General features: G+C 39.2%; 2 protein-coding genes across 7 annotated transcripts; one reads left to right on the top strand and one right to left on the bottom strand.

Annotated features, from left to right (window-relative positions):
• Positions 1 to 10156: 10156 nt before the first annotated feature.
• WASHC4 (WASH complex subunit 4) lies at positions 10157 to 79889 on the top strand. Of its 5 annotated transcripts, XR_009223941.1 has the most exons (35): positions 10157 to 10265; positions 13133 to 13272; positions 14922 to 14975; positions 15071 to 15136; positions 15883 to 15928; positions 16911 to 16978; positions 20387 to 20469; positions 22090 to 22132; positions 22615 to 22718; positions 23313 to 23433; positions 24608 to 24731; positions 24847 to 24974; positions 25829 to 25989; positions 31009 to 31135; positions 35392 to 35517; positions 37697 to 37804; positions 38590 to 38736; positions 38866 to 38945; positions 41053 to 41158; positions 41742 to 41858; positions 43651 to 43819; positions 44106 to 44260; positions 45798 to 45872; positions 46158 to 46262; positions 48328 to 48462; positions 50110 to 50218; positions 54341 to 54407; positions 54878 to 54964; positions 57757 to 57904; positions 60644 to 60740; positions 61291 to 61487; positions 61811 to 61910; positions 63855 to 63930; positions 79297 to 79497; positions 79720 to 79889. XR_009223941.1 is itself a non-coding variant. In XM_058568519.1 (34 exons), the coding sequence occupies exons 1-33, from the start codon at positions 10205 to 10207 to the stop codon at positions 63920 to 63922; spliced, it is 3522 nt and encodes a 1173-aa protein (XP_058424502.1). In that variant the 5' UTR covers positions 10157 to 10204; the 3' UTR covers positions 63923 to 63930; positions 79720 to 79889. The 5 variants fall into 5 exon arrangements, 4 of the variants coding, with proteins under 4 accessions (XP_058424502.1, XP_058424501.1, XP_058424499.1 ...); XM_058568519.1 differs by lacking the exon at positions 79297 to 79497; XM_058568518.1 differs by lacking the exon at positions 79720 to 79889 and having other exon boundaries at positions 79297 to 79565.
• APPL2 (adaptor protein, phosphotyrosine interacting with PH domain and leucine zipper 2) lies at positions 69991 to 123363 on the bottom strand. Of its 2 annotated transcripts, none has more exons than XM_058568522.1 (21): positions 123188 to 123362; positions 116648 to 116746; positions 105448 to 105507; positions 104837 to 104908; positions 100786 to 100873; positions 98076 to 98117; positions 97607 to 97665; positions 96435 to 96581; positions 92511 to 92593; positions 88107 to 88265; positions 86475 to 86663; positions 84935 to 84977; positions 84797 to 84853; positions 84608 to 84696; positions 79568 to 79726; positions 79350 to 79402; positions 77498 to 77672; positions 73675 to 73711; positions 73324 to 73464; positions 72508 to 72555; positions 69991 to 71147 (listed from the first exon to the last, which is right to left on the bottom strand). In XM_058568522.1, the coding sequence occupies exons 1-21, from the start codon at positions 123239 to 123241 to the stop codon at positions 71013 to 71015; spliced, it is 1989 nt and encodes a 662-aa protein (XP_058424505.1). In that variant the 5' UTR covers positions 123242 to 123362; the 3' UTR covers positions 69991 to 71012. The 2 variants fall into 2 exon arrangements, with proteins under 2 accessions (XP_058424505.1, XP_058424506.1); XM_058568523.1 differs by lacking the exon at positions 69991 to 71147 and adding an exon at positions 71154 to 71296 and having other exon boundaries at positions 123188 to 123363.
• Between the last annotated feature and the right edge of the window lie 6913 nt (positions 123364 to 130276).

Below are 130276 nucleotides of genomic sequence, written 5' to 3'. Positions count from 1 at the left end.
TGCCAATCTAGGTTTCAATACCCAGCAAAAATGGACATGAAATAAAGCCATTTTTAGAAACAAAAACTTGAGAGAATTTGTCATCAGCACAATAAAGGGCATATTAAAGAATATCCTTCAAGCAGGAGGAAAATTACCTGCATGGAAGACTGGAAATACAGGAAGGAATGAAGACCAACCAAAAGGACAAATATGTGAGTGAATTTAAGTGAACTTTGACCATATGAAGAATAATAATAAAATCTTGTGGCTATATACATCCACAAGATATATATATATATATGAAAATATACAAACCACAATAAAAAATTGTTGGATAAGTTTAGAGGGCTTGAAAGAATGGAATTTCTTTAGACAGAAAGAAAATAATCCCAGATGGAAGTTCAGAGATGAAGGAATGAAGAACAATAGAAAGGGTAAATATGAGGGCAAATTTAAGTTAATATTAATTGTCTAAAACAATTCTAATAATGTTTTATGGAGTTCAAAAATATATGTAATTAATTGGGGCCGGCCCAGTGGCATAAGCGGTTGAATGCGTGCGCTCCGCTGTGGCGGCCCGGGGTTTGTCAGTTCGGATCCTGGGCGCACACCAATGCACCGCTTGGCAAGCCATGCTGTGGCGGCGTCCCATATAAAGTAGAGGAAGATGGGCATGGATGTTAGCCCAGGGCCAGTCTTCCTCAGCAAAAAAAGAGGAGGATTGGCAGATGTTAGCTCAGGGCTGATCTTCCTCAGGCACACACAAAAATATATAAATATATATGTAATTAAAATACATGACAATAATAGCATATGATTTTCAGGGAGAGAAGGTGGAGTTCAAGTGTTCTAAGGTCACAGCATTGCCTTGGAAATAATAAAGTACTAATGTATGTTAGACCTTAACAAGTTAAGGATACATATTATAATCTCTAGTACAACCACTAAAAGAATAGTAGTATGATGTATAACTACCAAGTTAATAGAATGTAAAACTATCAAGATAATAGAATGATAAAAAAAAAAATCAATCCAAAAGAAGGCAAGAAAGGAGAGAAAGAAATATGAGGTAGATGGAAAAAATAGAAGATGTTAAAGTTAAGCCTAAATATACCAGTAATTGCAGTAAATGAAAATGCTTCATTTTTTTAATTCAATTGTGAAGTTCTGCACCGTCATTCTTAGCACCTGCGCCACACTCCGTGGAGAGTCGTACACGTCATTCATTTAACCTAACCCTGCTGGTAGACCTTAGGTTGTTTCTAGTCTCTCTCCTGAGCAACCTTCAGTAAATGACCTCAATCTTCATCCTCACAAATGGGTCTGAGCCAAAGGGAGCAGTTTATTATTTTATTTTATTTATTTATTTATTTATTTATTTATTTATTTATTTATTTATTTATTTATCTATCTATCTATGAGGAAGATCAGCCCTGAGCTAACATCTGATGCCAATCCTCCTCTTTTTCTGAGGAAGACTGGTTCTAAGCTGACATCTGTGCCCATCTTCTTCCACTTTATATGGGACGCCCCCACAGCACGATTCGACAAGCAGCGCATCGGTGGGCACCCAGGATCGCAACCGGCGAACCCCGGGCCGCCGCAGCAGAGCGCTTGCACCCCCAGGCCAGACCCCAACGGGAGCAGTTTAAACACTGATGCGCATCGCCGGATTGCACCTAGAAGGTGGGATATAAAAAGTGCGTTTTCTCAGCAACTCTGGGGATTATCATCAGCTTTCATATATTCTTTTCTTTTTTAAAAATTTTATTCCATTTATTTAAACTGAGAAGAAACAGTTCACCCATTTCTAAATGCTTTAATTAAAAGACAAAAATTGTCAGATTGCTTAAAAAAACAAAACCCTGACAAGAGAGATTCGTAAGATATAAAGATTCAGAAAAGATGATTTAAAAAAAATACTCTAACCAAAAGAAAATGTTAATCTGACAGGAAGATATAAAAATTCGAAATTTGTATACACTTAATAACATAGCCTCAAATCTTATAAAGCAAATCTTATCAGAACTTCATGAAAAAATAGACAAACCTGCAACCATAACTGAAGATTTTATCATACTTCTCTTAATAACTGATGGAAGCAGAAAAAATATGAGCAATGATGCAGAATATTTAAATGAGATGATCAATGCACTTGACCTAATTGACAAATATAGAAGCACCCAACTACCAAATACACATTCTTTTTAAATACATATAAAAAATTTTCAAAAATTCACCATGTGCTAGCCTATAAAGAAGTTAAATCATAGACTATGACTCTAGCTACAGTGGAATTGAGCTAGAAATCAGTAACAAAAAGATAATTGGTGTAATCACCACTTTTGGGGAAATTATGAAATACTCTTCTAAATAATGATAGGGAAGTTGCTGGAAAAGATGGCATGTTCTTTGCTTCTCCCAGTGTCTGGTGTACATGGGAGCATTGTGTCTGCAGACATCTTTGGTGAGATATAGAAATAAGAGGAAAAGTGACTAGTCTAGAGAAAACTGAAGAAGCAATGTTGAAAGCAAGTTATCCTCATCAGAGATGAAAGTTTAGGGGTTCAGATTTCTTGAAATAGTTGTGAAATGTTGCAGCAAAAGGAAATAATTGCAAAAAGGCCATTTAAAAAATTCTGGGCATTACAACATGACTTAAGCAAAAATGAAGATCAAGCAACTTCTACTGCAGCCTCAGATAAGATAGAGGTTCCTAGGTAGAGACAACAACAATTGGAGTTTGAACAGCCAGGACTTGAGGAGCCAAGATCTTGGTGACAAGGGAGATGCAGACATCTGTTTTCAGTGGGAAGTATTTGCTGATTCTTAATGACATGGGATTAGAGGCTGTAAAACCAAGCAGAAAATGGCTAAAAAGGAAAGCACTGTTTTCAGTACCAAGAAATTAGAGTTCAACACCTACCAAGAAGCAGAGTCCAGTAAACATCCCAGGATCTCAACTGACGTTCGTAGAAGACGTCGCCCTAGGAGAGAGTGTAATCTAGAGGCAGAGCAGCTACCTTCAGACTGCAGCCCAGCCTTACCTGAGCTCAGCCCTGATTGGAATGAGTTGATCTGCCCTACTCTAGCTGCCTGCCAAAGAATAAGGTCAATCTTCTCCGGAGAAAGACGACATCATCCAGAACCTCTGCAATTGTTCATTCATTCTCCTGTATTCAATCAAAACCTACCAGGGACATCAGGAAAAATGACCAAAAGAAATAAACAATACCCTATGAGAAGTGCTAGGGTAGAAATAACCACTACCACTTTCATATTCCCACCAGTAATCTGTGTGCAATAATTCAATAATATATTGCTCCTTTGTGTCTGTCCCCACTAAACTGCATGTCAAATTTAAGGACAATTATTCAATGAGTAATTTTTAAGCACCTACCATGTTCTAGGCACTGTGGTAGATGCTTGGCGTAGAGAGATGGGTGAGGCAGATACATTCACTTCCCTCATGTTGCTTATAATCCAGCAGAGAATTGTAAATAAACAAAGTGTGATCAGTGCCATAAAAGATGAAACAGAGTTTTTGGAAACACAAAGCTGGAGGTCCTAACTCAGGGCCAGAGAGTGCGCTGATCAGCCTTGCACCCCAGTGTCCAGCACAGTTCTTGACAGATAATAGTTCTTGACACTTGGAATACACGTTTATGGAATGGAGAAATAAATGAGTTGAGTGACTGAATAGAGGCTGAGGAACACAGAGAGAAAGGAGTGACTAACTTAGTTTGGTGTCACGAGGGAGGATTTCACCAAAGAAAAAAAACCCGGGGCCAGCCCAGTGGTGTAGTGGTTAAGTTCGCACGCTCTGCTTCAGTGGCCCAGGGTTCACAGGTTCGGATCCCAGGCACAAACTGATGCACCGCTTGTCAAGCCATGCTATGGTGGCATCCCGTATAAAGCAGAGGAAGAAGGCATGGGTGTTAGCCCAGGGCCAATCTTCCTCAACAAAAAGAGGAGGATTGGCAAGAGATGTTAGCTCAGGGCTAATCTTCCTCACCAAAAAAAAAAAAAAAGAGAGAGAGAGAAAAGGAAAAGCCCCAAATTCACTGACATTCTGAATTCTGTTACATTCTTAAGAAAATTGTTGGGGGTTGGACTTAGAAAGAAGTAAATTTGCTTGGACTCAGACCTTGTAGAGTGCAGCAGCTTATATTTCTGCTCAGTTCTTCATGTAGACAAAGATGTGGCCAATGTTTTTGCTCAGATTTTGGGGTTTTCACCCCCTTGGCAGTTTGACTATCAGCTTTCTCTTCTAAATTTCCAGCTGCTCTGCCAGTCCAACCTCTGTTCTCTGCTCTCTTAAACCCACAGGGCTTCAGCTTTTGCTTCCTGAGGTACACACCTGTTGGGGAATATGTGTGTCAGAGGGCAGCAAACGCACCTCTCACCCAGGGCAGTTGTTTTTCAAGGACTCCTGACTGCTATTTCAGCAGGCCCCCTGCGTGGAGTTCGGTGGTCAGCCACGGATTGGGGCAGAGTTTACACTTGGATTTTGGATCTCATCCCTTCTATGGCTCCCTTGCTTCAGGGTACCCCCAAATTTCCAGCGTCTCTTCCAACAACCCTGAACTTAGTTTGCTACCACCTCGAGCCAGTGAGACGGCAATGTTTCACTGCTGGATTTGAAGGGATGGAGGACACTGTCAGGCAAAAAGCCGCAAACTCATACTTCTTACCAGTTGCTGAGTAAATTCTCCGTGGTTTCTGCCTGCTTTTATTCTCTTTCAGATCTTTACAAAGATCTATTTTTTTAAATTCTATTTTTATTCTATTTTGTCTACTTTTCTTAGTTATTAACTGCAAGTGGGTTCACTTGACTAGTTTAAGCTGCCTCCATTGCCTCCTGACTAGGACATGGAAGTGTCCTTGTCAATTGCTTTAATATGTTAATCATAAGATTTTTTATAATATAGTTATACTTTTTAAATTAGGTTATTTCAACCCACTTTGTATACTGTAACATATATAAAAACATTTCTTTTTGCTCATTTTGCTCTTTTGGAGTTAAAGGCTGGCAAACTTTTTCTTAAAGGGCCAGAGAGTAAATATTTTAGGCTCGTGGGCCATATGGTCACTGTTGCAACTACTCAACTCTGCCATAGTATTGTGAAGCAGCCATAGACAATACGCAAATAAATGGGCATGACTGTATTCCAATAAAACTTTATTTACAAAAGCAGGTGGCAGATCTGCTGACTTGACTTTGTCAGTTCCTAAGTTAAAATATCTTAATAGTTTCTCTCACTGAATAACTGAGCTCTTTGAAGGGTTTTAGTCACTGTGGTATATCAACCAGAGGAGGTCCTGATTAAATACTGGTTGAAGAAATGAACAATTAAAAAAGCCATTTTATTAAATGGTTTTTTTTACACTTACAGAGTCTTTAACAAACAGTGCCATCCACTGAAGAACTAAGAGGAAATAATTTTCCTGAAAAATGAATATTACAGAGCAATTGAAAAAATGAGAGTTGTTGGTTTACTCTTTCAACAAATACATATTTATCATCTATGTACCAAGCACTATACTTGGCATTGAACTATATCAAAGAGACATGGTTTGGATGTTTCTAGAGCTTATAGTCTAGAGGGAGAGATAGGGATTAAACAAGAAAACCTGCAAATAATTAAATGATCAAAAATTTTGATAAGAGCTACAAAAGAAAAAATACATAGTGAATAAAAGGGGTACCTATTTGGGATTGTGTAGTCAGGGAAGGCCTCACTAAGAAAATGACATTTAATCCGAGATATGGAAGATGGCCAGAGCGGGTAGAACTTTCCAGGCAAAAAGAGGGCACAGGATGTGTGAAAGCCTTCATGTGGAAAAGAGCTCAGTTTGTTGGAGGAACAAAAAGACCAATGTGGCTGGATTATAATGAGCAAAAAGGAAAGAGACCGATGATGTTGTCGGTGAGGTAGGTAGGCTTTTCCATAGATACTGTATTTTATTGTAAGCACAATTAAAAGCCACTGACAATGTTTTAAATAAAGGAGTAGCATACTCTGATTGTATTTTAAAAATTAAGCTCTAACAACTAAGTCAAGAATTAGCTGGAGGAGCAAAAGAATGGAAACAGAGAAATAAGCAACTATATTTGCTAAAAACAAAAATAGGAAAGTCATCAGGGCTCCTAGCTATGACTGCCTAGCTTGTATCAGAACAGTTCTCCTGCTAAGAACAACCAGAAGAGCCTGGTAAAATATTTTTTTAAATGTTTTTTTTTTGAATTTTTAACTACGGTAAAAACACATAATATAAAATTTACCCTCTTAACCATTTTTAAGTATACAGTTTAGTAGTGTTAACTATACTCATATTGTTGTGTAAGAGAGCTCTAGAGCTTTTTTTTTTTTTTGTGAGGAAGATCAGCCCTGAGCTAACATCTGCCAGTCCTCCTCTTTTTTGCTGAGGAAGACTGGCCCTGAGCTAACATCCATGCCCATCTTCCTCCACTTTATGTGGGACACCGCCACAGCATGGCCTGACAAGCGGTGCGTCTGTGCGCGCCCGGGATCCGAACCCGGGAGCGTGAGCGTGCGCACTTAACCACTACGCCACGGGGCCGGCACCATAGAGCTTTTTCATCTTGCAAAGCTGAAACTCTATACCCCACCAAACAACTTCCCATTTTCCCTCCCCTCAGCCCCTAGCAACCGCCATTCCACTTTCTTTTCCATGATTTTGACTATTCTAAATATCTCATTTAAGTGAAATCATACAGTATGTGACTGGCTTATTTCCTTCAGCATAATGTCCTCAAGGTTCATCCATGTTCGTGCATGACAGAATTTCCTTCTTTTTAAAGGCTGAAAATGTTCCATTGTATGAATATACGTTTTCTTTATCCATTTCTCTGTGGATAGACATTTGGGCTGCATCACCTCTTGGCTGCACTGAACACGGGTGTGCAAATATCTCATTGAGATCCTGCTTTCAATTCCTTTGGATATATACTCAGAAGTGGATTATATGGTAATTCTAATTTTAGTTTTTTAAGGAACCTCCATATTGTTTTCCGTAGAGGCTGCACTATTTTATATTCCCACCAGTAGTGTACAAGTGTTCCAATTTCTCCACATTCTTGCCAATACTTGTTATTTTCCGGGTTTTTTTCTTTTTTGATAGTAGGCATCCTAATGTAAGGTGATATCTCACTGTGATTTTGATTTACATTGCTCTAATGATTAGTGATATGAGCATCTTTTCATATGCTTGTTGGCCATTTGTATACCTTTTTTGGTAAAATGCCTATTCAGGTCCTTTGCCCATTTTTTTTTAATGAGATTACTTTTTTTTTTTATGGTTGAGTTGTAGGACTTCTTTGTATATTCTGAATATCGACCCCTTTATCAGATATATGACTTGCAGTTATTTCTCTCCCATTCTGTAGGTTGCCTTTCACTCTGTTGATTGTATCCTTTAATGTGCAGAACTTTTAAAGTTTGGTGTAGTCACCTTTGTCCATTTTCGCTTTTGTTGCTAAAAATATTTTTGAAGGCACTGGAGACCTAGGACAGTGAGGATTTGAGGAACTGAGATTCAGGAGAGAAGGTCCAGAGAGGTGAGCCTGACATTTGGCACCACATTTCACCTCAAAGCGTTTGCCAATTTGTAAGTGGCAAGCTGAGAATCCAAGAGGCTGAGTAGCAGAAGCAGTAGCTGAGAGGTTGAAAAGATGAGCAGAGGTTTGGCAGGACCTGTCAAGCACCCCTGCAGGGCTACACTGTAGGATTAAGATGATACGGCATAGAACAGCCCTCACAAAGATAGAAACCCAGCTTCAAATCACAACAGTCCTAGACTGGATTGAAGTAATCTGCTTCTACTCTAATAGCCTTCCAGAAGAAATAGTAATCCTCTCTGGAGGAAGGTAACATCATTCAGATCCTTAACTTATCTCTACACGTTTTCATACATAAAGAAGAGGATGTACTAAAAAATTTAGCAGGTGTATCAGGAAACAAGACCAAACGATGGAAAATCAAGAGAAAGAAAAAAAAAAAACAAAAAACAACAAAACATCAGACAACAGAAAAGAGACCCACAGGAAATCCAGATATTGCAATTATCAGAAAAGACTTCCTGTATGTAGAGGGCTGAATAATAGGCCCCCAAAGATGTCCAGGTCCTAATCCCCCAAACCTATGACTATGTTACCTTACATGTTTAAAGAGACTTTGCAGATGTGATTAAATTAAGGATCTTGAGATAGGGAGATTATTCCGGATTATCTGAGTGTGCCCAGTGTAATTACAAGGGTTCTTATAAGAGGAAGTCAGGAGAGTCAAAATCAGTAGTAGATGTGATGACAAAAGCAGGAGGTTGGAACAATGTGCAAAAGCTGAGAAAAGCAGGGAAATGGATCCTTCCCTCAGGGTCTCCAGGAGGAACCAGCCCTACCAACACCTTGATCTTAGCCCAGTGAGATTCATCTTGGAACCACTTTCTTGTCTGTTTGTCTGTTTTTTCATAATAATCTCTGCATCTAGCACAGGGCCTGCTACCTAGTGGGCACTCAAATATTTGACCTGCAGATCCATGGGCCTCAGGGAATGCTCTTCAAGAGATCTTTGACCTGTGTAGGGGAGGAAGATAATTATTCTACCCTGTAGGTCCTTCTGGCTGGTCTAAGAATTAAATTGACATGAGACAGAATAACAGGAGAAAATCAAACAAAGCTTTATAACATGTATACAAGGGAGAAACCCAGAACAGCTGAGTAACTCGCCAGAATGGCCAAAGCTGCCACCTTAAATACCATCTTCAGCTAAAGACAAAGGCGGATGTTGAGGGTAGTGGTTTGGCACTTCAAGGGGGAGGAAGGTAATTTACATGGAGATGGAAATGCAAATATGGAAAGGCAAAAATGGGCCAACTATAGACAATGTGACCTGAAAGACACATTTTACATTACACTACAGTTATCTTATGATATTAGCTCCTTCCTGGAACAGGCCCTTCTATTTTAAATTCTTATAGGCGGTTAGGGGGAAGGTCAAAGTTTCTTTCAGAGTCTTTTGTTCTTAAAAATAATCAAGCCAAAGAGGCACATTTTGGGGTGGCCATTTCTGATCTCCCACACCTGCTTTGATTAAATTATTCTTTTTGAAAGAAAAAAATTTTTGAAAAGAAAGAAAGAAATTCACTTTCTAATCACCAGCACATACTCCTTTCCAGTTCACCACTGCCCTGTTTGGTGTGATTTGAGTTCTCTTTCTATGCATTTACACGCACATATGTACATACACGTTTATATAAAATATAAACATAACCACAAATACACATTATTCTGCAACTACCTTCTGTCAGTTTCTCATGCCTCTATAAATCTATTTCATTTCTTTTAACAGCTATTTAGTATTTCATAGTACGGATGTATTAAACTTTATGTAATTATTCCCTGTTGATGGACCTTTAGATCATTTCCTATTAGTATCTATTTGAAAACGTGCAGCAATGAATATTGCCGTGCAAATATCTGTGTACACACTAGGTAACACAGATCCCTATTTGCGGAAAAGCCAGTTAGCAGGTAGGAGCATTTTAGAACACACTTAAACACCACTTCTTCTGCCCTCCCGCCTTTTTAAGAGGAGGGGTGGAGAGCCGGTGAGTGCAAGGTAAGCAGAGTAGTAAAATTCCTCGCTGGGGTCTCCTCTCGCACAGCGGTGTTTTCTCAGGAACAATCCGCACAGGACGTGCAGGACGAGAGCGCCGGGAACTCCGGTGGAGGCCACAGGGAGGGCAATGGAAACACCGGCCTCTTGCAAGAAGCGCCTGGACAGCGACTTCCTCGAGGACCACGCCTTCTGTTAAGCCCTCACCCCATTAATTTTGTCCTTTTTAGACAAGACTGAAGGAGCAACACCCCAGGTATTAAAAATGGCCTCGAGACAGCAGGGCGAAATTGCAGGTATTCGTGTGGCATGAGAAGACAAGGGGACAAGCGCAAAAGCCCAAGAAGAAACGGGAGGACACGACAAGGACCGCCGCCACCGCCCCCATGGCGGCCGCCTCCGGCCACCGCGGAGGACTCGCTTTCCCAGCGGCCCCCGCGGCAAGCAGGGGCATTCAGCGCGGCCGGCCCTCGCCAGGTGGGTGGGGCCGGGGCCGGAAGTCACGTGCTGTGACAGCCTCCGGGGTGAGGCCGCTGTCGTCGTCTGGGCTGGTTTGGACTGTGACTGTGGGACGCGCCGGGGTGATGGCGGTGGAGACTCTGTCCCCGGACTGGGAGTTCGACCGCGTTGACGACGGCTCACAGAGTAAGGGAGCGGCAGGGCCAGGGCTGCGGACGGACGCTCCCCGGCCCGCCTCAGCCCTGGCAGCGCTCCTGCGGGAGGGCTCTGCGTCGCGGTCGCTGCGCAGCCGTCCGTGTCGGGACACTTGCCGCCCCTTGGAGTGGGAGAGGCATGCGCTGTCGAGCGTGGCTTTCGGGAGTTGGAGGTCCCAGTAATGGCGGGTCAGGCTGGCCCGGTCTGGGCTCGGCGTTCGGGGCGGCGACTGTCCTGGGGAGCCTGCGGTCCCCGGGGGGCGCGGCGTCCACTTTCTGCCGCCCAGAGGGAGGCACGGGCGGGGCGCGTCCGGGGAGGCCCGGCAGCATGGGCAGCTGAGGCTGGCTCTTGTCTTGCCTCTTGGGGGCTTTCGCCGGATCCTCCAAGCGTTCAGTTCTACAAGAGGCTGAGATCCGAGTTCCTGTTTCGGTTTCCTGTTTTTCTTCTTTTCCTCCCAAAACAACTGTCGGAAGTTTGGCCGTGTTTTCCTTCTCGTTCGTATAACCGTAGAAGATAGCGAAAAAGAACTCTTCACATGATAAAAAATAAACACGTGAATGTCAATTTCTCTCCTTCCTTGCCTTTTATTTACGTTAAGTGGTATTTTTCAGGGATATCCTGTAGTTTCCATTGCAGCTAGAAAGGTTTCAAAAATGACAGCAAATCTTCTGCAAATTTTCCTTCGTAAAATCAAACTGATTTTCACTTACAAGTCCAACCAAAAGAACCTAACAAATTCAGTTCCACGCAGTAAAATTTAGAGGCCATCTAATTATTTCAGTGAGACTCTATTTAAGATTAATACAAGTTGGCAATCTGTTTCTTATCTTGATGATATTAATCTGTATAAGTGATATAAGAGATATTGGGATATACTGCTTGTGAATTTGTTTTTTTAATGCATTTTTCCCAAAAGGTGAATGTAATTTTAAAAAATTACACGTGAGTTTTGCTTAATTTTATAAAGAAAGACTCGTATACAAACTTAGATATAGTTAGGTTTTATAGCCTCTCAAAGAAGCATGAGCTTAATTCAGAATGGTTTGTAGTTTTTCACAAAACTTTCCGTGAGATATTAGCTCTTATGCAGCATAAAAGACAATCTTGGTGGTAATGACAACATTTAATTATTTTATAGAGAGGGTTCTGTGTTTACTGTTATAAAGTGAACTGCTCCTTGTCATGTATGAAGTTTTATGGACGACAGTTCTCCTACACTAGTATCTTCAGGAAATTGGCATGAAAATATGTTACTGGGTTTGAAAATGGTTCAACTTAGAGCAGAATGATCTGAGTCACTCCACGTGTTCTACATACCAGGCACTGTGCTAGGTATTAAAAGAAAAAACAAGGAATGCGTGCTGTTGGAAGAGATAAGCATGTAAACAGGTGTCTGGAATTTTACTCTAGAAGAATCACCATGTAGTTATTTCAAATCTTTTTTTTTTTTTTTTAACCAATTTTACAACTATTCATTATCTTATCAGCAAGGATAGTTTTATTATGGGTTATCTGTTGCCTACTGCTTTGTGAATTCTCAGACAACCTAAATGAGTAATTTATTGACGTGTTTTTCTAGTATTGTTAAAAACTCAATTGCTGGTTAAATGCAGCCTTGGTCGTTTCCCACGTAACTGATAATTAGACATGAACTTGGAATTCTGAGAGTCTTAGGCAGTTTTTAGTTTAAGTTGTAGGGAAGAGAAGGCTTCTCATCTCTTCTCTGTGCCTGGTTTTCATTAATTTTTGCACTATGAATCATATCTAAACTAATTGTTTTTCAAAATTGCCTAGATTAATGCTGTAATGAGATAGGAACCTTGATGAACTAAACTGATCTACCTGATTCAGAGCATTAGTTGCAAAATAATGGGGAGCTAGGTCTTTATCTTGAAGGAGTCAGAACATACTTTATCTTAGTTGCTTCACATTACTAATTTGAGGAGAGAAAAATTTTACTGTTTTTTTTGGAAGGCGAAGATTGAATAAAGTTATTCACATCAATAAAAGAAACTGAGTTGGAGTTGAATTTGCTGCCTTTGGAATAAGTAATGAATTCTTATGTATAGGGTGGAATATTTACTTTCATTAATTTTGGTGAATAGGCCTACCTTTATTGTCCAGTTTTTTCTAATGACTCTTTAGAGTCATCTCTTAATGGGTAAATTCTGTAAATATCAGCACAATATTCTGCACTCGGTGTTCTTTACTGGCTTTTCCAACTTTATGATTATAGTTAAATAATTACAATATCTCGGTAAATTTTGGGTATTACAGGAATAATATTCATTATGATGAAGCAGGTCTAAACTCATTTTAAAAACAATATTTAGGTGTATTTTTAAACGGTTTACTGTGTATAGAATTAAGAATTATGTTTTTAAGTTTTGCTTCTGTGACAACATAGCATCTATGTTCTATGACAAGATTTTTGCACCAGAATCAGGTCATGAATTTTTTTTTTTTTTTTTTGCAAAAACGTTGTTTATGACTAAAGCATAGAATCAGGACACTTGAGTTGCCTGAGGCATTATTCAGATTGTTTAAAAGCCCTAGATTATGGGGTAAATGGGATAGTGACTTTTTCATGATACTTTAAAGTTATAGTTTTAAGATGCTATCCCTGTATATGGTAACACCTACTGCTTTTAAAATTATTTTGTCTATTTGGAAAAGATTGAAACCTGAATTATTGTTTAACTTTGAAACTTTATTTTCAGGAACTCCAGACATTCCAAAGTAATATATTTAACAATGCTTAGTGTCTACTTTGCTGTGACTTTTGAGATTATTTGAAATAAATGTCCTGTAATTCATTACTTATTCTTCTCACATGCTGTTTTAAAATTTAAATTTAGAAATTCATGCTGAAGTCCAACTTAAGAATTATGGGAAATTTCTTGAGGAGTACACATCTCAATTGAGAAGAATTGAGGATGCACTGGATGATTCAATTGGAGATGTTTGGGATTTCAATCTTGATCCTATAGCATTAAAGGTTTGATTTTTATTTTTTTATTTGTGTACATTTTCAGGACATACTGTATCTTGAAAACATAATTGTTAAAAATGGAACATATTTTGTGTGTGTGAGAGGAAGATTAGCCCTGAGCTAACACCTGTTGCCACTTCTCCTCTTTTTTGCTGAGGAAGATTGGCCCTGGGCTAACATCCGTGCCCATCTTCCTCCACTTTATGTGGGACTCCTGCCACAGCGTGGCTTGATGAGTGGTGGGTAGGTCTGCACCTGGGATCCAAACCCGCTAACCCTGGGCTGCCAGAAGTGGAGCATGCGAACTTAACCACTCCACCACCAGGCCAGGCCCTGGAACATATATTTTTATTATTTGGAATCTAGAGTACTGAAAGAAACTTGGAGAATAATTGTTAATTTTCTTTCCTGTAAGCCAGGCAGGTGTTTTTCTTTTTTTAAAGAATGACACAAACTCAAAGCCTTTAGTGTCAATGAATGACACAAAGTCCAAGTCTTTGAGCTGGCCTTTTGTTTTTCATCATCAAGAAAATGAAGAGGGGGCCACCCTGGTGGCCTACTGGTTAAGTTGGGCATGCTCCACTTAGGAGGCCTGGGTTCAGTTCCCGGGTATGGACCTACACCACTCCTCTGTCAGTGGCCATGCTGTGGCTGGTGGTGACTCACATGCCAAAAAAAAAGAGGAAGATTGGCAGCAGATGTTAGCTCAGGGCGAATCTTCCTCAGCATAAAAAAGAAAGAAAGGGGGCCGGTCTGGTGGCGCAGGCGGTTAAGTGCACGCGCTCCGCCGCTGCGGCGGCCCAGGGTTCGCTGGTTTGGATCCCGGGCGTGCATCGATGGACCACCTGTCAAGCCATGTTGTGGCGGTGTCCCATATAAAGTGGAGGAAGATGGGCATGGATGTTAGCCCAGGGCCAGTCTTTCTCAGCAAAAAGTGGAGGATTGGCAGATGTTAGCTCAGGGCTGATCTTCCTCACAAAAAAAAAAAAAAAAGAAAATGAAGAGGGTTGGAATAGAATATTCAAGCTTTATTTGTTTCTTATTGAGGTTATTTTACATACAGTGAAATGCATAGATTTAAAATATACTGTTCAATGAATTTTACCAAACACCCATGTAACTCATATCTCAATCAAGATAAGGAATATTTCCATCATTTCCCAAAAGTTCCCTCATGCTGTTTAGGGGATCTTAATGTGGGAGTAATTTTTCAATGTATAGAATAAGTCACTTCTCTGTTTCATTTTGAAGTGGTTCTATCTTGTTTTATCTTTGAAACTGTAGCCTGTTACCACTTAAATAATAACTAACATTTATTGAGCATTTGTTATGTGCTAGATGCTGTCCTAAGTCACATATTGACTTTTTAAATAATAGCTTTCTTAAGATTAATTCACATATCATACAATTCTTTGGTTCTAGTGTATTCACAGAATTGTGCAACCATCACCAGAGCCAATTTTAGAACATTTTTGCCACTCCAAAAAGAAATCCCATACCCATTAGTAGTCACTCCCCAACTGGTATGGAGCTAGTGCTGAGTGCAGGGTCTAATACAAGTTTAATAGAATAGAGCTTGTCTCAGTTTGTGTATTTAAAATTTCAATGATTTTTTTCAAATTAAAAAGAAATGTTGTTTTCCTTTGTTTCTATAGCTTTTGCCTTATGAACACTCTTCCCTTTTGGAACTCATAAAAACTGAGAACAAGGTACAGATTCCTAAACCTAAAAATCTGTTTTTTAAATGCTTTAGTTATTTGCTATAATTTACTTTTTTCTTTTATGTTTTTACTCATGAAACTAGGTCTTAAACAAAGTCATCACGGTTTATGCTGCACTTTGTTGTGAAATCAAGAAATTAAAATATGAGGTAATTATTTGTACTCTTAAGACATTAAAAACATGATTTGAAGGCAAATTTGTGCTTATATGTGTACAGTGTGCATAAATATTTATTGAATGTTGAATGAATTATTTATTTAAATTAATAGTGACTGCCATTCACAGACTGCTTAACTATGTACCAAACACCGTGCTAACCCTGTTAATACTTACAACAGCTCAGAGAGGTGCGTGAGCAATAGATGAGGAAACTGAGGCTTCAATAGGATGTCACTTGCCTAGTTTTACTGGTAGTAGCGGTTTGAGTCTGAGTCTGCATACCTTTAAAGTCGGTGTTACCTGCCGTATATACTGACTTTCTAGATATAACTGACTTTTGAAAAAACCTTTGAATTTTTAATATATTTTGTGTTTCCTAACCCATGAGCCATTAAAACTCTGGTAGAAGTTGGTAAACTTCATCTTTTTTCTCTACCTTTTTGATACTATGTGATTGTTTCTTATTTCCCATGAACTAATGGGAGGATGTGAAACAATTACAGTGGTCAGATAAGACAGCGTAAAGCCTAAAGAAATCAAGAAATAACTGAGTATCTTTGGTACTCTAAAAATGAATTGAAGTTACCTGTATTGTAAGCAGTTGTTGAATTTAAGTGAATTTGTGTATAGGTGACGTAGTCCTCTGCTTATTATTAAATATGGATAACTAAGAGAGCTAAGGAATTTAAAAACAAAATAGCGATCTTTAAAATTATTTTAATTTTTTTTAAACAGGCTGAAACTAAATTTTATAATGGTCTCTTGTTTTATGGAGAAGGAGGTAAGTTTTAAAATTTTGCATTGTAATGTTGTGATGGCTTTTTTTTTTTTTGTGTGAGGAAGGTCAGCCCTGAGCTAACATCCATGCCAATCCTCCTCTTTTTGCTGAGGAAGACTGGCCCTGAGCTAATATCCGTGCCCATCTTCCTCCACTTTATGTGGGATGCCGCCACAACATGGCCCAACGAGCAGTGGTCGGTGTGCGCCTGGGATCCGAACCTGGGCTGCCATCAGTGGAGTGCACGCACTTAACTGCTACACCACAGGACTGGTCCCATGATGGCTTTTGTAAAATCGAAATAAACAAAAAGTTACCAGATAATTGTAGGACTACCATGGTTATATAATGTATTAGTGTGAGAAAATAAGCATTCAGATTTTTTGTTGGTTTGTTTGGTAAACGGGTGAAAAAAACCTGAGTGATGAAGCAGTGGCAAATTCTCTAAAGTCTATTTGTGATATTTTTATAAGTTACAAAGCACTGTAGCTGGATGAGAATTTTCTTTGAATTCATTAAATGGTGAAACAGATGGTTACTTTTAATTATGTGATTAATGATTCTCATTTTTCTCTTCAGGGTAAAAATTCTGTTGTGTTTTTTTTTTTTTTTTTGTGAGGAGGATCAGCCCTGAGCTAACATCTGATGCCAATCCTCCTCTTTTTTTTTTGCTGAGGAAGATTGGTCCTGGCCTAACATCCGTGCCCATCTTCCTCTACTTTATATGGGATGCCGCCACAGCATGGCTTGATGAGCGGTATGTCAGTGCGCGCCGGGGATCCGAACCTGTGAACCCCGAGCTGCTGAAGCGGAGTATGCACACTTAACCGCTACGCCACCGGGCCAGCCCCAAAATTCTGTTTTTAACACTATGCAGATTATAAGATGCACTAATGAATAAAAATCATTTATTTTTCTTTTTTTTGGTGTTGATTGATTTTAAATTAAAAAGTTGAAATATGATTCTTCACGTTGCCTTTTAAAGCTACAGATTCCAGCATGGTGGAAGGTGATTGCCAAATTCAAATGGGCAGATTTATTTCATTCTTACAGGTAACTCATTTTACTTTTTATTGAGATTTTTCTTTGAAAAGTTTGAGTAAATTACACGTAATTAACAAAGAATTCTGAAACCTTCAAATGCTAAGAATGTGTACTGTGAAGGTAAGACACTTAGTTGGGATTGGAGTATAGTTAAGGAGATCATAGTTCTTGAAAGATTTTTACAACATTTTTAGGGAAATAAGGATCAAAATAAGTTTCTTTGTATAACTTCGTTTATGAATAATTTGTCACCATGCCTTTTAGAATGATTTAAACTTTGTACCAGGTAGGAAAAGGTAATTGATGTCAGAAAAAGTTGTTGATGGAGATGATTAAGCCGTTACATGAGCAACGATGAGGTTATTAAAAGCAGGAGCACTTGATGCTTCTAACCACATGTTTCAATTTAGATATGCTTTTCATCACTGCAAAGTTTTAGTTATTCTAGATCTTTTGGTTTAATTTTATCAAAAGTATGAAATAACTTCTATTTCTCCCCTCTGCATTATAAAAGTGATGTTTGTACAATATGACAAAAGCAAAAATTGGAGATAAGGAAAAAGTACCCATAATCCCACCTACCTTGTGATTGTTGGGTACAAGATTTGATATATTTCATTGAATCAAGCATGCTAATGTAGTTTTCAGATCATTAACATCTTTACGGCTTTTTTGTCTACTTGACCTAATTGAGAGCATTTTGTTGAAATTATCTTCTATTATGGGAGCTGTCAGTCAGGGTCCAGTCCAGAAAACAAATGACACAAGGTATTTCAAAAGAAGAGGTTTAATACAGAGAATTGGTGACATAAGAGTTGGAGGGTTGGGGCCAGCCCGGTGGCGCAAGCAGTTAAGTGCACGCGCTCTGCTGCGGCGGCCCGGGGTTCGCTGGTTCGGATCCCGGGCACGCACCGACGCACTGCTTGGCAAGCCATGCTGTGGTGGCGTCCCATATAAAGTGGAGGAAGATGGGCACAGATGTTAGCCCAGGGCCGTCTTCCTCAGCCAAAAAAAAAAAAAAAAAAGAGGATTGGCGGATGTTAGCACAGGGCTGATCTCCTCACAAAAAAAAAAAAAAAGAGTTGGAGGGTTGAAAGAAAAAAGGGAACAGTGAGGTAATCCAGAAGAAGCAGATACCACCTCTACATCTAGGAAAAAAAGGGAAAAGGTTGGGGTTGCCAGAATCTCGGAGCTTGCAGGAGGAGCCCCATGGAATTCAGTGCTCATACCTCTGAGGAAGCAGTGCTGCCTGGCTGCTGCTGGTACCTTTGAGAGGGTGCTGTGAGGTTGGTTCTGTAGTGCTGAAAGGAGCTGGAGCAAACTGCCATTGCAGTCCTGCCTGGATTGTGTTGATAAAACCAGCAAGAGATAGAAATGATGTCCTTTTCCTGCCTTCTGGTCTCCTTTTAGTGCCACCTGTTGGCAGAACCTAACAGGAAGCCTGCTGGGCAGGAGTCTAAGAAATAATTTGGAGGCCAGCCCAGTGGCATAGTGGTTAAGTTCTCGTGCCCTGCTTCAGTGGCCTGGGGTTCGCGGGTTTGGATCCCAAGTGCGGACCTACGCACAGCTTATCAAGCCATGCTGTGGCTGCGTTCCATATAAAGTAGAGGAAGCTGGGCACGGATGTTAGCTCAGGGCTAATCTTCCTCACACAAAAAACAAACAAAAACAAAACAAAAAGAAAAGAAATATAATTCGCAGGGTCCCAATGAATGTGTCAGTTTCTCCCTCTAGTTTTATAAAATTTTGCATTTCTTATTTTGAGGATATTTTATTTAGTACCTAAAAATTTAGAATTGTTAATCATTCCTGATAAATCTTTTATGGTTACATGGTGACCTTCTTAAGCTATGATAATTATGTATATGATATATAATTTTATATATATTTTATATATAGTAATTAGCTATAGTAATGCTAATAAAGTCTATCTTGTCTGATATTAATATTGCTGCCCCAGCTCTGTTTGAGATAGCATTGTCTGGATTTATCTTTCTTCAGTCTTTCAACCTTTTAGTGTCATTATGTTTTAGTTGTGTTTCTTTAAAACTGCATATATTTGAATTTTGATTTTTTTTTTGTGTGAGGAAGATTGGCCCTGAGCTAACATCTGCCAATCCTCCTCTTTTTGCTGAGGAAGACTGGCCCTGGGCTAACATCCATGCCCATCTTCCTCTACTTTATATGGGACGCCACCACAGCATGGCTTGACAAGCAGTGCGTTGGTGTGCACCCGGGATCCAAACCGGCGAACCCCGGGCCACCGCAGCGGAGCACACGCACTTAACTGCTTGCGCCACCGGGCCAGCTCCTGAATTTTGATTTTTTTATACAGTCTGAAAATCTCTTTTAATTGGTTAATTTATTCTATTTCTATCTTATGTAAATAGTCTGTTATATATCTGGACTTGTTTTTGCCTTTTTATTTTGTGCTTTCTGTTTGTCCTGCGTTTTCTGTTGTTTTCTCTGCTTTTTAAACTTTTAGAAATTTAGTAAGAAATGTAAATCTAGAGCTGTTTAGGTAAAATTGAAATGCATTCATTTTCGTTTTCAAAAACCTTAAACTGTTTTTGGATAGCACTGACAGCTGCATAAAATCCAGTTTTTAAACATTCAGCAAATGTTTTATGAGCCTAGCACGTGTTAGAGACTGTTCTTGGTGCCGGGGATACAACAGTGCACAAAACCAACAGAAATTCCTGCTTTCATAGAGCTTAAAATTTAGAACAGCAATAGGTTTAATCAGGTTTTAAATATTTTAGGTTGCAAACTGTGTCTATAGGTTTAACAGTTGAGAGCTTCTGAAAAAAATTTTCAGGAGGTGTGGGACATGGTAGATGAGAGTTAATTATTTAATGACAGACTCTATTGCTGGGATAGTTAATATTTCACTTGCTGTGTGCCAAGTCTGTTTATAGATCAGGTTAAAGGTAATAAACATTTGAAGTTATTTCAGAGTGACTTCTGGAGACCCTTTTCCCCTCATTGTCATACTTTCTGAACTAGCAGCTTTTGAGCTTTTTCATTCATTCAGATGTTCATTCATTTATTCATTTAATAGGACAGAAATTTATTGAGAAGCAGGTGCGAGTTAGCTACCATGCTAGGCAGTGGATATTCAAAGAAGGAATGAGACAGTCTCTGTCATTTAGGAATTATATGAGTAACTAAAACACAAGACTTAAAGTATAGATGAAATGCCATGGGGTCAAAGAGGTAGAAATGACCTTGGGATGGAGGAGCTGAGTTAAGAATTGATTACTTGAGGGATGCTTGACATTGTATGGCTGCAGGTTAACTGGAGATTTTACTGGAAAACTATTGTGTTTTTGTTTAGCATTGTTACCATAAAATTCAGTCAGAAATGGTGACATTTAAAAAGCAACTTTGTAACATATACTCAACTTGTCATTTCAGGAACTGTCTTGTTTTGTTACGAGGTGCTATGAAGTGGTGATGAATGTAGTCCATCAGTTGGCTGCCCTCTATATCAGTAACAAGTAATGGATTTTAGAAATATTTTTGCATTTATAATAGAGATGCAGGAAATGTTTTTCTAAAACTAATTACCTGAAATAGTTTTTTGTTCCTTCACTCACTTATTCCTTCATTCACTTGCTCAGCATTCTTTGAACATTCATGGTCTTTCAAACACTACTTGATGTGTATAATGCATAGGTTAATAAGACACAGTTTCTACCACAGTGGATGAACTTATTATCTGTCTGAATGAGAATGTTGACAGAATAATCTTAAAGAAATGTGATTATATAGGAAAAGGCTAATATGGGATTAGTGCATGTACCGTGTTCCTCTGCTTATTCTTTTCCTTTCCTTTACATTGAAGATTCCTAAGCTCATTAGAATCCCATGAGACTTTTCTTAAACTGCAGAATCTTAGGGAGTAGGGCTAGGGAATCTTCATTGAAAAAATGTTGTGAGTAATTCTAATGATCTTCCAAGTTTGGGGACCACTCCTGTAAATCAAGAAAAATGATCAAATTTTCAGAGCCCTCACTATTTTTACTATCATAAAGTAATATATCACATTTGATTAATATTTATACTTAATATTTTCCCCATTTACTATTATAACCTTACAATAATTTCGTTTAGGTATATGACTAGGGATTCTCAATTATGAGAAGAGATAACTGAGGCCCAGAGGAATTATTTGCCAACATTCCATAGTAATTTAGGTACTGTTCTTTTGATCACCAGTCCGTTCATTGTCATTCTTACTATACCATGCTGCATCTTAACTCTCTTTATAAACTGGAAGACTGTGTTAACTCTTTCTCATTCTCATGTTTTTCCCTCAGTCAGGTGTTTATTTATGTTCTGTCCTTTTAGTGAAGCTCTCATGGCAGAAGGGAACGAGAACATAGCTCCCCCAACCCCTGCAGTACCTGTCGTGTAATTCAGAGAGGACTCCCCACCACCACACCCCTGCCCAAGAAAGATGAAACTTATTTGAATTTTGTGTTTAATTTTTAAAATATTTTATCCTGTGGAATATCAATATGTGCTTTGATATACAAGTACTATCTTAAATTATTTACTGTTGAGTAAAGTGAATCTCTAGGAAGTAAAATTGAATTATCCCAGGGCTTTTGACTTTGGTATAATCCTAGTTGTCTGTATTGTTTTTCAGTAGGGATGAGAACTTAAAATAAACCTGACTGAAGAGAGAACTAGTTCCCAAACGCCGGTTTGGGTAGGATAACAGAGATTCTAGTTGGGAATTGAGAAATTCTAATAGTTTATAAAAAAATAAATATCAGTTTTGTTATTTCTCTACTCCCACCCCAATTAGATCCTTTAGGTTTAAATGGCTAAGGTTATTCATGGGCCATATATTGTCATATTCCTGCCCATTGAGTTGGGTATAGGCAAGGATAGCCCAGATTCTGTATGTACAAATTAGTTCCCTTCTTGGGAAAGTGCAATATGGTAGTAATTCATTGGATCTCTTAAATTTTAGTGACTAAAGCCTAAATAAAGATAAATACATTTTAAAATTCCAAGAGCTTCTGTTGCTGTGTGTTTTCCTTAAAATAAAAATGAACTGTGACAAAGAAGGAGATTTTTTTTTTAACTTGAGTGTTATTTTATTACAGGATTGCACCCAAGATTATAGAGACAACTGGAGTTCATTTTCAGGTAAAAGTAATTTAACTTGACGTGTAAACCTGTAATTTTTGGTGTATTTTACTTTGGAGTTTGTATGATTGGGGAGTACAGCAATTATAGCAATAATGGATATATATATACATTATGTATATACATATATATTTTTGCATTTGTTCTCTTTCATCTGTGAAGTTGATGATGCATTACTGACCCACTGTCAGTGTAACTCTTAGTTTTTCCCAGTAGTGGCCCAGTGTGGTTTCTCCAAGTGGTCTCTTTGGAGAGTGAAACATATCACAGTTAAGGATGAAATATTGGGCAAAGTGTTTGTCTATTTAAGGCTAATTTTTCCATCTGAGGATCAGTAATTTCATCTGTAGCTTAATATACTGATTTGCCCACTGCTTTAACTAATTTAATAATTAGCTCAAATGTATTTAACTTTAAAAATCCACTTGAAGCTTAACTTCTAACTAGTGATTAAATGATAATCATTAAAAGTTTTTTGACAGACTATGTATGAGCACTTGGGAGAGCTACTGACAGTTTTGCTTACCTTGGATGAAATTATTGATAATCATATCACATTGAAAGACCACTGGACTATGTACAAAAGGTGAGCCAATTAAAATATTTAAAATATTCTCTTACTTTGTATAGTTAATTGTTAGTAAAAAGTAAATAAATGTAAAGAGTGCAGATCCTTTAAAAGACCTGGAGATCTATATTTAGAAGGATCTCGTCAGATGTTTTTATGAAGACAGTAACCAATCTTTAATTGCTGATGGGTTTGTTTGAGAGTATGATATGCTTGTATAAAGCATCCCAATTCTTCAAGTGTAGTAGAATGTTAATTTGAATGCCTTCGGGTTCAGATTTATTTTTTCCTTGGGTTCTAGTCAAGTGACAATTGTTTTTCCTGAACTTGGTTTTATTTCATTGTATACTCCAAGACTTTTTTAACTCAAGGCATTTTATTCAGTTTATAAGTATTTACTAAATGTCTGGTATCTAGAGAGCACCAGGTATCTGAATTTAAGATGATGCAAAGAGGCATGATTAGAAAATTAAATATATTAATATTGTTTTTGTTCAAGTTTTCAGATGTATGAGTCAAACAAGAACTACAAACATAAAATTTTGATTTCTGGGAAAATTTTTAATTTAAGAATTTTTTAGGCAAACTGATGGTCTTCTAATCTTTCACAAGGTTACTGAAATCTGTCCATCACAATCCTTCAAAATTTGGAATTCAGGAAGAAAAACTAAAGCCATTTGAAAAGTTCTTGCTGAAGCTAGAGGGACAGTTACTTGATGGAATGATATTTCAGGTATGAGAGCTATCTCAGGCCGTAATATGGGCTCATATTAGTTGACCCAGTTCAGAATTAGAGTAGGATACTTTCATAGCACACGGTTGAATATGTGTTCCTTTAGAAGTGTTTTGGCTTAAAACATTGTTAGTGTACTAAAATATAAATTTCAGCATCTATTAGCAAACAAGATAGTGTACTAGTTGTATTTGGGGTGAGGGTTTTTTTTTTTTAATTATGTAAAAAGATAAAGCTATTCAAGGATTAAGATCTAAGCAGTTGTGTTAAATATTGTGTTTGTTGTTAACCTCTAGATTTAGTTTGTAAGACTACCTCTAAAGTCTGTTTAATTCTCCCTAGGCTCAGGGAATATAATTTGGGTCTGCACGGTCCAGTAGCTTTTAACCATGTGTGGCTATTTAAATTAATTAAAATTAAATAAAATTAAAAATTCACTTCCTCTGCCACACTGGCAACATTTCAAGTGCTTAGTAGCCACATGTACTCTAATCATCACACTGTGCACCTTAAATTTACATACGTTGTATGTCAATAATATCTCAGTAAAGCTAGGAAAAGAAAACAGCCATGTGAATTTGTGGCCAGCAGTCATACCAGACAGTGCAGATGTAGAGCATTTCCATCATTACAGAAAGTTCTGTTGGACAGCACTGCTGTAGATGGTATCCACCAGAAATTGCATTATATTCCATGTGAAATCAAATCTGCTTCAAGGTTGCCTTTAATTTATGTTTTGCATGATCACAGTTTTTACAGATTGATCCCAACTCTTGTTTATATCAATTTAACTTAATCCATTAGATTCAAAAGGTAATTTTTTTGTCATTGATTCTTTTTCCAGGAGACATTTCTACACAGTTTATGTTTTCAGTGCTTCATCAGATATGTCTTCTCTACATCACTGAACATCACTCTGTGTATCTCTTCATGTAGAATTATAGATATTTGGTTCAGTTTTATTACTTTCACATAACTGATACTCAAATATATAAGTACATATGCATTTTTCATTCAAATGGATTTAGGTGTTAGATTAAGGTAAAAACCTGAGCTTCAGTGTTAGTAAAATTAAAATGATGAATGTAGAAGTTTATCACACACTCTATAGTTAAGTCTGTTTAATAGCTTATTATTGAGAGTCTAAATTTCTCTTTAAATGTTTCCTGTCTAGGCCTGTATAGAACAGCAGTTTGATTCTCTCAATGGAGGAGTATCTGTTTCCAAAAACAGCACTTTTGCTGAAGAATTTGCACATAGTATTCGCTCAATTTTTGCAAATGTAGAAGCCAAGCTTGGTAATGTAAATTGCATGTTTTTGTTTTTGTTTTTGTTTATAAAATTTGCATTTCCTTAAAAGCAGAATTTTAAGTATATTTGTTCTGTTTTTCTCTCATGGTATTGTCTTATAAGGGGAACCTTCTGAAATTGACCAGAGAGACAAGTATGTTGGGGTTTGTGGACTCTTTGTACTGCACTTTCACATTTTTCGGACTGTTGATAAAAAGTTTTATAAGTCTTTATTGGACATTTGTAAGAAGGTAAGAACTTGGAAATCTCATTTTTTTTCAATTTGAGTAGATGAAAAAGATTTTGGATAAAACTGGATATTTTAAAATGTATTTTATTCCTGCTTACAAAAATAATAATATTTGTAATACTAATATTTTGTAACAATAATTACAAAAATAATATTCATTTTTAAAATCCATGCATTCCAGAAATAAGTAACAGTGTAAATGAAAATACCCTATAATTCCATGTCATATAAATACGTATTAGTGGATGTTTTTCCAGATTTTTTCCTATACGTTGACTTTGTATTACTGTTACTACTTTTGTCTCTTCTTCTTTCTCTTCTGTTCTTTCTCCTCTTCTTACCATTCATTCTCATTTTTGAAGTAGAAAAAATTAAAAATTTTTTTCTACATCTTTGCTATTTCTGTGATGTGGCACCTGATTTCAAAATTGAAAATTTAGTTTGTAGAATCAAGTGATATGTGACCGTGAGAACCCACGGTCACATAACCCATAAATAACCCATATTTATTTTATCACTAATATGGAGTGAAGGTAAGGGTCATGAGGATTCACGTTTCTCTTTGCTTTTTGCATATTTTATTCATCTGAAAATGCATGAGTGTGTAAACGTGTGTGTGTGTGTTGTGTAATATTTAGACAGAATAAAATTATTGTCATGTTCCACACCAGGTAAAGGAATGCCTTAACTCTGTGCCACTCAGTGAGATAACTTGTCCCACAATATATTGAGTATTTTTTTATGGTTATTTTTTCTTGAAATAAATTGTTGTCCATTGTGTGTTGTAGAACTATTCAACAACTTATTGTTTAGCCTCATTTAATGATTTCCTTCCCCTTATGTTTACTGTTTCAGGTGCCAGCCATCACTCTAACTGCTAATATTATTTGGTTTCCTGATAATTTTTTAATCCAGAAAATACCAGCAGCTGCCAAACTTCTAGACAGAAAAAGTCTTCAAGCCATTAAAATATACAGAGATACTTTCCTACAGCAGAAAGCTCAATCACTTACCAAGTAGGTTTTATAAGCACCCGTAATTAAAATATTTATATTTTATATTTTCAAATCTTCTACTGATTCGAAATATATGGAAAGCATTTAAATGATAAGATCAAATGTACTTACTCATTACCAGAGAAAAGTTTGGGCAATCTCTAGGAGATTTATTTTCTAGGAGCTTTTTTTTTGTGTTTTGTTTTTTAAAATGTTTTAGGCTTAAACTCAATTGAAGATGTAGGCAAATTATACTTTTTGGAGATATGTGTGTGTGTGTACATATGTATGTGTATGTGCACACACACATATATATATGCACACGTAATACGTACACACATACTTTTTATCAGATGCATTAAATATTTTTTGTCTAAAGGGAACTGTCTGCAGTAGATGTCATTTGACGACATTAAAAACATTGTGTGTCCATGATTCATTGATGATTTTTGGAGGAGTTGACTTTAATTTGATGTACTCCTTTTTTTTCCTTTATTTTTATTTTTATGCAAGTAGTGTATGCCCATATTTAAAAAGTCAAAAAGTACTAAAGGTTTAAAGGGAAAAATAATTGCCCCCTGTCTAATTCTCTCTGTACCTCAGTCCTCCCTAAAGGAACGCCTTTAACTCTTCCTTTCTTCTGATATTTGCTTCCTTATTTTTTAACTCTTATTATGTAAATTTTTAAATATACTCAAAATAGAGAAAATAGTATGAAAAGCCCCAATGATCCCATCATGTAGCGTCAACAATTAAATTTATTGCACATTCTTACTTGTACACTGCTAAAATCACGTGGTGATCTGGATGAAGATTTTAAGTGAAGTGACACAGGACTTTGCCACTGGCCCTGTGCTGGACACAGTTTTTATCTTTGACATGGTTAAAGAGTAACAGGATACTTACCGCTTTCTGTTGATCTTGACTATCCAGGGGAAATTGGACCACTGCCACATGATGGGGCAAGGAAAAACATGTCTGTAGGAGATCCCCTAAAGCATCTCTTGGTACTCTCAAGTCCTGTGATTGAAGTCAGTGGAAAATGACACCTCAATTCAGGCAGGACTACTTGTGGCAGAGATTTCAGAGCCCTCTAAGACATTCTAAAACAGAATTGAGGAGGGATAAAGACATAAGTTTGGATTTAGATTAAAGAGATGAATTCAGTAATATGGACAGAGACAGAGATCAGGTTTAGTAGCGATAATTAAAAAAAGGTGTGGATATTTTGGTTATCAGAGGCATAATATTCTTTAACAGTGTGATAGTTGCTAAAACTGCCACTAAATACTTAGATTACATTAATAACTATACCTAGGTTATGGAAACTAGTAGTTATGATATCTAGGCCATGGAAATTGGTAGTTCCATTGAATTCTTATGGATCAGATCATAACTGATGTTTGGTGATGCCACGTGTTAAGAGAGCCACTAACTGCAGCATCCCTAGATGAAGCTGAAGAGGGTGTCAGAAGATCTGCGAACTGTGCGCTTTGAAGACTCATTGAAGAGTCTCTATATAGTTGGGCCTTTAAAGGAGAAATCTGAGGAATGTTGTGGTGGGTTTCTTTAAATATTTGAGGGGTGTTCAGATTGAAGAGGGAACAGATTTGATCTCTGTAGCTCCAGAATGTTGAACTAGATCCAAAAGATGAGCATGGCAGATATTAATAAAAATAATTACCAACATTATCGAGCTCCTGACTGTTTAGCAGGCATTATGCCAAAGGCTTTAAACACATTGTCTTATTTAAACCCTGTAACAGTCTTCTCATGTGGGAAATAATAAAGATCACAAGTAATACTTACCCAGTGCTGCCTTCTATAAGCCGATAACTATTCCAGGAACTTCACATGTATCATTCGCTTTAGTTATCAAATGCTATGAGGTAGATACTATTGTTATCACCATTTTTATAAATGAGAAAACTGAAGTACAGAAAGATTAAACTTGCTCAGATTTAAACAGCTAATTGGTGGCAGAGCTGGGCAGTCCAACTCTAGAGCACAAGCTGTTAACTACTCTTCTGTAGTACTGTTTTTATCCCATTTTTAGGTAAGGAAAATGAGGCTTAGAGAAATGAACTTTGCCTGGTCACACAGGTAAGTACATGTCAGAGAGGGCATGCAAACCCGTGCCAGTGCTACTGTAGAGCCTCTGCAACAGGGAGGGTTGTGTGGGCTGCTCTGAGAAGTCATGTACTCTTCCGCTAGAGCTGTGGAGGCAGAATATAGATGACCAGCAGCCCAAGGTGCTATAGGAAGTGAGTCTTTTTAGTGGAATGTTGAATAAGTTGACTTTCAAAGACCCTCCACATGATAAAATTTTACATTTCTAAATTCTTCAGTTCTAATGATATACCTATACAGTCACTGTAGAGCTCCATGGAACTGAAAGGAACAGTGTCTTTTTCATTTTCCTTGCAGTTCTGCCAAAGAAACCTAAAATTCACTAAAGTGAAACTCGGGAGAGTGGAGATGGTGTGATCAGCATGAGCTTTGTCTAACATTTTAGAAGTTGAGGGGGTGACTCAGGCTCCAGAGTTCATTATGTAGTGAAGAGGAAGCAGTAGGGGACGGTTTCCCTGTACCTGCACTATTCACTAGACACCAAGGGGCCGTGTGCTCCAGCTACCTCCTAACTGGAGTCCAAGGTTTGTAGGTTGCTGCATTTTGCTTTTTCATTCGCAACCATTTTGATGCTGGGAATACTGACTTAAGAGAATAGAGGTATGAACATTTGTTTCAAACCCCCAGTTGACTTACAGGTGTTGACACTATTTAATGGGGCAGGAGATTTTTTTTTCCTTAGTGTTCTTCCTGTTTGTACTTTGAAATGAAGCTAACAATCTGACAGGACCCTTTGCCGTTTTTGGACTTTCTTTGCCAATTAACTTGATTTTTAAAAGTTGAAGCAGTTTCATTTTCATATATTTACAAGAGACGAAGATTGTCTGGTGTCTGGATGCAGGAGTGATGGGCGGAGTGACAGACCTTTGCGTTATCCTGCATAGTCTGATCTAAAGCTGAGTGAATGCTCTTGACCGTGTATCAGCCTTCTTCATAATGTTATTGGCATGATCGCTATCAGGGAGGGCTCCATAGTCTAGGCCTCTTCCTTCTGTCCTTGCTCATGACCTGTCTGTCCCCTCCTGTACGTTGTATCCCTGCTGAGTCCTGACCACAGCCTCCTCTTCAAAAGTGGAGGTTTTATCCTAGGACCATGCTCTTTCTCTGTATTTCAGACTTGTAAATTGAATCATCCACAATCAAATAATACATTTTAGCACCATTCAAGGCAAAGCCAAAAGTACAACTATTGATGTCTTTTGTCTAGGGGAATCCTGGCTTGGCAGAAATTATTTTTCTTGCATTTGATGTTAGGGTTTCACCTCCTTAAAACACATTAAAGATTTTGGCATAATCTCTCTTCAGACTGAGTTCTTGAGATTGTCAGATTGCTTGGTAGTATGGCTAGCCAACACACAACCTCACTGTGGAATTCTCATCTTAGTTAGGTGAGTCTCCTCAGTCCCTTGCCCTGTAAGGTGAGTCTCCTTAGTCCCTTGCCCTGAAGGGCTATCCTGTAGCTGATTCTGACCAGCAATAATGGGACGTGTCTCCACCCTGTCTAACTGAAGAAGGTTTTTAAAAAGAGTTGGTAACATCAGATCCCATGAGGGGAATTGTCCATTTTTTTCTTATGGGCTAAAAGTTCAGTTCCCATCTTGAGTGATTTGAGGCGCATTGATAGAGTGATTTAGTGTTTGTAATCAGCCTGCACAGTAGAATTATATTATTGATTTAATCTTTCCAGATGGGAGAGCTTCCTAGATGTGGGCTTGAACCTTGACGCGCCTGTGTACTAGTTGTATGATCTTGGGCACGTTACTTAATTTTTCTTTGCGTCAGTTTCCTCTTTTGTCAAATAGAGATCATAATACCTACCTTGTAAGGTTAATGTGAGGATTGAATTTGTATAAATTTGTATACAAATTATTAATTTGTTATTTTGTATATTTGTTTTCTGTATTAATTTGTATAATTTAATATATTAATTTGTTAATTTGTATAAATTGCTTAGAACAGTGGCTGATATATAGTAAGCTTTCAATAAATGTTAGCTTTTATATTCAGATTCTGACCGCTTTCACGCTCCTGTTCTGGTTCAAGCTGTCAATCCCTTTCTTCTGCGTTATCACCGTAGCTTCCTAAGTGGTTTTCCTGCTTTTACCATTGTCCCCTTTATAGTTTATTTTCAACATATCAGCCAAAGTGATATTGATCCTCTTCAAAGTTAATCAAGTCACACTGCTCAAATCCTCTAGTGGCTTTCCACTGAAGTCGTAACTTCCTACAAGGCCTTACACAAATCCCTTCCTCACTCCCTGCCTTTCCTACTCCCCCACTTTCCCACCCCTGCACCTCTCTGATCTCTTTCTGTTCTGCTGTCTGTGCTCCAGTCATACTGACTTCTTTGTTATTACTTGAATATGCCAGACACGCTTCCTGTTTTAGGATGTTTGCACTTGTTATTTACTTTCCTAGAATTCTCTTCTATTATATATTTGCGTGAATTACTCATTCATCTTCAAATCTTGGCTCAAAACCCCCTTTTCAGTGAGCCTGCTTTGATCACTGTATTTAAAACTGTACCCAGCACCCCAGTCCCTATCCTTTTTCCCCGCTGTGTTTTCTCCATAGCACATATCATCTGACATCTTCCAGATTTTAATTATTGACTTCCTTACCATTAGCTCTCCTTTCTAGAATGTAAGCTTCATGGGGGCAGGGATATTTATCTATTTTGTTTACTGCTGATTTTTATTTTCAGTACTGAGAAGAGTGCTTAGCCTGTATAGGCATTCAGTGAATATTTATTGAATGAGTAAATTATATATGTGTATATGGTATCTGTATTTCGAAAACCGGAAAGATGAAATGGCTGCTGCAAGGAAATATTTTATCCCCACCAATACAAAGAAATGGAAGTAAATTTTCTTTCCTGTGCTGAGTAACCCCAATATTTTCCTTTGTTAGAGATGTACAGTCTTACTACGTCTTTGTGAGCTCATGGATGATGAAAATGGAATCTATTTTATCTAAAGAGCAGAGAATGGATAAATTTGCTGAAGACCTCACCAGTAGATGTAATGTTTTTATACAGGTAGTTGCATCTTCTTACTTAGAATATTTTGGGGGCCATTTCTTTGTTAATCCAATGTTCAAAAGTTACACTTCTAAAAAACTGGAAAGTATAGGATATGTTTTTATTTTTAAAACAAAATTGACTTGGTTATGTTTGGATCTGTGTGCTTATTAATTTAGATTTTCTAATATAGGCCTTTAAATCTCTACATTCTTTTCAAAGGGTAACTTTTTCGCTATATCCCGTAAGTTTTCATATGTTGTATTTCCATCATCATTTAGTTCAAAATATTTTAAAATTTTTATTGTGATTTCTTCTTTGGTCTGTGGGTTATTTGGAAAGATATTTCTTAACTATGAAAAGTTATCTTATTAATTTCTAGCAATGCTAAAATAGTTTCAGTATTTTGGAATTTGTTGAGATTTGCATTATAGCCCAGCCTGTGGTCAACTTTGGTAAACATTGCATGTATACTTGAAAAGAATGTGAAATATGCATTCGTTGGTTGTAGTATTCTGTATATGTCAAGTAGGTCATGTTTGTTAATGATTTTGTCTGCATATTCTGTCAGTTACTGAGAGGATTGGGTTAGAAGCTCCCACTGTTATTGTGAATTTGTGTATTTATCCATGTAACTCTATCAGTTTTTGTTTTATATATTTTGAGACTAGGTAAGTGCATAACATTTTAGAATTGTTATGTCTTCCTGGTGAATCAAACTTTTAGCATTATGAAATGTCCCTTTTTATCTCTAGTAATGCTTTTTGTCATAGATCTCTTTTGTGTGGTATTAATATAGCTATACCAGTTTTCTTTTAGTTGAGGTCTACACGGTATATATTTTTTGATCCTTGCAACCTGTTTGGCTCCTTATATGTAAAGTGTGTCTTCTGTAAGCAGCATACAATTTTCCCCAATCTGATAATCCTTGTTTTTTCATTAAACTGTTTTCTGTATATGTCATTGCTGATGTATTTGGATTTAAAACTACCACTACCTGGCTAGTTGCTTTCTGTTTGTCTCACTTGTTCTATGTCCCTTTTCTTTTCCTTTCTTGCTCTCTTTTGAATTTGAATACTGATTTTTTTAGTGGCTACTCTAGAGATTTTAAGATGTATCATTTACTCCTTCAACTCCAACATAAATTAGTAGTTTTATCACTTTCCAAGCAATGTAAGGTTCTTAAACCACTTTAATTCTGTTTATCCCCCCTCACCTGTGCTGCTGTTGTGTATTTTGATTCTCTATATATTTCAAAGCTCACAAGGCACTATTATTGCTGCTGCTGTTGTTTTTATAGTCAGTGTTGATGTAGATTTACCCTCATATTTACCCATTCTGTTGCTTTTCATCCTTCCTGCCTCTCTTGATCCTTCTAGTTGTGGAATACCTATTAGTATTTCATTTAAAATGACTTTCTTTTGATGAATTATCACAGTTTTTGTCCGAATTGTCTTTTCAACTTCATTTTGAAGGCAGTTTTGCTGCATATAGAATTCTAAGTTGGCAGGATTTTTTCCCCCAGCTTTTAAAGGTACAGTTTTATTGTTTTCTGACTTCCTTTGTTTTTATTGAGAAGTCACTCTCAGTGTTGTTGCTTTTTCAGTGTGTCTTTATTTGCTTATAAGAAGTACTTTTTGGTTTTTAGCAGTATTATTTTGTGCACGTAGGTGTGGTTTTCTTTGTGTTTATGCTGCTTGGGATTTGTAGAGTTTCTGGAATTTGTGGAAAATTCTCAGCCATTAACTCTTCAAGTACTGTTTCTGTTCTCTCTCTGTTCTAATTCTTTTTTCAGCTGTGTCTAATCTGCTGTTAAGCCCATCTATTGAGCTCTTAATTTTAATTATTTTACTTTTCAGTTTCTTTTTTTTTTTTTGGAGGAAGTTTGGCCCTGAGCTAACATCTCTTGCCAATCTTCCTCTTTTTGCTGAGGAAGATTCACCCTGAGCTAACGTCCATGCCCATCTTCCTCTTATATTTTGTATGTGGGATGCCAGCACAGCATGGCTTGATGAGCGGTGCGTAGTTCCGTCCATGCCTGGGATTCGAACCTGTGAACCCTGGGCCGCCCAAGCTGAATGTGCGAACTTAACCACTACGCCACTGGGTCAGCCCCTTCAGTTTCTCTTTTTTTTTAGTTTCCAGTTCTCTTCTGAAATAACATTTATTTCCTTTAACATATTCAGCATAAATATTTTGAAGCCCATGTCTAATAATTTCAATATCTGGATATTTCTATTACCTGTTGTTTCTCTTGTTTTTGGATATGTTGTCTCTTCATATGCCTGGTTATTTTTTATAGAGTGCTACACATTGTATGTGAAAAACTGTAGATATAATTTGAAGATCTGGATGTTTTTATTTATCAGAGAGCATTTATCTTTGCTTCAGGTATACAACTAGTCTAGGACAACTAGTGACACAGATCTCCTCTACTCAGTCATGGATTGAGATGATCTGAAGTGGGACCTAAATCCTATCATGGCTGGTGTTTTCTAGTTCACCCTTACTTTTTAGGAGGTAGTTTTTCAGGATCCCAACCCAGAGCCTAGGTGACTTACTGGGACTCCCTTCCCTCCTTGATGGGCCATGAACTCTTATTTTTATTCCTCTTTCCTTCCAGTGAGTTGGTGAAAGATATGTTTGGCTTCTGTCTTTATTCTCCTCTTTTGGAGTGGGCAGATGCCTCTAAGGAGAGCAGCCTCAAATGCCAGGCTCACGTCTCTGGGTTTCTGTCTTCTCCCAGATCTTGGCCTTATATTTCCTTTTTTTCATGCTAGCTCTTTGATGCCTTCCAAGAGAGTTAAAAAATTTTTTGCCCAGATTTTCTAGTTCCCAGCATGGAGGTTGGTCCAAATTATTTATTCTGCCATTAACAGAAACAGAGCCTAGACCTCCACCCTCCCCATTCAGATTTTTAAAATACATCCTTCATAAATTAATGACCATCTGGGAATGGTGTGATACTGGCCCGTGAGTTCTGTACTCCCTCCCCCCGCAAAAAAAGAAACTCTTTTTCTGCCTGTCTTAGAGTTTCTCTTGCTGTTCCTGTTGCTGCTTTTTAACTTTCTCCATTGCTGTGCTGGGGAGAGGCTGGTGTAATGGTCCTATAGCTGACAAGGTAAGACTTGTGGCTCTTTCCTGAATTTATGCCCCAAGCTTTGGTCTCACTGTCACCTTTCTTAGGATGCTACCCTCTCTCTCAGTTCTCTTGGTTTAGCACATCTCTATACCACAGAGCTGTTATTGGTCCAGAGAAACTCCCACCTCCCAGCCTACATTGAGTGTCACTCTTTTAGTGAGCCCCTGTTACTGATGGCAGAATACTTGCTCTCTCACCTGTGGTAGGGCAGGAGAAAAGGATTGAGAATCACTGGCATATAGCTTCAGCCCCAGCTCCTTGGATATGTCCACAATAGTATGGGTTAGGGTCATCTCTAAACTGTACATGTATTTTTCTTTGTCCTTTATAAACCCAAAGAGTCTCCATCATTATCTTTGTGTTTCTGTGTGTCCTTTTTGGAGCTAAATGAAAAAATATTTGAGAGGTAATATCCCTTTTCCTGTTTTCTTATTCCATACTGTTTAATGGCACTGAATTTTTTTTTTTCAAACCTCATAAGACCTGTGTGCTTCCTTTATGAATAGAAGGGTAGAAGAGAATCTGTTCTTACTGGGCTGGAAGAAGAGAAGTCTGATTAGCACCAACGTAGGCAGAGGACATGGTAGAAGATGGGCAGTGGGGGTTGGCCTAGGTGAAAAGGAAAGGGGGAATTGGCATGGAACTGAGGAAAACCTTTAGAGAACTGTATTGGCCAGAAAGCAGCTCTTTCTCCTCCTCGTTTTTTCATTCCTAGTTCCTTAGAGTGCTTTGCTCTTGTGTTAGGCTGCGGCAGGTAGGAGTCTTCATTATCTTGCCTGGCAGGTAAGATAGGGATGAACAGATACCTTCCTGACATCCAAATCATTTCTCTGAAGATTGTTTTTTTTGGAAAGAGTCCTTAACTGTGATTATACAATATAATTTCAAACTGCCAAACTTCTGGTATGCGATAGGTTAAATAAACTTAAGGGCTGCTTTGAAACTTAACCACCGTGTGTAATATCATGTGAGGGAGAGTATTTCAAAATCCTAAGAGCTGACTTTAAAATGAACTTGAGAAACACTAGTTATTGGCAAGTTGAGGAATAGTTATTGTTACATAGAGATTGAAATCTTGAAGAAATGAAACCTCTTCTTGTGATTATAATCAGTTTTATTTTGTTTTTTATAGGGCTTCTTATATGCATATGGTATTAGTACCATTATTAAAACCACAATGAATCTCTATATGTCCATGCAAAAGCCAATGACCAAAACCTCAGTTAAGGCATTATGCAGGCTTGTTGAACTTCTCAAGGTAAGTTTTAGATTGTTTTACCTTGCCATTATAATTGAGAAATGACCTGCGCCTAAATTAGGATGGTCTTGTAAGATTTGACTTCTTGATTATATGAGAATAAAAAATTGTGGGAAAGTGTACTTATCTCTCTGTTGGATAAAGGAACTAACCATTGAAAGAACTTTCTGAGTAACTTCTATGAATGGCCAATATATTTAAACTGTATCAAGAGCTAACATGTAATGAGAGAGAAAAGAAGGAAAATGAAAAGGTTAGCTTAAGTATTAGTGAATTTTTACTCATGGAAGTTTTAAGCATGTTGAATGAGTTTAAAAAAATACCCATGCAACATTATCCGTTATTTTATAGTGTTCAAATGCGTATGAAACTAGTCAACATGAGACTATTTATTTTGTAATTTAGAGAAAGTGCTGTAATCTTGTGGTTTGACTAGTAGGCTACTTGTAGGAATGGTCAAATAAATTAAGAACCAGAGTATACTTCTGGAAATATGGTAAAATGTTTCTTAGTATACTCTATATAAATTAGAAAAATATAAACTCTTGTAGGCAGGAGAGTCCACTTAACCTTTTGCAAAAATTGAAATTAAGATTTTCTAGTAAATTTCTGCTAATAATAGCTTTTATTTATTTATTTATTTTTTTGTGAGGAAGATCAGCCCTGTGCTAACATCTGCCAATCCTCCTCTTTTTTTTTGCTGAGGAAGACTGGCCTTGGGCTAACATCCGTGCCCATCTTCCTCTACTTTATATGGGAGACCGCCACAGCATGGCTTGCCAAGCGGTGCGTTGGTACGCGCCCGGGATCTGAACTGGTGGACCCTAGGCCGCCGCAGCGGAGCGCAAGTACTTAACTGCTTGCACCACTGGGCTGGCCCCTAATAATAGCTTTTAGATTTGCTTAGGAAATAAAGATTTTCTGGAGATTGTGCCTTTGGATTTTTAGCCTTTTTTCTTTAAGATAAGTTATTGCTTACATTTATTTTTTATGAAATATAAATACAGAAGTGTATATATGTGTATATGTATGTATAGATACATACATATCTAATGTTAAGCATAATTAAAAAAATAATAATAAACACTTAAAAAACTCACCATCCCATTTAAGAAATAGAATGTTCCGTATATCTTCAAAGCCCCCTGTGTTGTCCCTCTGTGATTGTATCTTATCCTGCCCTGTCAGAGGAAACCACTGTCCTGAATTTTATGCTTATCATTTCATTGTTTTTCTTTTTTAGTTTACCATGTATGGATGAATCTATAAGCCATTCATTGTTTAGTTACATATGTTTTTGAAGTTTATATTAATGGAGTAATACTTCATGTATTCTTTGACTTGCCTTTTTTTTTACTCAAAATTTTGTATGTGAGCTTATCCGTGTTGGGATGAGTAGCTGTAGTTCACTCATTTTCATTGCCGTGTAGCTTTCCCATGGATGGACTTTTGGGTTGTTTCCAGGTTTTGCCATTATAAACAAGGTTGCCATTCTTGTACATGTTTCTTGGTGTACTTGCGCAAGAGTTTTTCTGAGGTATTGTATACCTAAGAGTGGATTGCTAGGTTGTATATTATGTACCTATTCAACTTTCAAAATGATGCCCAGTTGTTTTCCAAAGTAGTTATCAGTTTACATACCTCCTACAATATTTTAGACTTGCTATTGTTCCCCAGCTGGCCGACATTGGTATTATCAGGCTTCTTCTTCCTTTTTTTTTTTTTTTTTGCAAATTAGTAAGTATGAATGGTTTTGATTATAATTTGTAACGTTCATTTCCCTGTTGGTTAATGATGGTATCCTTTCAAATATTTATTAACTATGTCCTTTTGTGAACAATGTGTTCATGTCTTTTAGTCAGTTTCCTATTGGATTATTTGCCTTTTTAAAAAAATCATTCATTTTGGGTCTTTATATATTCTGAATACTAATCCCTTGTGTGTGGCAGGTATTTTCTCATACGTTGGCTTGCTTTTTAATTTTCTTTATAGTGGCTTTTGATGAACAGAAATTCTTAATTTTAATATAGTTGAATTTACCAATCTTATCCTTTATGGTAGTCCCTTTTTGCATCTCATTTACAAATTACTTACCTAGACCAAGGTCATAAAGATATTCTATAGTTTTGCCTAAAAGTTTTAAATTGACTTGCACAAAATTACTTTTGATTCTTTTTAGGCAATAGAGCATATGTTCTACAGGAGAAGCATGGTTGTGGCTGATTCAGTTTCACATATAACACAGCACCTTAAACATCAGGCTCTTAATTCTATTTCTGTGGCCAAGGTATGAAGGTTATTATGTATTCAGCATAATTATATTATCTTTTTAGTTTGCTCTTCTGTAGTTTTATGTTTTTTAGTTCAGCCTATTTACTCTGTCCTTCAAACATAATATTGTTGATCATTTATCTCCATGGTATTTTATGATTTTTGCTTAGAGTGATCAAGGTTATCTTTACTCTGAACTTGCAGCATATAATACATTAACACACCTCTATTAAAAAATGGCAGTGTTTGGGGCCAGCCCGGTGGCATAGTGGTTAAGTTTGTGTGCTCCACTTTGGCGGCCCAGGTTTTGCAGGTTCGGATCTCGGGTGCAGATCTACGCACTGCTCATCAAGCCATGTTGTGGCGGCATCCCATATACAAAATAGAGGAAGATGGGCACAGATGTTAGCTCAGGGCTAGCCTTCCTCAGCAAAAAGAGGATGATTGGCAATGGATGTTAGTTCAGGGCCAATCTCCTTAACCAAAAAAAAAAAATGACATAGTATGCAGTTTTAAAACATGATGCATCTTTTTTTAAGAAATGATTTCGTTGTTAAAATAGTATGGAAATTTTAAAATATGTCTAATACATTTACTGTCCCTGACAGTGCTAAGCGATAATGTTACAAAAGTACAGTACATAACATTATCAGAAGAAGCGAAGAAGCTCAACAGGGAAAGTATTTGTCGGATGAGCTCTCTTAAATTGACTCATGGAAATGATAACCATGAAGTTCTTCTGACTCTTTTGTTACTGCCTAAGAAATAAAACTATTTCCTGTTTTCTCTTCTATCTTTAAGAAAAGAGTAATTTCTGACAAAAAATATAGTGAACAGCGTCTTGATGTGCTCTCTGCTCTAGTTTTGGCTGAAAACACACTAAATGGACCAAGCACAAAGCAACGACGACTTATTGTGTCCTTGGCACTAAGTGTTGGCACGCAAATGGTAAGGGTATTGCTATTACTTAGGGACTAAAAAGGAGACCTGAGATTTCACAGTTCTCTTGTTATTGACGCAAGAAACTTGTTCTTACTTTGCCTGCAACTTCTCTGCCTTTTTCCCCCTCCCTGATAGAAAACATTTAAAGATGAAGAACTCTTTCCACTTCAAGTAGTCATGAAAAAGCTGGATCTCATCAGTGAACTTAGAGAAAGGTGAGTAGGGATATGTAAGGATACTCAAAAAATAGGGCTAATAGAGACATCGAGTTTCTTTTTAGCATAGCAAGAAACGTAACCCAGCTAGACTTTTTTTGGTGAGGAAGATTGGCCCTGAGCGAACACCTGTTGCCAATCTTCCTCTTTTTTGCTTGAGGAAGATTGGCCCTGAGCTAGCGTCTGTGCCCATCTTCCCCTATTTTGTATGTGGGTTGCTGCCACAGCATGGCTTGATGAGTGATGTAGGTCTGTGCCCGGGATCCGAACCTGTGAACCCTGGGCCGCTGAAGTGGAGCACGCTGAGCTTAGCCAGTGCGCCACCGGGCCAGCCCCCAGATAGACTCTTAGTTCCTCTCTGTAACTCCTTTACTATAACCAAAATGAGATGGTGACTAGGGATCATATTTCCTTAGCTTTGCTTCTACAGTAAGGATATATCTTCTGGAAGAACTCACATGAGAAAATGTGATGTAGCCCTTAGAGCATCTGGCAGACCCTGATGCATATTGTAGTTTTTGTGGTGTTTATCTCTAGTGGACTTGTAAAATTGCTGCTTTATAACAGGGCTTCATCTATTTGTGAGACACTTAGAATATCCATGTCACATAGTCTTCTGTAATTTTTAACATATGAATTTGAATTACATTGTTGATAGCCAGTCACTGAGATGAATTAGTTTTTGGAAGGCTTACTTTTGTAGCTCCTTGTGGCTTTGTTTCTTTTTATTGAGGATTCAGTAAGTTTCTTGAAGAGAAAATGAGTCTTCTGAATTTTGATTCCGGCTGAATTAAGGTTACAGCACAATTTTCATTAAATGCCCATATTTATAACTTAACTGTTTTTGTTCTGAGAAGCTGAGATTTCTATAGTTAGTGGTATTTAACTTTCTATCCTTGGAAGAAATTCTGAGCCGCCTTCTTTTTTTTTTTTTTTAAAGATTTTATTTATTTATTTTTCCCCCCAAAGCCCCAGCAGATAGCTGTATGTCATAGCTGCACATCCTTCTAGTTGCTGTATGTGGGACGCGGCCTCAGCATGGCCGGAGAAGCGGTGCATCGGTGCGCGCCCAGGATCCGAACCCCGGGCCGCCAGCAGTGGAGCGCGTGCACTTAACCGCTAAGCCACGGGGCCGGCCCAATTTTTTTTTTTTTTCTTCGGCTTAAGCTCTTTATTTTAAACCGTCCTTTCCACTTCATCACGTTGAAGTTTGACCCCTTCCTCTACACTCTGGTGGGGCTGCTTGGAAAGCAATGAAATGACTCACCACCTCGCTCTGGCGGTTTAGGCTTTTCACAAATATTGCATGTTTTATGAATTTACTTGCAACAAACTTGAGCGCCTACTATGGGCCAGGCCCCGTGTGGTTAGCCCTGAAGACACAGCTGAGCGGGAAACAGTCAGTTCTTAAGCCCAGCCTGTCGGAGGAGCCACACTGAAGCAACCGGCTCACTTGTTGAATCCTGTGTAGAAAAAAAAAATGATCAAATTTCCGATACACGCGACAGGGGATGAATCTCAGATGCATTATGCTGAGTGAAAGAAGCCAGGCGCAAAAGAATACATACACCCCCTTGTAAAAACCCTAGAAAAGACCCTGAGCCTTCTTCATTATAAGATATCTAACGATCATTTTATTGCCCCATAAAATGTGAAATAATCACTTGGCAAAGATTATAGACGAATTAAGTGGGACTGGTTTTTTTTTTTTTTGGTCATGATTTTTTAAAAGGTTCTTTTCAACTTTGAGACAAGTAAAATGGTGCATCTGGTGTAAGTATTGTAAGTCTAATATCAGATAATGTTGAAAATAAATTTATTTTAAACTTCTCTATTTAAAAGTTATCTATCTTGTTTTTCAAATATGCTGTAAAACTAAAGCATATGTACAGAATTCTGACAATGTCGGGTATTTGAATATTTTGACCTTTGTTCAGTTTGAAAAGTATTTATTTTGTATCTTTTCTTTACTAATTTTAGTTAAGTGATGTAGGAAATGCAAAAATGACTTAGAGATCTTACCCTAATGGTATATAATGTCATTCTTCTCATTATTTTTTTGGGTCACTTCATTTTTGGTACCACTAATTACTACTTTACATTGTAGGGTCCAAACACAATGTGACTGTCGTTTTCTTTACTGGCATCGAGCTGTCTTCCCAATTTATTTAGATGATGTATATGAAAATGCCGTTGATGCAGCCAGATTACATGTAAGTAAAGAATATAAAGAACAAACCCATCATTTTTTCAGTCACTGTACAAACCTTTCTAATTAGTTTTAAAATAGATCATTTGTTTTAAAAAAACACTATAATATTGATGCTAATGCTGTTTTGTACAGTGCTATGCATATTCAGTAAGCATTTATACAGTATACAGTCTGTAGTTAAATTTTATAGTAATACTAATGAATTAATTTTAATATATTTAACTCTTCCCCTCATATTCCTAATCCTTCTCATTTCACTTGATTTTAGTTTGTGTCACAATATTCTGACATTTATTCGTCAGCAAGGTATATGTTATTCAAATCTTTCTATTTCTTTATGGAAATAAGTGTATTTCATTGCTCAAGATAGGAAAGGATTAGCAAATGTGAATTTTTTTGTATACTTAAAGTATATGCTTTAGAGAATAAAATTTGACTCTTATTTAGGACAGTAAGACAATTGTGTAAAAAACAGCCTTCAGATTGAAGTTTTGTCTTTCAAGAGAGGTAGTTAACCTTTGTAATATTACTTAGATTAGAGAGCTGGTTTTTCTAATTCACAGACATTCTCATTTTCTTCTTAGTACATGTTCAGTGCTTTACGTGACTGTGTACCAGCGATGATGCATGCAAGGCATTTAGAGTCCTATGAAATACTTCTGGATTGCTATGACAAGGAAATTATGGAAATTTTAAATGAGGTAACATCATATTTGAGATGTGTTTGGAATCTAGTGTTTGGAGAAACTTTTTGGATTGAAGCAGGCTTTTACTAATTTAAAACTTACTTATAAATTACTGTGTAGAACAAAGAAACTGTTTTTAGTTACTATATCACTATTGTGCTAAATTGGTCTTTAGTTCCTAATTTTTATATCAAAATCCAGACTAGGAATTTGGAAAAAATTTTTTCTGTAATAAATAGTATATTTGAATTTAAAGTTCTGTTTATTAGGAGAATGCAGATGAAAAATTGGTTTGCATATTGAGTGCTGGTAATGGTAATACAGTTAAGGCAACTTAACTATCAATACTTTATTGAATTTCATTTGGAGAGCTACTGACTAAGGAGGAAACTATGTATGTAAAAGATTTACTTGTGTAACAGAAATAATTTGAATGCAATATAGTACTTCCCTCCCTATTTTAATGAAGTGTGTGTTATAAACACTGATATCTTTCTTTCTTTCTTTTTTTTTTTTTTTGTGAGGAAGATCAGCCCTGAGCTAACATCCATGCTAATCCTCCTCTTTTTGCTGAGGAGGACCGGCTCTGAGCTAACATTTATTGCCAATCCTCCTCCTTTTTTCTCCCCAAAGCCCCAGTAGATAGTTGTATGTCATAGCTGTACATCCTTCTAGTTGCTGTATGTGGGACGTGTCCTCAACATGGCCGGAGAATCAGTGCGTCGGTGCGCACCCGGGATCTGAACCCGGGCCGCCAGTAGCGGAACGCGTGCACTTAACCGCTAAGCCACAGGGCCGGCCCCTGATATGTTTCAAATTAATTTTCCATCTAGCAATATTTTTATTTGGAGGGAGGAATTAAAAATGAGTAAATTTCATAGAATAAACATTCAGGTTTGATAAAATTATGAAAAATTTTATGTAATTTCTTGTATTAAATATTCTTATTTAGAAAATAAGATATGTATCTGACCTGTATTTAGAACTCCATCCGGAAAAGATGATTAATTTCATTACCTGTAGCTCAGTGAATTTTGTGATTTTTTTAATGTAGCTCAGTGAATTTTGTGATTTTTTTTTTTCTTTTTTTTTTTTCTTTTTTCTTTTTTTTTTTTTTTTTGTGAGGAGATCAGCCCTGAGCTAACATCCGCCAATCCTCCTCTTTTTTTTTTTTTGCTGAGGAAGACGGCCCTGGGCTAACATCTGTGCCCATCTTCCTCCACTTTATATGGGACGCCGCCACAGCATGGCTTACCAAGCAGTGCGTCGGTGCGCGCCCGGGATCCGAACCAGCGAACCCCGGGCCGCCGCAGCGGAGCGCGCGCACTTAACCGCTTGCGCCACCGGGCCGGCCCCAATTTTGTGATTTTTTTAATGATTAATAGAAGGAGTATCTCTCTTGCATGTTTTCAGGACCATTCCTCCTTTGTTGCTGGTTCCCATAAATTTTATACTTTATATTGTATATTCATGTTCCTTGTAATGAAGCCATCAGACATTCGTTTTCGATTTTCTTTTCAAGGGTATTAAACTTAAAGTATTAATGAAAATCAAAGCTTAGAATTTATTGAACTTCTCCCTGGTCAAAAAATAATTGGTTTAAAATGGAGAGCAAAGTAATTTTCACTTTCCCAGTAAAAGTAATATTTTACCATAGAGTATTTATTTAGACTCTTAAACCTGTTTGACCAATTTTTTCATCATTGCACTGATTACAAAACTAAAGGTCAAAGCATAGACACCTACAGGAACAATATAGTTAGAATATCATTTTGAAAAATTAAGATATCAATTCTTTTGTGAATAGCATTTGCTGGACAAGTTGTGCAAAGAAATAGAGAAGGATCTGCGGCTTTCTGTGCATACTCATTTAAAGCTGGATGACCGAAACCCTTTCAAAGTCGGCATGAAAGACCTGGCCCTTTTTTTCTCTCTGAATCCAATTCGGTTTTTCAATCGTTTCATTGACATTCGGGGTGAGTGTTCTGCTTTCCTTTGTAGAGTCATATTCTCTGTCTTTTTGTTTTAACTGTTAAAGAACAAATAACAAAAATGAAACTTGGAGGGTATCTTTTTTTCGTATTAGTCCATTTATTCTTCTTAACTCCGTTTTGTTTCTTCATTTTTAATTTCCTAGCACCTTATTTTAAAGGAAGAAATTTAATGTTCAAAGACAAGTTGTTTTCTTTTGAGTTTCATTTCTCTTCTTTTTGTACTGTTTCATGAATCAAAAATTTTTTGGATTTCTTTTTTTTCCTGTAGCTTATGTGACTCACTACCTAGACAAGACTTTCTACAATCTCACGACAGTAGCTCTTCATGACTGGGCCACCTATAGTGAAATGAGAAATTTAGCGACTCAGCGTTATGGGTTGGTTATGACAGAGGCACATCTTCCTAGTCAGACCCTGGAACAGGTATAGTATAAAATGTTTCTAGCATAGTTTGATTGTAGCATAATAGTATTTCTTTAAGAAATCTGTTTTCTTTTTACTTTATTTAGTATTTGTTTTATTTTTTTAAAGAAATGTTTGCTGTATAAAACCTCATACTTGATGGGAATAAAAAATTAGACTGTGCTGATTTGCTTTTTGAAAGAATTTACTACAGGCTTCCTGTTTATACTTCACCTTTAGCTGAACATTTGGAATATATATAGATTTAGATAAAGCTTTTCAGAAACGTTGGGATAGTAAGATGACTTATGCAGAATGGTGAAATGTTTAGTCAAGGTCTTAGTTAAAGATTTTAAACCTAGGTATAATATATAAACTTTAATATTTTAGGAAAAATGGTTAAATTTATATATTTATAAACGTATTCTTAAAATGAGGAGTGCAAAGAAGCATTTAGCTTTCACTAATTCAGTAAGCTAATTTACAATATGGCAATATTTCGTGAGTGCAAAAGTTTATTTTCAGTTGATTTGCATGTAATTCATTCTAAGATAATCCAGATAATGTTTACCAAAAAACATTCGTTCAGTTTGAAAATTTGAGGATCATAATTTTTCCTTCATCCTGCTGCATATAGGGACCATCCCATATAGGGATCAGTTTGTATATCCTTTCATTCACTTATTTATACGTTTAATATTTACTGAAAACATGCTAGGCACTGAACTATGTTGAGGGATACAGAGAGAAATAGAAATAGTCTCAGCTCATGTACTTAGTAGCCTACTGGGAGAAAAAATTAGTAAACACATTTTTAGATTAAAAAATGAGAAAAACTATAATAAAAACGTAAAGGGGTATTGTGATGCTCCTTTGAGCCCCAGTTAGAAAAGCTATGGAACAATTTATAGGATACCATTAGGTATTAGAGTAATAACTGAAGAATGAAGGATTCTTAATAGATAACTTGTACATTAAAGGTGGTCGAATGCAATTAAAAGAAGCATGAGGACTTGGAATTAGGCTCTCTAAAATTGCTGAGTTCTGCCTCTTTCTAGCTCTTTGACCTTGGAGAACTCCCTTAGCTTCATTTTCTTTACCTGTGGAATGTAGAAGAATCATACCTCATTTTTTGAAAATTACATATAAAGAACCTTGCACAGTGCCTGAAAAATAGTATGTATTTTATAAATATCACCACATATCCTGACTACTTTTTAGAATCTGGCTGTTAGTTTACTTTGTTAAAAATACGGAGAAGATCCTTGGGAAGACAAACAGAAAATTCTCAGGGATGGTGGGGAAATGATTGTGAGTCACGGATCTTTGAATAGTTGAACTTAACTGTCCCATCTAGACAGAACGGACAAGGTGACAAGCAGCCAGGTTTCCTGACAGTGCTGACTGCACATGTCCGAAGGCTGTTTTAACCTTTGGTCATATAATAATTTAAAAATACTGAGAATCTTAATATAGTGACTAATTGCTTATATTAATACAAGTGGAACTGATTATCTGCAACTAATAATAATAGACTTCCGTATGGATTATTTTGTAGGGCCTGGATGTTTTGGAAATTATGAGAAACATTCATATATTTGTATCTCGATACCTCTATAATCTCAACAATCAGGTGAGTGAGTTTTAGAAATTTTTTTTTTTTTTTACTGTGTGTGGATATTTAGTAGGAAGGCTGAGGGGCAAAGAATTGATTCTCAATAGTGAAAATTAGTAAAGTAAAGCAAAAAATAATTGTTTAGAGATCATCTTGTTTATTCTTTTGCTTTGATTGTATTATCATCTGGAATGACTTTCCAATTAAATTTTTAATGAAACAGATTCTGAAATTTTTTTGGATAACTGACCAATGTTTACTATGGATTGTGTTGTTATTTAGCCTAAATTTGTTTTATTGCAGATTTTTATTGAACGAACAAGCAATAACAAACATTTGAACACTATTAATATTCGGCATATTGCTAATTCAATTCGAACCCATGGCACAGGAATCATGAATACAACAGTAAGAAACTTTTTGGGGGTTGGGAGGGTAATAGACCCCTGTTTAATTCGATAGTTTGGAAAATAGTTTTCTCATAGAATATTCTGGTAAATGTACACTACTACCTGTTTATATTATACCTGATTTTCCATTTTTCTGGTTGGTGTAATTAAAAGGTCTGGCATTAACATTGTGGTGGATGTGGTAGAAGTTCTGTGATACAAAAGGCACTTTAGAATATCTTACCATCCCAGGGTTTTCATTATAAATAGCACTGGAGATTTGAGGACATCAGGATAAAGATACATATCTGTGTGGATTGTCTGATATTCTCTGAAAGTTGCTTTTGAAAGCGAATCATTGCTATTAGTTTATTTAACATCAGTCATGCTATTTTTTGGGGGGGCTTGCTAACTATTTGATATCCATAAAAGTAGCAACTTGCTGAAAATATTTTGAATCTTAGAAATGGACATTTAGTCACTTGAGGGAATCATTTGAATGCTGTTTTTCCTTCTGTGGCAAAAGAAAAGTCTTTGAATTTACCTGGTTTTCAGGGCACACTTAACTTCTTGAGGAAAGAAGAATGTGAATGCTTAAATAGTAAAATATTATTAAGCATATTTGGGAGTAAGGGAATAGGGAGAAGTTACGTGATGGAAAGTTATGTAGAGACCGTTTTCATATACAGCGAGGGAGCCATTGAAGTATTTGTGCTGATAAGTGATGTGATTGGAGCTCTGTTTTAGTAGTTACCAATATAGAAATGAGACAGAGAGAGTCAAAGTTTCGTATCTAAAATGAGGAGTCGTCTATGTAGAGATCATGTCTAAACCTTTCAGGATAGATAAACTCTGAACCTTTAAGGATAAATAAACTCTTTGACCTCATCTATCAAACACTCATTCATGTAAGAGATATAATTATGAGTGTATTTTCTGTGTCTCAGGCACTGTGTGAGGCACTAAGGTGAGAAAAACAGACATTTCCTGCTCTGACAGTAATTACAGTCTGACAGGGCATATGGTCATTAATCACGCGAGTGAATGTAAATTCCTGATGTCTGATGATGATAAAGTGAGCATAGAAGAATGAGATCAGAGGCTGGCAGAGTTACCCACTGTTAAGAGTGGGAAGGGTAAAGAAGACACGACTGTTATTAAGGAGATCAAGAAAAAGCAATGTTGAAGCCACAAAAAAAGTTCTGAGAAAGCACTCTTTCTGTAACTGGGTAAATGAAGACTGTTAAAAAGGGCGTACATTTGCCAAAACAATTAGTAATATTTGAGGGTGGTGGGGATGGAATTTTGTACAGGGCTTCCATCTGTAGGTCAGAGTTAATCTCATTTGTGTTATTTTGACTTGAATCTCAGCTGAACTCCTACTTTTTCAGGGTTTTATGAGTCTAGGTCAGGGCCTTTTGTTATTCATTCTCGGAGCATGCACACTTGTCATTTTAGAAATTATTGCGGTTGAGATGTACTTTTATTTAACATATGCTTGTTTAAAATGTCTGTCACTCCTGCTAGAATATAAACTTCATGATGACAAGGACCATGTCTAGCATGAGAGCAGGCACATTGCCTTGCATGTAAGAGGTGCTCAAAATATTTATGGATAAATAACTGAGTGTTTACTATCTTCCTTCAGGAAAGTTCAAAGAGCACCATGTTTCTTACTTGAGTATCATCCTAGACACGTAGATTAGTAATAAGTAATCTTATAGATGGAGGAACATAGAAACTTGTGACTGGGTTTATGACTTAAAAACTAGGGTGTTGAATCTGGTTTCGTGATTCTCACTGCAGTGCTTAGTCCTATTATGAGAGTATTTTCTATTTTTTTCTTTCTTTTTTTCTTTTTGTAGTAAAAATATTTGAGGTGAACTTATAGCAAGTTCTGTAAACTTGGGCAATAAAAAACTTCATTTATTTAAATATTTCAGGTCCAACATGAATTATTTATAAATATTAGACTTTATAACGTCTCATAAATTAGACTTTATAAACAATTATTATTCAGTAACATTGATTTAAATTAATTTTTATATTAACTTTTTCCAATTTTTTGACTTTTAATTTTATAGGTTAATTTCACCTACCAGTTTTTGAAAAAGAAGTTCTATATATTTAGCCAATTTATGTATGATGAACATATCAAATCCAGATTGATTAAAGATATTCGGTTTTTCAGGGAAATCAAGGACCAAAATGATCATAAGGTATTTTACATATTTTTTTTAAGGTAGTTGGATTCAACTTTTGAGTATATAGCAAATGTTTATACTAAAATTCATTATGAGGGTCTCTACTGGGGTTTTAGTTTTCTTTATTATTTTTCACATAATGTCTTCTAGATCTGGCCTCCTGGTTCCTTATATTTTCCCTTACAGTTTCTTACTTTTCACATTCTCTGTAGGCTAAAGTGTAAGGAAAAATTGAATGATCAATGTAGCCAAGTGTTACTTTTCTTTCTTTATTTTAAAATAAAACAAAAGCAGTACATGCTTATTTTGAAACATTTAAACAACATAGAGTGCATAAACAAATGTCCTCCCTCATTTCTCTTTCCTCCCAATTCCATTTTCTGTGTGATAAGCATATATATTTGCACATATGTATTGCTTTTTTTCCTAGCAAAAGTGGAGTAATACTATATATATTGTTTGGCAGTGTGTTTATCACATGTCGGTACATATAGATTTCCCTTATTCTTTTTAAGGTTTGATAGTAAAGATGTATACCGTAACTTATTAAACCTTCTCCTACTGAAGGATATTTGGGTTTTTCTTATTTTTCAGTGTTACAAACAGTGCTACAGGTAATATCCCTACACATTTGTCTCTGTGTATTCAGAGACTGTTTCTGAAAGACAGATTCCTTGAAGAGAAATTTCTAGGGCAAAGAATATGAGTATTTAAAATTGTGATCCATATTGCCAAGTACTCTAAAAATACTGCACCAGTTGACATTCCCAACTATAATTTATGACAGTGCTGTTTTCCCTTCACCCTCCGGGCTGAGTTTTCCCGTAGAGAAGTGAAGAATTGTAAGTGGTAACATACAGAGGCATATAGCCATGTGGATGGAGAACCATCAGGCTTAGATGGGTTTTATATATGATTTGCAACATCTAGAACTATTTTAATTACCTAGTTCTAACCCTCTTGTATACTAGTTGGTAGTTCTCTTCAGTGTCAGAGCAGCAAAATATTACTTTCTAGTAAAATAATTAACAAAATTATAGATTACAGTTATCAGTAGAGAATTATGTTAACTATCTCATTTTTATTGGAACAGAAATGAGTATATTCAGAGAAATAATCATGCTATTATGGTGTAAGAATTGTTTCCATTTTTATTAATGTAAAATGAGTAATTTCCTAAATCTTTTAATCAGCTAAGACTTGAAAAATCATTTTTTTTTGGTGATGGCAACTAGAAATTGTAGCTCAGCTGATGTGTGTTGTTTGGGAAAGGAGTATGTTTATCTAAGTCCCTAATACCTATTCAACCCACAGAAACTTGGTCACACATCTCTGAACAAATGTTTCTAGGAGGAATTGGTTTCTTTTATCTATCTGATAGAATAGTTGGGTGTTGTTAGACTAATAATGGTGATGGGAAACTTAAGTTTGGTGGCATTAATAATTATTCCCCTTAGCTAATGTCAAGAAGAAATTTAATTTATATTGACCTTGAACCTTAGTGGGTTTTGTGCTATAAATATTTTGTCATTAGACTTGAGTGATTTTTTTTTTTTTTTTAAGCAGAATGGAAATACAAAATTAGAAAGGAAAGTGTATTAGCATGGGTGATTTGGTAGGCATTTTATGCTTTAGGAGGTCTGTAATAAATTCTCTCTCTAGTATCCTTTTGAAAGAGCAGAAAAATTCAATCGAGGCATCAGAAAACTTGGAATAACCCCAGAGGGACAAAGCTACCTTGATCAATTCAGGCAGCTCATCAGCCAAATCGGTAAGTTATTATGAAAGTGTCAGGAAATAAAGTACAAATCCCAAGAATCTATCTCATGCCAATAAACAGCTTCATATGTGAGTGTCTGAGTTCAACTTGATTCCACTAGAGTAGTTTTCTTACCAAAAGTTTTTCAAATATGATTAGACTGTTGGTGCAGAAATAGTTGATAGACTGTGACTAATATAAGTTAAATAAAACCTCTTCAATTAAATTAAAAATATATTTAATAACTAACTCATCTCAAAGACCATACTCATAATAAATAGTCAACTGGTAACTATTTATTGGGTACCTACTCTGTTCTAGCCATTGTTTGGGCTTTTAAAAGAGATTCCTTCAAGTTACAGCCTGAATGCAAAGGTATAAAATATTTATTTGAGAAGTTAATTAGTGTAAGTTAATAAGTTACATATAAATTTAAAGAGGAAATATTAAATGTTATAATTTTTCTACGATACAACATTTCATGTTTATGTATAATTTCTTCATTTGTCCTTCTGCCTTACAAGTAGAACTTGTCTTCCGAAATGTGTTACATTATATTTAAAAGCAAGAACTGCATTTAAAAATAATCATGGATTAACAAAACTTTATACTTATTTGAGCTTTTCACATACCTTATCTCTATTAATGTCCTCACAATAACCCTGTGAGGTAGGCATGTAATCACCATTTTAAAGATGAAAAAAGAGAAACTCAGAGAAATAAGTGGTGTTGCTGGGAATTAAAGCAGGGTTTTCCACCTCTAAGTCCAAAAGTGTTTTATATTCTTCACAGTTGTAGACACCAAGCAATTAGTAAATTCTTCTTGACTATAATTTGGTAAAATTATGCCTCCTGAGATTCATTCATTCATTTATCAAACATTTACTAAGAATCTATTACACCAAATATTCTTCTAAATACTGAGGATTTTCAAGGGGCTTTAAATTTACTAGTGGGAAAGATTATAAGCATTTACTTCTGGAGTAAAGTCACTGAAAACTAGCTTAAGTTTTATAAATTAATTGGTCTACATAGACTTTTTTATTTTAACTTTTTTTTTTTTTTTTTTGTGAGGGAGATCAGCCCTGAGCTAACATCCATGCTAATCCTCCTCTTTTTGCTGAGGAAGACCGGCCCTGAGCTAACATCTATTGCCAATCCTCCTCCCTTTTTTTTTTTTCCCTTTTTCTCCCCAAAGCTCCAGTTGATAGTTGTATGTCATAGTTGCACATCCTTCTAATTGCTGTATGTGGGACGCTGCCACAGCATGGCTGGAGAAGCAGTGCGTCGGTGCATGCCCAGGATCCAAACTCGGGCCGCCAGTAGCGGAGCGCATGCACTTAACCGCTAAGCCACGGAGCTGGCCCCTGTACATAGATGTTTTTATTGTGTGTTAGTACAAGAACTTAGAGGATTTTACCTTTGTAAATTTTTTATTTTAAACAATTTAATAATGAGGTATTGTCAAATAAGTACTGTTTACTTCATAGTGGCATTTGATGTCATATTAGACTGTAAAATTCTGGAGCAATGGTTCTTAACCCTTTTTGAGAATCTGATGAAAACTGTGGATTAATTCCCCCAGAACAATGCCCATATGCACACACATATACGACTTTGTGTATAACATACCAGAGTTCATGTGCTTAAATTTAGAGTCCACGGACCTCAGAGCTGTTTTTCTAGAGCAGTGTTGCTTAGAACTTCATTTATTCATAGACAATATTAGAGTTTTTTTCCTCATGAATACTGCCTATACTATTATTTCATGTTTTTATATTTTTTAAAAGTATAATTTTGTCCTATGAAATAATCAGTAAATCATGAGTTTAGTGTGTTAGTCATTTTTCCCCTAATATACATCAAGATACACATTTTTCCCCGAATACCCAAAAAATTATAATGTCGCCTCAGTTGCCACCAGGATGCATTCTACAATTGGAGAATATTATCCCTTTCACTTTGTTAGCATTTTATTTTTTATTTTCTTCTTAGAAAATATAAATTCTTTATCTCTGCTTATAAAACATTGTAATGTGCGCTTGAGTCTGTTAAATATCTTGAGAAAAGGAGTAAGGAATCTCAGAGCAAAATGAGAAGTCCTTTTGTCTAATAACCTCCCTGCTGAAATAACAATAACCACTGCTAATATTTATTGAGCATTTACTATGTGCCAGGGGTGTTCTGAGTCCTTTATATGTTCTAACTCATATAAAACTCACAACGCTATGAAGTAAGTATTATTTCCATTCATTCATTCTGCAGATATTTATTGAGGACAACAGATGTGGTGATATATATGACAGTAAGCAAAACCTCTGTTCCTTTAGAGCTTAATTTAACAGATAAGGAGACTGAGATACAAAGTTTATAACTTGACATAGATCTTACAGCTAAAAAGTGACAGAGTCCAGGTTTGCCCCCGAGTTGTCTGGCTTCAGAGATTTTGCTCTTAACTGCTACTCTGCACTTGCCTCTCACTGGCATGTTTTGATGAGCCAGATATGGGACTGACAATTTGGAGGACAACAATGAAACTAGATATTTGATTTTTTTAAGATGCATGTTAAAGAGACATTTTACCATCATCTTTCATATTGGGACAGGCCTTAAAATAGATGCAGTGATAACCTACCTTGAGGGTTGTTAAAAACATCAGATAAGATAATGTTTGTAAAACATATATTACTGTAATGATGGTGAAATGTTAACTGCTTCTTACCTTTTCGTCTGTTCTTTCTCCCGAGTAATTTCAGTTCAGTTGAGCAATATATATTGAATTCCTATTATGTGCCAGAACATGTTGGCTCTAGGGAGGGAGCAGTGAAGAAGACAAACGCTGCTTCATGGACCTTGCATTCTAGTTGAGGGAGACACAAACAAAAAGATATATAATATGTCAGTGATAGTGCTGGGTAGGGAGATGTAATAGGACTGGCCAGTGCTATTCAGTGATGCTCAGGGGAAGCTCTAAGGAGGTGACATTTGAGCAAGGACCCTAAATAACATGAAGGAGTAAGCCATATGCATATCCAGGGAAGGAGTATTCCAGACAAAGGCAACAGTAAGTGCAAAAGCCCTGTGTCTGCATAGCATTCTGGGGAATAGTCAGGGGCTGGAATGGAGTTAGTGAAGACCTGAGTGGGAGGGGACCATACCAAAACAGCAGCAAGGGGCGAGAGCATGCAAGCCTTTGTAGACCATGTAAGGAGTTTGGAATTTATTCTGAGATGGAAAGCCATTGTAGGGTTTTCACAAAAGGAATGATAAGCTCCCACTTAGTTTTAAAAGAACCACCAGCTGCTATGTAGATAAAAGATTGGGGAGTGGGATGCTAAAGGTGAAAGTAGGGAAATCAGGAGGCCATTGTGTATTGCAGTGGTCTAGGCCAGAGGTGGTGGTTTGGAATAGGGTGATAGCTGTGAAGGTGGTGAAAAGTGGTTGGGTTCTGGCCACATTTTGAAGGCAAAGCCAGCATAATTTGTCCATTGATTAGATATAAAGTGTGAGAGAAAGAAAAGAGTCAGGGATGACTTCAAGGCATTTGGCCTGAGCAACTGGAAGGATGGAATTGTCAGTTTCTGAGATAGGAAGTATAATTGGGGGTGAAGATCTTGAGTTTGCCTTGAACATATTAAATTAAAAGTTCTTCTTAGACATATAGGTGTAGGCATTGGAGAAAACCTAGAGGAGTAGTCTAGGATGGAGAGAGATATAAATTCAGGTGGCATCAAATAAAGATTTTTTGATATCACTTCCAGCTTTGCATGTGTGTGTGTATGTGTGTGAGAGAGAGAGACTGACACTCAATGTGAGAGGGAAGAAGTTATTGATATAGTAGTTTAAAAATGTTTGATTTTTTTAATGTAGTCAGCATTTAATGAATTTAGTTTATCAAATGTTACATTTTTTAACTATAATATAGATGTATATAAATATGTACATTTATATTTTAAGTGCACAAATACATGTTTTATTTTTATGGAGCAAGAACTGAAGTAAAATACAGCAGAATCTTTTGGTACTTAGGAGTGGAAACCTGGTAATTGACTGCTATATATAACTGTATTCCTGATTATTAGAGTTTAGAGTTACTTGTATAAATATCTGATTTTTTTGTGTGTGGTTTTTAAGGTAATGCTATGGGCTATGTACGAATGATAAGATCTGGTGGCCTTCATTGTAGCAGCAATGCCATTAGGTATGGATGCAAACATTTTTGCCTTGTTATGCCATTTAAAAATTTTGTTATTTAAATCTATCTTCATTAAGTAATATTGTAGAGAAGGTTATTTTTCTTGTTGCTATCTTTTGAGATAAAATATGGAAGAAAAATATGAATTCTACTAGTTAAATTTTTTTTCTCCTTAAATTTTAAGACTACAGCAGACCTTTGGAAGTCTTTATTTCTCTCAAAGTTGTAGTTAATTTATCAGTACAGTTTGTGAATGGTTCTTAAGATTAGATGATTTTAAGGATTAAAGTTCAATTATTCATATCTAAAATTCTCTTTTGGAACTAAAGTGGTGATATTAATAATATAACTGAAATGCAAATTCTTTCCAAATATATAGTTGAAAAGTTTAGAGTCCTGCAGCACCACTTTCATATCTGTGTCAGTTGCACATGTTTACTTTGCCTTAATAAATTCCTTCCCAAATTCTCATGTAGATTTGTTCCTGATCTTGAAGATATTGTAAATTTTGAAGAACTAGTAAAAGAAGAAGGTCTTGCGGAAGAAACCTTAAAAGCAGCAAGGTAATCTAGTTTTGGAGATTTAAGAAGTGCATGTTTATATAAAATATTAAAAAGAAGACTAGAGAGTAATATATAAACTTATATGTCAGTGTTTTTATTATACAAGGTATGGTCTCAGTTTATGAACTATAATTCTTGTTAAGACTACAATATTCGGGGATCTTTCCAAATTCACCAAAAAGGGATCTTCTAGAACATGCTGTCTAATATAGTAGCCACTAGCCACATGTGGCTGTTGAGCACCCGAAATGTGGCTGGTCCAAATTGAAATGTGCTCAACTGTAAAGTACATAACTAATTTTGAGGATTTGGTTTTAAAAAAAGAATATCAAATATCTCATTAATAAAATTTGTTTCACCTGTTTGTTTTTACCTTTTTATATTTGTTTGCCAACATTGCGCTAGAATACCAGTTCTTCATTTCATGTAATTTGGAGCACTGTCCAGTAGAGTAGCCACTACCACATGTAGCTGTTGAACGCTTGAAATAGAGCTAATGTGACTGGGGAACTGAATTTAAAACTTTATTTCATTTAAATTTAAATAGCTAATGGCTATCTTATTGGACAGCGCAGATCTACAGATTTGAGTCAGTAGTGATTTTGGAACATAATTTAAAACTTGAGAGAGGTATGCAGAATTGTTAAGAAATTCTTTAGAAAACTGTAAGTTTTATTATTAATATTTATAACAATTATTGAGTTAGGCATGAAGAGGAATGTCCATGTCTACCTGGACAAAGTAGAGACAGTTTGAATATCAAAAAGAATAATGGCAGAAATTGATTATAATACATTGAATAAAAAAAGAAGCCATGAGTCATTAGTGATAATAAGGAAGGCTGGAGGAGCAGAGGGAAAGTTCCTTTTTACAGAAGAATGCCAGGTAATAAATACAGAAGGGATGAGAAAATTTAGGGGGAAAAAAATCACTGTTTTGTGATCATCACTGTAATACTTGAAATCAGACGGAACTCATCAACGGATTTGAAAACGTTTTTGGAAAATAGAGTATTCATTCACTATCAAAAAAATTATCCCACAAATTGCTTATTAATCACCAAGGGGCAAACTGTCTTATCATGGAAAGATTGATGTATTCTGCCCTAACCAAGTGATCAAACTTAGCATCACCAGTAACAGGACACACTGACATCATGTGGCCTCCTGATGCAATGTAACAGCAAGTACCTTTGTTGTATTCTTGCCAGAAATGTTTACTCTGAATTTCTTATGAGGAAACCATCTGAGACATCCAGAATGTGGGGTATTCTACGAAACACCTGGCCTAGACTCTATAAAAATGTCATGTCATGAAAGACAGAAAGCAAGGAGACTGTTCTAGATTAGGAGACTAAAGAGACCTGAACCAAATGCAATGGGTGATCCTTAATCATATCCTAGATAAGGAAAAAAATAGCCATAAGGGACATTTGGGGGATAATGGGAAATTTGAACATGTATATTAGATAATGCTATATTTGATTTTTGGATGTAATAATGTATTGTGGCTTTGTAGGAAAATGTCTTCGTTCTTAATAGATTCATACTCAAGTATATATGGGCTAAGTGACATGAGTTCTGCAACTTTGGAATGTTTCAGGAAAAAGAGAGAAAACAAATGTGGCAAAAAGTTACAAAGGTGAATCTAGTTGAAGGATAAATGGGTAGTCATTACACTATATTTTAACTTTTCAATAAGCTTGAAATTTTTTAAAATGAAAAAAGGAAAATGCATGTGTGCATTTTTATGAGAATAAAGCCCAACACAGAAAATTTGCTCTGAAATATCCTATTGGATAGTTTAGTTCTTTGCCATATTAAAGAAGCCATGTTCAGTTAATGAGCTATTTGAAGTCAGGTGCCCTGAAATGATTAAAATAGTTTGTGGCTTGTATATCAAAGAAGAAAATCAGACCTCTGATTAAATGATGTCATTCGTTTAAAGACTGATGACCTTTTAAAAGTATTTTGAAGCAGTTCAAGGAGGTCTGAGAGTGGGATCTTTTAAGATCTCTAGGGTAAAGCTGTCTGCTAATCGCAAGGTCCAGATTTGTGCAAAGGAGTGGATGAATGACATCAAGTGAAGGAAGGTTCATGGCAGGTGAAGTCAAGGAGTTGTGGTGTTATGGTAATGAATTGATTATCTAAATGGACAGTGGAGTCTTCCAGAATGATGGAGGAGCACTGGAGGAGGCATCATAGTCTAGATCAATGAATGTCGGGCAGTGGTTAAAAAGTAGATGGCTGTGTTCAGCTGGGTAGTTGGATATAGTTGGATCAAGAGTCTTAAGCTATTTCTACCTTTTATTGGTGGGGGAATAATAATTTGAAAGTGGTAGTAGCTATACATGAGGGATGCAGGGGAAAAGCAGCTCATGTTTCTGAAGGTTGAATGGGAAGCTAAGTTCTTGAAAAAGAGCCAGGTTTCAGTTGAGGTAAGGAGGTGTAAAAGAAGCATTAGTGAAGAGATTTAAGATGAAGAGGAATTTATTTACAATGAACTGGAATTCTACAGGGCTCATTGTGGAAAGAAGAAATACAAAACTCTTATTTTAAGTTCCAGGGTGCCCTACATATTCTATTTTAGGGAGTAAGTTAATTAAACAGTATTGATCAGCTTCTGTTCACAAGAAAATGAGTTCATTCCTGAACTCCAGGGAAATTGATTTAGAAATGTCTGATAATGTTTCATACTTTTGAGTGCTCTCATCTAAACTGATGAGAGATGGATTTAAAAATCCACATATTCCTTTGAGAAAGGAACCAAGTAAATAATTTTTTGCATTTTAGGCATTTGGATTCAGTCCTCAGTGATCACACAAGAAATTCTGCTGAAGGCACAGAGTATTTCAAAATGCTTGTAGATGTTTTTGCTCCAGAATTTCGAAGGCCAAAGAATATACATCTCCGAAATTTCTATATCATTGTTCCCCCTCTGGTGAGTATTTTTAGTACCCAAAATGAATTTTTAAAAAAAGTATTAGTAAATAAATCTAATTTCTTTGCAGCAGGAAATGCACACAGGCTATATTACTGACTTTTCTGGTTGTAGATAAAACCAAATGTGAACTCAGTGAATGTGGCCCAGAATTTTTACCTATTAGCTATGCAGAATGAGACTTATTTATAGTTAAGATAGGTTCTTATTTGTTAATAACTGCCATAGAAATCCTAGTGTGATTTAAATTACTTGAGTATATGTTATTATAAATATATATACACACACCATATAATCTTCAGGCTGAATTATACCATATAATGATTTTAAGTGATTAATGTTGACTAACTTTAACTGTTACAGTATGAAGTTATTTCTAACAAATCTCTTATAATTTGAGGACATCTTCTCTACTCAGTAGTAAATACTAACATCTAGTCTAAATTTTTAGTGCTTCCTCATTATAGTATATAGTGTGTTCTGCTCTAATTCTTTAGTTGCCATCTAAAAATAGGTTGTACCCAAGATTGCATTATAAAAACAACTGTTACAGTGGGGAAAATGGAGATTGGAGATGAGAGAAGTATATCCTAGCAATAAGAGTTATTTTTCCCTAAAGGTTTCTATAATAAAGCTGTTTTTAAAAAAATTTGTAAATAGCTCTAAAATCTAAATATCACTGAGTAGATGTAACTTCTGGTTACATCTAACTTTGATCAACAGTAACAACTTTTCAGGGCCGGCCCCGTGGCACAGCGGTTGAGTTCGCGCGCTCCACTTTTGCGGCCCAGGGTTCACAGGTATGGATCCTGGGCGCGCACTGATGCACCGCTTGTCAAGCCATGCTGTGGCGGCGGCTTCCCATGTAAAGTAGAGGAAGATGGACACAGATGTTAGCCCAGGGCCAGTCTTCCTCAGCAAAAAGAGGAGGATTGGCAGCGAATGTTAGCTCAGGGCTAATCTTCCTCACAAAAAGAAGAGTAACAACTTGTCATATTGCTGCCTGAATTGTTAACACATATCTTTTTACATATTGTAACCGTTATTGTCCATTGAAGCTGATAGTCTATGGACAGCTTTTTTCTTCATGAATTTTCTTTTCTACTGTTTTTTTATACATTTATTGTTAATGCTCCATCATAATAATGTCATAACTATGATGTAGCAGAATGTCCATATTCATCTCATAAGCATTATCTTTTCATCTTAAGATAGGGTCAAACTGGAGGTGCGTCTGTCTTCATTATACTTTGATAAGAGTGTTGTTAACTTAGGGTGAGTTCTCACCGTATTTCTTTGATTTGAAGGGCGGTATACTCAAACCATAGTAAACAGCAGTGGGGAGCCATTTGTGAATTTGGGGAAGAGGCGTTTTGCAGGGCAGCTGTCAGAATTCAGTTGATGGAGAAAACGATGGATTAAGAGCACTTCAGAGGAGTATGGGACACTATTCTCGTGCTTGAGTTTATGATCTAATTCCAGAAAAAAGACAAACATAAATGAAATATCTAAAAAAGATTTAAATAACAGTTGATAAAGATTTCACAAATATGTGATTAATTGCCAAGTAAGTTTTACAGGCAGTAAAGTGAAACTTGACATTTTGTTTCCAGTGTAGTATTATAGTACTTATCACACTGTATCATAATTACTTTTAAACAGGTCTCTTTGTACCCCTCTAGGGCTCTGCTGTCCATATGTAGCCACAAGTGGCTACTTAAATTTAAATTAATTAAAATTTTATAAAATAAAAATCCAGTTCTTGAGTTTTACTAGCCACATTTCAAGTGCTCACTGGCTGTCTGTGGCCAGTGGCCATATTGGACAGTACAGGTACACAGCATTTCTGTCGCTGCTGAGAATGCTGCCCTGGAGTGTGAACTCTCTGATGGTATTCATGTTTTTATTGTAATTACTTAATAATGCCTGGTGTATAGTAAGCTTCAGTAAACCTTTGTTGAATAATGATATGATTAAAGTAGTTTGGAGGAGCTGAATTTTTAGGGGTGTGATTTTTTTGGCAATTCCTTTATCCAAATGACTACTAATCCTTTTTAACCAAGAATATGATAAATAGTATTTTAGAATGAATTGGGTGGGCAGAAGTAAGGACTGCCATGCTTAAGAGCGCTTATGCTTAAAGTAAAAAAGTAGCAGGCCTACTTTTCTGACTCCAGCTTTCACTTAGAGTATGACTTTAGGCAGGTTACTAAACCTCAAGGCTCAGTGTCCTCATGGTAAAGTGTGCATAATATTTCATAATGAACTATATGCAAGGCACTGTGCTTGGGTTAAGTGGTGATTGAGGGAGTGCTCATATTTAAAGGACTTGGAAAGAAGACCCATTAAGAGGTACTTGTACAGGGCCGGCCCGGTGGCGTAGTGGTTAAGTTCACACACACTGCTTAGGCGGCCCGTGGTTTGGGGGTTCAGATCCCGGGTGCGGACCTACACACCGCTCATCAAGCCATGCTGTGGTGGCATCCCACATAGAAAAAATAGAGGAAGATTGGCACGGATGTTAGCTCAGGGCCATTCTTCCTCACCAAAAAAAAAAAAAAGAGGTACAGATTGTGACCTCACCAAGAGGCTATTTATATGACACAGATGTTTCAAATCAAAAGGAGAGGAACCTAGAAGAGCTCCTATTTATAATTTTTGAAATATCTGTTTTAGAAACTAAATTCTGAAGATTTTTTAGCACAGTTGTTTCTCTAATATGTTGTTATATCTTTTTAGACCCTCAACTTTGTAGAGCATTCCATTAGTTGCAAGGAGAAATTGAATAAAAAAAATAAAATTGGAGCTGCTTTTACTGATGATGGCTTTGCCATGGGTAAGCTTAATGGAATTGTTTTACCATTGATTTTATGTTCACCTTATAATGGATCTGCTTGAGAAGAGGTCTATGCAGTCTTTGTAGATTTGTTTCTCACGAGCACTGTTTACTGTTTTTAAGCTGGGTCTTCTGATTGATAATACTTGTTTTCCATCATTTATAACTCTCATTCATGCCCCCCTGGTGTTGCTGATCACTTAGTCTAGTTGGCCCTAATATTCAGGCTTTGTTTTTGTTGCCGTTTTACGGTTTTAGCATCTGTATTTAATTTCCCTGTAGCTTCCTCAGTTGCTGTTTTTCAGCAGTGGAGGTTTGTCCTCACCCTTACAGCCTGTGTTACCTCCAGGTGATTTTCATAGCTGTGTTATTTTTTTCTTCTTAACTGGCTTGTTTTTAGTTCTTTATACTTTCGCATCTTTTATGCTGTAAAATATAAATTTGAAAGAGGATTAATTAAAAATGGTTAGCTTAATGTTAAGAGTTATTGGTGGAGTAGAAGACAACTTTTGTACTCATAATTGAGCTTTGGTTTTGCTGATGACTGCAGGTGTGGCTTACATTCTAAAGCTTCTGGATCAGTACCAGGAATTTGACTCACTTCACTGGTTCCAGTCTGTTAGAGAGAAGTACCTGAAGGAGATCAGAGCAGTTGCTAAGCAACAGAATGTGCATTCAACTAGTCAAGATGAAAAACTACTGCAAACCATGAATCTCACTCAGAAGCGACTGGATGTCTATCTCCAGGTTAGAGGATAGTAACAGTTAAATCTGCATTGGCTTTTGATATCCATTACTTCTTGATATCTGAAGAAACATAAATCGTATGGAAACCCCCATTTTAGCAAGTGAGATGAATAGTGGTAATGAGAGCATCTGTTCAAATGAATGGCGTTTGGAAGCCCCTTGACTCAGATGTTAAAAATGGACGGATTACTTGGTTCAGTTTCTGCTTTATGATTTCCATTAGAGCTTTTTAGAAATAATGAAAAAGAGACATTAAATATGATAATTTTGATATTTTGCTATAATATTTTCATCATATATTTCAAATTTTTTAATTTACTTAGGAATTTGAATTGCTCTATTTCTCACTGAGCAGTGCAAGAATTTTCTTCAGAGCTGACAAGACTGCAGCAGAAGAAAACCAAGAAAAGAAAGAGAAAGAAGGTCAGTGGGTGGCTTAAATTTGGAAAGAGCAGTAAATCTTGAGCAGCAGGCACAAATGCCTCATTTTATCTGGTCAGACTTGCAGCTTCCTTTTCCTCTTGAAAAATAATACAGGTCTAGAAATGATTTCTTAAAGAAGTAAAGCCTATGTGGAGTATTTGTGAAACTGAAAATAAATTTACATGGTTTATGCATTTCATTCTGGGGTAACTCTTTCTTCAGTTTCATCTTCCTAATTTAAATAAAATTTAACAAGTTGAGTTTTTTTCTTTCACCCTCCAACCTATATCAGATAAGCAGGAACAGATGAGAGGAGGAACACTAAATATTGCTGAAGGCAGAGCTGCTGATGACTAAACGTTGAATGAGATGGGACAGGAGGCGTAAAAAAGTAGGGGCTATTTAAATGTCATAGGCAACAGCCTCCTGCTGTCTTCATGGCCACGCCTTGGAGAATCAGAGTGCAATGTAGGCATAATAACTGATCATGATGTGCATGGACTTGAGTCATTAAGGAAAGGATTCTGTCCATTGTGTTGTGTGTAAATTGCTCAGTGTCTCATGCTTAAGGACCTCCATGATATATTTCTCTCAGATTTGAGAAACTTAGGAACAGTTGTCTTCCCTGAAGAATGGATGTTTCCTTTTTTCTGTCATGGAAATTATGTAACTTAGGTTTTCCTCTCTGCTTGGGATAGCAACTAAGTTGACACTTTTCATGTTTGCTCCTTTTTCTTTTTTCTGACTTGTATTTTACAAATCAAGACATAAAACTTACATTTCGTAAAACAAAAATTAATCTTATTTTGTCAGTTAAATTTTAAAATACTATTTTTTTACACGTGAATAGAGGTGATTCATTTGGGTAGACCACTTGTATCAGCTACCTTATTCCCTGATAATGTTGTATCAATTAAATGTTACTTATTAGTTAGGAGCATATACAGGCATTTTTGGAATCTAGACTGAGAAAGTAATAATTGTGTACTTGGAATATGATTTCAGACTGTTGCCAGGAAGATACTCAGTATTTATTAAATGAAAATATGTATATATTATGTTTGAGTTCATTTTCAAGGCTATGATAATATTTAGTTAGCAAAGCCATTTGGAAGAATCTGAGTTGACATAATCTAAATTGTGAAGAAACTCAAGTTATTGCTTAGGTTCTGCTTAGGCATTTCGTGATGCCAGAACCTTGTCTCCAGCCCGGGGGCTTGGGAATACTCTGCATGTGGATCGGGTATTTACTTTAAGGCCTACAGCATTAAGACAAAAGATAGCACCTTTCAGAGCTCCTTGCTTTGGACTGTTGTACTTAAGGAACTCTCTAGGGTTCTGGTTGATGTATATTCACCCACATGCCTAGGTTCTTCTGTTTTAGAACTCTCTTTTAGCTTAAGTTTGCTCAGAGATGTAGTCAAAGTTGCTAGATACATTAGTCAAATAGTTTTTCTCTGTTAATGAAAGATGTGCATGTGACATTTTCCACAAAAAGCCAGGAATTCATTTCATCACAATCATAATAAAGAGCTGCTTTTCAAAATAAATTATAAATACAAATGGGAAGTTATTATGGATAATTTTATATGTGAATTTGCAACCATGTTTCTATTGGTAACCTAGAAATCTAGAGGGGGAACTGGCCTAGGGGGAGAATGCCTTCAAACATGCACTGTGAAACCCCACCCCAGATGCAGTTCTGATCTCTCACAATTCTACACCCCCATCAAGAACCAGTCACATTACATTTGCGATATTTAGCCTAAATTTTTAAAAAATTAAACTAGATGTAATTTGTGATCTTAGAGAAATATTTGGTAGATGCAGCATTTTCTTAATTTGAAATTTAGCAATACAGCTCTTCTCAATTTTTATTTACTTAATTCATTTTTTTTAAATGAACATAAATATGTCCATTGTTATTTTCACTCATGCTTTCAGAAGAGACTAAAACAAGCAATGGAGGCCTGTCCGACAGCGCTGTGTCTGCAGATCCTGTTGTCAAATGATGTCGATGGTATGCGTTGCCCCTGTGAAATTCATCAGAATTGTGTCACTACTATTGCCAGTGCAATGTCAGTAAGCTAATGATGAAGTGTTTCCTGGGCCACATCTCTGGAAAATATTTAGATGTTGCAGCTCTTTAAGGCAGTGCTCTAAAAGTTAAGTCCATTCTTCCAAAGGCATTACTTTTCAAAGGTTGAGAATGAGATTTTAAAATTGGATTTTTGCCTGGACTTGAGGCTATAAGATGTGCCTAGGAACAGTTATTTAAGTGAAGTTAAGTTATAAAAGGGCCAATCCAAATTCCCAAACTGCCACCTCAGATCTCTTGTAATCTACATGAATGTTTATAATTGTATTTGCATAGGTCTTTGATCTATATTTGTCTTAGTCTTTGGAAGTTCAATGCGTATACTATGTACAGCCAGTAAATACATGTTTAAACAAAAGGATTTGAGCCTGAAATTCATGAGGCATATGTATCAATATTCTTATAAAAGAAATATATGAAGATGGTTTTGATACTAGAGGTGAGGCACAAGTGTGTTGTGTACCCTCTATGTACAGTATAAACTGATTCATTGTTAATTTCATGTGAGTCACAAGAGCTGCTGATGTCTTTAGTGAGACATTTTATAACTAGTTTACATTGCTTTGAGAACATTTAACCTCCAACAGTTGCTTTAAACTTAAGATTTACTTCATACTCAAGATGAAAGAAAATTCAGATAAAGCCATAGAGTCCTGCTTGAAGCTTCGTTTTTGGTTGAAGGCACTATGTATGATATCAAAGAAAATTGAATGAATTCCTATTTCTACATCCAAACTCAGGTTTCTTCTACATTAGGTTGAATTGAAATCTTGGTGATGGTTTGGGCAGACTTTTTCTTTAAACCAAGTATAATCTAAGACATCTGATTAAGCACTGTGCAGGCTTTTAAAAAATTATCACTGTGAGAATAATGTGCTAATAAATTATTTACGGATTTAAAAAGTACAGAAAGATTTTGAGTAAATTTAGTTCCCAGCAAGCTGCTAGCTTTATTTTTGTAAAGATTGTCAGTTAATAGTTAAATGGTTAATCACGGCCTATAAACTTTTAATATAAGACAGTGATACTTTTACAATGAAAACAAGAAGTTTTAAAACTTTGCATGTAATATATCATTTTGGGAAATACTTGATTTTTCCATTGCACTCACCTATTAAGCATTTCTTTGGGGAAATCCTGCAAATAATGCTAACATCGTTGTTTGATTTCCAGCTTTTGGAACAGGTGTACAATGCCCTGTCTGTATCATTGGTTAGGGTGAGGGTAACTTTCCCAGCCCAAGATAAAACACTTCTACTGTTAAAAATCAGAAAAAACAGAATAGGTAGGAAATGTTTTTTGTTTATTATGTAAACATGACTTAGAGAATTATGGACAATGGATGGATTAAAGGCATTTCATAACTGTAGAATTGGCCCTAAAGCATGCTGCATAATTATTAATTTATATTTTCATTATTATAAATGTTTATATTAATGATCTTTCATTTGATCGTATCAAATTCGTCACCATTTCCTAGCAACAGTATTGTTTTTTCTGTTTCTCTTCTCTGACTTCCCTAAAATCATCTCCTTTAATAGGGATAGAATTATAATTAGAAGAGAATCAGATGTCTCTGTTTGTTATCCCCACACATCAATTAATTATTTTATCAATACTAGGTAAGCATTCACATGCTGACTTCCTGGATACCTACAATTGAGAAGAAAGTGACAGATTATTATTTCGCCCTTAGTTCGAAATAATGTCACTTGGATAAATTATAGTAAGTTCACATATTTGAAATAAAATCTCTGAAAAGATTAAGCATATTTAAATGCTATTAAAGTGCAGAGCAACAGGGCTTGAGTGTTTCACACCTAAGTTCATATACACATTTGGATGATGGTTTTCCTTGCTAACATATTAATGTTAATATTTTCATTTTTTTCATACTGTAATTTAAAATTAGTGTGAGTATTTGTTGTAAATTCACAGAAAACTTAATGTACAAATTCTCAGGAAATAAGGACTAACCATACATTGTCACTTCTAATTAAATTTTGTAAATGATGGCAAGCTTGTTACCTCACTTGAGTGGGGCTTCCCCCTCCTGCATCTTAATGTATATTAAATGTTTAATATACATATTATACAATATGTATAATAAAACATTAATAAATATAATTTCAAAAATTTACTTCCCCTGTATGTTTATGTTCAAAATGGAATGTCTTAAAACAGTAGTTCTTAACCTTAACCTTTTTGGAGTCCCCTTTAATCTAACAAAATTTACGGAATTTATTTAAAAAAAATACTTGCATGCACATAGGCAAAAAATTTCAAGTGTTTAATGTTAGAAATAACTGTAGGGCCATTTGCAAACATGAGTTGAACTGAAACAATAATAATAATAAATGAGAGCCTTTTAAATATTACACTGGAGCCTTTTAAATATTACACTGGAGACAAGAGGCATGAGCCTTTTAACTGCTACACTGCAGAAACTGTTCTTGGTCAAGTCTGAGTGCTGCTCCTTTTTTCCTGAGGTAGTGAAACTTTAAGTGTGGGAAAGATGAGAGAATACCATCACATTCATCATCATGTTATTCATTTAGGCTGGGTTGGTTAAATGTAAAAGGTAGACTTTAACCAATTTAAATAATTTTAGTTCTTTTTTTCAGCTGAAGTTGCAGAAGTTTCAGAACTGATGGTATTCTTTTTCTTAAGGAAGTTTTAATGCTATAGTTTTTTTAGATGTTAGGAACAGTTTAACAGGTTTTCCAAGATTTCAGTTAAAAAAAGGCATCCAGAAGAAGTGGAAATCTGTAGAGATTAAGTGAAGTCATAAGACTATGCAGTGAACTCAGAGATGGTGATGGCAAAGTTAGAATTTAGTTTACACGAAAAGTTCTTATATATAGTATATAAAAAGTCGATTTGGGCAAGTATATGGATGTTTTCCTCTATTTTTACTATTTGGCTTTTCTTTACCACCTGGTTTACCTAATAGCTCCAGTTGTTCCCAACAGTGGAGAGACAGTCAGGAAAGGAGATGAAATGTACCTATCTTCCAATCAGTGCAGATCTGATGTCGTAATTCTGGGATCATCTTGAAGGACTCTACATTTTTTTTTTTTTAAAGATTTTATTTATTTATTTTTTCCCCCCAAAGCCCCAGTAGTTGTATGTCATAGCTGCACATCCTTCTAGTTGCTGTATGTGGGACGCGGCCTCAGCATGGCCGGAGAAGCAGTGCGTCGGTGCGTGCCCGGGATCCGAACCCGGGCCGCCAGCAGCGGAGCACGCGCACCTACCCGCTAAGCCACGGGGCTGGCCCAAGGACTGTACATTCTCTAATGTATGTAAGATGTGTGTAGTGAAACATTCTTTAGTATTGGCCTCATTATCATTAAAGAGAGGGGAAAAAAGTTAACGCTTTTATACCCAGAAGCACCTATCTATATCAGATTATTATTTAGTCATTTCAGAATCTACACAAACGGTAACAAGGCATTAAAGATGCACTTTAAGTTGATATAATTACTGAATATCCGAATGATCTTCAAAGGTTAATGTACTGCGAGAAGCATATGGAGACTGCTTTGTCTCTGGTTTTCTCTATGTGCTTTACATATAGCACATAATGGTTAGAAGCACAGACGCTGGGGCCAGACTGTGATTTGAATCCTGATTTGCTGCTTAACAGGTTGCCAGCCTTTCTGTGCTTCATTTCCTCAGGCATAAAATGGCATAACAGTATATAGTTCATAAATTGTTTGAGGATTAATTTGTGTAAAGCACTTTATGTATTAAGAAACAGTAACTGCTATAAATATTAGCTCTTATGATTACTCTCAGGGGCAGAAATGTACTCGGCATATAACTGTTAGCTGTTAACTATTATTACTCTTTTAGGTGGAAAACTTTGAAGATAGCCTGTATTTGGACTCTGAGGGGGGGGGTCTCATAAAAACTATTCGTGGGGCCTGCCCAGTGGCGTAGTGGTTAGGTTCGCACACTCCGCTTTGGTGGCCTGGGGTTTGCGGGTTCGAGTCCTGGGTGTGGACCTACACCCTGCTTATCAAGCCATGCTGTGGCAGGCGTCCCACATAAAATAGAGAAAGATGGGCACAGATATTAGCTCAGGGCCAATCTTACTCAGCAAAAAGAGGACTGGCAACAGATGTTAGCTCAGAGCTAATCTTCCTCACCAAAAAAACCCCCACAAAACACTATTCCTTTTTAAATGGCTCAGCTAAGTGTAGACAGTGTAAGACAGGTCCTGCTCTTCTCGCAAGAAGGTAGTCTGACAGGTGGCTAAACAACCAAAGACAATGCTTGGAAATGAAAATTGTTGAGGAGAGCTGGCTAATAAGGGCCTGTTTACCACCCTCCCACCTTTCATTCAGATGGCACTGGTTAACTTTTCAGAGTGCTTTCATACGTATTAATACACATTTCAGTAAGTTGAGTGAAAGGGCAAATCACCCACTGTTTCTAAATTTAAAAATTATTTTATTTAAAAATATGTAACCTGCAAAATGGTATAGATATGTATGTACTACTTAGAGAATAAAAATAGAAGACTCGGGTAGCCACCATGTCGGTGAAGAGCCTATTCCCACTGCCTTAGATGCTCCCATCGTTCCTCCTCAGACCTCAGCTCCCTTTTCCACCCCAGAGGAAACCACGATGCAGAATTTTGGTGGTAACCATTCCTTTTCTCTAGCGTTACAACCTATCTGTATTTTTATAATGCTATGATATTGTTTTGCATGTTTTTTAAAGTTAATATAAATGGACTCTTACTGTATGCTTGTATGACTTAATTCAGTACTTTTGAAATTCATTCATGTTGATGTATATAGCTATAGTTTATTTAGTTTTACTTCTCTAGTATTACTTTGGTATGTGAATACACAGGTATTTTATCCATTCTGTTGATGACACTTCGGATATTTCCAAATTTGGGATACTGTGAACAGTGCTGCTATAATCGTTACTGTGCATGTCTCTGGGTATGTGTGTTGAGTTTCCCCTGGGTGTGGGAATTCACAAGTGACTCTGCTAGGTGGTAGGGACAGGTGCACTCGCAAGTTCACTAGACAGAGGCCAGACTGTTCCCCCTCCTAGCAGTGGACCCGATTCTTCACTCCATCCCTACCAACAGTCTGGTGAATACATATCTCGGTGTGGTTTTAATTTGCTTTTCCTTGATTATTATACAAGATTGAATATATTTCTGTTTAAGAGCTCTTTTTATTTTTTAGTTGGTGAAATGTCTTCATGACTTTTTCTATTTTTTTTCAATTTATCTTTTTCTTACTAATTGTGGGAACATTTTATATATTCTGGATACTAATTTTTTGTTGGTCATGTGTGCTTGCTAATATGCTCAGTTAATTTTGTGTTTTCATCCTCTCGTGTTTTTTTGAAGTTAGTTTCAGTGTGTTGGTTTTCAGTTGTTTGTTTTTATGATTTGCATGCTTTGTGGCTTAGTTAAGCCACAGATTCTCAATAACATTTTTAATTTAAAAAAAATTGATTTCAGTTTCCTACAATATTGTTCATGACTTGAGATTCTTCCACTCCCACCCTCAACAATTGTAAGCAAGAAAAAGAAATGCAGGGGACTGTGGCTCCTACAGACTGTCAGAGAACTTACTGATCTAATGATATATAAATTTCTAAGGCACTAGTTAACATTCAAATAGTAATTTTATGGTGCACAGTCTCATACTGGCTTAGAACAGCTCACTATGTCTCTGATGGTATACCTATTATAGAGTGAGTGGATTCCTCACATGGACCCTATTACAGTAACCTAATTTAGGGTTGCAAAAGTTGTTTTATTAATTCACCATTTTAAAAGCAAGCCCTTTTAAAAACTTGGCATTGAGATCACATTATTCAACTCATGCTGAATAGAGGTATTTTTTGATAGTATATCCTCTGCTGTGATTTCATTATGCCCTAGTGTTTTGGAAATTAACTGTTAAGGCAACATAACTGACTTTAAGCATGTTCTAGAAAATAACCACAGAAAGCAAAAGAAACAGAATGACAGTTTTTATTTGCTAGCATTTTGCTAGGTTAATTTATTACAAAGACAATGATACTGTGTTGAACTCGGTTGTAATTAAACATACTGTACCAATTCAAGATCATTATACTTATTTCATGGGTAGAACGGGATGGTGGAGTGGGCTGGGATGCCAAGAACCAGATGTGCCAGGGTGGAAATAGGAACTTTATACCAAGCCCTGTGACTAGCTGTGCTTCAAGTGAGTTTTAAAATTGGTCCCTTCCTTGAGGAGGGTCTGGCTCAGAGAAACAGGAGTTGGTAGAGTTGCCCCCATCCATGGTGATCCCCCACTAAAAACAGTATTATCCAGAGGACCATGAACTTACGAATGCTGGTTCATTAAGATTCCAACATAAAATTAAACATTTTTTGTGGTATTCCTCTGCTAGTCTTTTTATTGCATGATGTCTGGAACACTTATGAAAACTAGACCTGCATTTCTGCTAGTGCTCAAGCCTCAAAGCTGGGCTCATCACCTACTGCACAAATTAATGCTATTAGGTCCAGTTATGAAATAACCTTGATTATAAATACACAATTTTCAGAATGATAGGCACTTAAAGCTTAAGTAAAATACAAAAATAGATTATATTAATAGGAAATATTTAGTGTTTATCAAATTATAAATCTAGGCTTTTGCCATTTTTAAAAAAGGATACTGGACACTGAAGAGATGACATTCAAATAAAGTGAACAATGCATTTTTTCATAATTTTCATTCTGAATGCTGAACAATGGAATCTAAGAGAAGGACTTACCACAAAGCACCTAAAATAACATTTGTAGATGGGTAGGAGTGTTGTCAATTTCTTACTGTTTCCCTCCCAAGTCTCAGTATCAAGGCATCGAGGGTACATTCCACAAGCGACTGTCAGCATTCTGAAACCAGGTCGTGTGCCTGCATGTCAGAGAAGTTGAAAACCCTTAAGGAGGTAGCTCTCCTCCTGGGTGCTCCAACCCCAAAGGGGCAAGAGAGTTATGCTTCAGATTCCGCGCCTCTATTTTCACTTGCACTTCCGTCAGTGTCATCTGGTTGATCGTTTAATAGGACATATTTTCCATCATTGGTTAGTGGTATGGAGAGCATTAATTGAGCCAGTGCTTCTGGATCCTGAAAGTTATGGGAGTTTAAGGAGAAAAGAAAACGCTTAAAATGCACTTAAAACCCCTTTGGCGTGGCTTTCATTATATTCTGTAATCTAGCTTCATTCCTTCTGACTCTTTGTCTCTGTGTGTCTTCAGGTGGGTCTCCTTGTTTCCCTGAAAAAACTCAATTGCATTACTTCTTCTGTTATCTAGGCCAAGGTTTTCCTCAGCCAAACTATCATTTTACATAGCCAAATCATAATCATCTTCCCAGAAAGAGTCCAGAGAGGAACTTCCTTCACAACGCCTTTGTCTTCTATGTCTTTAAACTCCTTTCTTTTCTCTCTCTCAGTCTATACCAAGAATTGGCAAACTATGGCCATTTGGCTCACCACTTGTTTCTGTAAATAGTTTTATTGGAACACACCCATGCCCATTCATTTACACACGGTATATGTAATGTCTATGGCTGCTTTTGTGTTATAACACCAGAGTTTGAGTAGTTGCAACAGAGATGGTAAGCCTAAAAGGTTTACTTTCTGGCCCTTCACAGAAAAAGTTTGCCAGGTCCTGATCTATATCCTCACTGCCTGCCATTATTTCATGTATGTCTGTCTTAGTCCTTGGTCCTCCTGCCCTCTCCGACAGACTAGAACTGTACTAATATGGAACCCACTAGCTACATGTTACATTTAGATTAAAATGAAATTAAATAAAATTTAAAAATCTAGTTCCTCAGTCACTAGCCACATTCAATCTGCATGTTAAACAGTGCAGACATAGATCATTTCCATTACTACAGAAAGTTCTACTGGACAGTGTTGAACTAGAAGCCCCTTGGGGCAGGAACTATATCTGTCTTGCTCACTGCTATAACCCCAGGGTTTTTCTTTTTCTTTTTTCTCCCCAGAGTTTTTCTTACATAAAGTTGGCTCTCAAAAATTTGTTCAGTGAATGAAAGATTATAAGCTGCTGTAAGACAGGGAGGTCTGCGAGTCTTCACTTCTAGTAAGTTTCCAGGTGATGTCTGTCACTGCTGCTGGGCCTGGAACCACTCTGAGGAGCAAGGCCTTAGAGCACATGGGAGATACTTAAGTTTGTACCATCTTAGATTGAAAGAAAGGAAATCTAGCCAACAACAACAGCAAGCAAAAAAATTGATAAAGTAGGAGCTGCACAGTGATATTTATTAAGAACTCCACATTTGTTACCAGTGACTGTGGAACTAGCTGATCAAAACTGTCTGGTGGTTAGAATGCTTAAAAGGAAATCCTAAACTTGGCCACACTGCCTAGGGAGCATCATTTCTCTTTTCGAGAGAAATCTTAGTAAGTGTATAGATATCTTTTGAGTAGTCATTGAACCAGCACTAAAATGCATCTTACCTTCTGAACCTCAATGATTTCTTTTCCCAAATTAATAGCATAACATATCTGCAAAAGACAAGAAAAGTAGTGTTTGGCAAAGGTAGAAAAGGGATAAAGAATTTTAGGAAAAATGTGACTGTGGAAGTACAGTGAGGTCACTGTCTGCTCACATCAACATGGGGACAGGGGACCTGGCTGTAGAAGACTCATCACATGGGGCTCTGAACATTAGCATCCATCTGTCCAGGTCTCCTGTTGCCAATTTGTGTGTTATAAAAGATATCCAGGTAAGTGAAAACTGAACTTACTCCAGTGTTTAAAATTCTTAACGGGATACTTTTTTCCTTTCTCTCAACTATATTTAGCCACTACATGTTCAGACACACAGTGGCAAACAGGTACTTTCTGAAAGAAGGGTTGATTAATTTTGATTAATTCTAAGTAGTGAATGCTGTCCGAGTTTTTCATACGAAACGATCACCTCAGATGGTTTACTCTCTGAGACTAGATTTTCTCCATTGTAACTTTTGCTTTCATTTTTTTAAAAAGAATAAATCTGAGGGGAACTGCTTTTAATGTTTCCTGATATCTCTACTAAACAATTATATCTCACCATTAAAGTTCTTCTGATCTATTCTGGTTGACAGGGAAATTTTACTCCAGTCAGTTTTCTTTCAGTGGGGCCTTCCCAAGAGGTGGTATTATCTAAACTCCTTGATGGGGACATGCAGAATAGTCAACTAAATTCCAGGGGGATGGTGTAAAAAACTCCTTTAAATACCTTCGTTTGGACTCAGATATTATGGAATCTTAAGATGAAAAAAATAGCAAGACCTTTTCGCCTTCTGAGTTGCTTTCAAAAACGTATGTGCTCAGAGACTCTCCGCCTGTGGATTCGGGCATGCGGACCACAAAACCAACCAGTCTCTTGTTTTCTTGATGAGCAGCAAACTGGGTGACACTGGTAAGTTCAAACTGGGAAAAAATAGGAATAGACTGAATATCACACAACAAACTGGAATTAAAAATCAGACAAAGTCATTACCCATGGAAAAAGGAAAAAGTGCACTATTAGTTACCAAATCATGGCAAATAAAATTTATAAAGTGCTTACTTTGCGTTTAAGGTGGCTACAAAGGTGAATTAAGGAGGAATCACTAAAATAGCATGCACGAGGGTACTTACGTTGGCCCTTGTTACTTGAGTCTGGGGATCTATCAACCTGAAATTTGAAGAGATTCATTATGTCACAAATGTTGGCTAAACTTATACTCTTAGAAGAGTTTGTGGAAGTTCAGAATGAAGTCACACAAATACCCTCCAAATATGAAAATATAAGGCCTCGCTGAGGCGAGAACTCCATGTGACCATCCAAAGGGAGGACGTGCCATGGTTTCTGCCTTTGTTGAACCTGTGTAGTTAAAGCTCAGGGTATCTTTAATGGAAGATTATAGCAACTAGAGAACTAATTTCACAATATTTTAGTGCTAATCCAAAAAGGCAGCATTATAATTCTCAATAGTTGTGCTGTATCATACGGATGGATCCTATTCTGTACAGCCGCCTTCTCAACAAACATTTATTGACTACTGTTTGCCTGAAGTGCGAGGTCAACTGATTCTTCTGAGTTTAGCAAATTTTTTTTCTTTTAAATATGGGGTAGGGGTGGGAGCATAGTGAAGGGATTTTAACAAAACTATATCAGTTTGGGTGCAGGAGGAGTATTCTTTAAGAAGGTATTTTAGATATATTCTTTAACAATATTTTAAGCATCATCTAATAATCACGATGTACCTGGGGAAATAAACTACATTAGAGAATTTGTTGCTATCTTAGATATAAATGTCTACTTTCTAACACATGGTATTTTATGTAAATTATTATAGATTTGCTATAAGTTTCATAGATGAAAGGAAAAAAATCTATTCTCTTTAAAAAAAAAAATTATAATTCCATTTATATTAAATGTCCAGAATAGGCTAATCTGTAGAGACAGCAAAATTAGTGGTTAGTGGCTGCCTAGGGCTGGGTGGGTTGCAAGGAAAAAGGGAATGACTGCTAATGGGTATGGGTTTTCTTGGGGGGTGATGAAAATCTTCTAAAACTGTTGGTAGTGATGGTTACACAACTCTGAATATATTAAAAACACTTTAAATGGGTGAATTGTATCATATGTAAGTTACATCTCAATAAAGCTGCTACCTAAAAATATGGTTACAATTTGAAATACATGCAATTATACTCACTAAAGCATGGGATTTATAATCCGAGGGCTCAAGACTGAATTCTAACCTGTCTACTCACTTTATGATCTTGTTATGTGTAACTCACCCTGACTTCTCTCAACTGCTTCGTCGGTAAAACGGATAAGAAACCCCACTTCAAAGAGAAGGTTAAGACAAGGAGGAGATGTGTATGGAATTTTAAGTTAACTACAAAGCTAAATAAATGTTATTTTTATTTGTATCCCTATTAATAGTGGGTATGAATTTAATGATTTTTAAAAGATACATCACAGTTTCCCTCAAGTTGGGATAATTTTCTTGTTTTGTAAAAATTTTCTATATATGAAAACTTAAAACATGCATATCATATTTTGTGAGTAACTTTTAAAAGTCTGCTGTCTAAATCAGATAACCTGGATTTGCCGCTTAAGATCTGATTTTCTGTGTGACTTCTAAATAGTCTCAAAACCTACGAATTCCACTATGGGTGTGTAGGAGTGTGTGTGTGTGTACTGTGGTGAAATACACCTAACATAAAATTGATCATTACTGACATTTAGTACATTCACAACGTTGTACAACTGTCACCACTATCTAGTGACAGAATATCTTCATCATCTCAAAAGGAAACTCCATACCCATTAAGCAGTCACTCCCCATTCCTCCTTCCTCTTAGCTTTCGGCAACCACTAATCTGGTTTCTATCTCTACGGATTTGCCTATTCTGGATATTTCATATAAATGATCATACAATATGTGATATGTCTCTGCTGTCAGTTAGCATTATGTTTTCAAAGTTCGTCCATGTTGTAGCATGTACTTCATTCCTTTTTAAGGCTGAATAATATTCCATTGTATGGATATACCACATTTGCTGATGGATATCTGGATTGTTTCCACCTTTTAGCAATTGTGAATAGTACTGTCATGAATGTTGGGGTAAAGTTTTTGTTTGAACACTTGTTTTCAATTCTTTTGGGTATCCACTGAGGAGTGGAATTCTATGTTTAACTTACAGAGGAACTGCCAAACTATTTCTCACAGTGGCTGGCTGAACCATTTTACATTCCCACTAGCAATGGGTTCCATCCAATTTCTTCACATTCTTGCTAACACTTGTTATTTTCCTTGAAAAAAAAATTATGGCCATCCTAGTGGGTGTGAAGTGGTATCTCATTGTGGATTTGATTTGCATTTCCCTAATGACATTGAGCATCTTTTCAGTGCTTGTTGGCCATTTGTATATCTTTGGAGAGATGTCTATTCAAGTTCTTCATCCATTTTTTTATTGTTTTTTTTTTTTTTGGTCTTGTTGCTGATTTGTAAGAGTTCTTTATATATTCTGGATACTACACCTTTATTAGATATATAATTTACAAGTATTTTCTTCCATTCTCTGGGTTGTCTTTGCACTTTTTTTGATAGCATTCTTTGATGCACTACAGTTTTTCAGTGCTTTTACATGGATTTACTCTCATCTTTTTGGTGGAGATTATAAGAACAATGAGCCAACGGCTATAAAAGGTCCAGGACATATTTGGAGAAAAGCTTTAAATAAATATAAGGTTTTATTGGTAAGAATACAATTCTCAGTATAAGGTTTATAAAGAAATGAAATATCTGATTTGAATGAATGGAATAAACTATATTCTGATTTTTGCTCAAGTCTTAGTTAACGAAGCTAACATTTATCAAATACTTTCTATATGCCAGTCATGGTTGTGAATATTTTACATGTATTAACTCATTTATTCCTCATGACAACACTATGGGGTGTGCATACAGTTATTTTCATTTTATAGCTGAAGAAACCAAGGCACAGCTTGCCCAAGGTCATACAACTAGTAAATGCCAAAGCCAGGAATAAACCTAGACATTTTGGCTCTAAAGCAGTGCTGCTGTCCCACAGAAATATAATGGAAGCCTCATACATAATTTAAATTTTTCTAGCAGCCACATTAAAAAAAAGTGAAAAGAAACAGGTGAAATTAATTTAATATACTTTATTTAATCTAGTAGATCTAAAATATTACGGGCTAGACATGTTATTAAATATAAAAATTAATGAGATATTTTGCATTCTTTTTGGGGGGGTAGTACAAGATCTTAGAAATTTGGTGTTTTTCTTGTACTTAAAACACATCTCACTTCAGCCTAGTTATGTTTCAAGTGCTACATGTGGCTACAGACAGTGCAACTCTTAATAAGGCATGGGCTACCCATGGCTTGATAGTCATTTGCCATCATTCATGTAGATCATATTACCTGAAACCCCAAATCACGTAGTTAACATTGCTTGGCTTCTTTAATTTTGACCCCAACAGATACTAATCAGATTTTCCCCCTGTTGGTCTCGTTATCTCAAGCAGGTTTATGTTCTGTTGTCACAACACTCTCAGAAATGAAAAACAAAAAACCTGTTTTCAAGCTCTGAGATAAAGAGAGTAACCCTAGAGTGGTGGCGTCTTTATGAACAATAGTATTCATTCACTACTAAATTTCTAAAGATATCAGTTCTTGTCTTTAAGGGAGCATCTTCTATCCAATACTTCTTATAAAATCAAAATGTAAAAAGGAGTAGGGCACAGACACTCTAATCAGACAAATATTCTAGCATGAACATTCTTAAAAGGGAAATCAGATGAAGCTATAAGAAAGTCTGACATGATGTAATCTGTGCAGAAACAGAAGTATAATATTGTACACCTGAAATTTATACGTTATAAACCAATGTTACTGCAATAAAAAAAAAAAAAAGAAAGTCTGAAAATGAAACAGTCTACCTCAGAGTTTGACTGGTGACCATCAGATGGGATTCTGTCATACGGAAGATGTTATGAATAGCCCGAGCAGCCAACACTTGTCTCATGGCTTCATAAATCACTTCAGCAGTGTTGTCTGTTTTAACTGCCATTGATCCCAAAAACCGAACTATAAACATCTGTTGCAAAAGAGAATCTGCAAGAGAGCATTTTATGCTCAGGATCACATTCACTTCCTGCCTGCTGGTGATCTGCACACCAGGATCAGATGTGCCGGTCTGAGAACAGGCTGAAGACCTCAGGTTTGGTTTGCTCTCTATGGAGGGCTTTCTACCCTTATTTCTCAAAACTGCTTTTACAAACCCCAAAGTGCCAAAGCTCTGAATCTCCTCTTGTCTATATTTGGTCTGTCTGGAACTACCTCATTTGACTAGAAAAGCCCCTCTTCATTTATAAAATGAAACAGCGGTACCAGAGGAACATCCTTCTAGCCTAAAACTCTGGGTGACTTCATGTAGGTGGCAGTGTATGCATCTTATCTTTTCTCTGAAAATAAGAGCTTTTCCACTAGACAATAGAAAATTCATTACCTTGGCCCACTGACAAAGTCTTGTTTTAGAAGAAAATTTATTTGAAGAAAGTAAGACCTGATGTTGGGTCTCATTCAATTCATATACTTCATTTATTACTGAAGGGCAGTGATGATATTCCATAAACTAATGGAGGTCTTAAACTAAAATAAGTTTATTTTATTATTTAATTCTAATGAATTTCCAGTATTGGCTTCTTGATAATGGCACACAACCTGACAAAACTGAGTAACAGCAACCGTAACTGGAAGATCATGAAGGTTTAAAGGTCTTTTTTTTTTTTCTGTAAAAACAATAATTCACTTATGCACCATTTTAAACTAAGAAGCCTACTTTTTCCTCATTTGCCCTCCCTATTAGTATCCTTGTCCCTAAGAATAACTTGAGGGTTAAAGAATTCATTAGGAAAATATAACTGATACTATACATGGTTACTTCCATATGAAGACAGTTTTTACAAGTTTGAAAGTTGATTGTGTAGACTGTTTACAAACAGTGTGGTCATATGAAGTCAGCTAGATACAAGTGGAGAGTCAGATTTGAGGCATGGCCTATTAACATCGTATTTTTTTTTTTTTTGCCTAAAGCTGTAAGGAGTGCCAATTCTTACGTTCTACTTTTAAATTTAAATAAGTGGCATTTCATTCTGATGATCCTCTCAGGCTCCAGTCATGAAGCTGTGTTAAAATGAGGTCTTGCCAGCACTTCTAGCTACTAAATTGCCTTGGCTGGGAACTCAAGTACTGCTCTGTGGAATAGTAGGTTCTGGTCTGCTCTACTGAGTGTGTGCTTATGTACGATGATAATAAACATTAAAAATCTGAATATGAACAAATTAAATACCATTTATTCATGTCATCTTCAGATTCAAGAATGAGTTTTTATTTATGCCTTTGGTTTTCTAGAATGAGATAGCATATTTATGACTCACCCAGACTGTATTTTAATGTGACCATTTTATCCTCTTTGAGTTTGTTTTGTAGTAATTTGATACCAGATTTAGATGTGGCACCATTTCTACACAGGAGCTACAAAAAGGGTATGAATGTGACTAATGGTACAACAGTTGTAGAAGATCTGTCAGTTTCCCCTCAGTTTTTATCCAAGACTTGCTCTAACTGCACATGTCCTAATGAGTTCCCACAGAAAACAACAAATCTGTGGGTCATAATTTCAATTCAAATTTCAAGTCATAGATCTCTAAAACATAATTTCACATCTTATTCAAAGGCCCTGGTCACTTGTGTGCGGGAAAGAAGAAGCACACCAAACTAGCCTCTTACCTTCTGCTTCTGGAAATGTCTCATCCTCAGTTTCACCAAAAGGGTTGATACGCCTAGAGGAATAACCACTGTCAAACAATCTTGAAAGTTTCAGCTAAAAGGCACTTAACACTTCAACTCTAAATCAGAATGGCAACAGTCTTGGGAGGTGGGTGGGGACACAAAAGATGTCAAATTTATTTTCTTTTGTCCCAGAGGTAACCTCCCTTAGCCCATACCTGCTCCCTCTGTTCTGATCAAGGAATTCTGTAGCAGGAAGTACAATATCAAATTGAATAGGTGTTCCAGGTGCAATTAGTTGTTCAGGTTCAGGTATATTAACTGTTGCTTTGGGAACAATCTTGTCATTTTCCATCTCTGAATTTTTCAGGTTTTGGCTGGAGTACAAAATAGGAGAGGAAAAAAAAAGTCAAACAAATCCCTCTTAACCTTTGCCTTAAAATCAAATGAATACATGTTGAATGCTGATGTGATGGACAAGGAAGAAAATTTCAATCAATCCTTCAACCCATTCTACAAATAAATCTTTGAAAAATGTCATTCACATCCTTGGGTAAAATCCTTCAGATCTCCCCACTACCTGTAGTTAGCTCTGCTGCACAGCATTCTGCATTGTGTTAGACTATTTATTACAGTATCTACTGATTTTCTCTTTGTATCTTTCGTTTATGAGGGCAGGGGCTAGAGCATATTTATTGCTTGGGACATAGCAGGCATTCAAAAATGTTAGCTGAACGAATATTACATCTTGGCCTAGCATTCAACCACCCCCTGGCTCTAATTTCTCCTGAGGGCCTCCCTCTCCATTCCCTCAGTGTGCCCTCCACTAGAGCTACACCAGACACACCATATGCTGTTCTTTGGGTCTTCATCTCAATTCTGCTGCTTACCCAGCTCTCCTGTACTCCAAACACCAGCTCCAATTCCTATTCATCCACTAAGCCTTTCAAGCCACCCTGACCCTCTCCCTCCTCCGCACTCCAGTGGTTCTTCTCAGTAAGTCCCAGGGAAAGTCTGGTACCCCTATGTGGCTCTTGCCCTTAGCACTGTGCCCACACGTTGCTACTGAGATTGTGGCACATAAAAGGAGAGTACTGTCTGTATAGTGATTAATCATGTGCCACCATGTTTCTTCTCTTCCAGTGTCAGAATGCCATAATTGAACTTCTCATATTTTTATAATCTTTTCTCCCCAGCTAGAATGTCAACTCCTTTGCGGGGCAAAGAATGTCACAGTATTTTGATTTCTTATGCTGTTTGGACTATTAAAATGCTCCCATATCTTTCTGTTCATTTGATATTTTGTATATCAGTATTTTAATATTCCTCAGGTACATCAATAACTGAATCGATTGTATGAAACTACTTTATAATCCCATTTGACAAATGAGCATACTAAATGGAAAGTGGCTAGAAACACAACAGATAGGCTGGTAGACAGTCACTGCAAGTAGAGACCATTCAGTTTAACCCCCATCCTTAACAGAAAACGAAACTGAGGTCTCTAGAGAAACTGAGTAATACTGAAGGCACTCAATTATCTGGTGGGTGAGTAGATTAAGAACTGAGGTCTCCTCACTGCCAGTATAGTGCTTTCCCATGATGCCACACTGCCTCAGTAATCCAAAATGGTAGACTCACATCTGTGTTTGATCCAGTCTTTAAGAGAGGGGTATGATTTAATAAGTGATAAGCACCAGAGGAAGGGATGAGTAGAAGCTTAAAGGGGAGGAAGTGAGCCCAAGACTTTGGCTCCCCAGAGGGTCTAAGGGGAGATAATACAACAAAGATAGGATGGGGCCAGGTTGTAAAGGGCTGTTAACACCATCAGGTGGGGTCTGAACTTGACTCTACAGAATAGGGAGGCACTGAAGACTCTCTGAACAGAGGAGTGACATGATGTAAAGCATTACCTGTGATCTCTAGGTCACCAACTCTAATGGACACTTTGTGGTCATCCTCCTCCTTGATCTCTCAAAGCATCTAACATAACTGACCTCTCCTTAAAATTCTTCTTGGTTTCTGCTGATGCCATTTTTCTTGATGTTTCTCAGTGTCTTTGGCAGGCTCCTTCTCCTCTACTCCAAATGTTGGAGTTCTTTAGGATTCTGTCCTAGGCCCCACTCTTTTCCCTCTACACTCTCTCCCTAGATGATCTCTTCCACTGCCATTTTCCTGTGAGTTCTTGATTCATATATGCAGCCCTGACACTTTCTTTGTACTCCAGACTCGTATCATCAGTTGACTACTTAACAACTCACTGGAATGTTTAGTGGGCCTCTCAAACTTATCATGTCCAAAAGTGAACTCTTGAGACCCACTACCAACTCTTTTTCATCTCTTTAAATACCACCACCATCTGCCCAGATCATTCAACCCAGACTGTGGTCATCCTCTGATCTGTCCTTTTTCTTCCACTCCACATCTCGAAGTCCTATAGATTTTTCCTCTAAAATAAGTCCCAAATCCATCTACTTTTTATCTCCTCTGCCAGGAGCCTGGTTTAAGACGCCATCATCTTCACCTGGACTGCTGCTACAGGCTCCTCAGTGGATACCTACTTGCCCAGCTCTGTGTTGTGTCCTCCATAGTAGCCAGAGCTGACCTTAGAAAACGTCAAGTGGATCATCTCTCTCTCTGTCTCTGACACACACACCTACATAACTCCCAGAACCCTTCCACAGCTCCCCAAGCTCCTGAGCATGACTTCCTTCACCATCTGTCCCTGTCTTCCTCCCTCCCCAACCTCATCTTGCTCCACCGTCTCCCTTTACCCACCACTGTCTAGTTATACTGGTCTTTCAGTTCCTCAAATACACTAAGATCTTTTCTGCCTTATAGCCTCCATGACTGCTACCAGGAACGCACCACCTCTGGCTATTTGCAAGAGTGGCTACTTCTCATCTTTTATTTCTCAATTTAAATATTATCTCCACTGATAGCCCCTACATAGGTCTCTCTTTACTCTCCACAACAGCACCCTCATCTTGAACATAATAGCACTTTTCTCAATTTTAACTAAGTATTTGTTCACCTTTTGCCTGTCTTCTCCCACAAGTCTGTAAGTTTCATGACCCAGCCCAATGCCTGGGCACACCGCAGATATCAACAAACATTTGTTGAACAGCTGGATAAATGAATGAATATTAGATATATAATTCCTGTAGAATGAGGGGAGGCCACACATGGTATTTGCTTAGAAGTGAATAGCAGTTTGTTCCCAAGAACACGGTTTTGCATGGTATTTGCTTAGAAGTGAATGGCAGTTTGTTCCCAAGAACACAGTTTTTCTGCTCCTTTCTCCCACTGTCATCAAAATATTTCTTTATTCTTAATGGGTTGACCCTAAGAGAGATAGTACCCCTCCCCTCCATAGCTCTGGGACCATCTGGCAGCCCTGTCTTTCACCTTTCTAATCTCTGGGTTGATTCAGTTGGCCGGCTAGAGTCAGTTTTTTTTCAGGGATTCTTCTGTGTCCCTTCTGTGGGGTCCTTTCTGTCTAAGAATGTGATTTACTCATTCTAGAACTGGGAGAAAAATTAGTTACTGAATAATTAAATCTGAGCTGCAAATTATTTTTTAGAAAACCAATCATACCTTCTAATTACTAATGCTAATTAAACTATACATCAGCACCCTAGAAAGACAGCATATTAAAGCTGGAAGGGGCCTTAGAGGTCGTCTCGTTTCTCATCTTCTTATGTCACAAAGTTAAGGAGACAGAGGCCCAGAGAACTGACTGACTCACCAAGGACAGCTAGCTGTGTTCAAGGCAGAGCTATTATTAGAATGTCTCCTAACTTCGAGTCTAGTGTTCTCCCTGGTGCCCCTCTAACATTCTTGTGGCTTTACGAGGAGGAGACAGACACATTTGCCCAAGACAGAGCTCACGGATTAGCCCTACTGGCTGCATCTTCACTTCCATTTCCATTCATACAGTGCTTTCCTTAGAGCTGGACTTAATCAGCATGCTGCTGTGTGAACTGTTAAACCCTTACATCACAGCACCAAGGCGTTTCTCAGACTCGTTGCCTCTTTCCCATTTTTATTACCTTTGCTCAGGTTCTCATGTTCTATTTCACAGCTACTATTACAGCCACATCCTGTTGGGTCTTTCTGCCCTGCCCTTGTCCCCGCACATCTATCCAATCTATCTGATATAGTGCTGCAGAACAACCTTTCTACTCTGGTTCTGCTTATGCCACCCCTTTGCCCAGAGCCTTCGGTCTGCTTCACTGTCTCTAACTCCTAGTTCTTTCACAATTGGACTCAAACCTATTTTCTGGCCTTCGCTTCTACTGCTCCTTCTCATGAACCCAGTGCAGGTGTGTGAACACTGGCTCCACACCACTGCACAGCACTGCGACCCTGGGAAGATACTTAACCACTCTGAGCTTTTGAATGACTTTCTTCTGGACTCAGTAGATAATATCTGTAAAACATGTAAGGGGGTTCTTTCTACACTGAAAGATGGACACCAAATATAATCATAATTTTAATTTACCCTTTGATGCCATGCTTTCATTAGCGTGACAAATAACACAGCCCTCTATTATTTAACCAAATGGAAACTCCCATTAAGACAAAAGGTGGGATTCCTAGAATAAATCCTAAAGTAGTGTTCAAAACAAAAGAAAAGCTACGTGCATGAAAATGTTTACAATAAATGATAGCAAACAAAGGAAGGGAAGACAACATGAATACTTAATAGCTAATAATAATAAATGATGGAAAAGGGTATATAGTTATTAAAAGGAACAATTATGAAAAAACTTAAAAATATAAAAAATATACATGTGAAAATGCAAAATAAATGCACACGTGAAAATATCAGTATGTGTGCAGATAAGGCACCGTAACAGGGCAGTAACACAGACACATAAAGGGTGATTTTGTTCCTTATTTTAAAAAATTTTTGTTTTGGTTCCATAACTTTGTTGATGCTGATAGAAAACGTGAGGAGAACCCCTGACTAGCAAGACCCTAGAAGCGAGTCCTGTGTGCCTGGACTGCAGCGGCACGGTCCAGTGGGAAGGATGTGGATGCTGAAATCAGACAGCTTTGAATCCTGGCTCTGCCCCTCATCTGTGGTGTGAACATGGGCAAAATATGTAACCTTTCCTAGCCACAGTTACTGCTTCTGTACAACAGAGCTGAACACTACTCCTGGTGGTTTGTGAGGATGAAACAGCTTGTGTCAAACTCCTAATACATAGTTTGGCTCCATAAAAACTAGTTTTCCATTGTCCTTTAGTTACCTGGGGCGTGAGTTTTCTTGCTTTTTTCCAAAACTTGTAATAGGAGTCACTGCTTGGAGAGCTGTCTGATTCAACTTGATGGCGACTGCCTAAAAATCCACAGGAAGACATGCTCAGTCCCAGGAGGTGGATGCTTACCTTTCAGATTGAGCAAAGGGCTGAGATGCAGGTAAGGCAGCTGTTAATTACCTCTGGGTTGTCAGTCAAGTAGATCTGCCTGGAGATGTTGTTTATTGCACATATCCACTGTAGAGGACATGAAAAACCTGCTGAATCCCAAAGTCACCCACTATACTAGGAAAGAAGTGAAAAAAACAAAACCTTTACCTCTTCATTTTCCTTTCTGCTTTCTGCCTGGAGGATTATTCCCCTGAAATAAAATGCATCTGGATAAGTGCTTCTCAGATCTCAGCGACTGAGGATTATTCTACATAAACTCAACTTGCCTGGGGTCCTGAAGGGCAAGGGCCAGGAAGGCGGCATGATGGGAAGGAAAGAAATGGGGTTCTGGCTCTACTGCTCATTCACTACATGATCATGGCCAAATACTTCCTTTCCCTGGGCCTCAGCTTTCTCAGCTATCAAATGAGCAGGCTGGACTCAGATCTATTAGCCCCAGTCTGTGATTCTACAGTGTGGACCATCTTGTTGGCCCTTCTTAGATGATCCAAGGCAACCAGGACTCTGGCTCAGCCACTCCTCCCAATCACACCCAAGGAAGGAATTAGTAGCCATTACACTCCTTCCCAAGAACTAAAAAATCTGCAGACGGAGGGCCAGGGAATAGGGAGATAGGATACAAATACTACTGCCCTACCTTTGTGAAGGCTTAACTCTAAAAGGACTCCACATCTGCTAGTTCCTTTGTTCCTCAGATCATCTATGGGAGGTGGGGAACATGTATTTTACCCCTATTTTATATCTGAGGAAACCGAAGCCCAGAGGAGTTATGTAACTGCCTGGGACCACAATTAGAAGGCAGGCGTCTTCCTTCCTAGGTCATCTCCCTTTCTAGATCTTCTCCTATCACTCGGGGAGAAAGGATGGTGTCTAAAACTGCTCTGCCAATCTGGGAGAGGAGACGGTCAACACCATACCAACACTGCCCCCCACCTCTCCTGAACGTGCTATTGTTCAAATAAAATCTCAACTCAGAACCCCAACATAGACAGCAAATGCAAGTAGAGCAGCTGACTGAAGGACTCTCCCGAGGCAGGTGCACCCTGGAGCACCTCACGGGGCTCTGAACTCCTTGTAGTAGTTTGAAACCACTGCTCTAAGTGACAGGGGATCCCCTGGGATAGGATCTACTGTGAATGACCACAAGGCTGCCACTTCAAAAGCATGACCTCTTCTGGGCCCTTGAGGTACATGGGGTATGTGGGGACAGCATGCTAACGAATGACACTGCTGCAGCTCAAAATATGGTTCATATCTCCTGTCTCAGCTAGAACAACGGACTCCTCAGGCAGCTTTTACCTATTCTCCCCCTCATCCCTGCCCTGCCATAATACAAACACAAATGCTTGTTCAGCAACAGGCAAGGAGTAGCCACAGCCTTCTCTCTCTGAGAATCTGTGCTGACAAACAGCTCCTTCTGTCACCATCTTACAGACATAGGTCATCTCTTCTCCGAAGCCACAGACAAATCCTCACCGAGACTCCTTAAATAAGGCAGGGTGGATCCCATACAGGTCATGTGTGCTTGCTTAAAGAGAATATGAAAACATCCTCCCGAAAGGTCAACAGTACCCGGAACAGAGCCTCTCCCAGGGAGGACTGGCGTGTAGGAATGAGCTAGGAGGCCCCTGGCAGGGGTGGAGTCACTACACTTGTTCTCCTCCCAAATAAAACCCGTGTGGCATACGATTTTCCATTAGGAGTGGTGATCTGGAAGCAATATCGTCGGTCTTCACAATCCACAGCCATCACCGAGCAGTTGTCCAGGTCCTGGATCAAACCTCCAGCCACGGCTCCCCTGGGCTGACACATGAGATTCCCGCCTTGGGTGAAGAAGTAAAGTCTCTCCCAAGTGGTGGTGACCAGCCCTGTTTTACTGTAAGAATTGTTTTTAAAAAGCCCATTAGTACTAGGAAGCACGAACGGCACCTCAAGATCTTGCTGCCTCTTTAGGGTATTGGCAGCATTTTAGAAATAATGTGATTCTTTTTATTAAAGCAAAACTGCTTTGAAAATAACTCAAGTGCAAAGAGTAGCAGAAGAGGTCCAATTTAGCTTAAATGATCTGGGAGATTCTGGGATCTGCTCCCATGGGAGATGCCAGACCCACGACCAACTCCAGCGTGTGGGCAGGATGCGCCTACCTCCACTGCAGCCAGACTCTGGCCTCTACCTGATATCTGGAAATGGAATTAGTCCATCACCATTAGGAACTGGAAACCTGGAAGATCATTCCTCTAAGACGTGGAGCTGAACTGCTCTAAATCTAGTCAGTCACCAGGATCACCATGGCCACAGCACACAGAACCCTGGGGCATTTAGAAGACTGAGTTGTGCTCAGCCGGATGTTATTCTTGTTTTGTGGGCTGCTTACAAGAGGAAAATCCAGTAACTGGCAAAGAACACCAGAACCTTGTGGAGTTTTCTATCTGTACAGAACTAAAGGAGACATTTGGTTTGAGATCTCAACAAGCTTACAGACCTTTGAAGAGCTCTACCCTGGTAAGACAGCAGCTGGCAATTTCTCTTCATAGATCCTCCATTTGGGGGATACCAAATACATTTACTTGAGTCAGTATTTACTGAGTAGCAACCATGTGCAAGGCACTAGGCTTCCTGCCTCAATAATTATAATAATTTCCAAAAAATGGTAATAGCTAACATTTGAATGCTTACTACCTTCTAGGAATTACCTCATTCAATCCTTGTAACAACTGTATGAAGGAGGTGCAATTACCAGCTCTATTTTATGGATAAGCGATTGAGGCCCAGCGGGGTGTCTGACCGGTACTCAAACCGATTCTTCACTACCCCAACAGTAGCCTCCCTCTGCTCTTAGATGCAATTAAACCTGATCATCCCTTTAATTCAAAATGGACATTTAAAGACCTGAATGTTAAATATGTGATTCAGTCTATATGAACCTAGATGACTCTGAATACTTCCTGGCCCTCAGACTCTGGCTTTGATGGCTCCCACCTGTCAGGGGCCTGGAGGAAGGGGAGGGGTGGGATAACAACACTCACTGGTCCAGGAGGATGACAGTGAAGAGCAGTCTGCCTGCAAACAGCCATGGTGACCAGGGACAGAGGTGGCCTGCCCCCTGGAGTCCATGCACTGGGTTCTTACTCACATGACTTTCAAGCCCATCTCTCAGTGCTTGTAGACCTGGGCCCAGAGGCTTCCTGTGCCCCAGGTGGGAGGGGTGCTGTGGTGGGCGTTGTACCCCCACTCTTTAATGGGGCACTCAGCAGATCCTCTCTCGTTACTCCTGGGGAGAACAGATTTGAGAAAAAGAGGCAGGCAATGGCATTCTCACTTTCTGAGATTAAGGTAACCAGCCTTCTGGATGAGGTTCCTGTTGATCTGTGGTGCAGACACATCAAAGTCTGGAGTGTAAACAGATTCATCAACAGCAAGTAATTCTTGCTGGGACGCCCGCATCTTTTCCGCTTCAGCTTCCTGTTCCACCTGAATGCTTGAGACAGAAGGTGACAGGTCAGTCACTCATCACTGGCCAACCCAGCCCTGCTGAGCAGCAGATGGCAGAGCCATCTCCCACGGCTTCCTGCCTTACACAGGAGCCGCAGCCTCCCCTGGAGCCACAACTCTCCACCTTATCTAACTTAGGCCCTGAAAGCTGGGATCATGGGGACTCGAGTCTGCATCAGGAGAAGTGTTTATATGACTAATGTTTTAAATAAGAAATGCCATTACACAATGCCTGAGCCCAGCTAAACAATTTCTCTGCTGACAAAGTGGTAAACGTGCTCAAAGTGTTGAAGCAAATTTTAAGAGAAAAACTTTGACGAGCCCATCCTCAAGGGCTGCATGTGCAGGTCGCCTGTGCAAGTGCTGGAAAGGAAGGAAGAAAACAGCAGTCATTCCTGCCGCGCCCCCCTTGGTGGAGATGGCCAGTGGAGAGAGGAAAATGACCTGGAGGTGGCACCAAGGCGCAACACAAAGCCTGCTGCAGCGCTTCTCTTTGCATGACAGCCACACAACGGCCCGAGACTGCACGGGCTGGCTAGCCAAGCCATGCCCACGGTAGGAACAAGGGTGAGTGCACAGAGGTCCAGGCTCTGGCTTTTATGTGCGTGTGTGCTGAGGTGTAGAAAACCTGGAAGCTTTAGCTTGAAATAAGCAGCTGCCCTTTCTCCCCACAAAGTGAGGCCTCCATAGCTACGCCACCAAGTGGTGACAGTCTTGGTTATAAAATGCTGAACACATGGCCCACCCACACGAGAGAGCAAACTTTAGAGGCCTTGCTCCACTTCTCCACTGTGTTAAAGGAGAGAAGGCTGAATTATGAATGTTAAAATCAGAAGAAATTTTGGGGGCCAGCTAGTCCAGGGTTTCACAAAGTGAGTTCTTCAGGATTTTCTCTCAAAAGGGTTCTTTAATTACATCAGTTTGGGCTTGTACATTCCATGTTCTCCTCTTGGAGATTCACAATGTACACCGCCAGTATCTTGTTTAATGCAACTTGATGCAAGCCATCAATCTAAGCTAATTTTGACTTTTCTGACATTTGAGTGGAATGACTGGAGACTTCCCCCCTGGTGCCCTTAGGATAGGCAAGCTGGAGGACAGACCTCATCAGCTTAACCTGCTTGTCATTGCCAAGACAGAGAGAATGGAATGAGAGAAAAACCGTTAAGCAGTACAGGAGGCGGAAGGAGGGAGCCCAACGCATACAAAACCACTTAGGTTCTTAAGTTTTTGTGGGTAAGAAACCTCTGAGGACCTGATGAAAGGTAAAGATCGTCTCCCCCAGAAAAATACTCATGTGCATTTTGCACACAACTTCAGGGAGTTTTCAGTAACTGCCTCTCCCTCCCCTCTCCAACCCATACAGACCCAGGTTCAAAAACTCTGAGCTAGTCCAAGGCTCCAAAGAACTCAAGGAGCAGGGCAGAAAAGTGACTGCTTTCAACTGGTTCTCTTTGAAGATTTTTTAAAAAAAAGCATGTTTCACTTAATTAAAAAAAAATATATATGTGTGTGTATATATATATGGGAGAAACAGAAGGAGCCAAGAAAAAAGGTAGAAGTGTATCACTGTGGGGTTAGGGACTAAAATAACCAGCCCCTGGCTCTGTGGGGTGTTTGGAAACGACCCCTGCCTGGGTTTCAGCTGGGTCCCGAATCTTCTCACATCTTGCTACAGCATAGACCTAGGTCCCAGGGGAGGGACCGCAGAGCTCTGGAGCCACCACTGGACACTGCTCCTTGGCCTCCCTGGACTGGCCAGCTGCTGATGCGTGGCAATGTGGCTGCAAAACCACCTCCTGGTTGGAGAGGAGTGGCAGTACTTATTTACTCACCAATATAAAACTAAAGTAATAGGAAAATTAGAATTCTTAAACTGAATGCTTCAGCTGTTTGAACCAGGAGGTTATGTGCCTCCAGGTTCAACTGGGAACCCCGCCTGCTGTCTGTTGCCCCTGTAATGAAATACACCTTGTCAGGCAGCAGAGGGACAACTCACAGACCTGGACCCAGCCCTCAAGAGAAGGCTGTGTAGCCAGGGCTTTAATGCCTGGCGCGTGGAACTGTCGGAATGGCTGGGGCCCCACTTTGGTTGGCCTACTAACCACTCATGTTGACAAAGAAAGAGGACATAGGCTCTAGGATCTGCAGAGAGTACACCATAGCATCTCAAAAACGGCACAAATGTCGCACCATTCATTAATAAAAGAAATCTAGTACATGAAAAAAAATTTGAGGGGCCGGCCCAGTGGCATAGTGGTTAAGTTCACACACTTTCCTTCAGCAGACCGGGGTTCGCAGGTTTGGATCCTGAGCACAGACCTACACACCACTCTTCAAGCCATGCTGTGGTGGCGTCCCATATACGAAACAGAGGAACATTGGTACAGATGTTAGCTCAGGGACAATCTTCCTCAAGCAAAAAAGAGGAAGACTGGCAACAGACGTTAGCTCAGGGACAATCTTCCTCAAGCAAAAAAGAGGAAGACTGGCAACAGACGTTAGCTCAGGGACAATCTTCCTCACCAAAAAAAAAAGGGACCAGCCCCTTGGTGTAGTGGGTAAGTTCGGCACGTTCCACTTTGGCAGCATGGGTTCGCAGGTTCGGATCCCATGTGCAGACCTACACCCCTCGTTCAGCAGGGCAGAAAAGTGACTGCTTTCAACTGGTTCTCTTTGAAGATTTTTAAAAAAAAAGCATGTTTCACTTAATTAAAAAAAAAATATATGTGTGTATATATATATATGGGAGAAGCGCTGTGGCGCTGTGCCGCTGTGGCGGCAATCCACATATAAAAAGAAGTGGAGGAAGATTTGGCAACAGATGTTAGCTCAGGGCTAATCTTCCTCAGCAAAACATGAAAAAAACTGAAGCACAGATGGCTCTCCCAGAAACATGGAAAACTATGGAATTCTGAGTTAAAGTAGGATAAGAAAGAGACAGAGATAAGGGAGAAGTGTTATGAAGTGACAATTGAATAGGCGCCCTTCTTTCACTTTCTCCTAACATTCCCAGGGGCTAACGATCAAATTAAAAGGCAAGAAACTGAACTCGAATTTCACAAATTGCTCTCTAGCATAAGTATAAATCTAGTCCACATCACTCGCTGCTGCCAGCAATCAGGAAAAAACAGCTCAGTGACGTTCAGGAGGGAGGGTATTCTTTCATAAACTACAACTCCCCCCTCATGTCTGTGTGAACACTCAGCATTGGTTTTCCTTCGGATTTATTCTTTATTTTCAGCATTTTAGGTACACTTCTGCTTAAGTAAATTCCACTGGTTGTCCTTCTTAAGGTATTTTGAAATGCACATCCTCGAGAAAATGAGCAACTTTCTCTTCATTTTTCCACACAAAATACAATCCTATCCTCGTGTTTCCATTTTGTATATTTACTTATCAACTACATACACACACACACACACACACACACACACACACACACACACACACACTTCTATACTCCAGGAATCATAACAAGTCCTCAAGGAACTACATGCCTGCAGTCTTCATGAAAAACGCCTGGTGCTGGAGGAGGCTGGGAGCCTCTTCCGGGCTGACTATTGTGGACGCTGACGAAGGAGCCAAAGGGAGTGAGAGCAGCCACGGCCTCAATGACACGTGGGCAGGACAGTCAGAAGAAACGATGTATTTTTTTAAAAAGTGCATTTGCCAGGCTGAACTGCATGCAGTTTGTTAAATTAATTCAAAAAAGGCTTAACGCCTCGTTTATCTACCATGACAAATGTCATGGTTAGAGTTTCCTGAAAAGGTGTGGCATTTCTGGCTGCTAACCCATTAGCTCTCAAAGGTAAGAGCAAAGCGCTCGTTTAAATGCACAGCAAGCCTAAACTGGACTCACAGGCTTCTAACACATGAAACCTGGATAGTAACAGGAGGAGACCCAAAGAACTGGAACTTGGACTTAATGGGAAAGTACCCCTGTGACATTTTAATCTTTTATTTATACATAATCTTTTACCATAGTGGACAGGACTCTGGGCTCCACACAAGTCGGGAACCGCAGAAATCATTACTTTTCAACCACAATATTCACAAATACTGACATACTCATCAGCAGCTAAGAAGAGGCACTCTTTCTGAGTGTTCACGGAGTGGACATGGGCTTTGGGGGACCCTCAGCTGTCAGAACCCTCCCCACCTCGTGGAGACATTGATTCAGCAGGAAAGGCAAAAGGCACACAAGATCCAAAGTGGAAGGCAGCATTACCTTTGAACCATGTCTGCAACGGAGGATAAAAAGCTGTCCATACTTTGGTTAAACATCTCTGCTCCCCTCTTAAAAAAGTTAATCTGAAAGATATAATTGTAATATTCTGAAAATCATCTAGGAAAGGAGATGAATGAATTCATTAAATGTGAGACTGAGAGCGTGGAGGCAGCCGACACTGGTTGGCCAGCCCCTCCTCACTTGCAGCACTCGCTGCGTCTCTACAGAGCCCCCACCACATGCCACGGCTGAGAGTTACTCCCAAAGCCTTGAGTGCACGTGTGGAATGTGGATGGTAAACATAGCTATCTGGCTGAATGGCTGTCAATATTAGGAATAATGTTAAGTTAACTGCTTGGTACATATCTGGTGCATCAATAATTACTACTGATCATTATTTTTGATGGTATCATCATGAGTTTTTTTCCTGTGTGAATTCTAGATAGTAAATTTCTTGAGAGCAAGGATAAGGTCTTATTCATGCCTGCATCTCCAGGGGCTAAATGGGTATGTGACCAATGACACATACAGCCCTAGCAAGAAATGGACAAGCACTTGACACAGCTCAGCGTGAGGTTCTCCAAAGCGAAGCCTACACTGAAGGCCACCATCTGGCTGACACTGTTCACCAAGCCTCATGTGGCTCTGAACACAGGCTGGACAGATGGTGACATGGCTGAGATATTGCAGAGGGAAAACTGGGCTCAAGACCCCTAAAAGGCTCTTCCAACCCTGATATCAACTTAAAGTGGATTGTGTATGTGAAGGACACAGCAGGGCCCCGGCACTGCACAGGTGCTTGACATAGGCGAGGCCCTTCCTGCTCCCCAGTGCTCTCTGAGAGATGCTCTCTCTGCCCAGGGGAGAGTGGACCTAGGAGATCTGAGGACTATACAGTTTGAAAATGAAAACTGCAGTTGCTGGCTTTCTGGGAACCAACAGAAGGAATTCCTTACTTCCTGAGACTCCCATGTCTCACCTCCCAGAAAGTTTGGGTTCCCTGACAAACCCTGAAGGGCAGGTGTACGGGAAAGAGAGGAAGAAGACCATTTCTGTGCGTTACTGACATCTGCAAACACCTCGCCCCGAAAAGCTCAAGTTTCCATTTCTTCTATGCCCAGGGTTTAAAAATCCTAAGTATTGGGTATGAACTGCTCCATTTTATATGCCTGATTGTACAGAGGTAAACAGTTGCAAGCCTAAGTCATGAAAAAAAGAGAGAAAATATTCAGCTCGGACATAGGTAATCTCTCATGCATTACCCCAGACCCCAGCTGGGCTGTCTGATCTGGAAGCAGCCCTTGCCCTGGGTGGTGGTCACAGAAGTTGACCTCTTACCTCGAGGAGGCTAGTATGTTATCAACATGATGCTGACATCCTTACATCTGTTCCCCAGACACCCTGGGGAAGTACATACACCAATGTCCTTAGTTTTCACAATACCAAACAAATGATGATCATGATTATCCTAATGCAAGGTAATACATGCAGGGAGATGTTCTGGCCCCATGATCTTTGAATCATACAGAGCTCAACACTGTAAATGCCATTTTGAATCCCTGAAATGTTAAATATCAAAGTCTGTTAAATGTGCATTCTGTATTTCTAAGGGCACAACATCATGGTGGCTTTTCCTCTCCTTCTCCTCCCTGAACTCCTTGGAATTTATACTCAAAATCCATGTCTTAGCCCCTCTACTATTCTGTAAGCTTCTTGGACAGGGGCTCACACAACCTCTAAAAAAATATGACGAATGAATGGAAGGAGGGGATGAGATACTGGCTTCTACAGCCACATTTCATAGTACTTACCCTGTAAATACTACACTAGAGTTCATTTTTGTGTTCTCATAAATCTGTACACAGATTACAAAACCTCAGTTTGTTTGCAGCATGAGGACTGAATCAGGATGTAATTGAAAACCTGTGTAACGAGGGCTGGGAAAGCAGAAATGGAGTCAAACAACCTCTGCCAAAGTGGGTGGTGTGAGAAGCCTGAGTCAGTGGAACATCATTCAAAGACCAAAGTTCATGTGCCTCTGGGAACAGCAGGAAGGACAGTGGCCATATGACCATCTGTTAACAAAGGTGGATGCTCAACGAACATTGATTTAAAGGGGCAGATGAGGCAGAAGGAGAGCAAATGCTTTGGAAGCATCCAAAAGATTCATGAGTTAGCCAACCTGGTCTAGGAGAAGGGACTACAGTTTTCATCAGCATTTACAAAGTCTGCAGGGTGAGGGACTATTTGGTCTTGTGCCTTGAAATCTGAACACTTTTCACATGAAAAATGAAACACGCCATCCTCAGTCCTCAAAAATGCTGTTGCTGCCGCCCAACAATGATGGTGTGCTCTGTTCTATTTTCCCAGGCCCAGGGGCTGCATTTGTGCTACTGCACCCACGGGTCTCCTCTTCTCTCCTGCGGCCAGCGTTCACTTACAAAGTACATGCTGGGAGAAGAGGTGTAGTCCCTAACCACGAAAGAGAGTGAAACCAGCTGGGATCAAGCCCCTCCTTCAGGACTTGTGAGGACTCTCATCTAACCAACTAGGCTCCCCCAAGCACTGACGGAGCAGGCCTGTGGCTGCTCATCTTTCTGAGACTCTACAGAGCAGGGATTACTGCTTCAAAGGCAGGACTGTCCATCCAGGGAGGACAGATGGGACGGGAGGTATTCTCTAACAAAACTAGGACATCCGCCAGGTCAGAGGTACGTTACTTAATGGAAGGAGAGAGGAGGGCAACAGCGAGTGAGCGAGTGCATACCTGTGGGCACAAGTGCCCATCGCGAGGAAGCTGGACGGCTCCCAACAATCTGCTGAGGACTGGAGCCCCCAGCTGGACAGTGCTAGTTTTTGGTTTAACCCAGCTTTACTCAGATGACACAGAAAGATTATATTGCTCTACTTAAATATTACCTCTGAAGGCAGAAGGTGACTTTAGTGTCCTCACCATTCAACAATGTAACAACCATATTAAGAAGACAGACAATTGAGCTTGGATGTTTAAAGATCCTCTCTTGTTCCCCCTTTCTCTGAATGAAACTAAGGTGTTTTTTTTTTTTTTGAAATTTACATATTTTTAAAATGTATTATAAAAATAATAGACGCTCATATGTCTGTGGTTTTAAAAAGTTGCTGTTTTTCTTAACATTTTGCTTCCTCACATCCTTTTCTGTTCCTAGATTGTCAACTGAGAGAAGGTTCCTGGCTGTGTTTCTCACATACCAGAGTGAGGTTCTGCAGTCCACAGAAGTGGGGATAAGCGGGGCAGGGATGGAGGGTGAGGAGTGGTGCCCTTCGCCTCAGGTTCACACTCACTCCTGTCCCTGCCAGGCTGGTGCCCATCCTGAAACTGCAGCCTCCCTGCAGACAAATGTCCAGTAGACCACTAAATGCGGGGGAAGAAGCCAAACACATACTCTACAGAGACTTCATCAAGCAGTGGCAACATCTCCCCACGCCCCAGATGCCAAGGAGCGGGAAATAACCTCAGCACGTATCATCTGAGAATAGCTCAGCTGACGGTGGCCTTTACCACACAGAGCAGCAGAGGAATGCGTGGAGTCCTCGGCTGTAAGCCTAGCTCTACCAACCTGAGCAGTCAGCTGCTTCTCAGAAACTTGGACTGGGCCTGGCTTTCATTTGGATCAGAGACAAAGGGCTACGGCGGCTCCTCCCCACGGGAGGTTTGGGATCAAGGCCATCATTTCCTGCACATATAGCCTAACAAGTCCAGCTCACGATGATCCAGCCCACCTGGAAACTCTCCAAGTGCTGAATCTCAGCAAGTTTCCAGGGACGTGGTGCATTCTGTTTCTTTCTCTGATGGTGCTTCAGTTTCTCCTAAATCTACCTCAGCAGAATGCCAGGTTTCTCCCCAGCTGGCTGAGGTCTTACCCTCTGGGGAAGGGACCACCCTACCTGTGCGTGGGCAAAGCCAATCATGGGCTCCATCATGGCCACACGCTTTCTGTACTGCAGTGCGTTGAGGGCACAGTAGTACTGAAGGGAAGAAAGGTGCTGTTTCCGCCGCGCAGCCGCCACCTCTTTGACAACTTCAGTCTTCACCTGATGAAGAGGTGAAAGGAAAACTTCAAGTTGTCTAATGGTTGTGGCAATTCTGTAAGAGCATGCAACTTCGAAACATGTTCATTTATTCATTAGAACCATTTTTGTGACAAATATAATACAACACAGATAAGCTTCCACGTCGGGTTTTAAAACATCCAAATTAAAAATACCAAAGTAGGGCCAGCCTGGTGGCATAGTGGGTAAGTTTGCACACTCCGCTTCGGCAGCCCGGGGATCGCAGGTTTGGATCCCGGGCGCGGACCTATGCACCGCTTATCAAGCCATGTTGTGGTGGCGTTCTACGTATAAAGTAGAGGAAGATGGGCACAGATGTTAGCCCAGGGCCAATCTTCCTCAGCAAAAAGAGGAGGATTGGCAACAGATGTTAGCTCAGGGCTGGTCTTCCTCACACACAAAAAAACAAAAACAAAGTAATAACATTTCAGTGCTTGTGAGGCTGCACTAGGGGGAAGCCAACACTTTCTGCTGGTAGCACAACAAAGCACTACAGTCCTTTAGGAAAACAGTAGGGCACATGTACTGAAAGCCACCAACATTGTAGTTCACTCATAAAACTGTATTCCAAGGAAATAATTTAGCCCAAGGAAACCATGGAACAGAAGTAAAAAGTTATATGCATGAAAACAGTTAATATTATCTCTAGTAGCAAAAAAAGCATGAGTTAAAGAATCAGACTCGATACCCAGGGCAAGGAGTTCAAGTGACTGAACGTATACGAGTCAGATAACCATATGCAGTACCAAGCTCAAGTTGAAATCACTTTGTGATTGTAATTTTACAATGGTTCCAAGCTGGTGTTAACAAACCAGTTTGAAAAGCTAGAATAGGGAAGCAGAAGTTTACTTACGTGAGATTCAAAATAAATAATTTAAAAATCCATGTACAGGAAAAAAAGAGAAAAAAATCGAGACACCCTCAATGTCACGAATTCACAATAGGAAGAAACAAAAGGAGCTTAAGTAAATGCGGTGAAAAACAACATGTAAGGTAGGTATTCTTACCTTTTCATTCTCCCTTTTTTTAGGAAGCCTGCTATATTTTGCCATTGAGAGGTCATGCTCTAAAAATAAACAGACATTTTAGCACCCAGACAGGTTGAAAGGCAAGAACATTCACTCAGCATCTCCACACACACACATCCAAACCCACGCGCACCACTAAACCCACGCATCAAGAATGGAGAAGATGGGGCCGGCCCGGTGGCACAAGCGGTTAAGTGCGCGCGCTCCGCTGCGGCGGCCCGGGGTTCGCTGGTTCGGATCCCGGGCGCGCACCGACGCACTGCTTGGTAAGCCATGCTGTGGCGGCGTCCCATATAAAGTGGAGGAAGATAGGCACAGATGTTAGCCCAGGGCCGTCTTCCTCAGCAAAAAAAAGAGGAGAATTGGCGGATGTTAGCTCAGGGCTGATCTCCTCACAAAAAAAAAAAAAAAAAAAAAAAAAAAAAAAAAGAATGGAGAAGATGCCTACCGTTGCTGGCGAGTCCGAAGAGATCCTTTAAAGTGCTTACTTCTGAATAAGAAAAAAGAAACACTTTAGAGCAAAGAAAATAAACTATGCCAACCCAGAGCTCTGTGCTTTCCCAAGAAAATACAAGTATACACATGGAAGGGGGAAGGTTCTCCTGGCACACCCTCAAGTCCCCTCATGGGGCCCTAGCCTGGTGGCTGGAAATCCCGCTCTCACTGGAGCTTGTGGCGTCAGCTGCACCCCATGTTCAGTGACCCTGACTGCCCACAGAGCCACTCCTCTCCAGAGAGCACTTGGGGACGGGGGCTGGAGCGCGTGGTAGCCAGGTACTATTCATGGAGACCAGAGTATAAAGGTATGCTCTGATTCTTAGCCCCCAAAAAGAGTGTTCTAACACATCAGAATCAGAAAGGCCTGACTACACCCAGAACCTAGAAATTTCCTGTCGTTGCCATTTTCACATCTGACAAAGTCACCATTGACAAAGTAATGTGCGGTGCCTGTTTTAAGGAAAAAATCAGATGCCATCTAGTATATCGTACCCGCAACAAACCTGACATGGCTTCACAAAGTCCAAAACCAAAAAACAAAAAGGTCAATGAGGGCAAGGACTGTCCAGTTAAAAACACAGAGATACCTAAAAGAAAGTGATACTTTTACAATTCCAAAACAATCCATTTTTGCTTTGTCAAACAAAGCAAAGCATTTTCACATCTTCGATGTTCTTTTTTAATTTGCCTCAAAATTGCCTCCAGCTTTTAAATTTCTTTTCACATTATTCTTACGCTTTCTGATATCAGGCTGCTTTCTGCCTTTGTTGTCTTGCATTTTTCTTTCTCTCTCACTGTTTACTTCTTATTGGAGCAGAGTTTTAGGGTTTTTTCCATTTAATTTTAAATAGCTTCCTTAATATCTTTTGTGTTCTTTTCATTCAGATTATGTGCTTGTATTCGTGGGTAAATGAAAAAAGCAGAAAACATAAGACAGACCACCACTAAGCAAAGGGGATGCCAGATTCTAATTTGGTTCTCATGTTGATTCAAGTACGACCTGGGCCAAACACTTCAAATTTATGTCTTGGTGTCATGAGAAAAGGATACTTTGATTAACTGTTTTCATAGATACTAAGAGCCTTCTCTTTTCACTGCTACTAGACAGTTTTATTCCCTTAAAAAAAAAAATCAGCATCCTGGACCAACACTACTGATCCACAGTGGAGCCATCCTGGATTAACACAGACGACTATCTAATATTATATAACGCTGTCGGGCACTCACAATCCCAGGCTGCCTCCCATTCATGAAGCTGAAACATACACCTCTGACAACACAGGTCTTAGAGGGAGATCATTTTCTTTCTCACAGATTTGGAGTTTGTTTTTAAAATGATAACCCCACACATTTCTGATGATTTTATTTAGAGAAAATCTTTTTAAAAAACACACTGAATGAGGCTTTCAGTACTGGATAATCAGCACACAACTACATTTAGGTGTGGGATTTGCATGTAATTAAAGATGAGCAACAATAAAAAACACTAAAAATCTGCTCAGTCAAGATATCTCTTTATACAAGCTAACTGCCATATTATTTGTTATTCTTTCTTTATCAAGTTTTAGTGCCGTCAAACTGCCCTTGGGTAGTTTGTGCCAGCTCCACCACAGGCCCCCACAGCCTCAGATGACATGATCACAGGGAATCGCAAAGCGAGGGGGAAAGAAGTCATCTTTAAGATTTACCCTTTGATTTACTGCATCTTTTCTGCCCCCCAAAATTTTTTTAATTTTAAGGTGTTATATTTTTAAAGAGGAAGTACTATACTGAACAGATCTTTCAGTACTCAGGTTTAGACTTTTTGGTCAGCAATTTTTTATATCAGTGTTCTAAAAATACAATTCTTTAATCTCTAAGCAATGAATATTTTCAATGAAATAAGAACAAAAGGACTAGAAAATTTAGATTCCTTTTTGCAACATCAACTAAGTTTTTTCAAGATTATTTGTTTTTATAGTCATTTTTTTGATTACCTTGATTTCTATGAGATATAAAATTATTCTCAAGTTTTATTTTAGTCGAAGAACCAAAATTAGTCCAAAAGGGCAACCAGGCTCTCTGAACTAGTCGCAGATGCTCCCCTCACTAAATGTGCGCTCCAGGAGAACAGGGACCCCACGGGCCTTGTTCAAAGCTGCACCCCCAGAGTCCAGCAGGAATAAAGTATGGGCCCCGCCCCATCCTTTCCTCTCCAAGGCTCCCACTTTACATTCCAAAGCATTCATGGCTCCCCAAGAACAGCATGCTCCCAATCTGTACTATAAGCCTTGCCACATATGTCTACTTGGTAAACACTTATTCACCTTTCAAAACCCAGCTCAAGATCACCTTCTTCAGGAAGCCTTCCCTGGCACCCTATCCTCAAAAGAGTAATTACGCCTTTGTGTGTGCTATTTCTATTCCTTGTACATCTCTGTTCTGCTGCCCTCATCACATGATAATACAATTGTCTGTTTCCAAGTCTATTTCTATTAGTGTGTGAGCTTTAGGTGAGCCAAGAACATAGTAGGAATTAATAAAAGTCAGCTAAATTGAATTGCTCAAAAACAAGGGCATTTCTCAATGATCCACATGTTTAAAGAAATTAATATAGCAAGAATTATTATTAAACGAATTAATATTTTGAAGGTAATTGACACCGAACTCAGTTACTTTACCTGTGAGATCCTTTTCTCGAAATTGTATAATAGGTAAGACCATTGTGTCTGCCAACTGTTTAGCCAGCTCTGTATGGAGAACATTAAGCTGAAAGAAAGAGAAATCTTACTGAAGAAAATTATATACACTATTACTGACACTGTCTTATTTCACCAACGGACCACACTGAACACTTCCGTAGTTAAGGAGCTGAGTTAGACTTCCTTAGCAAATAAATACCCTTCATAAGTAAATGATATAGACCGAGAGGTATTAAAAAATAAATGCAAGGTTCTAACTGACCAGGCCATCAGTTAAGTTTGCTAAAGGAGTCTCCAGGCCGATGGCTATTGTTTGTTTACTGTGCAAACTCTGGTTCTGTGCTCTCAATCTGAGCCACACCCGCCTGGAGAAGAACGCTTTGACGTGCCTGTAGTGAACACAGCTCACTGCGAGGGCTCAGCACAGGTTGGACTTCACAGGCCGCCGTGAGCTCTTGTACTCTCTAAGGGCACTGAAGTCACACTTGAAAGAGAGGCCTGCTGGGAACCTCCTAACCCTAAAATTGCAGCCCACTGTGGGCCTGGGAACTCCTCTGGAGAAAGAAGGCGCTCTACTGAAACAACTCAGATTTCAGGCCTCTGTTCCTTAGAAAAGGATCTTTCTAAGAACGAGACGACTGTATTCAAACGTGATCCTCCTCAGCAGAAAATTTTAACCGCTCTGGATTCTTTTTCCCCTTCCACCTTGTCAAGGCCTTACTAAATCCTGTTGTTGTAAATGGTCTAGGAGAAATACACATTCTCCCCATCAGCACCACCACTTCTGAGTACTTTTTGTGTGTCAGCTTTACAGGCTTTATACCATTAGTTCTCACCCACTCTGTGAGTTAGGTGTTATTTATTATCCCCATTTGGGCAAATAACTCTCCAAATCCAGAGAGCAAATAAGTGGCACGGCTGGGATTTTAATCTTGGGCTACTGAGATCTAAAATCCACACTGTCTCCACTACACTGTCTTGGATATAGAGTTTGGCTTTCATGCTCACAAAGCTGCCAAAACTTCCAATGTTTGGTAGTCTGGACATCAGCAATGAACACAGTGGAAGGGATTCTTCCACTGGGCCTCAGACTTCCAGATATTATGAGGATGCTCCAGGACTCCTTCTGGGTGAATCAGGCGAAGTCACCCAGCAATCATTTTTTGAAGTAAACATTTGGCACAGTTTCTTTCAGCAGTGATAGCAGTCACATATATGAATCCCCCTTCTCCACACAGATCTCCCCACAAGAGATCTGCTCCTTCAGGGTTTTGTCTACAGAGGCTGCTTTGATAAGCTTAAAGACTTGCCTAAGGTCAACCATTTGCCAGGCAAGGGAGCAATAGGCCAAGCAGTTAATGTTCCCCCATCTTTCTTTTCTTTTTTTATTGAGGTCACATTGGTTTATAACATTATCTAAATTTCAAGTGTACATCGTTATATTTCGATTTCTGTGTAGACTGCATCATGTTCACCACCCAAAGACTAATCACCATCTGTCATCGTACACATGTGCCCTAACGCCCCTTTCACCCTCTTCCCTCCCCCCGCCCCCTCTGGTAACCACCAATCTAATTTCTCTGTGTATTTGTTTGCTGTTGTAATGTTCCCCCTATCTTTCAATCTAGCCAAAGCCCGGCTGCTTTATTCTGCTGGGAATACATGAAGACAGTCATGCCAATAAATGCCATCAGGATAGAATGTGTTAATTATTTTTCCTGAATAACTTCAATAAGAAATGTACTGTTTTTTACTAACAGTTAATTGAATGAAAGTCAACAAGTACGCCTACTACGTGCCTGGCTCTGTGCTCAATGCTTTGATATACATTGTTTAATTTAATCTTTTTAACAGCCCAATTAAGGGACTTTCCTGCTACTGCCATTTACAAACAAACCAAAACTCAGGGAGATTAAGTGGCTTTCTAATGGTTATGCACTTCAGGGACGGCAAATTTCCTAGCTACTCATTTTTTTCCTAATTTTTCTTAAGGACCAAGGGATTTGTGTCATTGAATTTTTGCCTTGGGGCTTTTGAGAGGTAAGGGACAATCACTTCTAAACACATGCCTACTCAGAGCAGAGGGCCTGACACACTCAGTAAATGCGATCTGTAATGACGATTCCTGTCTCAGGTGCACTCCAAGGAAGTCATCTAGAAACCTTGCTTTTGGGGAAATCACCAAGGACAGAAATCTCTGCAGGCCTACATGAAGGATGTGATTCCAAGGCATTATATTAAATATAAGCCACACAAATTTCTACTTTTAGTTGGATTTTTCCTTAATTTCTGAGTCCAATTACTCATCTTGAAAAATTTTCAACCAAGTTTTCAGGTAGAGAAAACAACCTCAAAAGCTGCCCCCGAGCTAACTGCTTTCCCCCGCGTAGGGGTCTCCATCAGAGGACCTCTGAACACTCCTTACAGTGCTCAGCTTCTGGGAGGCCGTGAAACTCCCTATAAAAGCACACTTCCAGGCTTCCATCCTTTGGGAATGATTCACTCCCCTCTAAAAGAATCATCCTGCCTCTGCCCATGAAAATATGGTTGTGAGTAAACATCTTAAACTGGAAATCTTGGTTCTGGGGTTTTGACAACTAACCACATTTCCTTAGCAAGTCTCTTCTAGTCAAGAAAACAGACCACTTCAGTGGGTGCAGTCTACTGCTTCCCCCTGGGTTATTTATTCACTATTAATTAAGAAACATTCTTCTCCTCACCTCACACAAAAAAATTACTTTTGTTCCTCTCTAATTACATTTTCCATTCATTCTCCTCCTCTTCTGGAATGGATATCCATCCACTTTAACGTACATTTTGAAAAGAGTCACAGAGGTGGGATAGAGAAAGCAGCTCAAAAAGAACTGGATGACTTGTTCTGTTATCTCCCCAGCGCCTAGAGCAGCATCTACTAAACAGTAGGTGGTCAACAAATGTTGAATGAATAAAGACTTGTTGGACTGATTCGCTGAATGAACGAAGTGCAACCAGTACAATTTTATATGAATGTTTTTCATTTTATAAACTGAAGACGGCGTCTACTTCACATCAGTGATTGAACGGTTAAATGGTATTTGCATATTCTTTGTGCTTATTCTTTATCATGGCTTTTTATTATAAGTATTGCAAACTCCTTGAAAGATGCAACAGTTTACACCTACCTAATTTTGCAGAGGGTTCTGCCCAGCACCAGTAGCGTCTAAGCGTTTATGTTTTTTACAATTAGGATTTTTGCACTTTTCCTATAACAATATCAGTTTTTCAAAATATTCCAAATGTATACAATACAGCTACAAGAGGAGATGCATGAAACCCGTTGTTGTAGGCTGAATCGTGCCCCACCCCAAAAAAGAAATGTCCACCTAGAACATGTGAGTATTTGGAAAAAAGGTCTTTGCAGATGTAATGAAAGATCTCAAAATGAGATCATCCTGGGTTATCCAGTTGGGCCCTAAATCCAATGACAAGTATCCTTATAAGAAGAGAAGATACAGACAAAAAAGGCAAAACACCGAGGTGGGATGGAGTGGTGGGAAGGGGCCAAAGTGAAGTCAGAGCCAGAGACTGAAGTGATGCAGCCACAAGCCAAGGAACACCTGGAGCCTCCAGAAGCCAGAGGAGGCAAGGAAGGATTCTCCCCTAGAGCCTTTGGAGGCAGCATGGCCCTGCCAACAACCTGATTTCACACTTTTGGCCTTCTGAACGGGGATAGAATAAATTTCTATTGTTTTAAGCCACCTACTTGTAATTTATTACAGCAGCTCTGAGAAACTAAAACACACTCCCTATGAAACTGAATTCTTGGATCTTTCTTTTGGTCTATTGTTCATATATATCAAAGCCTTTCCTCTCAAATTGGAAACAAAAATAACAGTATACAATCTCTCTTATGAAACGAACCTTGGAAGATCAACAAGTTGAGATACCTTCTCAGATATTTAAGTAAATATCTAAAAATGGAAAGTGGGCCAATACAAAGATGAAAGTTCAAAAAAGAATCAAATAAAATTTTGCCATGTTGCTCTCTTACCTCATCCACCACTTTGGAAAAATAGTGGAGTGTAGAAATTACTTCTTCATCGCCTTTGCCAAGAGCAAAATTCTAAGACCAAAGAATAACAGAGCTTGGTGTTAACTGAATGCTTAGGAATTCAGCACCAAAGCATCACCCCACAACACATTACCCTCCATGTCAACTTCCTCTCTTCTCCCAAAAGCACATCATGTCAGTGTCTAAACGCAGAAAAGTCCTGCCCCAGCGATACACTCAACTGCTCCTCTCCGACGACTCCTTCATTGCTCATCATCCTTATGTCTGGACATAATGGTATCTTTGAGTTTATTTCCCAGAATTGTTAGTGTCGATCCACTTGCAGTCCCTCGGAGACTATGAACCCTTAAGGCTATTGATTACTTCTGTAGGCTAATTAGAATACATCATGAAGACTTTGGATAATCACCAGTTAGAATTTATCAGTGGAAAGGAAAAGGCAAGACAAAAGAAAAAATGGAAATGGACTATGGAAAAAAGAGAAAGACAGAAATGAAAGTCTCTCAAGATGCCTTGAAGAATTCCTCAAAAGAACTCCACTTAAGAGAGTCCCGAGCACAGCATCATATGCCACATAAATATCGAGTTACCTGTTTTTCATACGCCAGAAGTTGCTTAGAAAGCTGTTGAGTGGCCAGGCACATTTCATTCTGTAGGGAGAAGAGAAAAGCAAGTAAGATTTGTCCAATACATACAGTCACTGGAAAATGCCACCTCAGAGAATCCCATAAAAATACTATGTCTGTGTGTCTATAAAATAATAAAATATTTTTTTAAGAAATTATTTGGAAAACAAGACCAAAACAAATTAAAAGGTTAGAGCTTTTTTCTTTCCTCCCATCATTTACAAATTACTGCTCCTTCTGGTCATTCAGTTGGTAGTTAGCAATTATAATGTGACAAACATCCAACAAAGACGTGGTCCCTGTCCTCACAGGGTTTAATGGGGGAAGCAGACATCAAAAAATAGTTAGAACTGGGGTCGGCCCGGTGGCGCAAGCAGTTAGGTGTGTGTGCTCCGCTGCGACGGTCTGGGTTTCGCTGGTTCGGATCCCGGGCGCACACTGACGCACCGCTTGTCAAGCCATGCTGTGGCAGCGTCCCATATAAAGTGGAGCAAGATGGGCATGGATGTTAGCCCAGGGCCAGTCTTCCTCAGCAAAAAGAGGAGGATTGGCAGATGTTAGCTCACGGCCGCTCTTCCTCAAAAAAAAAAAAAAAATTAGAAGCATGATGAGAACTGCAAAGGAAATGCTGGACGTGTTAGGAGGCTCTGACAGGCGGACCCAGATGGTTTCTAACGAGGAGATGTTTAAGCAGACCGCTGAAGAAACACTACAGGTTAGCCACGGGGACGAGCTTTCCAAGAGGAACCAACGTGTGGAAAAAGCGCAGAGCCTGTGTGAAGAGCTGTAAAGGGTAGCGGAGCTGGGGCAAGGGGTGCAGGGTGTGAAGGTGAGACAAGGCTGGCAATGCAGGCAGAGCGAGGGCATGCAGGACTCCGTGGTCCAGACTTAGACTTTATTCTAAGAGTAACAGGAATTTAAGCAGCACTGTGACGTTATCAGATTCTACCAAACTCAGGGCTCTAGGTCAGTAACGATGGAGAGTAACATGGAAGCACAGCTGCAGCGCCCGGGGAGGCCCGTTTTGTGCTGATTTTCACTGGCCAACACTGCCCATTTTCCTTTTCTCTGATTTAATCCCTCTAATCTCTGGCTACACAGCCGTTTTCTACCACTGTCCTCCCATCACTAACGCACTCAGCCTAGAAGACGTGTTTTACCTTTCTAAACCTCAGTTAAGGCTTCTCTTTAGGTTCAGCGGTATCCCTACGAGAGGGGCAGAGTGACGGGTCTGACCTGGAGCGGATGAGGGGAGGGCACTCACCTGCCTTGGCCTCTGCTTACTTTCTAATTCTCCTGGGTTTGCTGCTCCTTCAGGGGTAAGGCCCGAGCTCTGCAGGAGCTTGTTTTATGTTTCGTGGTCCTCCTTTGCAAGACCCCTCAGAGCCTAATCCCACTTTTTTTGGCCCTCTTGGCAGACAACTAGCCAACCTGTTCCCTGACTTCCTTCATCTGCCCCAAGGAACAGACCTCAACAGACCCTGAAACGTGGCTCTTCCCTTTCTCCCCAGAATAAAGTCAAGCAAATATAATGGAAGTTCCTGGCTTTGGCATCCTACTGGGGTGCTACCCCTTTCAAAACTAACCGGAGCTGGCAGTCACATCACCAAGAGGAAGGCAAGCAATAAATCCACAAGCACTATGCCCTGCATTTAGATAGGGGCGTGCAACAGTTCCTAGCACATAGCAGGCTCTCGACAAATGTTTCATGGGTGAATGAATGAATAGGTTAGAAGATTCTTCTAACTTCCAAGTTTAAAACAATACCTGGAATCAGGGTGAGGGGAAAAATACTTCCTAACCCTATAAGGAAACGTCACAAATAGGGGACAATAAAACACAAAGATTGGAGAGGGATGAACCAGTCGGCCAGAAAACACCCTGTTGACCATCTTCAGCACTGCTGTTTTGAAGATCAGAGGGCACGGGAACAATGGTCTTGGCCCACTCACTGGGCTGATACCCTGCTGTATCAGAAAACCTCTTGCTCCTCCTCTCTGAATTAGTAGCAGTGGACTTAAAATGGATTTGTTCAAGCTACCTTGGCATCTGCCTGGGGCAGAACCACGTGGACTATGATTTGCAGATGCACAGAATCATCATAACAATAGCAGCTAACATTTACAGAGCATTTAATTCATGCCAGATGCCACACTAAGTGCATTCCATGCATTACCTCATTTAATTCTGACAACCCTATAAGGGAAGTTCTAATTGTTAACTCAATTTTACAGATGAAGAAACTGAGGCACAGAGAGGTTAAGCTACTTGCCCAAGGTCACACAGCTAATTAGCAGCAGGGCTTGAATGTGAATCCAGGTCTGTTCGATTCTAAAATCCACACTCTTAAACACTGCTCTCTAAGATCCTAAGTCCTGCTAAGAGTATGAGCTAAGACGGCCTGTGCTTTAGACTAGAGTTGACAAATTTTTCCTGTAAAGGGCCAGACAGTAATTATTTTTGGCTTGTTGTGGTCTCTGTCACAACTACTCAACTCTGCTGCTGTAGCATGAAAGCAGCCATAAACAATAAATAAATGATTGAGTGTGGCTTCATTCAATTAAACTTTATGCACAAAAATAAGAGACCAGCCCAAGGGCTGTAAATTGCTGATCCTGCTTAGAAAATAAAAGTCTCAAAAGGCCAGCTCTTCTGTCACACTTCCCTCAGAAGGCTCTCCACTAAGCTACAGTATTTCAGATGCAAGGTACATTTTCTACTCTTCTAAGTCATTTGTTTGTCTATTTTAGAGAAGTCTAAAACATTACTCCCCCGTATCTGTATCCTTTAGACACTGGTCAACAGATACGAAAACCACCTGCGCGCCTTCAAACAAGCAAGAACAACAGGCCATTTGAATTCTTCTCTTCTCTGGGGCTTACTGGCAAGTGCTCCCAATGTAATGGAAAAACCTGCCAGGGAGCTGCCAGGGTCAGACTGCACCCAGGCAAAAGGGGAGCACGTACGTGCCACTCACATGACTCCACCACAGCTCAGGTGGAGCTGCTTCCCGAAACTACCGTGGACAGCTGGCCTCTGCCAGGCCTCTCCTGGAAATACCTTATGAAAATGTTGTGTATTTTCAGATGTGTATGATTTCAGGCTGTTAAGATTACCAGTATGAGTGCACTGGGAACAAACCATACGGACAAAATGGCCTGTCACCTACCCTGAAAAGAAATGAACCTCTCCTGTACAGAGCACACTACGTGAAAAGTCTTTTGAACTACACCAACTTTAATCTCATACTTAATCTACTGTACACAAAGGTTTTATGAAATGCTTTACCAACATCAGCTAATTAATCCACACCCTGTGAGGTAAGCCCGCACAATTATCTCTGCAACAAGACTTACAAAACTAGAGGTTGGGTGAAGAGTAAATATTAGTAATAATAATAATAAAGATAGCTGCTAACATTTATTGTCTTTTCTAGGCACTTGATATATTTTAGTTAACTCTAATATTTGCTGAAGGTTATTACAAAGGTATTTTGTGTTGAGCATAAAAATGTTCTTCCTCCAACATGTAAACTTTTGAAAGCTTAGTTTAGAATTAGTGGAAACTGTTCCTTTGGTAACCAACATATTTTTTAAGGTGTAAAGCCAGCTAATAAAATACCTTAATTTGAAAATAAAAACAAAAACATTAAGCGTGTGTTTATCTATTATCACATTTCATCCTTATAATGCACCTATGAGGTAGGTACTATTATTATCCTCATTTTACAAATGAGGAGACAAAGGTTCAGAAAAGATCATAACTTTCTAAAATCACACAGCTAGTACCTGGCAAGGCAAAGACTCAACTCAGATCTGCCAGACTCGAAACCTAAGGCCCAAGTTCTTAACACTGTGCTATTTGGATCCAAAGTCCAAAACTGTCTCTAGTTAGTACTCAGTGGGCAGGCCTCGTAGGGCCCGCAGATAGGAACATAAATCCCACACTTTTCTAGCCATAGTCCAGCAGAAGAGGTGGCCTAAAATTCAGATTCTAAATGGAGTTCTGTGAGTAAGATTTCTTTCATCTCTGGAACAGCTCTCTGGCTACTATCTGTGCTACCTGATGCCTCATAAGAATCCTTAAAAAAGATAACCTGACAAAAGGTTTACTGACAGCATCTCCTATGTTAAACAGAACCTCCCAGGGCTGTCGCCAAAACCCGAAAGGAAAACCGAGCTTTTGGCTAAGGAATGTTTATCTTATGGTGGCACAGAGCACTTACTAACTGCAACTGTCACCTGAAACCATCCAAAGGCCTCTGCGGGCGGCACCAACCATGGTGAACAGCCATGGAGAGGCTGGGAGCAGGGGCAGAGGAAATCTGCTAGAGTCCAAGTCACAATGTCGGCATTTGGTTAGATCTACACCAAGGATGTGGTCAGAAATGTTGCCTAAAGCCAAGTAGGTGAAAGGCTCATTCACCACAGCGCTTACCACAAAGCTGGGGTCACAGGTTGCACTGGCTGCGGAGCCCTTGAGGTGGGGGCACGTAGGGAGTAGCGAGGAGTGCAGGAGGAACGGAGGGTAGAAAGCTGTGTTTGGGGCAGACCATAAGGGGAAGCCTGCTGAGGACTCCGACATTATTCTGGACGCAATGGGGAAGCCCTGAGGAACTTGGGCAGGAGGAAGATAAGATCAGACACGAGCAGCAGAAAAATCATGAGTGGCTGTCGTGGAAGGGAAATACCAAAGGGAGAGAATGGCAGGAAGGTCAGGAGACCATTTGAAGAAGTCAAGTGAGAGATAGAGAAGGGTCTGAGCCTGAACCAGAAAGTGGAGAAGGGGGCAGAGATCTGCGAGGTATTCCTGAGGCAAAACCACCAGCATGTAGTGAGTGAGGGAGGAGGAGGAGCAAAGAAAACTGGGCTCCAGCCTGGATGACCGGACAGATGATAGTGCCTTAGCTAAGGAACTGAGGAGGGGATAGAGATTGGGCAATGACAATAAAGTGTACAGCTGGGATGTGCTGACGTTTAGGTGGAGAGGTCCCGAATTCAGGCCTTCATTTAACACCTATGTATCAAACATTCAGGGGGGCCAGGCATGGTGCTGGGCACTGGAGATAAAAAGAATCTGCTCTTGGAGCTCACAGTTCACAGAGGGACAAGGAACCCCAATCACTACACCTTAAGTGCTCTGACCACACGTACAGGGCATCTGGGCACAGGGGTGAAGGGCACCTTCGCCAGGAAGGGAGAGAGGGAAGAAAGGAAAGGTGTCAGAGACTCCTTCTCAGACTTGAGTCAGTCTTAAAAGCCAGGAAGGGCATTTGGCAGGGCAAGGGGTTGATGGGGTTTCCTGGCAGCAGAACAGCATAGCAGTCTTCAGATGTGTAGAGGGCCAGGCACATTCTGGAAAAGGCAAAAACGAGCTTAGAGAAACAGGCTGATACTCAGCTCACGAAAAGCTTTGTGTGCCTTACTGAGGAGTTTAACCTCTGCCTTGTGGTTACAGGGAGCCACAGAGCGTCTGAAGTCAGGGAGGGAAGGGAGGTGTGGATGTGATTAAGTTAGCTACAGGGTGGAGGAAGGACTGAAAGGGGGAGACACCTCCCTGCAGACAGGAAGACTGATGAGGAGAGTATGCAATAGCCCAGGAAAGAGCTGAGAACTCACTCTCCACAGTGACAATAGGCCAAAGCCGTTTGGAATAAAGACCTAAAGACAAGGACTAGAATAGATTCTGAAACGGGCCCGGCTTCACTGTGATCTTGCCTACGAAACCAATAGAGACTAACAGGAGAAAGATTCCAGTGGAATTTTGGAGAACACCAAGACTTAAGCGGCAGGCAGCAAAAGGGTGCCAGCAAAGGAGAACAACCAAGAACAATGGGCAGAGACTAGGAGGAGACCCGGAAGAGACTTGGTCACAGAACCGAAGGAAGATAGTCAAGGGGGCATTGTTAAAGGCGTCAAGTGCTGTCCAGGGGCTGAGGGGGGAGAGGTTGTGAACCAGGCATTAAGCAGCCCCTGCTGCACGGTGGGGATGGAGCCTAGACTGGGGTGGCTTGAGGAGTGGGTATCAAATATCCAGCAAGGAAGTGAAGAAACCAAGTATAGACTGCTCCTTCAAGAAAGTCAGGATCAGAGGACCGAGCTTCTATTTAACCCAAATAACAGTCCCAGTGTACTGCACCGTCATAACTATTATTATCATAAGACTCAGAAGATGGTTACGGTAACACCAAGAGCTCTTCGTGCCAGGGACTGATTTTAACACTTTATAGGTATTTAACCCTCACAACAACCTATGAGATGGTTATTATTATGGCCTCTGTTTAACTGATAAGGAAACTCAGGCAATCAAGTGACTTGCCCAAGGTCACACAGCAAGTGGCCAAGATGGGAACTCAGATCTGATAAGTCCAAGGTCACTCACTTAACTCCTAGACCTAAGTGAATGAGCCTAGCCCGGAAGAACCTTTCATACCAATTTGAAAGCCTTCAATGCCGGCAGGAGGAAAAACTGTAGATCCCACATACAAACCGAGTACAGGAACTCAGGTCTCTGAAGCTCTTTCCAGAAACCATTCAGGCTCTCTGTTTCCTCACACCTGAGATTACACGCATATTTCTTCTCAGTCCCTGTCATATAAATCTCAATTTTAGGTTTTCAGGGCTGTTAAATGTACTGATTAAAACAATTATGGATAAACACTAATTAAACTGGGAAGTTACTCTGGGATACAAAAAGAAATTGGCTCCTATGTCTAACATACTACACAATGCTGTTGGGCTGATAAATGGGGGTTGTTCTACAGTGACAAGAACAACCTTTGAAAGCTCCTACTTCCTTAGCCTCTGTTGCCATTTCTGGAGACCAGTATGTCAAAAGAGTACAGCACAGTGGTTCAGAGTGAGAGTGAAGGTTTTGGAGTCAAAGATCTGAGTCCAAATTCTGGTTCTGTCACTCATGAGCTGTGTGACCACGGGAAAGCTACGTCACCTCTCTGAGTCTTAGTTTCCCCATCTGTAAATACATACTATAATAACCCTTCTCCTTTGTTGTGAAGGCTAAATGAGATTACACATGGGAGATGCCTAGCCTACTATGTGGTACATTTATGTGCCTAATAAATGGAGGCTACTATTTTTATCATTAAAATATACAGTTCTGACCCCGTCTGCCTCCCATATCCTTCTCCCTCCCCCCATCACAAGCTCACATTCCTGGATGCTCACTAGTCTCATTGTGTTTCCCAATTGGTACATTAACTTGTTTGGTTTGATAACTATATATGTATCATCATCTCTAAAGAAAAATATTTTCTTCTTTATAACACCAAATTGATGCATATCTTCCCTCCGAAGTATTTTACTCCTAACCTCTCTGACTGTCTTACCCCAATTTGAAAAGATACTATTCCCAGCTCCAATGTGGCTTTCCATTTTTAGGAGCAGTAGTTCTGTACTCCAGAAGGTTTGGTGGACAACAGCTGCAGGGATGGGGCTATGTTTGAGTAAGCCTGCTTTGCTGAAGGAAACTGAAAGAGCCTTAGCCATGGTTCTCACTCCAAAAATTCCACCCAAAATTTACTTAAAAAAAAGGAATAAACAAAACAAACAAAAAATTCCACCTAGACTGAAGGCACCAACTACAGAGGCTTGTCATCTGTTGGGGGAGAAAGACAGTTTCCAAGAGAGGCCAGGTTTCATTAACACTGCTGGGAACATCATTTGACCTGCCCCTGTTTTCTCAGTACAATACCTGAGAGGATAACTAAGATCACCTAAGTAAATTTCACTGTAAGACACTAATAAATCCATTTCTAAAAGATTTAAAAAATTTTAACCTCTCTAGGAAAGAAACAAAATTATGGTAGATATACAGAATCAAAAGAAGTATATCAAATGTAAAATTTGTGCAGCTTTAACTGAGTAGGTATACATACGCATCTATTCAGACACTGGGAGTCTTTAACTTTAGTCCATAGTTTGAAAGATAGCAGATCTTTCTAAGTAACCCATCTCTGCTTTGTTAATGCATGAGAAATGTGCACAGCTTCCCTCATTCAAATGACCCACAAAGGAGCACTCGGTTCCCACCACGTGCGAAGGCACACCTAACGGTTAAGAGCCCAGATGTGACTCCAGGACTGCTGTAAAATGCTGCCAACAGCTTATAGCCTATAGCTTGATTCTAGCGCTTAAGCCAAATAAAACGTAAAATTTCCTCAAAACCAGCCACAATCAGCAAAACTGCTCACTGAGCTTTCCTCTAGTTTTTCTCGCTCTTCCTCTTTATAAAACTAAGGTCCAAAGGGCATTCACTATACCAGAATCCAGAAATTTACCACATGGCCTGATTTAAAATATCTTTTATGAATATTTACCATTTATCAGAAGCATAAACCTGGTTTTTAAAATATAATAATGAAAACAACATCTTGCTAAGTGACTCTGTTTTTAAAAATGAAATTATAAAATTCTATTAATCTAATTCAACATGTCTAGGTATAAAATATTTAAGAAACCACATTAAATAAAACCAAAAAAACATAACTTAGGGGAAAAAAGTTGAATAAAAACATTGAGAAGTATTACTATATATGCATATGTGTGCGTATATATATACACACACATACATAAATACGTGTATCTGTGTGTATACATAAACACACACATAAATATATATATATAAACAAACTGACACAAGAGGAGTCAGAAAAGTTTTCTTTTTTAATTAAAAAGAAACAAAACACCTAAGCCTTCAAACAAACCTGAAAAACCAACTGACCCTGACCCAGCTGATCTGAATGCCACTGACCACTGCTTGAATGTGTCGCTCGCTGAGTTTGGCAGCACTAACCAGACATTCTCGCTGGCCTCTGCTGCAGGAAACCCCAATGCAGGAGGAAGGCATTCTGGACAGTAGGAGAACCCATGTGATGATCATGTGGTGTGAATTAAAAGCCGTTACAGCCTCTCGGAATGCAAGACCCACTTAATTTTGGCAACACGTAGCTTTCTGGCTCAAAAGAAAAAATGCATGAGAGAGTGTTTGGACATCTCCAAGTAAATGATTCTGACAGACATGGAAAGGCAGAACAGAGACTCTCGGGAGTGGCAGAGACACAGTCCCTTAAATCTTGGGGCTCTTAAACCTTAAACAGGAGACAGATCATTTAATGACAATATTCAAATTACTGAATAGCAAGCAACTTCAGCTATAAGCCCAGTAAAAAAAACCTCTACTTTCTTAAATTTTGAATGGGGAAAAATACAAAAACATTCAATATAAATTAATAGGGTTTAAAAGAAATTGACAAAGCATGTCCCCTTTTCTGAATGTCTTAGCAAAACAAACAAGCAAAATCACAAATGAGCACATGACTCTTCTGGTGGTTAAAATTAGTTCCAATTAAGAAGGTACACTTGTGGGCCGTCCCCGTGGCTTAGCAGTTGGGTGCGCGCACTCCGCTGTTGGTGGCCCGGGTTCGGATCCCGGGCACGCACCGACGCGCTGCTTGTCCAGCCATGCTGAGGCCGCGTCCCACATACAGCAACTAGAAGGATGTGTAGCTATGACATACAACTATCTACTGGGGCTTTGGGGGAAAAATAAATAAATAAATAAAATTTAAGAAAGTACACTTGTTTGCAAATCTCTATCTCCAGCCTGAACTCTGGAATGTGAACTTTCAACAAGATCTCTTTCCCCCACTTCGATGTCCCATGGACACCATAAATCACCCTTTCAAGAGGGAATGATGTGTGCACGCTCACACACACACACACACACACACACACACACACACACACACCCTGCTCCTCTTCCTGTGTTCACCCAGCTGTCCACTTTGATGTTCCAGTTACAGACCTTGATCACCCATCACCTACTCGACCCCTTTACATTCAATCAATCACCAATCCACCTCCTCAGTACCTCTGAAATTCCTCCGTTTTCCCATTTGCACTGCACGTCTCTACTTCAGGCCACCATCCCCTGCTTAGCAGTTACAGAGTTTAGGCTTTGGCTTCAGGCTGACTTGCTCTGCCATGTGTTAATGGGGTAGACTTGTACAAGTTACTCATTATCGGAATCCTTAAGTCTCCTGACCTACAAAATGAGGATAATAACAACAATACCCACCTCAAAGAGTTGTTGGAGAATTTAAATGAAGTGAGCCACGTAAAAGTCCCTGAAACTGTGCCTAGAAGCTATTACATATTCAATAAATCTCGACGATCATAATCACCCTCCTTTTGGGTGCCCAGCACAATTCCTCTGGATTAGGTGACCCTCCTCTCCTAGCACATCCAACTCTCTTTGATAACTGTTTTGTCTGTTTCCCAACCTAACGGCAAGGACTCTTTTCCCATATATGGTATGAATGAATGACTAATAAAACAATGATGATAATAAGTGATTACATATGAATATTAAGAGCTCTATAATAAATGAACTACACATGATTACTAATATATTATTATATACTAATGAGGTATTTCTTTAGAGATCATCAATGAAAAAAATAAATACACTAACACGTACAGATTTAAGTCAGCAAGGAATCAATAATGAAAAGTATCAGTTGCCATAATATTCTGATGTGTAACAATGAATTTTATTTTTAAGTAACTCATGTCTTCTCTTAGAAAGTATAACATATATGGGCACTTCTTGATCTTAAAAAGATTCACTTTTGCTACTCAGCAACTTATTTTCCATGGTTTTACAAGCCAGAGATATTTGTTCCTCAAAACAAAGAAGCCACCCCATAGTTTCAGAACTGTGACTCAAGTTTTTTCAGAGGAAGCACTTGAAAAAACATCTCTACTCGCCTGCACTGACATCTAGGACTGCCCATTTATAAGAAAGACAAAGAGCATGCCGCAGAATACTGAACCCACTCATTCACAAGTAGGAAGGGGAGACTCAAATGTTTCCCTTTGGCGTTGAATTTTTTAAAAAAATTAAAAGCAGTTATATGGTCCCTCTCTACTAGTTACAGGAAAATTACCCTCTTTCTTAAGCAATGAAAACAAACTGTCCTCAGTTGTTTGAGGTGCATAGAAGTGAGAAAAACAACTGTGATTTTATTTCAAAATTTTAAATGGTGTTGTCCTGAGTCAAATCTCTTAACCTCCTGAGAGAAGTTTAAGACGAGGGCAGAGAGGCCCCTCTCTGCTCCTCTCCAGGTGAGGGGCCAGCGGGATACCTGGGCTCCATAGACACGCTGCATGGCCTGGAGCAGCTGGTTGGTATAATCTGTGAGGGTGCCAGCATCTTCTTCAAATACACTCAGTAAAGAGCGAGTCTGCAAAAACAGAAGAAAAGAGGTCAATTTTATTTCTAAGTGTAAAAGTTAAAAAGGAGGTAGAAAACACACACACACACGCACAGAAACGGGGAGGGAAACTGCCGCTTCTCTGGCTTTATTCTTTTATTGATAATACTAGTACAAGTTGATTCCCGGAGCTTTAATTTAGAACTCTTTTCCTAAACCTTTAGACTACCGTGTGAGGGCAAACTGAATACAATTTTAGTATTAGGGCTGAAGAAGGAAAGCCAATTTTTAAAAGCTTAAGACTTAAGGGCTATTACCTGTCTCAACTTGAGCCTCTCCCCAAGCACTAGTAAAGTCCATCCAATAGAAAAAGGGTTAAAAGGGCAGCCTCTCCCTTTAAGCCCATAAACTGATCTCAACGTCAGGCCTGTATGTGTACCTGGGGTGTGGGCACCCAGCACGGCATCATCTCAGCAGTTAACCATCTGTCTGGTTTTCTGCAATCTTGGACGTCTTATAAGAGTGTATCATTCCTTCCTCTTAAGATACTACAGTCAATTTCCATGTCTTTTGTCATATTTTATTCAACCAATTTTCAAGCTAGGAAATTTCATGTACCCTGGGTCCACTGGCGGTAGTTCTGGGCACAAAACTCAAAAAGCAACTTAACAAGAATGCTAGCTTAGTTCCTTCAGAAAGACTAACTACTCACTGCTCCAAGAGCAGCTGAGCCATGTCATTAGATGAAAGGTATTTCCTATCATTTTCGTGCGTAGTGCCTGACAAGCTGAGCACTAAACAAATATTTATATATTGGATGGTGTCTGAAGAAGTATCAAGGCATCACGTAAGAGACCAAATCTACTCAAGGGACTTTCGTTAATGTGTTCAGCACAGTGGGAATTTAAAACACTATATTAATGATAATGGGATGTCTATTTCAGAAAATAAACCATTAGGCATAGAATGAAGAGTAAGCTACAGAAATGGCTTTAATGAGGTAACACCAAAGCACTTTACAAAGAACAATCAATTAAGGCTCATTATTTCCCTGGAAATGAATTTCAATTCCTTCTTTCTTGTTCTAACCTACCTCAGGTAAGAGAGCAATAACTGCCCCCAAAACACCCCCAACAAACTGGAAGAGGAACTGTGGCATATGGATCATTCTACTCCTGGTTTTGTTTTGCAAACTCTGGTGCACTTCATAGCAATATATGTTTATCCTGGCTTTGCCTGAGGTCGTTAAGGCTAAAAATACCTGCTCTGAGACTAATGTACTCTCTCCAGTACCACTCCTTATCAACAGAAGGACAGGAATGCAAACAAAACAAAAATCATGGCTGGGACTCATAACCCATTAATGGATTAATGGATGTCAATGAGTAGGTGAAAAACATTGGTTTAGAATTCCTCATTACATCTCTTTAAAATATGCTATGTCTTTGAAGAAAAAAAAAAAGATTGTTAAAAGAGATTCTCAGAACCTACACTGGGTGGTCTATCAGTCTATACTCATTCATTCATGTATGCATCTCTGCCTTCATCCAATATTTGATGAAACATTGTGCTGGGAACTGAGATTCAAAGGTGATGAGAACTGACTCTCTGTTCTCCAGGAGCTTATAGTCTACTGGGCCTCTCAAAGGATCTGGGATCATCTTGGGACCACGCCAGTCCAGGATCCAAATTCAGGCTCTAACACTAACTTGCAGAAAACAATGGAGATAAGGAATGTACATAAAGTGCCTACGAGTGCCTGACATATACTGATAGCAGATGATATTGATAATGAAGAAGATAATGAACTTTGCTTATTATATACTGGCACTAAGGGTTTTACATGTATGATTTCATTTCAACACCACAGCAATACTGTTATCCATACAGTTATTTATAAATATCATCTAATACTAGAGGACCTTTTTGTATTCACGGTGCCAAGGTTGTAGGAGCCCACCAATGTTTATTACGATTCTGGTAGCTTTCTTTGCTGTAACTAATATGTCTAGGAGAATGGGCAGGAAAGAGTGATACAACTGGATTGAGGATATTTAATTTTTAGGTGCTACTGATGTCCATTTAGCCAAGTCCTATTTATTGTTTTTAATAATCCTAGGAATAAAATGGAACAGCAAATGAGAAGATGAAGAGAGGGCTCATGTAAATGTCCTCCACAAAGAGAACAGAAAGTAAACTAAAACTACCATTTACTCTGTACCTCCTATGTGTCAGACACTATGCTGAGCACTAAATACTTGTTATTTCATTTAATTCTTCCAACAACTTTATGAGGTAGATACCATGGCTACATTAACCCCATTTTACAAATGATGAAACTGAGGCTCATTAAGTTTATGAAACTTGCTCAATCTCCCACAGCTGGGAAGCAGCAGGGCTGGGATGTAAATCCAGGTCTGGCTGGCACCAATGGCCATGCTTCCTCCACTGCATCCATCACCTGGCGGGGTGAATTTTATCAGCAGGCACACTCTTTGGTCCACAGCCCACAGTCCTGGAGCTGGCTTCTCTTTGGTCATCCTACTGTCATGCTCTCATCTATGATAACTGTCAAAGCACTACATCGCAAGTGTTGGTTTGTTTTTTTTCTTTATGCTCTCGCCATGTTTACCATGACACTCATTAGAACTGACAAGAAAACTCCCGTCTTCCCCTTCTAATTTAACTAGGCCATGATCACCCCTCAAAAAATATTCCCAGCTATCTCATACACTGTTTTGATATCCACATTTATCACCTCCACATCTGCTTAACTCTATATTTGGAACAAGAGGAATGTTCTGAGATACAAAGAAGGAATGCAACCAAGGACCAGGCAAAGGTACACCAGCTGCTCAAAAATTCAACAAAAAAGTCAGAAAGACATTGGTGCACATTACTTATAAAGACAATAAAAGCAATCATTTATAGAGCTACTATGACATACAGGCATGAAGACACTTTACATATGTTATTTACTCTTCATAAAAATTCCATTAAGTAACTATTTCTATTCTAATTTTACACATGTCAAAACACAAGCTCAGAGAGATTGAGTAACTCGCCCACGGTAACAGTGGCAGAATCACTGGAATCTGAATTCCATTCTTTTTCTATTACCCTACACTCTCAAGAGTATACCTGGCCAGAAAAACAAAACCAAACACCCTATGGGTACAGCCTCAGCTCCACATCATCCCTCTATCTTAGAGTAAAGGAACTGGGTGTTACCTAATAAAATAGTCCTAGACATTTTTTACTCTCAAGAACAGCATCTAATTGTATAATGGTACAATTTTAATAGCTCTGATTGTAAAAATACATACATAAATTATATATTTATCATATATAAGTATATATATATCTCATATGCATATTTTTTTAAGGTAAAAACAAAGTTCTTATACTCATAGTTTGGCGCAGGGAGAACCAAGCCTAGTGAATGGAAAAATGTGTTATAAAGAAAGAGAACAGCAGGACAAAACCCCTTTGCAATGAAGACATAACCACTAGGTTAGGTTTTGAGGCATCTTGCTTGAGTAAGACAGGCCTGGTTTGGTCAGAAAGGGCTGTTCCCAGCTGGACCACTCATTGCATAATCTCAGAACTAAGTCTAATTTTTCTATGCTTCAGTTATGCCAACTGCAAAGGAAACAAACAAACAAAAAACAAAAATCAAAACAAAACAGCAAGCAAAGTGCTTTTGTCTTCACCTTCTCTGAAAAGCACACTACTTACACACAAGAGAACAAGCCCCTGAAGTATGAGCGGCAGCAGCTCGAAGCTGCACCTGTGCTCCTATCACAGCAGTATTCCCACAGTACTGGAACTGCTGCTTTCCTTATCTGTCTTCCGGAACAGACTGTGAACCAGTGGAGGGCAGGCACTCTTATCTTGTGTGTCACTACCTTCCCAGCACCTAGCAGCACCTGGATAGGAGCAGAGGCTCGCAAACAGCCATGGAGACGAGCATCTCAATCCCTAAAACATTCTGCCTCTCATGTACCAGAGGCAACCAGAAATGACACGTGTATGCACGCAGACTAGTCTTAAACGTCGCCCAGTAATAAAAAGAGGGAAGTGAACAGATGTGTCTAAGGTCAGTCAACTGCTAGTCAGCTCTTCTTGGGTCACTGAGTTCAAACACAAAAGCTCTTGTGTCCATTTAACAAACCCTGCGCAACCAGGTTACTGGAGCAACCCTCATAACTACTCTACATAAAACTAGAGGAAACAAACAGTAGACAGTTTCTTAGGATCTTTTCCTTCTAGTGATACAACACTTTAGGTCACCAAGGACACAAAAGCCAAGTGCTAGGTAGCTGGGCTACAGGCAGACTGCCTTGGTTCCAGTGTATAACGTGGGCCAAGTTACTTAACTTCTGTGCTCCTTGGTAATTTTAATAGAGAACCTACTTCATAAGATTGTTGGGAGGATTAAGTGAGTTAATACAGGTAAAACATTTAGAACAGTGCCTGGCACATAAAATGCATGCGTGATACAGGTGTTTGCTATTGTTTTCATTCTTTACACATAAAACTAAGGAATTGGATTAGATTCCTTCCAGTTCCACGTCTGAGTCTACTTGGGAGTAAAGCCAAGTTAGGCACATGCCCCACACAAGAATGCTAAATAAATATGCTCTGATGATTATCAAAGACCTTCTTGCAAGTTAGCTTCCATTCAACAACCTCACCAAGAACCCTCGTAGGGTGACATCCAAGTCTCAAAAGCAATGACAAATTCCCTACATTAAGAACATTAAATAGGAATGACAATGCTTCTAACTCTCCTCTTCCACACACAAGCTCAAAATCATAAACCATGCAGATATGATAGAATTTTAAGTTTGTAAAGACCCTTAAAGATAATCTGCTCCATGTCCTTCATTCTGCAGATGAGAAAACGGTCACAAGGTGGGGACAAGCGACTTGCCCAAATCACATGGTAAGTCAGTGTTACAGCCAGAATTAGGACACAGGTCTCCTGACTTGTTTGCCAGTCCTCTTCCTGCTTCCTCACAGCTGAGCAAATACAGTAAACCACTCAGAAATAGTCCATATTCATTTATGGGAGAGCCAAAAATTCAGACTGGGACTCATTGGTGAGGGCAACATGGAGAATCAGTGCAACCTCTCTAACCTGGCTCAGCCATCACCATGTTGTTAGGAAAGCAATATATCATTGAGCCTCAGTTTCTCCAACTACAATGCAAACGCAAATCCTTGTTCAAAATGATATCATTAGAAATTCTAATTATCTTCAGATCCCAGACAATATATGTGAGGATGGATGAAATGACTTCTACCAAGGGCTTTGGTCCCACTAAAATGCCAGTAGTCTAGAGACTTCAAAGAGGCCTTTGAAAAGTTGATCAGACCAGTGGACACCAATTAAAAAAAAATCACAGCTTGCTTACTTTTTCTTACTTGCCTACGTGTAAGGAAGAACACAAAGAAACGGGCTCAAGGCTACTAAGCACACAGCCCTTCTGACTACTTATTCTGAACTGGAAAGACACAGAGTGGGTGTAGGATCGTCCTGGGAGGACAATCACTAAGAAAAAGGGAAGGAACCAAAGAGAGAAATGAAACTGTGCAAGGAAACAGGTTAATCTCATTCTAATTGTTTAAGAGTCAAGACAGTAGGGAATCAAGAGATTTATTGGAATAACTCAGGGATGCAGAACCACGAGAGCAGATATGAAGCTGGGGAAAGGTTAATGAAGGAGAACAAAGGTTCCCCGGGGAAAGGTGCACTGAATTATGAACTAAGGCCCTCTGCACTCATTTGCTCTATTTACACATCAGCTTTCATCCGCAGAGCTCAAAGGACTTGCCTCTCACCAGTGTGCTAATGAAGTTCTCCAGTGCGACAAATGGGGCAGGTATTGTAATCTTCTCTTCACAAATGGGAAAAGAGGGCCAAAGGGAGGCCTGGTACCGCTGGGAAAGAGATCCAGGCCCTGCCTCCCATTATGGCCTTAAATCCACCAGGTCCCATCACATCAGGAGTAGCAGTAATAATAATAAATAAGATTAACCCCTTACTCTGTTATCAGACACTGTCCGCTAACAACTTTACTGGCATTTCCTTATTTAATTCTAACGACTCGAAGAGGCAGGTACAATTATTATCCCTATTTTACAGATTACAAAACTGAGGCACGAAAAGATGAAACTATCTGCCCGAGGCACTCAGCTGCTCAGTGGTGGAGCCCGAGGTGAGGCCGGGCAGCCCCAGTTTCAGCTGCCGGGAAAAGAGGTCAGGACGCAAAGGCTCCGGCCGCGGGGGTGTCCCAGAGCTCTCCGGCTCTGCCTGAGGGATGTCCCCTCCTGAGTGTCCCGGGCTCAGGCCAGGGCCGGGCGCACTCCGTCCTCGCCTCCGCCGGGGCCCTGCTACTCCCTGCCTCCCCGCGGGGCTGGAGGGGCCTCCTCGGCCGCGAGGGAGACCGGAGCGGCGGGAGGTACCTGGGGGCTGTCCTGCAACGCCTCCTCTAGCAGGAGCTTGTCCACAGCGGGCATGGTGCCGCACGGCAGGGCCGAGGGCCGGTGGAAGGATGGAGGGCGGGAGTCGCGGCTGCCGAGGCTGCTCCAGGCTCAGGCGACGAGGCGGACGCTCCGTGCCCGCGGCCGCCCCGCGCACGCTCACGCCTGGCCAGTGGCCGCCGCCGCCCTCCCGCCGGCCCTCCTCTCCGCCCAGCCCTTGGCGGGGGCCGCATCAACAGGAAGTGTGGCGAGCGCCCGGCCGACCACCGGAAGTGTGGCGGTCCCACTTCCGGCGCGCCCGCGCCTGCGGGCCCCGCAGACCCTCCGGGCCAGCGCGTGGGGTGTTCAGCTCCGCGGTTCCGGAGCTTGGGTGCTTGTACCGGTCAATGCAAATACAGCCCAAGAAGGGGAACTCCAGGGCGGACTGATAAGGTTTTATCTATTTGTGGCTCCCCAGACCCAGAAAACTTTTGAATCGAAGGAGATAGGAGCGAACAGATTTGGCTGCTGTGACTCTCGCCACTTTTTTAACGGAAGGAAAACTACTTCCCACACCACTCTTTCTAGATAAATCTCAGCGCCCCTGGAACAGCTCTGAGAGCAGGAAGGTCACCTGATGCTAGAAAAAAATGGATAAGTGAATCATCTGTGATATTCAGAAGTAACCATTTGGGAAGCCACAACTATTTGGTTTAGGCAATATAATTAGGTCTCGTCCTCATGGTATGTTGTGTTTTGTCATTTTGGAAAATTTCATAATCCCGTTTGTAGATTGGAAGGGTTAGATGATCTAGTTCAGTGTTGTCGTTTAGAGATAAGAAGAGGGGACCCAGGGAGTGGAGTGAGTTGGTCAGGGTCAAACAGTTAATGAAAGCCAGAAGAGAAGGAAGGAAAGCGGGGGAGGGGGCGCTGGGGATACTGGCAAATGAAACTCCACTTCTTTTTATACCAAAGGCAAGGGTTACAGAAGTTCCTTCTTTAGGAATCAGTAAGATTTATCCAATAGGACACGTCACCAAAATCAACAGGCAGGGTATCATAAAATTATACAAATTCTATGTTCTGTAGAAATATCTAGGTATATTAAGGCACAATCTGAATTGCAGACACCTCTGAAAGTCTGATTACAGTCTACCTGATCACTTGAAAACTCCAAGGCTGTTGTTGCCAGTTGACGCTAGGCAGCACCAACCTTTCCTGAGCCATTGTATGGCCTCCAGGGGGAAGTCATCCAGCATCGTTTTCGCCATCATATTCTTTCTTCTTCTTCTTCTTCTTTTCTTTGTGAGGAAGATCAGCCCTGAGCTAAGATCCATGCCAATCCTCCTCTTTTTTTGCTGAGGAAGACTGGCCCTGGGCTAACATCTGTGCCCCACCTTCCTCCACTTTATATGGGATGCCGCCACAGCATGGCCTGACAAGCGACGTGTTGGTGCGCGCCAGGGATCCAAACCGCGGCCCAGCAGCAGCACAGCGCGCACTTAACCGCTTCGCCCCGGGGCAGACCCTCTTTCTTCTTCTTGGATAGAAACATGCGCACGCCATGTTTCTTCCTTTTCCTGTATTTTCTATCAAGGATCATTTCAGTTAACTTCACCTCGTACACTCTCTCAGCTCTCTCCTGACTGAAATCCTTTTCCACAAGGCCAGACCCAGGCTTTTCCTTCCTCCTTCCTGGCCCTAAAGATTACTCCCTTCTCTGAACAGCCATGACCTTGATTGTCATCCAACATGCCTTAGCCATAGTGCCTTTTCTTTCTATGTGTAGGTCTTTACTCCCACTGTAAATAGTAAGCCTTTCAAGAGCATAGCATGTCACCTTCCTTTTATTCTGAATACCGTGACACATGATAACAAACACAATGTTTGCTGTTTATGACATGCTCATCTGTTCCCACTAGAGCTCAGAAATCCCTTTGGGAATCGCCACATTTTTCATGTGCCACCTCGTCTTCTAATTAAAGTTACTTTTCCTCAAATACCAGTATTCAAAATTGTTTAAACCATGTTCTTACACAATGCCATTACTTTTCTGTGTTTTACTGCTACACTACAGACTAAATAACCTTAGTGGGATTTCTCAGCACTTAAGTATCATTTATAACATTGTGTGGGAAAATGCATCCCAAAATCAAAACAACTAAGTTACAAAAGTAACTCTGAGAATACAACACATTTGTAAACTGTTAATTTATTTCATTCACTAATTCATCCAACCATTCATTCATTTAATAAATATAGAGTATTCAATGTTAAGCACTGTCTCCCCTTATTTTCCTGTCTTTCACGACTAATATTTTGCTGTCTTTATTATGACTCTCATTTAAATTCTAAAGCCAAATGTCTTCCTCTTAAACAATCTGTGAGAAACTATGTACGAGGAATTTTTACGTAAACATGAGAAAATTTTAAAATGTTTCATTAAAAAGTATCTGCCCCTATTAAACTATTATGAGGGTGGGTTTTAAACATCCACCCAACTGTATCTGAAATCCTTGGACAGTTGTGAGGTTGGGCACAAGAAGTATAAAGATGAACAATTTAGAGTTGTCGTGTCCTCTGGGGAGAGAAAGGATGAACTCTCTGGCTGTAGCCTTTTACCCATTGAAGACCAACTGGGAGAAGGACACAGTGAAAAACAAACAGGTACTCAGGAGGGCTGGGTCGGAGAAAGCCTGGGGCTCTGGGAGTGAGAGAGGAAAGTAGGAATGAGGAAGGCATCTGTTTTGAGAAGATGCTTAGCAAACTGGATAGTAGAGTACCCACATTGTATGCACATTGGGATTCTTTCCTTTGCCCACAATGCCCTTTCTCCTGCTTCTCTGTCTGACAAGCCCAAACACAACCTTCAAATCACAGCTTAATGTGACTTTTTTTGTGAAGCCTTCATTCATTCCCATACCCCCAAGCAAAATAAATCTTCCTTTCCTTCTGTATGTTTCCATAGCACTTGGATAGATAATTCTAGAATAACATCTCTATTTGTTCCCACCCTTGACCTTCCAGCTAGAGTGAGCAGGAACTTTGTCTTCTTATTTCTGTAATTATAGTGATTAGTACATTACCTAGAACAAAAGGAGTTGCTTGACAAATACTTATTAAAATGTAATGTATGTTACTATTTCTTACACGTTAGTACTCCAGAGTTTAAAAAGTGATTTCACGAATCTCATTTCATTTGATACTATAGTGCTCTGAGTTTTTTCAGGCATTCACTATTTAGCATCTACTATATGGTAGATGCTCCTCTAGAGGCTGAGAATGTAGCCTGAAGCAAACAGAAGTCCCTGCCTTAATGGAGTTTATATTCTACTAGGGAGAGAATAATAAACAAATACAAATTGATAAGCATATGATAATGTTTAGTAAAGGAAGAGAGAATGATGGGAAGTGGGGATAATCAGGAAGGATTTGTGGAGGTAGCCGACATTGGAGCTGAGAATTGAATAAGGTTAGCAGGCAAGCCAAGCCTGAAGGGAAGAGCAGGTGGAAAGGCCCTGAGGCAGGCACAGGCTGACTAGTTTGAGGAAGTGCAGAAAGGCCAGTGTGGCTGGAGTAGAGTGAGGCAGGGAAGAATGGGAGGAGATGAGCTTGAAGAGGTGCCAAGCACCAGATCACAGAGGACCTTTAGTCCATGAGAAGGACTAAAGGTCTAAATATAGCAGGAAGCTGTTCTAAATATGAGAGCTGAGTGACAGGGTCCGACTTACATTTTTTTGTGTGTGTGTGTGAGGAAGATCAGCCCTGAGCTAACATCCGTGCTAATCCTCCTCTTTTTGCTGAGGAAGACCGGCTCTGAGCTAACATCCATTGCCAATCCTCCTCCCTTCCCCCCCCCCCCCAAAGCCCCAGCAGATAGTTGTATGTCATAGTTGCACATCCTTCTAGTTGCTGTATGTGGGACGCGGCCTCAGCATGGCCGGAGAAGCGGTGTGTCGGTGCGCGCCCGGGATCTGAACCCGGGCCACCAGCAGCGGAGCGCGCGCACTTACCCGCTAAGCCACAGGGCCGGCCCCCGACTTACATTTTTAAAGAATCTCTCTGGGTTCTGAGGAAGCTATTGCAATCACTGGAGCAAGAAATTTCAAGGTCTAGGTCAAAGTCTAGGGTAGTGGTAGAAATGGTGAGAAGTAGTTGAAACCTGGACATATTTTGAAAGTAGACCTGAGAGAATATGCTGGATGTAGGGTGTGAGAGAAAGAGAAAAAGCATGTGGGAAAACGGTCCTGTGATTTATTGAGATGGGAAACACTAGGGGAGGAGCAGGTTGGTGGTGGTGGCATCAACCATGCTGTTTGAGATGCTTTTTAGACATCCAAGTAGAGGTGTCACATGGGTACTTGAATATGCCACTCTGGAGTTTGGGGGAGAGACAAGGGCTGAGAGTATAAGTCTGGAAGTTCACTAGCAAGTGAGTAGTATTTAAATCATAGGAGTGGATGAAATTTCTTAGGGATTGAGTACAGATAGGAAAGAGGAGAGGTTGGAGGACTGATCCCCAAGAAAGTTCCAGCAGCTAATGAGGTATGAGGAAAATCAGGAGACTATTAAACCATCCTAGAAGCCTAATGAGTAGGAAAATTAGAAGCAATACCATCCTAAAACCCAGGCGAGTAAACTGTTTTGAAAAGGATTGATCTACTATGTCAAAGGCAGCTGAGGGATCAAGTCAGACTGGAGGTTGAACTTTGAATCTGCCAATTTGAAGGTCATTGGTAAACTTGGTAAAAGACCTTGGTAAGAAGAGTTTCATTTGAAAGCAAGATGAGGTACGTTCAAGAGCAGTGAAGGGAAGACAAATGAAGACATTTTTTTCAAGAGGTTTTTCAATAAAGGCGATGATTGAAGGGGAAGTAACTGCAGAGGATGATGAATAAGGAAGGGTTTCTTGGTTTGCTTTCTTATTTTAAGCTAGGAGAAGTTGCAGACTTTGAGCAATTTATTTAACCTTTCTGAGCCTCATTTTACTTCTCTATGATATGAGAATGATAATTCCTATCACAAGCTGTTTCCATAGGGACCTATCTATTGTATTAATCAGGACTTTTTCAGTTGCAAATGACAGGAATCTAACTTCAATTAGCTTAAAGAAAACATGAAAGTCTGGAAGACTGAGGGGTGAGGAGACTGTATTTCTTAGATTATTTGTATACAGATGAGAATGATCCAATAGAGTGGGGGAAAAAATTGAGGACACAGGAGAGTGACATGACAATTGGAGGAGCACAGTCTTGAGCAGACAAAAAGAGGTGGGATCCAAATTACACGTGATGGAGATAGAGGCAAGGACAGTGCATTCAGATTGACACATGTGACAGTAGGTTGGTAGATTACATGGAGGAGGATGAAGTTCTTTTCTGATTGCTTTTATTTTCTCAGTGAAAGAAGAAGCAAGGCCATATGTTTAAAGCAAGGATGGTGAGAGGGTACTGGAGGTTGGAGGAGAGAGGAAAGCGTCTGATAAAGTCATCTTGGGGCATGAGAAGATGAGGCATAAGTATTAATATCCCCATTTTACAGATGCTGCAACTGAGGCTCAAACAAATGACATAGAGCTAAGGTTCCAAAGGCCAGAACTGTGCCCACTGCACCCCAAAAAGAAGAAGGAAGCCTGCTCAGTAGGAAGCCTAAGGCTGGTTGACCTTAGGATCCCTCTCCCCTTACCTCCCAGGAGCCTACATAGTGTCTGGCCTACAGCAAATGCTTTTCAAATGGTTGTTGATTGAATGACTATTCCTGTTTTCTCCACCTGAGACTCCTGTGACATCAGGCTGTATTTCACTGACTGTCCCTTCATTTACTTTGTCTCCCTACAGCCAGTCCGTGGGAGCTAAGAGAGGAAACTGAAGTCCTCCAAGTTGGTTTGGAGTCCTTCAGGTCTGAGAGACCACCATGGAAAACAAGAAAACAGGGAAAGAAGAGAAAAGAGCCTCCTCAGTTCTGAATATTCATCTCACGGGGGGGACTGGCTTTTGACTTTCACTCAAGATACAAATTTGATCATGTCACTCTGTTGTTTAAAACTCTTTGGTGATAATAAGAGCAATAATAATAGCAGCAAGTGGGTACTGATTGAGCTGTTACCGTGTGCCAGATACTATATTAATTATTTTTACCTGTATTCTCTTCTGGCGTCTTATCCAAAACCTCCTTGGTTATTTGCTGTTATAATCCTCACTTTAAATATGAGAAAACTGAGGCCTAGGAAGCTTAAAGAACTTATCCACAGTTAGCTAATTTCAGAGGTGGGATTCCAATCCAAGCAGCCTGTCTCCGGAATACGTTCTTACTGCAAACTCTTTGGAGGCCTCCTTCAGTGGCTTCCCATTGCCTACAGTGTCACGTCTGTATTCCTTAGCAGAAACACAAGGCCCTGCATGGTCTAGCCCTTGATTACCATGCTGATGTCATCTCCTGCCACGACCCTTTGCACACCTACCATATGAAGGTCATTGTAGTCCTTGAAAATATACTGTTGGGCATGCATGTGTCTTTGCTGAGATTGTTTCCCTCGGCCCCAAATGCCCTTCCCTCCATGAGCCACTTAACAAATTCATATTCTGAAGCTTGGCTGAAATATCACTTCTGTGGTCCGTAAACTTCAATTCAATGCCTGTTAATTAAGCATGTACTTTGTTCCAAACTCTAAGCAAGATATTGTAGGTTCAATAATGTAAAAGAGACATGGGCTTCCTGCCTCCAAGGGAGCTTCTGGTCTAATGATGGCAGCTAATTAAAGAGATGAGCGTTCTGATAGAGGATGGGCAGGCTGCAGGGGAGATCATGGTAGAAGGCTAAGATTGATGATTCTGGGAATCAGGACAGGAGCATGGACGAGAAAAGTGGCCACCATTAGTTCATCAGTCTTGCTCGTAGCTGCTGGCCCTGTCTGCTGCTAATGGTAAGTCATTCTTGCAAGTAAAGTAAATATTAGTAAGTTTATATGTATATACTTTATATAAATCTTTTGAGTAGTCTTCCAAGAAATAGCAAGTTTTGGAAGAAAAATGCATCCTTAAATTGGCAATTTCAACACAAGATCCAGTGTAGTGCTGTTAGCCTTACCAGAAG

Source organism: Diceros bicornis, chromosome 25 (genome assembly GCF_020826845.1).
Source record: "Diceros bicornis minor isolate mBicDic1 chromosome 25, mDicBic1.mat.cur, whole genome shotgun sequence".
In the NCBI taxonomy this organism is placed as follows: Eukaryota; Metazoa; Chordata; class Mammalia; order Perissodactyla; family Rhinocerotidae; genus Diceros; species Diceros bicornis.
Note: the sequence above shows the minus strand (reverse complement) of the source record. Positions and strands in the feature narration are given on the sequence as shown.

Excerpts from the sequence above, each read along its gene's own strand:
- APPL2 (XM_058568522.1), bottom strand. The coding sequence starts at position 123,241 with ATGCCCGCTGTGGACAAGCTCCTGCTAGAGGAGGCGTTGCAGGACAGC. Across the intron at positions 98,118-100,785 it reads TCGAGAAAAGGATCTCACAG|AAGTAAGCACTTTAAAGGAT; the intron begins GTAAAGTAACTG and ends TTTCTTATTCAG. Across the intron at positions 92,594-96,434 it reads TTGGCTTTGCCCACGCACAG|ATTAACTTTTTTAAGAGGGG; the intron begins GTAGGGTGGTCC and ends TATATCTTTCAG.
- WASHC4 (XM_058568519.1), top strand. The coding sequence starts at position 10,205 with ATGGCGGTGGAGACTCTGTCCCCGGACTGGGAGTTCGACCGCGTTGAC. Across the intron at positions 22,133-22,614 it reads CAACTGGAGTTCATTTTCAG|ACTATGTATGAGCACTTGGG; the intron begins GTAAAAGTAATT and ends GTTTTTTGACAG. Across the intron at positions 54,408-54,877 it reads TGTAGCAGCAATGCCATTAG|ATTTGTTCCTGATCTTGAAG; the intron begins GTATGGATGCAA and ends ATTCTCATGTAG.